This window comes from Ochotona princeps, chromosome 10, assembly GCF_030435755.1.
Source record: "Ochotona princeps isolate mOchPri1 chromosome 10, mOchPri1.hap1, whole genome shotgun sequence".
Taxonomy (NCBI): domain Eukaryota; kingdom Metazoa; phylum Chordata; class Mammalia; order Lagomorpha; family Ochotonidae; genus Ochotona; species Ochotona princeps.
Window position 1 is genome coordinate 54,475,922 of NC_080841.1, and position 114,836 is coordinate 54,590,757.

The 114,836-nt window shown below is 42.0% G+C and overlaps 2 protein-coding genes and 1 long non-coding RNA gene across 3 annotated transcripts; all 3 read right to left on the reverse strand.

The window, feature by feature from the left end:
* Window positions 1-2,378: 2,378 nt before the first annotated feature.
* Window positions 2,379-29,303, reverse strand: MCM10 (minichromosome maintenance 10 replication initiation factor). The gene is made up of 18 exons (XM_058669468.1): window positions 29,044-29,303; window positions 26,788-26,892; window positions 26,509-26,640; window positions 24,081-24,261; window positions 22,328-22,493; window positions 20,303-20,470; window positions 19,136-19,252; window positions 17,438-17,637; window positions 15,250-15,350; window positions 14,239-14,349; window positions 14,045-14,162; window positions 11,205-11,433; window positions 8,967-9,111; window positions 8,035-8,153; window positions 7,072-7,185; window positions 5,718-5,863; window positions 2,640-2,682; window positions 2,379-2,548 (listed from the first exon to the last, which is right to left on the reverse strand). Exons 1-18 carry the CDS (start codon window positions 29,165-29,167, stop codon window positions 2,465-2,467), a joined length of 2,403 nt encoding a protein of 800 aa, XP_058525451.1. The 5' UTR covers window positions 29,168-29,303; the 3' UTR covers window positions 2,379-2,464.
* On the reverse strand, window positions 29,304-34,941 carry LOC131481272 (uncharacterized). The gene is made up of 3 exons (XR_009246204.1): window positions 34,864-34,941; window positions 33,266-33,347; window positions 29,304-29,346 (listed from the first exon to the last, which is right to left on the reverse strand). It is a non-coding gene; the product is annotated as an uncharacterized LOC131481272 (long non-coding RNA).
* Window positions 34,942-47,139: 12,198 nt separating this feature from the next.
* Window positions 47,140-86,032, reverse strand: OPTN (optineurin). Its single transcript, XM_036495228.2, is given in 16 exon segments — window positions 47,140-47,640; window positions 50,891-50,973; window positions 51,970-52,100; window positions 55,104-55,262; window positions 56,485-56,578; window positions 57,190-57,339; window positions 59,014-59,129; window positions 60,984-61,086; window positions 64,298-64,330; window positions 64,332-64,429; window positions 66,215-66,224; window positions 66,796-66,869; window positions 68,962-69,135; window positions 75,481-75,683; window positions 79,618-79,794; window positions 85,840-86,032. Coding segments are annotated over 15 exon segments (1,722 nt in total). The 5' UTR covers window positions 79,784-79,794; window positions 85,840-86,032; the 3' UTR covers window positions 47,140-47,512.
* Window positions 86,033-114,836: the final 28,804 nt, after the last annotated feature.

Consider the following 114,836-nt stretch of genomic DNA (forward strand, 5'->3'; position numbering starts at 1 on the left):
CTACTCAATGGAATATTATTCAGCTGTCAAGAAGAACGATATTATTCTATTTAAAACCAGGTGGTCCCAACTAGAAACCATTATGCTCAGCGAAATGAGTCAATCACAAAAGAATAAATACCATATATTCTCTCTCATATAAGGAAGCCAACATGGAAAGGGTAACTCCAATAGTCCAATCTATACTGTTTTTTTGAGCGTCTGTTGGCTGTTTTGGCTGTCTCAGATGTTTTGATGTTTTTATGTTGGTTTGTTGGCTTCCAAATAATTTCTTTTCTCTAGTGGAGTTCATCAAGTGCCCATGGAGTATGCAATGGCAACATAGTTCCTAAGAGACTTCTGTGTTTCCTTTTAGTTAAGCATGTGCTGCCTACTCAGTGGCACATTACTTAATCAAGGTGCTACAATTTGTTGTTGATGTTGTTGCTGTTTTTATTCATGCTGTGATTGATGTGGCTGTTATGAAATGATGTCAATCTGAAAAATAGTTTAAAAAAAATGTTCTACATATGAGGAAAAAAAATGTCTTTGGTATTTCGAGATTGCAATAAGCTTGTAAATTGCTTTAAGTACGATGGGTATTTTGATGATATTAATACTTTCAATATATAGGAATTTGATTTTAACAGATAATTTTGTACTATGAATGTATACTGTTAGTACCAGGTGTGAAATAAGGCTTTTTGTTATTGTTATACTTTTGTTTTCAAAAGATTAATTTTTCTGGCCGAAAGTCTTAATTATTTTAGAGGTAATCTGTGACTACTTTGCCATGTGTGTGTTTTTCCTTTCATCCTGCGTGTTCCATGAGGAAGATATTCTGACTTTGTAGATGAAACATGTTTATGCTTTATTGTACAAGAAGTCTTATGTTTTTAAAGCAAATAAAGGTGTTAAAAAAAAAAACAAAAGTTCTCTAACCCCAACCTACTTACCTTTTTGGTCTTGATATCTCAAATAGCCCTCTAAGACTTAGTACAACTAAGAAATGACTCAATTATATTTAATATTTAGGACTTTCACAATCATGATTTAAAAGGGCATCCAGATTCAATTCACCACCAATCTTTACAAATATATCACACAATTTTATTATACACTATTCACCAACGCCCTCCACTTAAGGAACATATTTTCACATAGAAGGGGACTAACCAACAGAGGGCTATCTGCCAGTTTAAGTTCTATGTAACATATTTTATATACATTGCTCTGTTTTAAGTTTATGGGACTAACACATCTACTCTAAATGAGCCATTACAACATGAGTTTTAAGTACCTTTTGGGTCTTAATAATAAACACTTTTTTCTTTGTTAGGAAAACTTCTTTAAAAAGCAAGAACCTTCTGGAGAGTTCTCTTTAAAGTTTAATTAGTACAGAACCTCACAGTAAGCACAGGAGTCAGACACAGAACCACTGACCTGTGCAGCGTGGAGTTGCAGGAGAGAAGGAATGGACACTTTACTTTTGGCTGTTGAAAACCCAAGTCAGTCATCTCGCACAACTACTTCCCTTACTACTTTACCAAATTGGGGGAAACCAAATTTCAGAACACAAATCCTCTGCCTTTGCCCAACATTTGGGTGCTGCCAGCATTCACCCGAGTCTGTTTGTAGTCAGGTTGGCAGAGGATTCACTGCTGGTCATTTACATAGGACTTGGTCTTTAATGTATGATGAGTTAATAAAGTGCACACTCAAACCATGGGATTGTGTCTTTGCCTACAGAGCATTTCTGCTTCTCAGCCATGCGTCACAGCACTTTAGATTTTGTATCTGCTTCATTTAGAAGTACAGTAGCTCCTTTAGATAAACCACTTAAATGATGAGATTTTCAGTATTTCCATGGCAACCCTTCAAATATTGTAAGAATAGAGAACTGTCTCACCCTTTATAAACATAAATAAATGGAAGTGCAAAGTGGTTCAGTATTCATACACCAGAAAGGAAAAGGAAACCTGGCTTTTAATTGCAGTTCATCAAGACCATGTGCAGGGCAGCGATCGTAATTATCTAGGTGGGAAACCACTATACTGTTTGTAGACCCTGAGTGTTGAAAGATACACTCCAAAATCACTTGGACCTCATTTCACAGATAAGGATACTGAAGTTCAAAAGCAACAACTTAATTCTTTTGCTTTTGGGTGTCGATATAAACACTAGCTCTTTATTGTGATAATGGAGTGTATGCTTTAAAACCAAGAGATCCGGAGGCCCAGCTCTCAGCTCATCTTCCAGTATTTGGAGAAAAAAAATCTGTGTGAATGCAGTAATTTCATCATCTCTAATTAAAACAACTCTTAATTCCCCCCCCCTTTAAATGTCAATGTCACATTTTATACCAAGTCAACATAATGGAGGGAAGCAAAGAGGCAAAACCCGAGGGCTCAACTGGATCTCTTCTTCTGAGCAATCCAGAACATAGGAAGCTGGCTGGCTTGTGGGAAAACATCTGAAGTAAGGGTTACTTAAGGCTGTTCAGAAATTTGGCATGCTCTTCTCCTCTGGGTAACAGGGTTTCTCCTCCTATCTTTGGACCAGTCTTTTCCTAGCAGAATGGAAACATAAATGAGAAACAGCTCAATATTATTGGCATGTGTAACTAACATTAATCATAAAGTGGTATGCAAAGGACATACCTTTAGCATTCCATCCCGTTCCCATTTGTAGAGGCCACAGTTACTGAAAAAGAAGAAGAGAGGGCTTTACCCAGTGGGAAAGTGTGAGCCCATGCACAGCGACAATGGTGCTTACTGTGCTTGGGACAGAATCCTCTGGGGTTCACACAGATCCTGACATCATGGGCCAGATAGGAGGTTATGCTCTAACACTTCAGTGACTTGAGACACTACCTTCAAATTCCTAAGGGACCAGAAAGATGGAGTGTCACATGATGGTTCAACAGGGCTGTGAGCACTACAGGTAGATGTTTCCATTAGTGATGCTGAGATGAGACAGACAGAGGGAGCCAGCCTCTGATGCAAGGTGGCTCATGGTTTCGTATTTAGAGCTAAAAGAAAAGTTTCTGGTCTGGAGCTTCCTTCTACCTTTTTCTCCATAACCAGATTTTACTTTTATTATTCAAAGGGCCTAAAGACTCTAGTTTGCATTTTCAACGCAGTGGGCAACTCTGTCCCTGAGAAAGGATGTGGATATTGCCAGGGAAGCTGCCCACCTACAAGGTCTATTCACCCTGAAGGGAAGAAAGGAAGAAGACAACTCAGTATGCCTTTCGGCACCCCTGGGTCTTACAGCGTTTGGGCAGGAGCCAGGGAGAATTCTCCTTTCTGTTTTGCTAGGATGCTGTGTCTGTTCTGAGCATCAGCATCCAGTTACTTTGGCCCTGGTCTTCTCCGTCACCACTTTACCCTGCTGCAGACTGCCTCATAACCTTCCAGGCTTGAGTAGCTCACCTGAAGGTCAATGACAGCATTATTGGGGGTGGGGGTGTAATAGGGAGAAAAGAACCTTCTCTAGTCAGGAGCCAGCCAACTAGGACCCAAATGCAGCCTGCCATATGCTTTTGTAAATAAAGTTTGAAAAATAATTTTATTTACTATTTTCAATTATTTGAAAGGCAGAGAGACTGCGTTTCCAGTTGCTGGTTTACCCCCTGAATGCTTACAGCAGCCAGGACTAAGTCAGGCCAAAGCCAGGAACTCCCGGAGCGGGAGGCAGGGACCAAAATTGTGTGAATCGATCATCTTCTCCTTCCCAGGGTGCACACGAGCAGAAGCTGCAGTCAGAAACCAAATGTGGGCGTCCCAATCAGCATCCTTCCTTCCTTAAGATTTATTTATTTATTTTTCTTGGAAAGTCAGATTTACAGAGAGGAGATAAAAGATCTTCCATCTGCTGATTCACTCCCCATGTAGCTGCAACAGCTGCAGCCAAGTTGATCTGAAGCCAGGTGCCAGGAGCCTTTTCTGTCTCTCCCATGTGCGTGTCAAGTCCCAAGGCTTTTGGGCCATCATCCTCCACTGTTTTCTCAGGCCACAAGTAGGAAACTGGATGGGAAGTGGAACAGCCAGGACACAAACTAGCAACCATATGGGATCCTAGTATACGCAAGGTGAGGATTTAGCCACTAGGCTATCCCGTTGGGCCCCCAGTCAGCATCTTAACTGCCAGGTCAAACACCCAACTACTGCAAATAAGATGGAATTTGAACACAGCCATGCGCATTTGTTTGTGCATTAGCCATGGCTGCTCTGCTACTGTAAGTGGAACTGAGCAGTAGTGACCAATCTCCTGGCCCTCAAAGCCAACTGCCGTTAATATCTGGTCTTCTATAGATTGCCCGAGTCCTTGACACTGAGACCTGGATGAAGCTTCTGGCTTCAGCTTGGCCTGGCCAAAGCCAATGGGCCCACTTGGGTATTTAACCAAAGACGGAAGATATCTGTCTGTAATTCTGCCTTAAGATAAGTAAATCTTAAAACATACACATATACACACTCCAAAACATACAGACACAAAACCCCACAAACCGCCCAAAAATCAAACCAAAAACTGGCCAGGGAAAGTCCCTAGGAGGTGCTGTTACAAAAACAACACTGCCACCTGCTGACTGAAAGGCACCTTGCTTCCTTCTCCATGTGGGTAGGCCTTGAGCCAACCTGGACTACTTTCCTAGGCCATAAACAGGAAGCTGGATCAGAAGTGAAGCAGATAAGACTCCAACCAGCACTCATATGGGATGCCAACACCGTTGGTGGAGGATCAGCAGGCTATGCCACTGTGCTGGTCCTCAGATTTACTAACTTTTAAGAAATAACTGTTGGGTCACTGTAGTGGTGAAGTGTATTAAGTTGCTGCCTGTGATGCTGGCATCTCAAATGGGTGCTGGTTAGTCTCATCTGCTGCACCTCTGGTCCAGCTCCCTGTTAATGCACCTGGGAAAAGCAGAGGAAGATGTCCCTAGTGCCTGGGCTTTGGCATATGAATGGGAAATCAGCATGACAGCCCTGGCTATTGTGAATATTGGGGACTGAAAGAGCAGACAGAGCTCTCTCTCTTTCATATTTCTCTCTGTCACTCTGCATTTCAAATAAATAAATCCTTAAAAAAGTATTTAATATGAATTGTTTCTGGAAGCTGTCCAATTCACTCTATGAGGCTCAAATAAACCTGGTTCTAAAAAACCAGGTGAGGCCAATGCAAGGAAAGAAAATAACAAGTCTAACTCATATGAGAATATACAAGCAAAAACCCTATTTATCTCTCTTTTTAAGATTTACTTATTTGCAAGGCAGAGTTACCTTCCTAGAGAGAGAGATGGGGGTAGAGTGGGAGAGAAGGCCGGGGGGGGAAGAGAGAGAGAGAGCGCTTCCATCAACTGGTTCACTCCTCAAATGGCTCCAGTGACTGAGGCTGAGCCAGACCAAACGCCAGAAGCTTCTTCTGGGTCTCCCGAGTGCGTGCAGGGGCCCAAGGACTTGGGTCATCTTCCACTGTTTTCCTAGGTGCATCAGTGGGCAGCTGGATTAGAAGTGGAATGGCCAGGACCCGAACCAGTACCCACATGGGATGCTGGCATTACCGGCTGTGGTTGTACCACAGTGCTGCTTCCCACTCCCCAACGCATTAATTAAAGGAATTTGTGCATTAAAAGAGGAAATCACCATGGCACAACTGTCCAGTGTTGTGGGGGCACAGCCTTGTACAACAGGCACTTGCAAAAGAGGGGCACGAAGCACCCCAGGTAGCCCTCATACCTGCAGTGCTTCTTGGGGAGTCTGTCGAGGGAGATACTTCTGTTTCCACAGGGACACTTGAAAAACCTCTTCAGACCATCATGCCAGTGGTAGTCGTGCTGCTCGCTGATGCAGGTGTCCAGAGGCTTGAAATGCGTGTAAGAGCACTGCACACACACACATGTGTGAGGAACTTTCCAGAAGCACCATTACCTGGCTCTGCCACAAATCTACTCTGGGACAATCTGTTCCTTTGCTCCTGTCCAGAACCTTGCTGTGGACTTGACCACCTTGTCTTCTAGCTGCAGTGACCTCAGGGCCTTTCTCAACTTTTTCTGATACTGTAACACTTTAGCTCATGTTTATCTCAAATTCAGGCCAGGTCTGGAGACACACAGTAAAGGCAGAGGAATAGAAGTATTAGAAATCTCGAAAAAAGCTGAGGTTGGTCCATTAAGGGCATTCGGTGATTACATAGTAGCTCTTTCTCTCACAAGATCTATGAAAAGGTCATAAACCAAAACAGACATACTCTGTAATTAACTTTTAAAGATAACAGAAAGTGGTGGGGGCAGGCTGTACCAGGTGCCAGGAGACTGCCAAGCGATCTCTGCTAATTATAGTGAGTCTAGGTAAGTTACTACAGATCTTGGTAAACTCAATGACCCAGGAACAGGGAACATATGGCCTGTGGGTGGCACAAAGGTCAGGAAATTATCTTGTCTGGTCCTGCCAAGGCAATTACAGATGGGACTTGCAAGTCCACAGCAAGTTAATTTTTAAATGGATAGTCTTCTATGTCCTGTGAATGATTTCTAAACATCCAAAAGGTCCTTGGCAAAAACAAGGTTCCCATCTTGATAAGGAAGAGGCCAACATTCTGTTTCCCAGAACCTCTGTCTTAACTTTATGTGGCAGAGGGGAAGGAATGTGTGTAGCAGGCAGAATCAAGAATGCTTATCAGTGGAACTTAAGACAGGGGAATTACTCTGAATTCTTTGGGTAGGGGCCCAGTGCAACCCTAAGAGTCCTCTGTGGTGGAAAGAGGACAGGATGGGGTTGGCTGGCAGGGGTTTGATGTGACAGCTCAACCTACTATGGCTGGCTTTGCAGATGGGAGGAGGGTGAGGAGCACAAAGGAAGCTGAGAAAGTGCTACGACCAAGGCGCATTCCGCAGTCAAGGCAGGGAGTTGGGAGTTGTAGCCAAATGAAGGTACTCTCTGCAGCAAACACTTCACCAACAGGACTCAGCAGCCAAGCCAGGCAGGAAGCCAGACGCGGGGCTGTGCCACACTGCCTGGCCTCCAGCCTATCACAAGTCCCAGGGGTCCTGCTGAGTCACTCCAGCGTGAAATGGGCCATGGCCTCACTCACCGTCTTGCATGTCACGACTCGGCACTTCACTTCCCTGATGCTTCTCATCTTTTCTTCCATTTGTTCCTTCTTCACCAGTGGCTCGAAGTAGCGTTCCTGCAGCTCAGCTTCTGCCTGGAATGACAAGGCGTAAAGGGTATCGCATCCTGATCCCGAGGTTTCCTCAGGCCATTCATTAAGGCTAATGTAATATAGTGATAGAAATGATTCAGTAACAACCAAAACCGAACTGAAGAGGCAAGCTAAAAGGTGGAGGATTGCAGAGAGTACCTCAGAGTCACCAAAGATGGTGGATGGTAAGTGTGGGAAAAAAAAAAAGGCCCTGAAAGAAGACACAAAAGCACTGGGTGAACACTACACAGCATTGTTCAGCGTCACGACACCCAGTAAGTACCACAGGTAGTTATTTCTGCTGCTTGAAGTGGATGGACCTTTCATATACATGGAAGGACTGTAAGGCCTTCTGAGCGACAAATGCCCAGTATTTCACTTGTCCTCAGATCATAAATGTGGCAGGAGCATGTCCTGGGCATTTGGAACAACAGAATAAATGTGAAGACAGTCTTTGGGCAGAGCCCAGGTACAGCTAAGTGAGTTAGCACAGCCACACAGGGTCCAGGGCCTTTGGTTACAAGAGGCAAGGAAGAGGCTCACTCCTACTTCCCTTTCAAGTCTGGCGAAAAGATATGATATGCCACCATCATCAGTTATTTGCTAAGTGACAAGAGACGCTTATTGCCCCTACAGAAACAGACTACTACCTGGGCTGCTGGTGGGGACGAGGGATGCTATGGGATCTGCATTTATGGACCAGTCCTGTGGACCTTCAAGGGGGTACTACTTATTCCATGTGACTTCTGGGTGCAACCGCTTGGTTTACGTCAAACAAATGGGTTCTTGGTCCTAATAAAGCACCCTGGGGTTGAGGGTGTCGATACCATCCTATGTGTTCTGGGCTCTTACCTCTTTCAGGATGTCACTGTGCTTCGATTTAGCTTTGAAAATTTGCTGAAATTCCTCAGATTCCAGGTAGGCAAGCTGCTCTCTCCTTTTTTTCATAGCAGGCTCTAGTTCATCCTCTGCTACAACACACAAGAATAATGTTAGCTGATAAGGCACTTTTATTTATTTATTTTTTTAAATAAATTCACTATTTGCAAAGGGTATACATATATATAAGATTTATTTTTATGGGAAAGACAGATTTACAGAGAGAAGAAGAGACAGAGAGAAAGAGTTTCTGTTCACTGATTCACTCCCCAAGTGGCCACGATAGCCACAGCAGAGCTGATCCGAAACCAGGAACCAGGAGCCTCTTCTGGGTTTCCCACGTGGGTGCAGGGTCCCAAGGCTTTGGGCCGTCCTCGACTGCTTTCCCAGGCCACAAGCAGGGAGCTGGATGGCAAGTGGAGCAGCCAGCACATGAATTGGCGCCAATATGGTATCCCGGTGCATGCAAGGTGAGGACTACTGCGCCGGGCCCATAAGGCACTTTTAGAAAGCCAGTCTGTACCGATTCAACCTTTCCCCCTTTCCTTTTCTCTCTCTTCCAGGCCCTTAAAACTTGACTTGGAACCAGCAGGAGAAAGCTTTGAAGCGAACCAGGAAGTAGAGTGTAGAATATGGCGTGATGGGCTCGATCCTTAGCACTGGATTAGCAGCTCTGACATTAAAATATGGAGCAGTTATAGTACTCAGTAATAACAACATAATTCTGATTTTAAAATGACACTGTCAACTTCAGAGACAGTCAGTTCCAGCTGCAGAAATTCTGTTTAGGTGTGCTGAGGAAGAAGGAAGTCAAATAATGACTTGATTCCGGGCCTGACTGTGGTTCAGGACACTTCCCACATCAACAGTCCCTCTTCCCCACGGCTCACTTGGAACGGCAGTACCTTCAGGCGAGAACACGGTGCTCCTTTCCACACGCTCCTTTACCTCCAGGATGTCCTGGCAGTCTTTCTGCTTCCTTTTAATGCTGTTTGGGTCTGTTTTTGTAAGAACCTGGCCTTTTGTCCTCAACTTGGCAATAGCGGCTAACTAGCAAAAAAAAAAAAAGAAAAAAAAAAAAGGAGTTAGAAATACAAAACAAACTGGAAATATAAAAACACAGCTGATACCTTTCTTTAACCCTATACCTCATTCTATTTATGAACAAGAGAACACTGGCTGTTCTTGAAAAGAAACAGGCAGAACACGTCTTCATTCTGGGATGGTTGTTGTTAAAGTTCCACCTGGGATGCTCAAATCCCACACTGGGGTGCCAAGTTCAAGTCCTGATTACTCAGTACTTCTGATCTAGCTTGCTGCCAAGGTACCCTGGGTCCCAGCATGTGACAGTCCAAGTACTTGAATTCTTGCCATCCATGTTTGAGATCTAGATGGGGGTCCAAGCTGGCCTCACTTGGGTATTACAGGCATATTAGGTAGAAGTGGAAGATATCTCTGTCATTTTGCTTTTAAAATACCCAAATAATTCTTTATATATACGCATAGGTATGTAATAAGCATGCACACACACATTCATTTTATCTAGCATTAAAACAATTATTAATATTTAATAGCATTGGAGATAGGTCAACTCTTATAAATTGATGAATAAAGTCTCAGCTTATTGAAATAGTTTAACAGATGAACTAAGTTCCTAGATCAATAAAGTAACAGTAATAGCATGTGGAAGCTTTAGACAGACTGAATTAGGACAGAACTCTAGCTCTGCTATGACTAGTTTGTGATCTCAGGGAAGCCACTGCACTTCTGAGCCTCAAATGGGATATTTTCAAATGACCTCTCTTCTAAGGTCATGGCTGTGTGGATGAAATGATACAGGGCATGCTAAGCATGTTCCTGTACACAGTAAACAGCTCAGCACGGACAGTAATATTAATCAATATGTGCAATTGTCAGTACTCATAACACTATTATTATTATTGCTATAGTTGGGTTATGCTGCTAGCTGGAGGGTAAGCAAGCCACAAGGCAGGGACCACAGGAAGTGCACAGATGAGGCTGCGTGTCCCCACATTGGCCAGAACTACTTAGCTACCAACTGTCAAAACACTGGAATTCTGTGTAAGATTTGTTTCTCAAATGTTCATTTATTTATCCTCACATACTTGAAAGGCAGAACAAATGAAAAACAGTGAGAGAGAGTTCTTCCACTGAGAGAGAGAGACAGACATATCTTACACCTGCTGGTTTACTTCCCCAAATGCCTGAAATAGCCAAGCTGGATGAGGGCTAAGCCAGGACTCAGGATATCCATGTCTCCTCTGTTGAATGGCAGCAACCTAAGTGATTGAGTCTCCATCAGCTGTCTCCCTGGGCACATCAGCAGCAAGCTGCGTCAGAAGCAAAGCAGCCAGAACTCTAACCAGCACCACAATGTACGATGTGGGCATCACAAATCACAGTTTAGTGTGCTGCACTACCATGCATGGCCCAGGAGACTTCTTTCAAAGACACGCTAAACTTCTACTGTATGGTCTTGCCTCAACAATTCTAAGAACTTATCCCTAATGTCAGGGTTTCCACCCGAAAATCAACATCTTCCCTGAGGATGCATCCTTCAGCCTGGTAGGAAACTGTGGAAAAACGGCACTAACTTTCCCAGATTAGAGTAAAGGTGGTATTTGACACCACTGTCATTATACATTGCTTTGACCGTAATGATCGTGGATTGCTAAATAGTGATTAGGTGACCACCTTTCCCAGCCATAGAACCTTGTGTTTGAAACTCAGGGATGTCTCACAAGATGCAAAGCGTTAAAAAGAGCAGATGCTAGGACCAGCACTGTGGCAGCACGTAGAGCTGGTATCTCTGATAATGGCATCCCATATGGACTCCAGTTTGAATCTCACCTGCTCTTCCAATTCAGCTCCCTGCTAATGGACTGGGAAAAGCAACAGAGGATAGCCTAACTGTCCCCCTGCCTCCCAGATGGGAGACCTAGATGAAGCTCCTGGCTCCTGGTTTGGGCCTGGTCTGGCAGTGGCAGTTGTGGCCATCTGAAGTGAACCAGTGGATGGAGGATCTCTGTCTCTACTGCTCTTTCAGTAACTCTTTCAAAATAAATTAACAGAGCTTAAAAGACACACATATACACAAAACAAAAAGAACATATGCCAGTTACCTTTTTGGCTTCTGCTAAAGCACTTAGTTTTGGTTTTGGAGGTGGTGATTCGTCAAAAAACAGAACATCATCTCCTTCGGAGATGCCCCGTCCAAGTCTTGGCGTCTGTGTGCCTGGGGCTCCTTCCAGCCGTGGGAATTTGGCCTCCACCCGTGGAGACTGAGCAGGCGGCTGTTGGGACGAGGATGGCACAGCTGGGCTCGTGACCTCACTTGAGCTTTGGAGAAAGCTTTACAAAGGAATAGAAAGTGACGAAATATGCAAACAGTATTTCACAAATATGAAAACCACCTCTCCAGAACTCAGATTGAACCGGGAGAATGCAGGCCACATGTTGGTGACCAGTGATAACTAGCTCCTGCTGTTTAGATACAAATTCAAATTAGCACACTATAAGATCAGTAACTCTGGTCATTTAATTTTCCACTGAATAAGCTATAACTGTTCTACCACGTTGGAACTGACTATTGCTTTACCAAGTAATTCTTCAATGGAAGCTGTCTATAGCTCACATGGCAGAAGCTGGGATGTGTAATCAGTGCTAAGACTTCAGGAATTCACTCCATCTCTGCATTTTAATTCATTCTATGCAGAGACCATACATGTGATCCAGTTGGAAGTCCTTAACAGGAAAGCACTGTAACCTGTACCATGATCATTTTTAAATACAGTTTTAAGGGTTACTTAAAAACAAACCTTCAGAAATCCTCTCAGTATAGATGAAAAATTAAGGCCCAAAATTACAATGTTCTTGAGTGACAGACACAGGCCAAGTGTCAGGTGACTCTAGCCAATATTCTTGCGAGCTCTGTTGAGCATGCCAAGTGCCCATCAGCAACAGACAAACCAACGCCCCAAGATCTGTTTTTTTGATCAGGAAAATTATGAGAAATTTCAAACTGTAATTCTTTCTGACAAAGTGCTTTTTCTCACAATACCCACATCCCATATGCATTTTAATGTCCTTATATATATTTATGGCATCTGGAGGCACATGAGATACCCTAGATATCTAGAGTTATCCTATCAGCACTTTCCACTAACTTACTAGACACTCATTCTCTTATTTTCTCCGAGGAGTTCTCTTCGACTTACAGTTGACTTTCCCTTCCCTGGAACCCCCTGCCTCTCAGGAGGTGAGACTTGGGACAGCACGGAGGTTAGACATTGGAGTCAAACTGGAATGAACTTGAACCTAGCTGACACAGTTGTGTTATGAATACATACAGGTAACAAACTCACAAATGTTTTCATAAGGGCCCAAGAGGATGCTGTATTTATGGCACAGTGAGCTTCTGCAAGCAGTTCTTAGCAGTATTTAACTTGAATGCAAGAACCTTTGTCACCTTACACATCCATTTCTACTTGATTCTCCAAGTCTCTAAAGTGACTTTAAATTTTTACCTTATTTTTTCTGTTTTTAAAATATTTATTATTATTATTATTATTTTTTTAAGATTTATTTTATTTTTATTACAAAGTCAGATATACTGAGAGGAGGAGGAAGTGGAGCCGCCGGGATCAGAATCAGCGGCCATATGGGATCAAGGCGAGGGCCTTAGCCACTAGGCCACGCCGCCGAGCCCAATATTTATTATTTTTATTGGAAAATCAGATATACAGAGAGGAGGAGAGACAGAGTAAGATTTTCCATCTGCTAATTCACTCCCCAAGTGGCTGCAATGGCTGGAGTTGAGCCAATCCGAAGCCAGGAGTCAGGAGCCTCTTCCAGGTCTCCCATGCGGATGCAGGGTCCTAAGGCCTTAAGCCGTCCTCGACTGCTTTCTCAGGCTACAAGCAGGGAGCTGGATGGGAAGTGGGACTGCTGGGATTAGAACCGGTGCCCATATAGGATCCCAGTGTGTGTAAGGTGAGGACTTCAGTCACTAGGCTATCGTATCAGGCCCCTACCTATTTTTAAAAAATATTTACCTGAATTGGAAAAATGGACTTAGCAAGAAGTAAGAGACAAAGGTCAATAAATGCTTTCCTCTTTGACAAAAAGCCTCTTCCTATTTCAGTCTTTTCCCTTTCCCATAATGGGGCCAAGTACTCTATCCTGTATCATTTGGTTTCAGCAGTCACTAGCCTAAGTAGAGACCTATAGCTTAAAACAATTATATGGAGAAACAAGAAAGAGACAGAGTTCTCTTCAACTTGCTCATTCCTCAAATTTCTGCAAGATGGGGCAAAGGCAGAGGTTGGGAACTCAGTCCAGGTTTCCTCCCGTGGGTGGCAGGAACTCAATTACCCGAGCATCACTGCTGCCCCCTGGAGTTTGCATTAACAGCAAGTTGGAGTCAGGAGCTTGTGTCAGGCATTGAACCTAGGGACATAATGTGGGAAAAGGGCTTCAAACAGGTGTCTTATCTGCTAGCCCAAAAGCTTGCTCCCATATAGTCTTAAATGCTATTTGGGCTATGAAAGAATTATTTAACAATTATTTAAAATTAAAAAAAAAAAGTAACTACGGAGCTGGGGTTCTAATGCAGTAAGTAAAGCTGCAGCTGATACCTAAAACGGTATTGTTGGTTCAAGTCCTGGCCATCACAGTTCCAACCCAGCTCCCTGCTGATGTCCCTGGGAAAACAACAGAAGATGGCCCATGGGCTTAGACCCCTGTCATTCACACGGAGACTTAAATGGAGTTCTAAGCTCCTGGCTTTAGCCTGGCCCAGCCTTACCTATTGTAGTCGTTTGGGGAGTGAACCAGAGAACTCAATGTCTGTTGGATAAATAAATACATCCTTAAAAAACAAAAGTTTAAAAAACAAAATCCGAAGCAATTATTTTCAAAATCCCCAAAGGTCTTCTGAGAATAATCAATTTATTATTCTTACCGTTTTTGTATTTCCTCTGATTTCCTTTTCCTCATCTCCAACATGTGCTGCTTCTGTTGCTTCAAGAGGGCTGAGGCTGAAATTGACTGGACGGCTGGTTTGGGGCTCCCCATGATCCCTGTAACACAAGCCCGCATCTGCAGGGACCCCCGAGAGGCCAAGGGAAGCCAGGCACCCACACAAGCTGACTATACCTGAAGTCTTGGCTTTTGCAAAATGCTGCTTTAAGTTCCTGGCGCCAAACGTTGGCAGGTCCATCAACTCCTTGAACTCCTCAGAGCAAGACAGGCTCTTCTGGGGTATTCCTGAAATGCATAAACATCAGCTTCAGAGGACTCAACTCAGAGAGCCTGACCTCATAATTTAATCATCTGTGAATGAAAGACATGGAATGTCAAGATACAAAAAAAAAAAAAAAATCACACCAGTAGGATATTAAAGATATAATAAATATGAGGGAGTCTTTTTCATGTGGGTCATTTATTTTCAAGACTTTACTCCCCAAATGACTATAGTAGTCATGGCTGAGCTGCGCTGAAGCCAGAAGCCAGGCATCCCAGTTGGGTCTTCTCCTTGGATAGAAGAAGCCTTAGTACCTGGGTCATCATCTGGTGTTTCCCAGGCACATTAGCAGGAATCACCAGGTGCTCTGATGTGGGAGTTCCAAGTTGCTGCTCAATTCTTTGTGCTATAACGCCCACCAGAGTCACTTCATGCATTCATCTAGAATATGCACTATGGATGAGAGCACATGCTAAGCTCTGACCACAAGTTCACATGGTTGGGGGAGACCTTCTCTTCTTCTAATGTTGGCATTAAGAATCTGACCCAGGAGTATTTAGTGTACCAGTGAGGATGAACCTATCTCACATCAGAATACCTGGGTTTGATCGCCAGCCCCGGTTCCTCACTCCAGTGTCCAGCTAATGTGCATTCTGGGACACAGAGTGATGGTTGATACACTGAATTCTTTTCACTCACATGGGAGACCTGGGTTAAGCTCTTGGCTATCAGCTTTGGACAGTGGCCTCGCCCTCGGTGTTGTGGGCTGCTGCTATGTGAACTGGTGAACGGGAGCTCTTTCTATTTGTATCTCTCAAATAAACCATAAAAAATACTTAACCCAGATACAATAGGAAAATTAAACTTTGGAAATATAAGTTGTTGATATTTTCAGTCCCTTTAGTACGGAGGAACAAAATTACCAAGTTTTTGTTGTGTTTCCTGAATGATCAAGTCTGAGCCCTTCACAACCAGATTAGTCAGCGTGGTCTGAATCTTCTTCTTGGGAGCCACGGCAGCTGCCCTGAAATGACAAAGGTCACCCACTCAGTGTCAGTGCTCTGCAGAGGCAGAGGCCCAAATGCTCAGTAACTGTCAAATACTCAAAAGCCCCAGTGCTGTGGCCCTGTAGCACAACTGCTTTTTGCACTGTGACCCAGAAGAAAAACAAGAGAGCCAACGAATTGATGTGAGGCCATCCCAAAAGGGTAAAAGAATAAAAAAAAAAAAAAAAAAATAATGCTTGATTTAGAAGTCTAGGAATCTCTCTTAAACAATTCTTAAGACCATACAAAAACTTATTAAGCTTAGCGCATAAGTTAGAAACTCCATTCATGTATACCCACAGAGAACTGTTTTAAGTCATGACAAGGAATGCTACGAGGTCCCGTCTTATAGGTGACACTGTTGCCTATGATGCCAGTATACTGTTCTATTTTCTTTCCAGCTCCCTGCTAATGTGGCTGGGAAAATAGGAGGACAGCTTAAGTATTTGGGCCCCTGCTTCCCACATGAGAGTCCTGGAAGGAGCTCTGTGTTTCTGGTTTTGGTCTGACCCTGCCTTGAACACTGAGGTCATTTGGGGAACCGTCATCCATCTCCTTCCCTGTCTTTCTGCCTTCAAAAATAAGTACATCTTTAAAAAGAAACATTATGGGTGCCAGCTTGTGTCCCGGTGGCCCTGCTTCCCATCCAGCTTCCTGCTTGTGATTTGGGAAAGCAGTAGAGGATGGCCCAAAGCCTTGGGACCCTGCACTCAACTGGGAGACCCAGAAGAAGCTCCTGGCTCCTGGCTTTGGATCGGCTTAGCTCTGACTGTTGCTGCTACTTGGGGAGTTAATCAGCGGATGAAACATCTTCCTCTCTGTATATCTGACTTTCCAATAAAAATAAATCTTTAAAAACTATTACGTAGCCACTAAAAATAATGTAAGTGAATATTTTACAAAAAACATTTTTTTTTTTTTTTAATTGGAAAGTCAGATATACAGAGAGGAGGAGAGACAGAGAGAAAGATCTTTTGTCCACTGATTCATTCCTCAAGTGGCTGCAATGGCCAGAACTGAGCTGATCTGAACTCAGGGCCTTCTCTGAGACTCCCATGTGAGTGCAGGGGCCCAAGGCTTTGGGCTGTCCTCAATGGCTTTCCAAGGCCACAAGCAGGGAGCTGGATGGGAAGGGGGCTGCTGGGACATGAACCGGCACCCATATGGGATCCCGGTGCACACAAGGCAAGCATTTCAGCCCCTAGGTTACTGCCCTGGGCCCTACAAAATACATTTTATATGAATAAAAACCCAAAGTTATAAAAAACAAAATAAAACAAAATGACTCCTCCCCCCAAAAAAACCCATAAAAATACTCAAGGTTATAAAATATCGGCACATTGTGCTCGCTTCATAGCACCAAAAACGTAAAAAACAAAAGCAACAGAAACAACCCAAACAACTGGAAGCATGTATTACAAGGAACTAACAGTTTTCTAACTGGAAGAATTATATAACTGGTTTTAACTTTCTCTTTTTGATTCGACTGTATCTTCTTTTCATCTATTTCTCCAAGAATTATTTTATTTGAAAGACAGTTACAGAGAAACAGAGACTCTATCTTCCATCCATTGAATCACTCCCCAAATGGCCACAATGGTTGGGGCTAGCCCTGGCTAGGAGCCTTCTCTGGGTCTCACATATGGGTGCAGAGCCCCAGGTATATTGTGCTATGTTCTGCCGCTATGTTCCTGGTACATTAGCAGGAAGTTGCACTGGAAGAGGAACAGCCAGGACACAAACTTGTACCCACATGGGATGTCTGCATTGCAATTGGTGGCTTAACCTCTTATGCCACAATGCTGGTTCCTATAGCCTTTTTTCTTCAAAGATTTATTTTACTTTTATTTGAATGGTAGGGTACAGAAAGAAAGAGAGAGAGAGAATGAATCTTCCCATAACGATGTGACTTCCTTCATTTCTCTGCTATTTATCCTCTCTGCCTGGGAATCAAAGAGGTCTTCATCTACCCTGTTATAGGCAGTAGGATGGCATCCAATGATACTTAAAGGAAATCACAACCAAACAAGGCCCTGCTCCCTAAGAAGCACCAAGAATAGCTTACATCGAGGCTGCATACGATGCAGAGGAAACTCCTCCATAGTAAAAGCCGTCTTGACACAGCCGTTCTTTCAGGCTGGAGCCTTTGCGGGTGAACTTCTTTGGAATCCGCCCTCCGGAGAAAGTAGACTGCAAATCGGCTCGCTTTGCACTGAGCTTCTTGTACTGCGCCTGGACATGATACTGGCAGTACTCGCACTCGTTCTGTCAAAGGAAGAGCGGCTGCACTGGAACAGAGGCACTGGACCACAGACAATGGTGCAGATGCCTTTCCTGGCCGCCATCCTCACAGCGCACTCTTCTGCACCCACCTCCAAGACCAGCCCCAAGTGGAAAGGCTGTGCAGTACTGAGCGGCAGAACTTCTTCCTGCCATTTCCTCCTACAGTACTGGTCTGATAAAAGAACATCCCCTTTGCCTCTTTCGACAATGCAAATAAAACTAGCTTCTACACGAATGGTGCGACCTTGTTAAAGAAGCAGAGGCAGAACCATGCACTGCATGATTCCTTTTGTGTGATATCCACAGCAGGAAAAAGCACTGAGTGAAGCAGGTAAGAGGGGCACCGGGCAAAGGGCAAGGCGCTGACGGCCTAATGAGTGCAGGGTATTTAATGAGATGATGGAAAGTTCTGAAACTGAGTGAACTGGTGGTTGAACACCTGAAATGCTGAATGGCACACATTACACACTGGGAACAGGTGTTTGGTGCAGTAGATAGGACACCCACCCACATTCCATCTGTTTCCCACCCCTTTTCTATTTCCTGTTTACTGGTGTATCCATTGGGAAGGAATGAGAGAAATCCAAACAATGAAACTAAAAGCTGCCCTTTCATCCTCTGGGGAAAAAAAAAACTTTCAAAAACAGGTGAAGAGGAGCTATGACCAAAAAAATATGACAGTAACAAGTGTTAACAACAATGTGGAGAAACGGGAACCCTGACACAGTGGGGGTGAGAACTTAAAATGGTGCAGCATTTTGGAAACCAGTTGGGAGCAAGTCCAAAGTCTAAACCTCGAGTTACCACATGACCCAACAACTTTACTTTCAGGTACCCGCTCAAGGGAATTGAGAACATATATTTATACAAAAACTTGTGTGTGAATGCTTTTAGCAGCATTATTTCTAACAGGCAAATATCCTAATGTCTGTCAACCAATGAATGGATAAAGAAAACATAGCATATAAATGCAATGGGAAATTAGCCATTGGAACGACTCAAGTACTTGATAAATGCAATCTAAACGATGAACCTTGAAAATATTATGCTAAGTAGAACTTAATCACAAAATGTCCCATACTGTGAATCCAATATATGAAACATTCAGGAAAGGCTAGCCAACAGACACACCAAGCAGGGGGAGGGCAGGGAGAGAAGAGGCTGGGGGATGACTGTTACTGGGTATGGATTTCTTGAGGGTAGTGAAATATTCTGAGATCATGTATAGTGATGATTGTTGTGCAACTTTGAATCTGCTAAAAATTACTAGATTGAATATGTCCCAGTCAGTGAGCAACAAAAGATCAACTTCCTGAGAGCTCAAGTTCCCCCTGCCTATCCCCTGCCTCAGATTTTTAAACTGGTAGTTATTAACCACACTTTGAATAGCTCCAAATCAGTCATGATAGCTGAAGTACCACCAGTCTGTCTATGCCTGGTAGTTTTCTTCTATAATAATCCTAACAAGATTGAAACCAACCAAATTCACAGTCTGGGTGCATGGTTCCCCATTCTTCTTCTTTGCTTTACAGGTTCCCAGATCAAGAGCTTCACCCATAATTAGGACCTTCTGGGGATGATCAATAGATAAGCACACCTGTAATGAAAAAAACAAAATGAAATAAAAAAAAGGAGGGTGTGAGTTAGGGGCAGAAAAAATTGTGGCCACGTATAAAAGAATAGTGGGTGGTCACCTAAGAAGGTTACTGTCTAACTTAATTTGAAGCCAGTGCTCTATGGTTTCAGAAATGGGAGTCCAGAAGGGTCGGTGTGATGGCTCATTGGCTAAATTCTTGCCTTATACATGCTAGGATCCCATATGGATGCTGGGTCATGTCCCGGCCACTTTACTTCCCTTCCAGCTCCCAGCTTCTGACCTAGCAAGGCAGTGAGGGATGACCCAAAGCCTTGAGACCCTCCCTGTACCTGCACGCAAGACCTGGAGGAGGCCCCTTCCACCTGGCTTCAGATTGACCCAGCTAAGGCTCAGACTGGCTCAGCTAAGGCCGTTGCGGCCCTTTGGGGAGTGAACCAGTGGATGGAAGATCTCTCTCTCTCTTCTCTCTGTAAATCTGCCTTACGAATAAAAATAAATAAACTTAATAATTTAAAAAAAGAGCAAAAGTTCCTCAGCTATTAGTTGCCCTGGAACTAATTTGAAAAGATACAATGAAAGCTCATCACAGGACAGGTCCCTACATCCCCTATCAGACTGTCTGGATTTGAGCCGGGGCACCTGCTAACATGCACCCTGAGAGGTAGCAGATGATGGCCCAGGCACTTGGGTTGCCTGCTACCCATATGGGATATTCATATTGAGTTTCAGGCTCATGGCTTTGCCAGCTGACAGGCATCTAGAGTAAACTGAAAGGTAAGAAATCTTTCTCAGTGCCTTTAAAAATATTATGATTAGAAAAAAAGAGAGAGATTAAATAAAGTAGTTTATACAAAACCATTTTATAGTAGGTAAAAATTCAAAGTGTGTGTGATGACTGAATGAGCAAACAAATGAAAGGCAGAATACTACAAACATAAAAATATAAAAATAGCATAACTAATTTTCCAGAGGCAGACTAATAGAAATGCTTTTTAAAAACTTAGCTAATTAGTAAAGACACTCAATGAAATCCCAGAAGTTGCTTCTTACCTCCTCTGAGCCATCTCTGGACTTCATGGGGTTAGCATTGAGCAGCCCCACGACGGTGCCTTGCTCCGTTTTCCAGAGTTGTTTGTGAACTTCTCCAAACAAGAACAATGACACACAATGCGTCAGGTCACGAAGATCATTCAGGCGCCAGATGCTAAATGTTTTCCCCTGGAACAAATATTTACTCTTATTATTGATTGTTTTTGAACTATGGCTTACACTACCTCCCTTTAAAGTGCAAGGGTTTTAGTATGAAAAAATATATACAAATTAATTCTTCCTCTGGGCCCCCCATTTTGAGAGGAAAGAGAGGCAAGCCTCTAGCCAACCAAAGGGAGAGGGTGATCTCCTAACAATAACTGTGATAACTGTCAGTGGAATAGCACTGCCCTTCTGCTTCGAAGACAACAAGCATCATGTAATGAAAACTATTTGACTGTAATAAGTCAGAGAGGTACTACTAAATATCTGAAGAAATACAACTCAAAACAAAAATCATGCACAACTTCTTTTGCAGCGGTTGAAAAATAAACAAAAACAAAACGACCTGAACAAAAGACAAGGTGAGCAATATTGAATCAAGCTATTTCAGAAGGGCATCCCAAGATGGCATGGCTATAGGTTCTGATGAACTACTGCCTGGACTTTAAGTATTATAATTATTCTCCCATAAATTTGTAGTTGTTTTTCTTGGTTAAAATTTCATATCTATTATCTCAATGTTATTATAATTTCTTGTGATACAACCATTTACTTCCACAGTAACATAGAGTTAGAGTAGATCCTAGTAATCTAAAACCGACTTCCTGGCAATGGGCATTTGTTCTAGGGTCGGGATGCCACCAACCCACACTGGAGGGCCTGATTTGATAACCTGACTCCAACTGACTGCTAATGTGGATGCTGGAAGACAGCAGGCTGGCTCAATCACTTGGCGTCCTGTCAGACACATGGGAAACCAGGATTAAGTTTCTGGCTCCTAGAGTTAGCTCAGTCCCAGGCCAATGCGGCAATTTGGAAATGAACAAGCAAAGGGAGTTCTTTGTCTCTGAAATTTGATGATGATGATGATGATAATCATAATAAACTCTCTCAACTCATGAAGAAGATAAGATTAGCTGAGATCTAAATTTGAGCATAAAACCAGTACTGATCATAATTAATAATAGTATTTAGGAGATGGGAGACATTTCCAATATAATGAAAATCAGCTCCTTCTTATTACAGATTAGGAAATTAGCCCTGCAAAGGGTCAATTTAAGATCATATACTGTTTCAAGTGGGCAATAATGCTTCAAATCCAGGTTCTCTGACTTGTCAGGCAAGTAAACGTTCCCAGTATGCCTCAGTCAACTGTGCTTGTGAAACTTACTAGATCCTTTTCAACAGTCACTGAACATACTCCATTGGCACAGGCCAGCATTTTTAGCATTAGCGTTTTACATCAGTGGGAATCTCCAGAGGCTCTATGAGCTCGGCCTGTCTGAACACCGGCTCCTTTCCTGTGCAATGGGGACTATTATGTTTCTATAATAACCATGTGTCACCAGAGACAATGACAAATGGAACGTGCTCGGAGTGATTTAGACAACAAAAAGCCCCTACAGGACAACTAGATGTTCTCTAAATAGCACATTCTTTACACAAATCCCTCTGGATACCAACCCTATGCAGCAATTTTATAGCATAAGAGAAATACTTGTGACTAGCATTGTGGCACATCAGCTTAAGTTGTTGCCAGGCAATGCCAGTATCCCATATGAGCACCAGTTCCAGTCAGTCCCAGGTGCTCTACTTCCAATCTAGATCCCTGCAGATGTGCATGGGAAAGTGGTTGGTCTTGGTTTCTCGCACTCATGTGGAGACCCAGCCCCAGCTCTTGCAGATGGAAGAACTTTCTCTTTTTTTAAAATGAGAAAGGAAAAAAGAAAAGAAATACTGATAGGTCATGGGTAACAAATTAAAGAAAGAGTTCCTACTGTTGGACTGCCACGAAACAGCTAAGAAATGAACAAAACGGCTTACACTGTTAGCACTTTGTGGGGTGACTTTCTTCAATATCACCCCAAATGTAACCCAGTCTATTTCTTCCAGCTTCTCACTTGTCATCTTTTCCTTGATCTGGGACAATCTGATCAGTTTTCGGCCAGTCATCTTCTTGGTCATTTCTGTGGAGGATACTCGAGGTTTCCTGGGTTAAGACACCAGCAATTAGTAGATTATTTTTCCAGTTGAGATTATATGGCACTTTACCAGGTAGTAAGGAGCAGTACTATGGCAGAAACCTCTAACGAAGTTTAGGGAACTTAGTTATAGAGTACAGACAGGCAGATTTTTACAGCAGATAAACAGAAAGTTTATTTCGAGAAACTGAGAGACAGAATTCCTAACTACTAGTCTGCTCCACAAGTATCTGCAGCAGCCAGCAGGCAGGATCTGGGAACCCAGCCTAGCTCTCTCACCAGGGTAACGGCTTGAGCCATCATCACTGCTGCATAGTAGGAAGATGCAAACGCAGGTACTCCAATGCTGGACGCAAGCATCCTAATCAGTATCTTAATTGTCCCTAATACAATCATTTTTAAAGCTAGATTTACTTTGCCTTGAATGTAGATATACAGTTTACACAGTAAATAAGAAAGATTGCACAAGTTCTTTAAGGTCTTAGAAATTACACAATATAGAATATCTTCAAAATAATCTCTTTGCTTTCATTACAAAATCATGAATTCACCCATAAAAAAGATGCTTAAATTTCATCTGCACTGCAGACATTTCATAGTTCCTGCTATTTCTAATTGGATGTTATTAGCCAATATTTTAATCTGACAATAGGGGTATTTTGGAGCTAGTCATCAATTAGTACATTCCTATTTGTAATGACTGGCCAAAACCTGGTGAATTTTCTTTTGCTTTTCTCTGCACCACCTTTGAAAATTTTACATAGTCAGAGAGAAGCCTGAGTAAACCATGCTTCTTCACTATCTCAAACATCTTCTGAAGAGCAAGGCCACCACCGAGTTGGAAGAACACAGGATCTTCAAAGGTGAGTGTTGACCTGGATGCAGAAATTCTGACTTCTAGCAGTTAACAGTCACTTTTTGCATTTTTTCTCCTTCCTTCTTTTTAAAGATTTATTTACTTACTGAAAAGTCAGATTTACAGAGAGAAGGAGAGACAGAGAGGAAGCTCTTCTGTCCACTGTTTCACTCCCCAGTGGCCGCAATGGCCGGAGGTCGGCTGATCCAGAGCCTGGAGCCAGAAGCCTCTTTCAAGTCTCCCACAGAAGCGCAGGGTCCCAAGGCTTTGGTTTGCCTTCGACTGCTTTCCCAAGCCACAAGCAGGCAGTTGGATGGGATGCGGAACAGCCAGAATATGAACTGGCACCCATATGGGATCCTGTCATGTGTAAGGCAAGGATTTAGCCACTAGGCTATCAAGCCAGGCCCTGCATCAGTCAATTTTTGATATATTATTAGTTGCCTTTTTCCTTTCAACAGAAGCACAATGTTTAGTCATTACATAAACAAGGAAAAGCCCTCCTTAAATATTTTATGTGCAATTATACTGAGCCAAATTTAATATATAAGCAATATGCAATAGCCTACCTGAATGCTAAGTTCAGTTTAGTAATGTTAGTTCTCAAAGGCTGCTAGTACTGTGCATAACTGTTTACAAACTCAGCATTTCTGAAAGAGTTGATCTTCAGAGAGGAGATGATCTTCAGGTGCACCTGGAGGTGCACCTCAGTGGAGTGAGAGGGTGGTAAGCTGCTGACCTGAGCCGCAAGCCTGAGAAGGCTTCTGTGGAGACAGGGATCTGTGGAGTTGCCTCCTGAGGACGTCTTGGAGCCTCTGTTCTCTGATCTCTTGTCATCCCATTAGGCTTATTCCCAGGAATAGCTTGGAGTGGTTGGGAGGGAGCACTGGGCATCCTAGAAGTTGGTAAGGTTTTGGGCTCTAGAAAATTAACATTAGAAAAAAAAAAGCATAAGAATTAAATAAATAGAAAAATCATACATGGAAAACAGCATCTGTTTTCATGGAATTTTTTTTCAGTCAACATTAGTGATGATTAAATCTGGAGCGAATGAAGGAATTCCACAAACATCTCTGTCCTATACTCAAGATTTTTTGCAGTGTGATGTACTAGAAATTTCTGTGAAAACAGAAATGTTTTACAATAGTGCTATCCAACATGGCAATAGCTGCCAATCACATATGGCCACTGGTCACCTAAAATTAACTAGCATTCCTAATGAAATATATTTCTGATATACATAATCACATGTGGCTAAAGACTACTGTATTAGTACAGTTAAAACAGCTACTCTATGCAATGGATAGAACAAACAGTTTGGACAGAATCCCTTACATATAAAGCAAATCTTACATTCAGCAAATTCAAAGCCGGCTCCTCTTTCTTTTCTTTTTCATTTTATTTTGTTATACTGTATCTCTGGGGTAGGGGCACCAGTGTATTCTACCAACTATTGCTAGCACTAACTATCCTTGAGGGAGTAATTTTTTGAATTTTAGTAGTGTTTAGGGGCCAACGTATTGGTGTAACAAGCTAAGCCTCCACCTGCAATACCAGTATCCCATATGCTGGCTGGCTTGAATCCTGGCTCCTTCAGTTCTGATATAGCTCCCTGGGAAATCAGTGGAGGATGGCCCAAGTCCTTGGGCTCCTGCACCCATGTGTGAGATACAGAGAAGGCTCCTGGCTTCAGATCAACCCAGCTCTCTCCGGTCACTGAGGCCATCTGAGGAGTGAACCAACAGATGGAAGCTCTTTCTCTTTACTTTTCAAATAAAAAATATATAAATCTTCAAAAAAAAAAAAAGTGCTTCAAAATGCTCCTAAGGTCAGAATGTCTTGGGCATCCTTCTTAATGAAATTGCTTTCTTGGGCCCGGTGTGGTGGCCTAGTGGTTTAAGTCTTTGTCTTGAACATGCTGGGATCCCATATGGGCGCTGGTTCTAATCTTGGCAGCCCCACTTCTCATCCAGCTCCCTGCTTGTGGCCTGGCAAAAGCAGTCAAGCACAGCCCAATGCCTTGGGACCCTGCACCTCGTGGGAGACCTGGAGGAGGTTCCTGGCTCCTGGCTTTGGATCAGCGCAGCACCGGCTCTTGCGCTCACTTGGGGAGTGAATCAGCAGACGGAAGATTTTCCTCTCTGTCTCTCCTTCTCTCTGTATATCTGACTTTGCAATAAAAATAAATAATTCTTCAAAAAAAATTAAAAAAAGAAATTGCCTTCTTACATAAAGTCTGTATTGTTTACCCTTTAAAGATGAAGGATAAACAGCTTTAGACCACTGCTTCCCAACCAGGGGCTGGGACAACCCTTGAACTGTGGAACCTGTAAAGCATACCTGTGCTCTACTCACTCCAGCAAACTTTGGACATTGTATAATAAGAACTTTGAAGAACTGACAAAGGTCCCAAGGGAGGGACACAATTCCTAAACGGTTACATTGAATATAGCTTCTTGTCAAATTAATATCAACATCCCAAGGCTTCAGCTGTTTCCCCAACTTTGTATCATAGGCCAAGGCTATCCATGTGGTCCACCAAGCACTGCTTCCTTCAGGCTATGTTATCTCTAGATCATTTTGTCTTTAGGTCTTGTAGGAATAATCACACTGGACAAACTGAGGCAACACAACAAAACCAATTCCAAAGACTTCTTTCTTCCTCATTGTTGTTTTAAGTAAGTTTTTGCTGAAACAGGATTTCAATCTTTACTTTTGGTAAAGAAGTTTCTTCTACAGGATGGACTCTGGTTTAATGCAACCTGGCTTCAGGCACTTTGTAAGGTGACCCTTTGTAAAGTGGATATACCTGCCTTAATCTCACAAGTCCAAAGTTTAAATCTCCACATTTATAGAACAAGAATCCAATCCACTGGTTACACTTACTATAGTTCAAGTAAAACTGTTAAGACTATACAGATAAAAATTTCAACCAGCTAAGTAGTAAATATCTACCATGTACCTAAACATTTCTCTGTACTTTGAATTAGAGAAATATGACAAAATAGATAATATGGATCTCCTTTCCTTGAAACACACTTTTCTCAATGTAAACACCAGACAGAGCTAATGCAAGAAAGCTAATGCACACCCCCCACATACCCATGCACAACAGTACTAAAAAGTATCTTAAACGGAACAGGAGTGGGAAGGCCTTGAAACCACACCTGTCGGAGCCTTTGGGGTCCGAGCCACCCGCTGGGTTCTTGGAAGAGCAGGGACATCCAATTCTGCAGAAAAGCACGTCGACTCTTGAATCCTCCGAATTTTCTTCTCAAGAGGGGGGCATGGAGACTTACCTACTTGATTTAAAGGAAAAGAGATTAGGGAAAGCCCATTGAGGAAGGGGATCAAAGGCTATTTTGTAAGGAGCTGGGTGTAGAAGCAATGTTACAATTCCGTAGTGACAAGAATGTATACTTTTACCAGAATCAAAGTCTTATTACCAGTGGATTTATGCAGAAGGACTGGACTTGAAGGTTGTTTAATTGTCGCTACTTTGAGCTGCTCTTGTAAAGATTTCATTTGTTCTTGCAACTTCCTTAGTTCATCTAGGAAAGCAAAATGCACTTGCTGTAATAATTAGGCCAGGACAACAACATGCGAGAAAATATTTGCACATTATACAACAGATTCAGCACTAATATCCAGGATTCATAAGGAACTGCAAAAAGTCAATAATGGCAAAACAAACAATCCAGTTAAGAAATGGGAAAGGGACTGTCATAGTGGCTCAACAAGTTGATTCTGCACCTGCATTACAAATGGGTGCCAATTCTAGTCCCAGCTGCTTTATTTCCCATCCAGCCCCCTGCTTGTGGCCTGGGAAAGCAAAGGAGGATGGATCAAGTCCTTTGGCCCCTGCACCCATGTGGAAGACCCAGAGGAAGCTCCTGGCTCCAGGCTTCAATTCAGCTCATTTTTGGCCATTGCAGCCATTTGGGGAGTGAACCAGTGGATGGAAGAACTTTTTGTCCCTTCTCTCTGTAAATGCCGATGAGGCTGTGGGGAAAAATAGTATGCTAATCTACCTACCATTGGTGGGAATGTAAGCTGGTTCAACCATTATGTAAGACAGTATGGAAATTTCTCAGCTCTCTGAAAACAGACCTACCATATGACCCAGCCACCCCACTCCTGGGAATATTTCCAAACAAAATGCAATTTGCATATTAGACAGCTATTTGTAGCTCCATGTTTACAGCAGCTCAATTCACAACATCTAAGATATGGAACCAACCCAGATGCCCATCAGCTGATGACTGGATGAAGAAATTGTGGTACATACATACTATAGAATACTCAGCCACAAAAAAAGAATGAAATCTTACCTTTTGCAACAAAATGGATCCAGCTGGAAACAACTATGTTTAGTGAAATAATTCAGTGCCAAAAGATAAATATCATGTGCCAATTCATGACAACGAATACACAGAGTAAAAAAAATAATCTCTTTTAAGTGAGATTAGCACACTTGTAATTAAATGCCATCCCAGCTGTGTCTATACTCCTGAACAGTAGAACTTCCACTTACTTCTTTTTGTTCTACCTGCCACGTCATGACATCTTTATGTATTGGAATGCTAAGCTTATTATTTCAAAATGAAGGAATATGCCTGTACCAACTTGGGGTAAAAAAATAAGGTAGGGGAGACAGAGGAGTAAGAAGGAGCCCCTGTGCTTCTAAATGTGTATCATGTAAAACATGAAATTTATTCATTTTATATAAATTATAAAAAAAGAATTTATCCAGGGAAAATGTTTCACATGACAAAAATGCTAGCAATATTTTTGTTGTATACCCTCTGCCCTCAAATTTTGATAGTGACAATATAATGATATACCTGCTTTATTATTACCCAAGCTAGCTAAAAATCTGTGCTATTGGCAGATTATAAACATTACATGTTCAGCCCATCTTTAGGAATCAAATAATGGTGTTTATTTCATAAATTGAGATAAGATAGGGGTTTTAAAAAAATTAATGAAAAATGTGCACTGTCTTTTACCTTCATTATTCACAAACTTTTTTAAGTATCCTCATGTATAAAAGCTGGTTCTTGAATTAGAAGAAACAGCTAACCAGTGAGTGTAATAACTTAAAAGTTAAGGATTTGACCTGGCAATTAAGGTGATCCTTGAGATGCCCATGACACAGTGCCTGGCTCTGCCACTTATTCCAGCAGGTGATGGTTCCAACAGTTGGTTCCTTGCCACCTATCTGGGAGACCCAGAATGAGTTCCTAGCTTCTGGTTTTGACGTGACTCAGTGCCACTTGATGAGTGAAGCAGCAGATGGAATTTTCTATCCCCCTCTACCTGACTCTCAACAAAGAAAAAAACAAAAACAAAAAACAAGGGTGAAATCAATGGATAGAAGAGTCCTGCATCTCTCTTTCCTTGTTTTTGTCAATTTTTTCCTGGTTTTGCAGGCATATAAATCCTAAAACAGTAGGATGAAAAGTGTTAGGGCCATTCTGTGGAGAATCGCTTATAGACGGTGGCACTGATATGAGGGTGCCCATGTACACTGGAATGCTGGCATTACATACTTCACCTGTCAAGTCATACACTTCCTATGTTTTTACAAAGTCATTTATCTCTACCTTGAGCCAGTAGCTATTCTGATGAAAACTCAAGACTGGTGGTCTCCATCCAGGTTATCAGAAACTTGAAAGGACAGATTAAGTAATTAAGAATACCTTGTAATTCTTGGTTAGTTTTCTCTTGACTGGGTGCAGGAGCTGGGAGGACTTTATTTTCAGTTGATTGTGGTGTAGAAATTTCTTCTTCATCCGTTAAGTCCCCTACATCTCCAAACAGCATGGTCACATTGTCTTTTTGGTCCTCTGTCCTTTCCACTTCCCCATCATCAGCTTCCTCTGTGTAAGACTCCCCATCGCCATCAGCATCAAAAAGCTCATCGAATGTATCGGGTCTACCCTCCTCTTGGGGTCGTGAGTTCTCCTCCAGCAGCGCGGTCAGCACTGACAGATCATCTTCTCCTGGGGGTGGAGAGGGGAAGACACGACAGAAATTAAACCTAAACCAAGAAAAACTGCTAATGACAAGCACAGTTAACTCAAATATTGGCAGGGCAGTTAAAATGACTGCAGAGTACAGATTCACTACTTTGCCTGATCTCTCTCTTCCCTCGCCTCCCTCTCCCAGGTGCTTCTTTTTTTTTTTTTTTAAAGATTTATTTTTATTACAAAGTCTGATATACAGAGAGGAAGAGAGACAGAGAGGAAGATCTTCCGTGAGCCGCAACGGGCCGGTGCGCGCCGATCCGATGCTGGGAACCTGGAACCTCTTTTAGGTCTCCCGCACGGGTGCAGGGTCCCAATGCATTGGGCCGTCCTCGACTGCTTTCCCAGGCCACAGGCAAGGAGCTGGATGGGAAGTGGAGCTGCCGGGATTAGAACCGGCGCCCATATGGGATCCTGGGGCTTTCAAGGCGAGGACTTTAGCCGCTAGGCCACGCTGCAGGGCCGTCCCAGATGCTTCTTAAAAGGCTCTTTTTACCTGGACTATAACTAGGTGAGACAACTTCCATAAAAATTTAACTAACAAAGGCAAGGGAATACTTGAAAAAACACATTAGACATAGATTCAGGCCTTAGATGTATGTATTCCCTCACTTTTTAATTGCCCATTTTTTTTTTAATATAGAGACAAGCATATAAAATGGGACTACATCATTAGCCATCACCAACATTTTATCACACCTACTTCTTGCCTTTAATGTTGTTCAATTTACCGATATACTCAATCATGCCACATTTCACCCCAGTTCCTTATTATTGCTTCTGTTGTCCTCTGTCATCACTTTCAAATCTTAAGGTACCTGGTTCATTTTTCATGCTTTCACATATATAGACTGCCATAATCAGTACAGAATACTAGATTGTTCTAAAAATACTTACATATGCATTCCATACTGTATGTATTACTCTGTGTAATGTGATCATTTAACATTGCCTTTAAGATTCACCGAAACTGAGAGCCTGTACTGTACCAGAGGATTGAACTGTCACTTAGGACATCAACCTCCCCTATCAGAGCGCTGGTTTCAGCCTTGGCAACTCTGCTTCTGACTTAGCTTCTGTTAACATGTCTGGGAGGACAGCAGAAGATGGTCTGAGAACTTCGACCCCTATTACATATGTGGGAGACCAAAATAGAGTTCCTGGCTCCTGGCTTCAGCTTGACCCAGATTCACTTGTTGTGTCTGTTTAGGGAGTGAATCAGCAGGTGGAAGATATTTCTCCCTCTCCACCACTCTGTCTTTCATATAAGTAAGTGCAAACATGTATCTTTCATTTTTCTTTTGTATTGCTGTACTGTACTGCACAGTCTCTATCAACAGGCAAGCACTGAGGCCTGTGGGTTTAGCTGTGATATTTGCATTACACAAGAGAACCTGGTTTGAGTCTGGGTACCTCATGTTAATGTTTCCTGCTAATGTGTTTTGTTTTGCTTTAAAGATTTTATTTTTTTATTGGAAAGGCAGACTTACAAAGACAAGCAGACACAGAGAAAGATCTTTAGTCTGCCGATTCACTCCCCAAGTGGCCACAATGGCCAGAGCTGGGACAATCTGAAGCCAGGAGCCAGGAGTTTCTTCTAAGTCACCCAAGCAGGTGCAAGGTCCCAAGGCTTTGGGCCATCCTCTACTGCTTTCTGAGGCCATAAGCATGGAGCTGGGTGGGAGTGGAGCAGCTGGAATCTGATGCAAGCAAGGCGAGAATTTAGCCACCAGGCCATTGCCCCAGGCCCCTTGCTAACATGCTTAGGAAGCAGTACAAGATGGCTCAAGTGCTTGGCTTCCTGCCGTCCACGTGGGAGAACTGTATGGAGTTCCTGGCCCTTAGTTTTGATTTGGCCTATTCCAGTTTGTTATGGATAGTTGGAGAGTGAACCAGAGAACAGAAAAGCATTTTTATTTCTCTTACAAAGAAATTCTGGGGAAAAGACTACATTGTATTAATCCACTTTCCAATAAAGGACACATGGATTATTTCCAATTTTTCCACTAATTATGCTGAAATCATATCTGTTCTTGCACATATATGCTTCTTGAATGGAACTGCTGGGTTATGGCATACATATTTTCCAACTTTTACTAGATGTCAAATTGTTGCAATATATATAGGTATCACTTTTCCCTACTACCTTCTCAGTATCTGATGTCACTTAGAACACGCTGACCGTCTGATAGGATGCTTTAAACAGGTTTCTCACTGCTTGGACCTGCATTTCCTGGACTATTAGTAAAGTTAAGAACTATTTATTCGGGCCTGGCGTGGAGGTAGCAGCTAAAGTCCTTGCCTTGAAAGTGCCAGGATCCCATATGGGCACCAGTTCTAATCTTGGCAGCCCCACTTCCCATCCAGTTCCCTGCTTGTGGCCTGGGAAAGCAGTCGAGGATGGCCCAATGCCTTGGGACCCTGCACCTGCGTGGGAGACCTGGAGGAGGTTCCTGGCTCCTGGCTTTGGATCAACCCAGCACCAGCCATTGTGGTCACTTGGGGAGTTAATCAGCAGACGGAAGATCTTCCTCACTGTCTCTCCTCCTCTCTGTATATCTGACTTTCAATTAAGAAAAAAAAAAAAAAAAGAACTATTTATTGGCTGGGTCCAGCACTGTAGTGCTCAGCACTGCTGGAGCCCTGGCTGCTCCACTTCCACTCTGGCTCCCTGCTGATGTGCCTGGGAAAGCAGTGGAAGATGGCCGAAGTGCTTGGGCCCCTGCCTTCTACAGGGGAGACCTGGCTTCTGGCTTTGGTCTGGCCCATCCCTGGGTGTTGCAATAATTTGTGAATTAAATCACCAAATGGAAGATCTAAGTATGTTTTTCAAATAAACAACAACAGCAAAATTTTTGTCATTGTTCATCGGCTCATCTGATTTCTTCTTTTTTGTTTTTTTAAATATTTATTTATTTTTATTGCAAAGCCAGATACAGAGAGGAGAGACAGAGAGGAAGATCTTCCGTCCAATGATTCACTTCCCAAGTGACCGCAACAGCCGGTGCTGTGCTGATTCAAAGCCAGGAGCCAGGAACCTCCTCCAGGTCTCCCACACAGGTGCAGGGTCCCAAAGCATTGGGCTGTGCTTGACTGCTTTTGCCAGGCCACAAGCAGGGAGCTGGATGGAAAGTGGAGCTGCCGGGATTAGAACCGGCACCCATAAGGGATCCCGGGGCGTTCAAGGCGAGGACTTAAACCGCTAGGCCATCACATTGAGCCCGGTCTGATTTCTTAACTTACGTTGTAAAATTTAAATTTTCGATACAATTTGCCATGAAAGTGAATCTGAAACACATCCAGTTTCAGACAATGAACTCAATTATGCAACCAGAAAGAATACACATTGGATTTGTCAGAGTCTCTTCATGGCCAGTGCAGTCACTTGTGCTGCTTCAGGCTAAGCTTGGTAATTCTCCTCAATAGGCGAACATTTTACACGTACCTCTGCAAAATGAAGAAAATGAACAAGGTAGGACTATTTAAGCTAAAGCTACTTCAAAGGACTCTAATATTACATGTGATTCCTGAAGTAAGACTGCTTGGTTCAAACACCGGCCCTGATAGGTGGACTTGACCATCATTGTTTTCCTGTCTCTAAGCTGTTTTTGAGGTTTCAATCCATTAACACACGTAAGGACCCTGGAGCAGTAATCGGGTCACTGTAAGTACATACTAATGAGTATCATTATGAGATGGAAAGCTCTGTTGCTGGAAGGAGAAGCCTAAATAAATTCAGTTATTTAAGCCTAAATAACATTCAGCGACTGGGGTGGATTTCTCATGAACCACCCAGACAATATCGGACGGTAGAGGAGCAATCTGTGAGAACAGAAAAGTCCATGGTTAGTTTTCCATAAAGTAGAGAGAACTTGAGAAAAGAACCAGGCCTTACCATCCATGTGGTCAAGCGAAGGATGCATAGGGAACTTCCAAGGGAGACTGGGTTCCAGGAGATGAGTAATGTAGGATCCAGGCTGCGGGGAATCACCATTGCAAAGGTTACCCTCGACGCACAGCACATATGTAACACATCCAGCATCTCACAAGTATTCCACACGCCAACCACAGCATTCACAGACTCTGATAATTCCTCACCTTCTAATACGTAAGCAGTCCTCTTTGACCTGTCTTTAAACTAGGGTCATGGAACTCACCAGAGGCACAGAGTAGTTCGTGCTATACTAGATGACACCAATGAGATGAACAAAAGTCACTGAGGTGGGCCTGGCACAATGGCTCAGTAGGCTATTCCTCTCCTTGCAAGTACTGGCATCCCATGTGAGCAGCAGTTCATGTTCAGGCTGCTCCACTTCCCATCCAGCTCCCTGCTTGTGGCCTGGGAAAGCAGTTGAGAACGGCCCAAAGCCTTGGGACCCTGCACCTGTGTGGGAGACCTGGAAGAAATTCCTGGCTTCAGATAGGCTCAGCTCTGGCCACTGACACCATTCAGGGAGTGAGTCAGTGGATGGAAAAAATTTTTTTCTCCTTTTCTCTGTAAATCTGTCCTACCAATTTAAAATTAAAAAACAAACTGAGGCTGGTCTGAAATGAGGATAGTATCCTTTATCAACTGTAACACACTAATGTCTATTTTTTCACACCAGTGTAGCATCTGATCTTACTCAGCTCTTGCCTTTGTTAAGATTTAATTGAACACCAGCTGGCAAAGCAGAGTAGTAGTCTGTAAAGCTAATTAAAATAGCTATGGGGGACTCTGGGAACTGCCCCGTTTTCACACATAAGAAGTCGATTTCTGAGACTGCATTTGACCTAGTAGTCCAAAGTTCTCACCCCCCACCAGAGCACCTGGGCTTGATTCCCAGCTCTGGCTCCCAATTGCAACTTCCTGCAAATGTCTGCCTTGGGAGGCAGCAGATGATCCTTCCGAGTAGTTGGATCCAGGGGTCCTTGGCTTCTGGCTCCAGTGTCAGCCCAGCTCCAACTGAGGGAGCCTCTCTGAAACACAGGAAATCTGTAGGCTTACAAGCACTCTTGAAAATACGTGACCTTGACAAGCCCAAGGCTTTCCTTTTATTTCCATGGATCCCATCATGCGTTGCATGCTGTGTTATCTACTAGACAATCGGATGGACTGGATGCTCTTGAGATGTCTTGCTCCTGTCCATAAGCATCTCCCCCGCCCCATGCAGCCCGCTTGCCCTCACACCCAGGGCTAGCCAACAAAGTTCACAGGTTCTATCTCTGAAACATCCTCACTCTTTCCACTCCCTGTCCGAATTCACCGCCCAGTGTGTAGAGTAAGTCAGCACTAATCTTATGCCTGAAGTTCCTTAATGATCCTCCCCAGGTTTCAGAACGAAACACCTAAAGCCTACGGAACAAAGTGGATGGTTGCCCTCTGCGGCCTACTGCAACTTCCGTCTGTCACATCCACCTTTCAAATGGCGCTGCGGCCAAGCGGGTCTGCTCTCCATTTCCAGAACACGTCCATGCCTCCCTAGCCCGGGAGGTTACTGCCGACCCTCTCACTTGACTTCCCCTTAAGCAGAAGGCTCCGCCATTTCCCAGCCGCCGGCTGCTTTCAGATCTCGCCCACCCCGACCTCTCTAGCTCAGCCTCCCCAAGCCCGGCTCACGGACGCGCGAGGCGACCCCTTTCCCCGCCGCGCGCGCGTCACTGCACACCCCGAGCGCCCCGTGCTCACCTACTCCGGGCGCCGGCGGCTCTTTCTGAGCTACAGGCGAACCCGCCAAAATTCCAACTGAACTCCGCCCCCACCGCTGTCGTCAGACGCACACGACAGGTAGGCCATCCTGATTGGCTACGTCACAGCGACGCCCATCACGAAGCAATCTGATTGGATTACGTTACCGAACGCCCTCTTTGTTGAGGGCAAGAGAAATTCCGGTTGGTCAAGGTGTCTTTTGGGAAAAAAAGAAAGGCGTCTGGCGCCTTCTAGCGCCGGGAAAGTTAAGTAGGTACTTTTCCTCTGGGACCCTCAGCTCTCTGAGGTGAAGGGGTAGTGACTGAGGCGGAGGAGCCGCGACCTTTGCGCCTCACCCGCGGGGCACTGTCCACTCGGTACCGCTGCCCTCACAGGCGTGCTGAGGCGGGAGCCGTGGAGGAGGCTGCGCTCAGCTGTGGCAGCTTGGTGTGCAATGAAGATGTTTCCACTCAGGAACAAACAGAACAACATTGTTTTTCTCTGTGGAAATTCCGTGCGTGTGGGTGCCTGCTTCACCTCTGTACAATGACACGAAACGACTGTTGTAGAATAAATCGTGGTCCTTCGATTTTGTTCATCGTAACTGGCTTTGGCGCTGAGATAGATTTATTTATTTATTTATTTATTTATTTATTTATTTATTTTTTTTTTTTTTCAAAATATTTTTTCCTAATACTAAAGCATGTGGTTTCAGAATTCAGGGTTATATTTAGTTCCTACATGATTTCTTTTTTATTTTTTATTGGAAAGGCAGATATACAGAAAGGAGGAGAAACAGGAAGATTCTCCGGTGGCTCACTCCTTAAGCAACCGAAACGGCTGGAGCTGAGCTGATTCAAAGCCAGGAGCCCAGAGCTTCTTCTGGGTCTCCCACGCTGGTGCAGGGTCCTAACGCCTTGGGCCATCCTCGGCTGCTTTCCCAGGCCACAGGGAGCTAGATGGGAAGCGGGGCCACCGACATTAGATTCGGTGCCAATACGGGATCCCCGCATGTGCAAGGTGAGGACTTTAGCTACTAGGCTACCGCGCCAGCGCCGGACTTTGCGCATGGTTTCAAAGAACCAAAGTAGAAGAGTCATGGTATGACTTTATGGCCATTTAAAGGTTTTTTTTTCCCCTGAGGCATTATTTAGGAACTGTTTTGTCTCACAAACACTTGCATGTTGTATAAGGCTAATCCACTGCATGTATTTACATGTTCAGAATTAAAAGCAACTTTAGAATGACTAGAAAGTATACAATCTTAGTAACATATACACTGATTGTTTTTCCTGAGTGGAACATGAATGCTCCATTTAAGAGCACAAGCCCTACTAATTGGGTCTGCTAAATTGACCCAGCAAGACAAACTTTTGAGAACTGCTAGGGTTGTAAGATTCATGGTATCCAAGGAAGGACAGCAATGGCACTGAAGAAAGGAGCCTGAAATGTATCACAACATTTGCTTATGAAAGTTCATCAGAGGAGGGAGCCATTCAGGGAAAATACCTTGACCAGTTCTGACTGATCTTCTGAAATCATTTCCCCCTGCCTGTTGATTTTCTAGGTCATCTGCATCTAATGCCATGCAAGGAGCAGGAAGCAGTGCCAATTTAAACCTCACATTGTTTTACTGAAATTTGTGTCAAGGCAATTTTAAGAAAGTGGGGGCTTTGAGAACCAATGTGGAGAGTAGGGTCAGGAGCTATCGAGGGGGTGCTGGATATTAGGAAGAGAGAAAGTGGATATGGGAGACAGTGGTTTTAGCATAAATTTTTCCCCCTCATTTTAGCATCTGGGTTTTAATTTAATTTAATTTTGTTTTATTTTGTTTTTGCAGTGCATTTAAGCAGAGAACAAAGAACAGAGTGGATCTAAGAAAAAGAGAAATTTAGCTTTCCATTTCAGAATGAAAAGTATGAAAGAAACTAATTGAGAAAGGTTTGGAAGCCAACTTGATCTCCAATCTGGGGTTCTAAGATGTCTAGATTTTCCTTAAAATACAAGTAGAGGCCCAACAAGAGTTCATCAACAAGTACTTAAAATGAAATCTATGTCAGATGGCTCTTATTACATTGGTTCTTATCCATTTGGGGAAGGCAGAGAGAAGGGTTATGATCAAAGATCCTTCCAGGCGATAATGAAATTGATGACTTTTTTTTCTCCTCTCAAAATATATACATTCTCAGATTGTGTGTGCCCTCCCTGGAGCTCACAGATATTCCTGAAGCCAGTCATGAACCTCTATCTAGAACAGAAGGCCAAAATCCTGGGAGGTCCCAGGGAATATGTGGGAACCCAACAGCTGAGGTGGAGAAGACCAGCTAAAGGTAAGGAACTGAACAGGAAGAGCCAAGAGTGGGTGAGAAAAGCAGAACTGCTCTTCAGCTGAAGCAAAAAGTCCTCCTAGGCCTGGGCCTACCATTGGCATGGCTCTGCTCTTATCCTCTTCCATCTATACCATATGCCTTGGATGGAGAGTCTCAGGGCCAAGAGGATGGACCCACCAGATCCTGTGCAATCCGTTGTAGCTAAAGTGCTCGTCCTGGGACCCCAGGTATTTTTGTTTGTTTGCTTTTTTTTTTTTTTAATCCAAATGGTCCCAAGCTGGCTAATACCTTGGTGGTGGAGGGGTAGTTGTTTCGGGGTTGGGGTCAAGGGAGCTTGGATAGTGGGCTGTGGTGTTCCCATGCTTGGGAGAGAGGCCATCCAGTGCAGCCTAGCAGAGAAGAACAGCAGAGTTGTCAGGGCTGGAGCCCATTTACCATGCTGCCATGATTTAGTGTGGTGCTCCAAGGAGATGGTTTGTTGTATCCATGAACTTTACATTGTACACAAAGACTTGTGGCTCTCAGTATGTATTTCTGCCCCAGATTTTCCCAGTGTAAGGGGTGGGCCTGCAGGAAAATGTTGGTCCAGGAAGCCAAGGAAGGAGAGTTTTAGGAGGAAGTGGCAGGTGTCTGTGTTACAGTGTAGTACTTCTCTAAGTCTGGTACTGGACCAAGTAGCATTTGCATCACATGGATACTTAACAGGAAACATGTGCCTATGTCTCATGCCAGGCCTGCTCAATCAGAAACATAGGAGGGACTCAGCCTTTTCATTCAGCCCAAGGGAGGTTATCATGGATAGGAAAAGAAGAAGATGGTGGCCAGGTTGGTAATACTGCTAGAACAGCTGAACCACAGAAATAAATTATTCAGTCTGAGGCAATAGAAGATTTGTTAGGTTCCTTAGATTTGTGACCGAAGCTCAGGGAGATATATCGGGGCCTCAGCTGCAGGTTCGGAGCACTGGTTAGAGAATGTTAGCTGAGTTCTCTAAGCAGAGACTTAGAAGCAATTGCCTTATATTGCCTGGTGTATGCGCCCAATGATTTAACCAATTCTTCCATCCTCAGGCCCAGCAAGAATCACTGCTAATCAGACATATTGGTAGTAAAAGCCTGATTTCCACAAACCACCCTATTACCACCATCCCCTGTAGACATCTGCTTACAACTGCTTTTTCATCTACTTTTCTTTCTTGCTCTATGATGTAAAACTTTTTAGTCCTATTTTAATCTTGAATTTGTCAAAATGATGGGACAAAGGTCCTGCACTGAGGAAAATGTTATCCTTGTGTGGACATCTGAGAAAGCTCAATCTCCTTGAAATTTCAAAACACAGTATTTTTTTTCGTTGACTAAATATGAGTCTATTGCTCTTCAGCCTAACCCAGAGATACCGTTAAACAACAGGGCAGAACTGCATCTAGTTACCTCAACTGGTGTTTTGCAAAGGGCAGCTGATAGAAACAAATTAGCATTTGTTGCTTTAATCAATTCATGAGAATATTCAACATACCTCTTCCTTTGTTTCACTGGGTTAATATAAATTACATATATAAATATATGTACACATATATGTTAAATATATATTTTAAATAACAAATCCTAAATAATGAAATAACAATTTAATTCAAATATCCTTTTAATAATAAATAATATATAATAAAATATAATTTAAATAATAGATACATTTTAAATAATAAAATTTTTTTAAAGATTTATTTTTATTGGAAAGGCAGGTTTATAGAGAAGAGAGACAGGGAAAAAGATCCTCCATCTGTTGGTTTCCTCTCCAGTTGGCCAGAGCTGAGCCAATCCAAAGCCAGGAGCCAGGAGCTTCTTCCAGGGTTTGGGCCTGCCTTTGGGCCATCCTCAGCTGCTTTCCCAGGCCACAAGCAAGGAGCTGGGTGGGAAGTGGGACTACCAGACTGGGCCAGGGCTTATCTGTTTTACTGATCTTTCCAATGCATCTGCCTTTTTCTGATTTTTTTTCTGGCTTCAATTTCATTGATTTCTGGTATAATTGTTTTTCTTCTTTTCATCTCCCTATGTTGCATTTTGCTTGCTATTGTTTTCCAGTGTTTAAGTGTCAGCTTATATTACTGATTTTTTACTATGTTTTCATTTAGTTGAAAATATTTACAAATTTCTCCTCAGATTTATTCTTTAATCTATGTATTAATGATTTAATCTCTATTAATGATTTCCCATACTTTCATATGATTTCAAATTTGTTAAGCTGTGTTTTGTGGCTAAGAGAGTGACCAGTGCTGATGAATATTTGGGATGAGCTTGAAAAGAAAAGTGTGTTCTGCTCTTTGTAGAGTATGAAGTTCTCTGTGGATGTCAGTTAGATCTAGTTGACTAATATGTTTGGTTCAGCTATGTCCTTGTAGGCTTTCTGCCTACAGGATTTGTAAATTACTCATGGGGAATTCTGAAGTTCTTAATTATCAGTCTGCTTTGGAGGGCATAAAAAATAACCATAGACAGCGTGTCTGAACCAACAGGAATTTATTTCTCAGAGTTTAGGAGACTAGGCGTTGAAGATCAGAGTGCTGGCAGGTCACTGCCGGGTGAGGATTCTCTCCTTGGACTGCAGATTGGCATCTCCTTTGTGTACACACGTGGAGGCAGCACGACACACATGGAGAAGGTAATGAGAGGCAGAGGGGGGAGAAGCAAATTATCTGGTGAAGCTTTTTATAAAAGAAATTAGTCCCACCCCAACATTCACAACAATCAACTACTTCCTCCAGACCCCATCTCCAAATACCATCAGATTAGGGACTGGGGTATCAGTATATGGAATTTGGGGCAGAGCACAAGTCAGCTGTTAGCATCAATAATACTAGTGGGTTCTTCGATTTCCCTTGGTTTTCTTAGCCTATGCCTCATGGGATTTGACACTCAGTAGTTAGGTGCATCAACATTAAGGCCTACTATGTCTTCATGGAGTGCTGATATATTATTGTGTACTTCCTCTCTTTATCCTTGGTAATTTTCTTTGCTATGAGGGTTTCTTTCTCTGAAATTAATATATCTACCCAAGCTTTATTTTGCTTAATGTTAGCATGATATATTTCTGTCTTCTTACTTTTAAGTCTTTATACTTATTTTTAAATAAATGAGTGAATTTTGCAATATCTGATTTAAAAAAAAAACTGTTTATATTTTCCTCTACTTCAAAGGGAGGAAGTGAGGGAGAAAAGAGAGAGTAGAGATATTTTCCATCTGCTGCTTCACTCCCCAAAAGCCTACACCAGCCAGGGCTGGGCTAGGCTGAAGCCAGGAACGTAGAACTCCTCTGGGTTACAGGAGCCAAAGCCCTTGAGACATCATCTGCTGCTCCCAAGGATTCATTAGCAAGAGGCTGGACAGGAAGAACAAGTAGGACTCAAACTGGCAGCCCAGCAAGGGATGTAGATGTCCCAGAAGGTGGCTTAGCTGTTGGCACCACAATGTTCACCACCTCTGTACTTATACTTAGAGTGAATTTCTTATAGACCATGTGGAGTTTTTTTTTTTTTATCAACTCTGACAGTTTTTTTTTCTTTTAAACCTCTGATAGTATCATTAAACTACTAATTGTTTTTAAAAAAGATTTATTTGTATTTGAAAGGCAGAATTACAGAAAGAAGGATACACAGATAAAGATCTTCCATGCATTGGCTTATTCCCCAAATGGCTGAACCAGTCAGAAGCTAGGAGCGTCTTCTGGGTCTTCCAAATGGGTGCAAAGGCTCAAGGACTTGAGCCATTCTGCACCTTTCAAGCCAAAAGTAGGGAGCCGGATTGGAAGCAAAGCAGCTGGGACATGAATTGGCACCCATATGGAATGCAGATATCACAGGCAGAAATTTAGCCTACCATGCCACGGTGTCAGCCCCCTGAACACGGAGTTTTAGAAAGATCTATTTATTTATTTGAAAGTCAGTGTTACGCAGAGAATGAAAAGACAGGGAGAAAACTTCCATCTGCTAGTTCACTTCCCAGATGGCTACCACGGCTGGGGTGGGCCCCCACCAGAGCCATCAGTCAGGAGTTTCATCCTGGTCTCTGATATAGGTGGCTGGGGCCCAAGGACTTGTGCCACCTCCTGTTGCTTTCCCTAGGCCATCAGCAGACAGACAGATCAGAAGTAGAGCATCTGGGACTCAAACAGGTGCCTAAATGGGATGTTTGCATCACAGGTGGTGACTTCTATCTGTTTTTTTTTTTTTTTTTTTTAAAGATTTATTCATTTTATTACAGCCAGATATACAGAGAGGAGGAGAGACAGAGAGGAAGATCTTCCATCCGATGTTTCACTCCCCAAGTGAGCCGCAACGGGCCGATGCGCGCCGATCCGATGCCGGGAACCTGGAACCTCTTCCGGGTCTCCCACGCGGGTGCAGGGTCCCAATGCATTGGGCCGTCCTCAACTGCTTTCCCAGGCCACAAGCAGGGAGCTGGATGGGAAGTGGAGCTGCCGGGATTAGAACCGGCGCCCATATGGGATCCCGGGGCTTTCAAGGCGAGGACTTTAGCCGCTAGGCCACGCCGCCGGGCCCGACTTCTATCTGTTGTACTATGACTCTGGCCTCTAGATTTCTGATGTTTAAGGTGACTGTATATAATTGGATACCTATCTTCGGTATTTTCTATTTCTGATCTTGATCAGTTTTCTTTTATTGCTTACCACTGTAGTTTGCCCTTCCTTACTTTAATTGGCTATTTTATATGATTCACTTTTCTCTTCTCTTAGCATATAATTTACATTGTTACATAAAGTTTATATCATCTCTTGCAAGGCAGGTCTATTGGTAAGAATTTCCTCAATTCTTGTTCAAAAAAGTGCAGAAAAAGTATTTGAATAATTTATTACCCTTTCATGATTAAAAACTTAGCAAACTATGAAGGCCATATATGAATAGCCCAAGTAACATCTAAGTCCTAGCTAGAGCAATTGGGCAACAGCAAAAAGAAAGGAAAGAAGGAAGGAAGCAAGGAAGGGAGGAAGAGAAGAAAGAAGCCAAGTAAGCTATCCAAAAATGAAGAAAAAAATGATCTCTTCATGGATGTGTTGATGGGTGAGAAGACTCAGTATTATTAAAATGTCTATGCTATCCAAAGTGATTTATAGATCCAGTGCAATCCCTAACAAAATCCCAACAGCATTTGTTTAGAAATATTTTTAGAAAAAATACAGCCTTGAGAATAAATAAAGCCGGAGTTCTTCAAAACAAATTATAAAGCTATGATAAACTGAGACTGGCATAAAAAAAGCAATAGCACAAAATAGAGATCCAAAAATAAACTCATGCATATATGGTAAAAATGATCTTTAACAAAGGTGCATGGCTACACAATGGGCAAAGGATAGTCTCTTCATGAAAGGATGTTGGTGCAGTAGGTTATAAGTTGCTGCTGGTGACCCTGGCATCCCATATTGGAGTGCTGGTTCGAGTCCTGGCTGCTAGGCTTCCCATCAGGTGGCCTACTGAAAAAGCAGTAAATGACGATCCAGATACTTGACCCCTACTAACCATGTGGGAGACCTTGATGGAGTTTTGGGCTCCTCACTTCAGCCTGGCCCAGTCCTAGCCACTGTAGCTATTTAAGGAGTGAACCCATGGATGAAAAAATCCCTTCCTGTCATTCTGCCTTTCAAACACATCAATGAATAAATCAGTCAATTAATCAGTCTAAAATTCATATGCAAAAGAAATTGGACCCTTATTTTACAGTGTCCACCTAGCAACTAAAATGGATTAAAGAATCAAACATAAGACCTGAGACTGGGCCCGGCGGCGTGGCCTAGCGGTTTAAGTCCTCACCTTGAAAGCCCCAGGATCCCATATGGACACCAGTTCTAATCCCGGCAGCTCCACTTCCCATCCAGCTCCCTGCTTGTGGCCCGGGCAAGCAGTCGAGGATGGCCCAAAGCTTTGGGACCCTGCACCCGCGTGGGAGACCCGGAAGAGGTTCCTGGTCCCGGCATCGGATTGGCGTGTACTGGCCCGTTGCGGCTCACTTGGGGAGTGAAACATCGGATGGAAGATCTTCCTCTCTGTCTCTCCTCCTCTCTGTATATCCGGCTTTCCAATAATAATAATAATAAAAAAAGACCTGAGACTATAAAACTCCTAAAAGAAAACATAAAAGAAAGCACTCATGGCATGAGTGATAGCATTAATTTTTTAACACCAAAAATACAGGCAACAAAAGCAAAACTAGACAAGGGAACAGACAAGTGGAAAACTAAAAACTTTCTTCCCGGAGAAAAAGAATCAACAAAGTTGAAAGGTCAACCTGCAGAACGGGAAAAAATATTTGTGTACCATATATTTGATAAGGAACTCTAACTCAATTATCAAAAACCTAAATGACCTGACTAAAATGTAGTTGCGGGGCACTTGGTACAGTTGGTTAAATCATCATTTGAGATATTCGATCCCATATTGGAGTGCTAGTTCAAGCTACTTTGCTTCTGATTCAGCCTCCTGCTAATGTGTAGCCTTGGAGGCAACAGGTGGTTGCTCAAGTGCTTGAATCTGCCACCATGTGTGATTCCCAAATGGAGTTTTCTAGGCTGCTAGATTCTGGATGGCTCAGTCCTGGCTGTTGTGATATTTGGGGGAGTGACTCAGAAGATAGATGCTTTCTCCCTGCCTTTAAAATATAATGGAAAGAAATAAAAATTTTAGAAGTTAAAAAGATAGGCAAGGGAACTGTGTATATATTTCTTTAAAGAAGATGTACAACAGATATGTGAAAAGATGTTCAACATGATTGATCACCAGGAAAGTGTAATCAAAACTCACAATGGGATTTCACCTTACCTGATGGGTTGGCATTATTAGAAAAACAAAACAAACAACAGAATGCAATAAATGTTCAGCATGTGAAAGAACTAGAATCTTTGCCCCTGAAGTTGACAATGTAAAATGATATAGCCATGGGGAAAGCTTTACAATGTTTCCTTGAAACATTAAAAATAGCATTATCGTATGACTTAGCAATTCCATTTTTTGGTAAATATCATAAAGAAGGCAGAGTCTCAAAAGAGGTATTTTTTTTTTAATGGATAGAGCCTCCATTTCTTTATTTGTGAAATGAGGCATTAAACTTAATCACTGGTTTTCAGTTATATCAGATAAAAGAGGTATTTGTAAACCCAAGTTCATACATCATTCTTCACAAGAGCCAAAAGGTAGAAGAAGCAACCCAAAGAGGCCATTGATGGATAAATGGGATAAAAAAACAATGGTCTATACAGACAATGGAATATCATTCATCCTGAAAAAAGAAATGTTGGCATAGGTGATGGCATGATGAACCTTGAAGATATTATGCAAAGTGAAGTTAGATACTCTAGGACAAATATTGTATTGTTATGTGATATTATCTAAACTAGTTAAAAATCATAGACTCAGAGTAGAATGGGTATTGACAGAGTATTGATTATAGAGTTTAACTCATGCAAGGTGAGGAAGTTCTTGAGATTTGCTGAAAACAATGCGCATGCAGTTAACAAACTAAACTGCACAAATATAAGTTTGAGAGAGTATATCCATGTTATGCATTTTTATCACACACACACACACACACACACACACATTCATGAATAATTCCTCTGAGTTGTTGTTAAGTGACAGTGTGGAACAGGACCCTTCAGGACATTTAACACCAAATAAATTAGATAAAATACACAAAGATTTTGCAAGTTGTGAAGTGTGGAACCAAGCTTGCTGATTCCCCTAAAACAGTAACTTTAAGTTTTCTTGAAATATGTAATTCATTGTTTATTGTAGTCAATACTCTGTACAACAGATTACTGAAGCTTAGTCTTCCTCTTTAACTGACAAGTTTGTATTCTTAGATCACTATCTTCCTTTCTCCCATTTACCTGTTCTCCCAGACTTGGAATTCAACTTTTTAAGATTCCATATGTGAGATAAGGTAATATTTGTTTGTCTGTGCCTAGCTTATTTTAAGTAGCAAAATGACCTCCTGGCTCATCTGTGTTGTAAATGGCAGACTTCCCCACCCCCATCCCGTGAGGATGAATGGTATTCCTTATCTACTTATCTGAAGACTGACACCTAGGTTACTTCCTTGTTTTGGATATTGTGAACAATGCTGCAGTGAACATAGGAATGCAGGTATCTCTTTAACAGCTTTAATTTGAATCAACCAAATGAACTTGTCTTTATAGGTAATGCTTCAAAGTATCAAGCAAATGAGTTGGTCACAGGTTTAACAAACCCATTCATGATATTACAAAAAGCTGATGTGCTGAATATTTTTACTTGTACAAAGTAAAAGGGTACCTCCAGCAATTTAATTATGAAACTATTTGGTTGTCTTTTCTATTTGGGATGCAACTGAAATCTGCTGTTTGGTTTGAAATAACAAGGAGGGACAGCCACTGTGGTACATCAGGTTAAGCTGCTGCTTGGTACTCCTTAATCCCGCATCAGGTACTTGGGTTTGAATCTTGGCTGCAGTTTCCTGATAATGTACACTATAGAAGGCAGGAGATGATGGCTTAAGCGTGTGGCTTCCTGCTATCCATGTGGGAAAACCTGACGGAGTTCTGGCCTCCTGGCTTCAGCCTGGCCTAATAATGAAAAATAAAAAAAATTCATACCAGAAACTATAAATAAGAAATTAAAGGGAAAAAGTATTTTTGTTTTCCCACCCATATGGGTGACCCAAATGGAGTTCCATACTCCCACCTTCTGTAGAGACTAGGCTATTTAGCAAGTAAGTCAGCAGATGGAAAATCTCCATCTTCTACTTTGTCACACTACCTTTCAAATAAATAAAATAAATTTCTTTTTAAAAAATAAATTGAAGGAAAAAATTTTCAGTTATTTTAGAAATGTCTTCAATATTTTGACTAGGATGGCACAGAATGGGGAAATCTTCATCTATATTACTATTGCATTTTTACATTCTGTTTTCTTGGCATGAAGACATGTGTATATAATCAAGTCTGTCTAGAAGATATCTGAAAACAGAAGAGATCTCTTTTCAATATTTTGGGACTTACATACATAAAAACTGCTTTACTTCTATGGCTCTTCTAGTTTTAGTTATATGAACTGTAGATTTATAAAATATGGCAAATCCCTGTCTTTTTTACTACCTTGGCAAAGGGCAATTTCTATTTCAAGTATGTAGTAATTTCCACTAGATGGATTTGCCCATATTCACAGAAACAATGAAACAAAGTATTAAGTTTTGAGCTCTTAAGCTGAATAAACTTAATGCAGAAAATGCACAATATGAAGTTAATTATATATGAACAATGTAAAAGATGTGTAAGTAAAATTTTATTTTGCAATAATCACTTTTTGTGATTATGAAGATATGATCTGATCCAGGAAGAAAATCTATAGACAGGAATTCTTTTTAGAAATTAACATACTATCTACTACACAAGCCCATATACCTGGAGCACAATGAAAGAACACAAATTACTTATTCATACTGTGATTATAAGGAATCCAATGTTATCTATTTTACAAATGTCATTATTTTTTCACTTGTTCTAGTACTGACTAAAAGGTCACAGTGCTCAGATGTAAACAGCCATATCATAACTTTGATACAGTTACTAAGGCTGCAGTAAAGTAACAATATACAAACACATAATCCTAAATGGACTCATTTTAAGTAGACAAAAAATGACAATATAATTTAAAAAATACTTAAAAGTCATTCTTCTTGATTGAGTCTCTGAGCACTTCCTTTTTCTTGCCTCTTTAAAAGTTTTTAGAAAAAATGTATCAGTGAAGTTTATACACTTGATCTTAGCCAAAAGGCAGAGAAGCAATCATCAATGAAGTTTCTTTCACCTAACTGCACAGACTCTATCACATGATGTCACATTCCGATTAACTGCATGAGCAGAACTCCTCACAGAAACTGAAAATTAAAAATACTGAATTTATTCTCAGAAGAGTGGTAGTTTATCTTTCTGGTTTATGAAAATCTACAAAAAGTCTTCTGTTTAAACAGATACATTTTCTTTCTCCTAGAGCAAGCATTATGAAGCAAAACATTTGCTTTATAAACAAATAACACAAAAGCACAACTCTTGAGGAAAAAGATCTGACATTTACCAACAGTTTTGGGAGGTGAAACATCAACACTTAGATGATACAATCCATTACATGAATCTGTAATGTGTCTATGTCAGGCAGGACTTGTCCGCATCTGGGGCAAGAATGAATTGGAATGTTCCACTGCTGCTGCTGCTGCCAGTTTCCATCCTCAGCTCCTAGGAATATATGGAAAAGAAATGTCACTTTACTAATTTTTTTAAAAGATTTATTAATTTTATTACAGAGTCAGATATACAGAGAGGAGGAGAGACAGAGAGGAAGATCCTCCATCCGATGTTTCACTCCCCAAGTGACCGCAACAGCCGGTGCATGCCGATCCGAAGCCGGGAACCTGGAACCTCTTCCGGGTCTCCCACGCGGGTGCAGGGTCCCAATGCATTGGGCCGTCCTCGACTGCTTGTCCAGGCCACAAGCAGGGAGCTGGATGGGAAGTGGAGCTGCCGGGATTAGAACCAGCACCCATATGGGATCCCGGGGCTTTCAAGGCGAGGACTTTAGCCACTAGGCCACGCCACCGGGCCCCACTTTACTAATTTAATTCCACAAGCACTTGTGTGTGTTTGTGTGTGTGGACTAGCATGTAAGCCACTGCACTGGCTCCCTTAGTTTTTCATTGTAATTATATTCCCTTACTCCCTCCCTTCTTTCCTCTCTCTTCCTTTCCTTTCCTCACTCCACCTGTTTTTGTTTGATATTGTATGCCTGTTGAGTTTTAAACTCTAATCCATTAAACTCTATTTCACATATGTGAAAATATGTGGTTTCAGTTCTGTATACATTCAATACATATCAGTAAAAGCTAGGATATTTGAGAGAAGAAAAGCAATGAATGAGGATGGAAACAAAAGAGGAAGAGTGTGAAGAGAAACTGATTGAGGAACTTTATTTGCACACTAGTCCTCCACCTGCAGCACCAACATCCCCTATGGGCACCACACCAATTCAACTCCTCTTCTGATCCAGCTCCTTGCTTTTGGCCTAGGAGGGCAGTGGAGGCTAGCTCAAGCCCTGTATCATGTGGGAGATCAGGCATATGATCTCTCAAAGCAGAGGTGGAGTGAGAGAGTGTGTGAGACAGTGAGTGAGGCCATGTGAGAGAAGCAGCAGCAATCGTGTGGTGAGGGTCCTGACTAAACCTGAGTGCGGCAGGGGCTCCTGAGTGGGGCCAAGTACACTGAGAGGAGCCTTGAGAAGAAACTGGATTCACCCAAGAGGGGGGATGAAATTAAAGAGTGACGCCTGTCATTTCCCCCAGTTTTGAAGTTGCGCTGAAGTCCATATACATATGAACTACATATATGTAGTTCAGCCCCTAAACTGTTGTTGGGAGTTCACAGAGGAGATGACATTTCACTTCTAAGTAAATTATTTGTACTTAATAAGATATACATCTATTAGAGATAGTTTGTGTTCTGCAAACTTAAGTGTCTGAATAGTTAATGTGGGTCAATAGCAAGACTTTGGAAATTGGCATCTTTGTATTCTCATTGCTTGAGAATACAATCAGAGGTTATAAACTTCTCTGAGAAAGATCTAGAGAGGAAATCATGCAGACCTCACAGGTCATACAATTTCTATCACAACTACTGAATTCTGCAACTGTGGCATGAGAGCAACCACAGGCAAAGCATAAATGAAAGGTACTGACTATTTCCCAGGATTTGGTGGGCTGTAGTTTGCCAAATCTTGCTCTACACAAACTTATCAAGAACTGTTGGTTCTTCATTTGAAACTTTACTGCCTCAGCCTGCACCTTTCTCTTTGTCCTGGATTAGGTCTCAAGACCTATACTTTGGCTGTTGTGCCATACTGCTCGCGGATTCCTGTGCCTCCTGGCCTTCAGTCTAAATAAGCTTAGCTGTCTTTCAGTATCAACGCATCATTTGTTGATGCACTGCCCACCCCCTGCATGCCCTGTACCTTTTTATTTTGAGTCATAGCCATTCTAAATCCTAATTTCAAAGTCAAGCTTAAAGTGACATCTTTGAAACGCCTTTCTCAGTTCCTCTGTTCCCAGTGATGACCTTTCCTCTTTAGCACTATTCTATTACTTAGATGCTATTTTCCATTGTGAATTTATCTTTCTATGTGCTCAGCCTGTCCCTCTACCCAGACCAAAACCCTTGAGGGTCTGATCATGCCTACTGCTCCCAATCCATTTTGAAAATTACACAGAGTTGGGGAAGAGAGAGATCTTCTGTCCACTAGTTCACTCCCCAGGCTTAAGATGGAACCTGGGGACTCAACCTAGTTCTCCCACACAGGAGGCAGGGACCTGAGTACTTCCACCATTACCTGCTACCTCCCAGGGTGAACCAATTCACAAGAAGCTGGAATTGGAACTGGAGCTTAGGCTGGTGCTGTGGTTTCACAGGTAAAGCCGCTGCCTGTGGCACATACACCCCATATGGACACTGGTTTGTGTCTCAGTTGCTTTGCATCCAATCCAGCTCCCTGCTAAACAGCTTGGGCTGCCACACCCGAGTGGGAGATCTGGAGGAAGTTCCAGACTCCCAGCTTCAACCTGGCCCAACCCTGATAATTGCAGCCATGTGGGAAGTTAACCAGTAGATCGAAGACCTCTCTCTTTCTCTCTCTCTCTCACTCTTTCAAATACATAAATAAATAAAAACCAAACCAAACCAAAACAAAAACAGCTGACCCATGAGCCCAGGCCCTCTGATATGGATATAGATGTCCCATTTAGCGCCTCAGGTCCGCCTTGCCTCATGCCCTACACCTGAGTGCTCTGGAACAGTGCCCTTACAGGGCTACTGCTGACAGGGATGAGACAGACCGAGAAAACCACTGTTAATAGTTGTTTTGAAAAGGTAAAAAAATCTTAACACAGTGTTCTCTTTGGAATACATGTGCGGGTAATCTGGAATCATAATTTCCATTATGCTGGAAATCTGGAAGAGGCTCCTAACTTCAAACTGGCTCAGATCTGGCCATTGCAGCCATTTGGGAGTGAGCAAGTGGATGGAAGATCTTTCTGTATCTCCTTCTCTCTGTAGATCTGCCTTTCTAATAAAAATAAATAATTATTTTAAGAAAGAGAAACTGTAGGAAGACCAGAATATGTGTAAGGGATGGGCTTCTACATGAAGGACGCTATTTAAACAGACACATCCAAGTATAAGCTTAGGACGAACTGAAGAGGATGGCTCAGTTTGACTGCTACCTACAGAATTGAATGAGATTAGGTTAAGTCTGGCTACACTGGGCCTTATCAGGAAGAGTTGGCTATAGATTCACTGGGCAATGAATGGAGATGAGGGTACGAGGTGTAACAGGACTTATGGGTGCTATTTTTTTAGCTTGTTTAATAATTAATTGTACTGAATTGGTGGAATCTTCCTTCAAGTGCCTTCATCTGGAAGCCTGGAATCATAGATGACTCACCACTTTGAACCAGGTAATCCTGCTGCTCAGGATCATTCGTTCTCGCCCCATGGCGACTCTGCATTTCCATTAAGGACTGCCTACTGGGATTAAAAGCAACACTGTATGTGATACCCTATAATGCTGAAACACGACAATATCAAGCAGTGAGCAGAAGGATTAATAAAAGAGTTGAATTACAATATCAAGGTTCATAAAAATGAGAACTTAGGGTACTTTGAGTTTTATATACTACTGGCATTAAGATACTTTGTAGTAACAGTAAATAACTAAGTTTTAAAAATCAGGAAATAAAATCATTAGTCGGTAAGTGAATTGATTTTAAAACATATATTTCTAAATTAAGATCTTATCTAGCAATTAAGCAGAATAAATTAAATTTACATACATCAACATGAAGTTCAAGATCATGAAGTGTTATCAAGCAAGTTGCAGAATACCTAGAGTGATCATTTTGTAACTTAAACCCAAATAATATTATCTTGCTTTATGATATTATATGTGGATTGTGTACATATACTCACACATGCACACACACGAGTACAAATATAGAAGTCCAAACCAGATGGGAAGGCTACCCATCAAATTATTGGCAGGGCCATGTTAAGGAAAGGGAGAATATGATGAAAATAAAGTGAAGTATGGAGCACAAAGAAAATCACCAACTAACTCCTTTTTTCCCCCTTAAAATTAAAACAATACTTGAAGCAAATGAAAGAAATGTTAGCAATGACCATTCAGGACAGGGTACATAATGATGTGTCTGTTATTTTATCCTCTATATGTTTCCTATATTGTAAAGCTTCCTCCAAATTAAATTTTTAGAAGTCAGAGTAATTTTTATCAGTATATTCTCTTAAGGTTTATTTTATGAATATTCATTTTTGACAATGGCAAGATGAGAAACCGATACACAAATTTTTGAAACATAACATGTGCTTTTCACAAGTCTCAGTCAAGCTTCACTGTAAACCCACAGGAACCCCATCAGGTCAAAGTGTGCACAGAGCAGTTACTACAGCTCCAATAAGGAAGCAACTCAGCCTCAATGTGTGCTGCAGGTCTTCTCTTTCCCTTACCTGCCTTCATCTTCAAAAGCATTGTTGTCTTTCAGCAAAATTGCCAGCTGCAATGCCAGTTGCTCCTTTTCTTCATGAATCTTCTCTCTTGCTGCCCTTTCAGCATGAAAATCAGAACAGTAAACCTCCATCTGTTAGAAGAAAGATACAGAAGTTATTAACTAGCTTACTTGTTTATGAGATGAAGAGATTGTGCTCATCCTTTGATAGGCCCTATATATGACAGATTCATATTCCTGCTAGAAGCCAATGGGAATGATCAACCACATTTAAACAGGAAATAGAAGTTGTCAGTGCACATATGTGTGATTTGAAGGATCGGAGCCCTGCAACTATATGGAGACAGGTATTTTAAATACTTTTTGTACCAGAGGCAGGGGTTTTGGGCTCCTGACTGCGAAGTTTGTGTCTCACATCAGGGTGCGTGGATTTGATTCATGGCTCCAGTTTTTAGCAACTCCAGCTTCCTTTTAATGTGCCTCTGGGAAGCAGTGGATGATACCAGGGACACCTGGATTGTGTTCCCAGTTCCAGGCTTTGGCCTGGTCTAGTCCTGGCTGATGTGCCAGTGAATCAATGCTCTATCTCTCAGCCTCTTAGATAAATAAAGCACTAAATAGTTAAGAAGAAAACCATTCTATATATCATTAATTTAATAAAAAATCTCATCTATCTTTTAAAAAAGATTTATTTATTTTTATTACAAAGTCAGATATACAGAGAGGAGGAGAGATAGAGAGGAAGATCCTCCATCCGATGATTCACTTCCCAAGTGACCGCAACAGCCGGTGCTGCGTCAATCCACAGCCGGGAACCAGGAACCTCTTCTGGGTCTCCCATGCGGGTGCAGGGTCCCAAAGCTTTGGGCCATCCTCGACTGCCTTCCCAGGCCACAAGCAGGGAGCTGGATGGGAAGTGGAGCTGCTGGGATTAGAACCGGCGCCCATATGGGATCCCGGTGCTTTCAAGGCGAGGACTTTAGCTGCTAGGCCACGCCACCAGGCCCTATCTCATCTATTTTTAGATAAATTAATAATCAAGTTTAACTCAGTGCAATAAATAATGTAGCCATTCTGTCAGACATATTTATGAAGGCTGGTCTGAAGCTAAATTTAAAATTATAAAGCATCAGTGCAACTTCTTTCATAAGTCCTATATTGGGTGCTTCACATTGGTACTCTTATTTTACCTTATCAAAAGTTCTGGAAATTGGTATCCTCATTTTACAAACAAGCCTGATAACCCTTAACCTTAAGGAAATGTGTTAAGTGGACAAATCAGCATCTTGAACTTAGAATGAAGTCTTCCTTGCACGTGTCGGGATCCCATATGGGCACTGGTTCTAATCCTGATGGTCCTGCTCCCCATCTAGTTTCCTGCTTGTGGCCTGGGAAAGCAGTTGGGGACAGCCCAAAGTGTTGGGACCCTGCACCTGCGTGGGAGACCTGGAAGAAGCTCCTGGCTCCTGGCTTTGGATTGGTGCAGCTCCAACCATAGCATCCGCTTGGGGAGTGAATCGGCGGACAGAAGATCTTCCTCTCTGTCTTTCCTCCTCTCTGTGTGTCTGACTTTCTAATAAAAATAAAATAAATCTTTAAAAAAATACCAACTATTTAGATGCTAGCATAGGTGAGTACCTTCATAGCTTTGTGGAAGTTAGAGGTTTTTATACAAAAAAATACTACTCAGAAATACTCAGAAGACACAGAAAATACTACTCATAAATGAAAAGACTGATAACAGGACTACCTTCAGGCTAGGAACTTTAGTTCATCAAAAGACTTTTATGAGACTCAAAAAGCAAAGTAATTGACAAGGACTTATATTTGGATTATATATCCAGAATTCATGAAAATCAAGAAAAAGTTAAGCAAACCTAAAGAAGAGTGGACACAGCTAATCAGGCATTTCAGAAAAGAGGGTACTTAGAATGTCAAACACTTGAAAATGTATTCACCTCCCTCAGTCATCACATAAATAGAAACTAAAGGCCATATCACTATTAACTAGTAGTCAGAATTAACTATTCGCTATTATCTACTTTGGTTAATAGTAAAATGGCTGATAATACAATTGCTTGTATAATGTAGAGTAATATAGTGAAAATTGATACAGCTTGTTTGGAAAACTGTTCGGTTTTAGGTATTGCTGAACAACAGGCAGAGCCTGGGTGTGTGCCCAAAGGAAACGAGTGCACGGGAATGTCCCAACAACAGGAACGTAATGCTGTATGTTCTCCATCTTACGTGGAAGCCAGATGTAGAAGAGAGGTCACTAGTGGCCAGGAAAGAGGGAGGTGGGAGGACAACGAGAAGTGAGACTAATGTTAGAGAAGGGAAGCTGGTTACAGTGTTACACAGGGAAATACGGTAACTGCAGCCTCCAGCAATTAATGATGCATCTCATCATAACGAGAGAAGAATTTGAATTTTCCCAACATATGAACGTAACAGTACAGATGGAAATGCTAATTACCCTGCTTTGACCTTTATGTACTATATACTATACTTAGTTATTTTTTTTTAGTGATTTTTAAAAAATTTTATTTTTGGTGGTTTTTTTTTTTATTCATTAATTACATTGTATTATGTGACACAGTTTCATAGGTACTGGGATTCTCCCCACCCCTCCTCACACCCTCCCCCCATGGCGGATTCCTCCACCTTGTTGCATAACCACCATTCAAGTTCAGTTGAGATTCCCTCTTTGCAAGCATATACTAAACATAGAGTCCAGCATCTTATAGTCCAGTCAAGTTCCTCGGCTTCTTAGGGAGACCCTGTCTGGTCTGAGGGCAGAACCAGCAGAGTATCATCCCGATCAATTAAAAGCTCCAACATACCATCAGCAACAATTAACTTCGTTATACTGAACTCCATAAATAAAATCGTATGTCAGTTAAGGAAATGAAAAAAGTCATAATGCCACAAACTGCTTATCAACTGTAAAACAGATAAATTAAGCTATGCACTTAAAAGTTTGGTGCATTTTCCACATTTCAATTTAAAAGTTGCCTAAAAGTCATTGGGAGGAAAAGTATAAAATAAAAAAAATAATCTAAGCACCATCACTTTCCCATTTGAGGGTTAGTCAGGGATGGCCCCATTCAGCTCAGGTTTCAGAACACAGCTGACCTGAGCCCTGAGGACGGCCATGGTTTCCAGTTCCTCCTCTTGCTTAGCAATAGTCTGCTTCATCTCGTCCATTTGAAGCTGCTTCGAAGCCAGTGCCTTCTCTGCCAGTTCCAGTTTCTCATTTAGTTGCTGTAGCAATGCCTTTTCCACTTTTTCTGACTGAAAAAGACAATTTTAGTCTAGGCATGGTTTTGAAATAAGTCAGCTTAATAGCAAAATACTAGGTGAAGGCTTATTTTTCTTAAATAACTGGCTCTAAATTAGACTGTTAATTAACAATTCTAACTTCAAAAGTTGTACTCATTTAACTATGGTTTGCAAATAATAATTTCCTAATTTAAAATAACAATTTTTAAAAAATACTAAAATAAAGGAAATGATAAACTCTCATTCGTGATAAGATTGTGATTCATCAATACTGTTATTTTCCACACCTGTTATTCTTATTTTATGAAGTCAGTGTAAAAGAAGAAAGATGTTTACATTTAATTTTAAGTAGGTACTAACAGAGGAAAAATATCCTCATGGAAAATATAATGAAAAACAGAAATAATTAGGATATTAATTCAAAGACCGTTTCTAATCCAAAACTTATATGGTTTGATAAGTTATCAAATCTGGCTGGGAAATACTACTAATTTGCATTGCACAGTGGCAAGGCTAAAATCTTAAGTATACTGAGAGAGGCCAGCTGCACTTGCACAGTTCCACACAAATGGCCCACCTGCCTTACCCAGTTGTCCTCATATGACAGCATGAGCACTACTCATACAGGAAATCTGTGCTCTGAGTGCTACCAAGTTTCTCTTAGGAATAATGAATGGTTTACCTCGATCTGTAGGGTATCAGCACTGTCTTTGTATACAAAGCACAGTATACAAGGGCATTTACATAATTTTGTGGGAAAAGGCAATTAAAAGGGAACTTTAGGGGTGAATTTTTGGCATGGTGTTTAAGATGCTGTTGAAGACACCTGCCCCCCTTATTGCAGGGCTTGATTCTCAGCTCCTCTGCTTCTGGTAAGAGGAGCTCCATGTAAATGCATACCCTGGGAGTAGGTGACTGCCCATGTTCTTCAGTTCCTGCTACTTGCAGAAGAGACCTAGATGGGGTTCCAGGTTCCTGGCTTTGCATAGCCCAGTCCTGACTGTTGCAGGCTTTTGGTAAACAGGCCAGTGGATAAATGGATATCTCTGTCACTCAATTAAAGGGAAAATATAAGGGAGAAAGATTTATGTTGGTGCAATTTTTTTTGAAATTCATGTATATGAATACAAAAGTCTGCAGAAATTATAAACAGGTACAAGAAATCAATAGCAAACTGGAAAAGCAGACTTAAAAACATTCAAGAGTTTCTATTCACTACCAAACTAAGGAATACCTCTTTCCTTGTTAGTTCTTCAATTGTTCTCAAAGCATTATTATATTCTTGGAGAAGCTTGTTATGTGTTGACTGTAGAATGGTTAATTTGGATCTATTTAAAAGACACCAAAATATTATGATTAGTGGTGAATTAAGCCTGTGACTAGAGGGTGTATTAAAATTACTGATGAGGAGATGGAATGGAGAGAGAGAGAGGAAAAGTTGGGGTGGGGTGAAGTGAGGGAAATGTGGTTGTTTTATTGGAACATAACCTATGCAACACATGAAATCTGTTCTCTTTGTATTAATAAAAATTTTAAAAATAAATTAATTAAAAAATAGGTTAGAAAAATATAGAAAATAGTAGTCCTAATTTACAAATAGGTTAGGAAAAATAGGTTAGAAAATAGTAGTTCTGTCTTCTATTTATATTCTGAACACCCAAGTAGTAAAATCTCTCCTTCCTTCATCATCCCACTACCTGCTATCAATTCTATACTCATACATAAAAAACATCATCTCCAAAATCAAAACAGATTTTCATAATTTTGTTTGTTATGGGAAAACTTAAAAAAAATTTTGCACCCTCTGAAGAGTCGCCTAGCACTTCTTCAAATAATAAAATAAATATTATTAATTTATTCTCAAATCCTAATTCCAATCCATATAAAAAGGTTCCATCTTCTCTTTTGGCAGGTTGTCCTCCCACCATGGCACACTCACTTTTCATTTTCTGTTTTAGCTTGTTCCATCTTGATTTCTGATCGCATGCTTTCCACCTGCAGTTCTAACTTTTTGTTGTTATAAATAAGCTCTTGCTTTTCACTCAGCTCCGATGGTGTTGCAGAATTTTTTCTATCCAGGGCCTGACATCTAAGAAAGAACAAGATCTCATGAGGATAAACAATGCCCCTTCAGTTTTCAGTGACTTTTAAACATATTCCATGATTATAAGTAGAATTTGAGGAATTTTAGGGGAGTAGGATTTATGAGTGCAAAACAGAATATTTTATCCTTCTTGCTTCTTTAATAAACATGGCTGTATTTCTGAATCTTGATGACTAACCATATAAGTACATCTCTAAGATGACAATAGGTATTATCCTCTTTGAATAATTGGTTTAAATAATCACACAAATTCACAGATCAAAGTAGTAATTGGCCACTGGTGCTTCTTATGTTAGCACAGTCACATTCTGTATTTTAAAAAGTTACAGGTTATGTTAAGCACAAACATACTTTTCACAAAGATTTAATATGGAAAAAAGGAAGTCTCCCAAGTCCTCTCAAAGATTAGAAAAAGCATTTCAATGTATTTATAGCAAAATATACATAACCACAACTACGTGTAAAGCATTGATACTAAGTGCATTATTTTATTTAATCTAAAAAACAGAAATTATAATACAGGGTTTATAAAAGACAAAACTGAAACTTGGAGTGGTTAGACAATACTTCAAATAAGGTAATACTTCAAATAAGTTGTATATTCTTATTTTTACTATTTATTTATTTTTACAGATAATTTATTTTACTTGAAAGGGTTGTAGAGAAATGGAGAGAGACACACACATGAAGAGAGAGACAAAGACGGATCTAGAGAGACACAGAGAGATCTTTTATCTACTGTGTTACTCCCTAAATGGCTGCAATGATCAGGGTTGGGCCAAGCCTAAGCTAGGAGCTTGGGATTCCATCTGGGCCTTCTACATAGGTGGCAGGAGCACAGGCACGTGGGTGATTCTCTGCTGCCTTCCCAAGCTGCACTGGCAGAGAACTGGATCAGAAGTGAGCAGCTGGGAATCAAACTGATACTCATGTGGGACACTGATATTGCAGGTGGTGGCTTAACCCACCATGCCACAATGCTGGCCCCAAACACTGGTATTTAAAATCTAGTTCTGTTGGTCCCAAGTCCTTAGCTTTAGTTACTGTGCTGGACCAGACTAATATTGTGGAGTGCTGGTCAACAGATCCCTAGGAAAACATGCCATGTATATGTGGTATTGGAAACATATCTCCTGATTCATCCAATAGAACAATATCAACTTATCTTTGCTAAGTTTTGGGTAAATTTGTATATCAAGAGAAACAAGCAAAACATAAAATTCTCAGTTTATATGTTAGTCTCAGTAACTGATTGAAAATAACTGAAATAATTGATTGGAATGAATTTTGTTTGCTAAACGAACCTGACTCAAGTTCTTTTTACTATTTTCAACTTTCAGTTTATTTGTTTTGTTCATATCAGTGCAACCAGCTTGTCACAGGAAATCTGGCTTGCACCTTTATATAGGTCTGACATAGGCCAGTACCCTTAGCAGACAGCAGAATTAAAGCCCCCTGATTGCCATTTCCCACATAATAATGACTTCATGCTTATATATTAACCCGCACATTAGTATTTTCTTAATTCATATTTTAATATTTTAATTCTCTAGTTTTCTTATAGCCAGTAACACAGAAAAACCCTATGACCTTATTTAGTAATATACTTTGTAATGTGCACTTTTTCAAAGGAGGACAAAATGAATTTCTTATTCTTACTTTTCTTGAAGTCTCTTCTTCATCAGCTCAGCTTCACTGAGTTTTGTGTGAGCCTCTTGAAGCTCCTTAAACAGGGATGTCACCTGAAGGTTTAACATTTCCACTTCATTTCCAACCTGTCATACAGGAAATTCCAAATGCAATTATCATAATGATAAATTAACACCTTTGTGAGACATAACTAGAATCCAATTAAAACTGGTTCAGTGTTGACAAATATTCCAACTATCCTATTTGAAAATAAATGTATTACACACAATTTTGCTCCCCCAAAACATATTAACTAATCAATTTGCATATACTGTGGTAATGATTTTATCACTATGTAAATCAACCCTTTTTTGTGGTTCGGGAGGTCACAGATCACAGCTGACAACTTATCCCACATTTTCTTGCTAACCAATGTTTCTTGTTTACTCGACTATTTTTGTTGTATGTATAACATTTCTTTTGGCAGCTCTGTAATTCTGTCCAATGAGTTTTATGATGTTTGGAAGTCTCCCTAATTCTTATTTTAAGTTAAAAATTTTATACATTTTTTTACTGGAAAGGCAGATTTGCAGAGAGAAGGAGAGAGAGAGAGACAAAGATCTTCCTTCCATCTGCTGGTTCATTTCCCCAGTGGCTGCGATGTCCAGAGCTAAGCCAATCAGAAGCCAGGAACTAGGAGATTCTTCTGGTTCTCCTATGTGGATGCAGTGTCCCAAGGCTTTGGGCCATCCTCCACTGCTTTCCCAGTCCGCAAGAAGCCAGATGGGAAGTTGAGCAACGGGGACATAAAGCGGCATCCATATGGGATGCTGGCATGTGGAGGTGGAGGATTAGCCAGTTGAGCTATTGCATTGGCACCTCAGTAATTCTTTAATATTGGCTAAGTTCATTTTAGGGAACAGGGCTTAAAAGTAACTATTACTTGCTGGTGGTCTCTTCATCTCAGTTTTCTAAATGTTTGTCATTCTTTGAAAGGAGGGGATGTTTGTAGAGCATATAGTAAGTATTCCCATATATACTTGCTGAGTAAATTAATTAGTTAAAAGAAGTATTTTATGTAAATCTTTTTCGCATGGGTTATGGTGGCTCTCATTCCTTCATGGCCTCATTAATTTTTCCCTCTGCTTATGACTCTGTGACCTTGAGAGGCATGCTTCTAAATTACCATTCAATTCTGAATATGCTTTTTTCTATCAACTGTTTTATTTAAACAATAAGATGGAATAACAATCTTTCACTTCTGCCTGATGTTTCTGAGTCATCTCCTTAAATGATCTCGCTATGAAGCGGAAAAAAATGACTTTTTCATGTAGTAGGTTTATTCAAGAAGTTAGAAGAGGAAACTGGCCAAAAGATAGGAGGGATTTTACAGAATGCTGGCAGGAATATGACTCCATCTCACCGCAACTGACACTAAATGGAATTGAAGCCAGGACACAGAAACGGGAAAAACAGTCAACACTAGATGATTACCATAATTTAAATAAACAACAAGGGCAAGTGTTTGCTGCAGTAATTAGCATACTGCTTTGGACGCCCACATCTCATACTGGAGTCTTGGGTTCAAACCTGGCTCAGTTTTTGATCCAGCTTCCTGCTAATGCACACCTACTGGGTGGCAGTAGGTGATGGTTTAAGTGCTTGAGTCCCTGCAACTCAAGTGGCAGGTATGGATTGAATTGTAGACTCTTGGCTTCAGCCTGACTCAGCCCCAGCTGTTGCAGGCGTTTAGGGAGTGAACGAACAGATGGGAAGGGCATCTCTCTCTGTCTCTCTTTCTTTCCCTCTTCCTCCCTCCCTCTCTCTCTCTCTCTCTCTCTCTCTCTCACACACACACACACACACACACACACACGTTTCCCCTCTCCCTTACAGTCTCTCAAATAAACAAATAACACATGATAAGATATAACCTAGCTGAAATTCTATTCTTCATGTCCATTAGAGGCAGGACAAGAGCTGTGCATCTGAGTACCCACACTCTCCGTGCCTTTTTCCTCTTCATTCTCCTTTCCTGTGCACCCCTCTGTCTGGGTTTCAGACTCAGAACGGCCATTAGCTCTCCTTTCAAAACTGGAAACTCTGAAAAGTCAGAATGTAGAAAAGTTACTTTTTCTTTGGCTTCAGAAGAAAAGCAGCACTGGAAATAATATTGTTCAAACTCTGGACCAAGGATTCACTGTATAGCATTTGGTCTTGCTTTTCTTAAAATGGGCAAGGATTTACTGAAAAGGTGAATACACATACACAAAAGAAATTTATCTTGAATACTGTCTTCATATATCCAGATACATAAAATTTATCTTGAATACTGTCTTCATATATCCAGATACATAAAATTCGTGTGTATACACACATATGGATGCATGTGTCCCGTTGATAAAATTCAGGGGCTGTTGTCATGGTACATGTGGTGAAGCTGCCACCTGTGATGATGGCATCCCATATGGGCATCAGTTCAAGTACTGGCTGCTCCACTTTCGATCCAGAGCCCCGGTAAAGCACCTTGGAAGGCAGCGGAAGATAACCCGAATGTTTGGGGTGCTGCACACATGTGGAAAACTTTGATGAAATTCCAAGAACCTGGCTTTAGCCTGGCCCAGCCCAGGCTGCTGTGGCTGTTTGGGAAGCCAATCAAGATTGTCTCTGACTCTGTAACTCGGCCTGTCATATCAATCAATAAATCTTTCTTAAAAAAAAAAAAATCAGAACAGAAGGAAAGACTTATAGGATTCGCCAAAGTTTGCAAGCGCTTGTGTAAACAAAACAAAGAAATGAGACATTCTTATACCAAATCATTTGTAGTGGGATGACTTGCCTGTGACTGTTTAATCTATATGACAGGCAGCATTAGAGTGAGAGACATGTGAGGTCTTGCAATTTTTTTCTTGCTTTGCTTTTAACTATTTTTAAATGAAAAATACCTGTATATATTTATGTGCTACAGCATGATACTTCAGTACGTGTGTGTGTAATGATCAAAACAGGGTAATTGACATTTTCTCTCCTTTGATATTACTTTACAATTAGAGGCTTAGAGTTTCTTTCTTGTATTTGTCTATATACTATTGCAAACCACAGTCTCTCCACTGGAAATGTGTAACACTTAGAACTCACTTCTTTCATCTAATATGGATTTGATCTGACCTCTATTACCTAAGCACCCTGTTTACCTGTCCCCCTCCGAATTTCTAGCAATCACCAATCTGTGCTCAAGTTGAGTTTTTATTAGCTTCCATATATAAGGGAAAACATGTAGTATTTGTCTTTCTGTGTCTGCCTTATTTTATTTAACATGCTTTACTTCAGTAAATGTCTTGAAAATGACAGGACTTCTAAGACTAATATTCCACATACACACATATATATTTTCTTTATCCATTCACCTACGGATAGATACTATGCTTGATTCCATATCTTGGGTATTGCGGATAGTGCTGCAATAAATATTGAAACAATGGTTTTATTTCTCTTGGGTGCATACTCATAGTGGGATTACTGGATCATATGATAGTCCCTTTTCTAGTTTTAAAAGAAATCTCCATCCTGTTTTTCATAGTGGTTGTACTAATTTACATTGCCACCAACACTGTGTAAAGTTCTCCTTTTTTTATATCCCTGCCAGCGTTTGCTACTCTTTTTGGTGTTAGCTATTTTAACAGTGGTGAAGTGATATCCCATTGTTTCTTTATTTGCATTTCCCTGGCAACTAGTGATGTTCAGAATTTTTTCTTGCATTTACTGGCCAATTGTATTTATTTTTTTAAAAAATAAATATTTAGGGCCCGGCGGCGTGGCCTAGCGGCTAAAGTCCTCGCCTTGAAAGCCCCAGGATCCCATATGGGCGCCGGTTCTAATCCCGGCAGCTCCACTTCCCATCCAGCTCCCTGCTTGTGGCCTGGGAAAGCAGTCGAGGACGGCCCAATGCATTGGGACCCTGCACCCGCGTGGGAGACCTGGAAGAGGTTCCTGGTTCCCGACTTCGGATCGGCGCACACCGGCCCGTTGCAGCTCACTTGGGGAGTGAATCATCGGACGGAAGATCTTCCTCTCTGTCTCTCCTCCTCTCTGTATATCTGGCTGTAATAAAAATGAATAAATCTTTAAAAAAAATAAATAAATATTTATTGGTTTTTATTGGAAAGGCAGATTTATGGAAAGAAGGAGAGAAAGATCTTGCATCTGCTGATTCACTCCCCAAGTGGTTGTCTACAGCTGGAGCTGAACTTACCAGAAGGCAGAAGCCAGAAGCTTCTGGGTTTCCTACACAGGTGCAGGGACCCCAGGAATTGACCTATCCTCTGCTGCTTTCCTGGGCTACAATCAGGGACCTGATGGGAAATGGAGCATCAGGACATGAACTAACTGGTGGCCAACTGGGATGCTGGCACTTAAAGGGTGGGGATTAGCCAACTGAACCATCATGTGGCCACTATTTGTATTTCTTTTGAGAATTGTCCAAATCAGATCCTTTGCTTACTTCTTAATTGGATTGGTTGTTTTTTAAAAACCATTTTTTGAATTCTTGATATATTATGAATACTAATCCTTTGTCAGAAAAGTACCTTTCCCAATTCTGTCAGGTGTCTCTGTACTCTGCCATTTGTTGTGGAGAAGCATCCAAGTTTGATATAATCCTGTCTGTCTAGGTTTGCTTTGTTGTCTGTGTTTTTTGGGTTCTTATCCAAAAAGTCATCACTTGCACAAGTGTTTTGAAACATTTCCCTTGTTTTCTTTTAGAAATGTCATTTGTTTCAGGTCTTGTATTTAGATCCTTGATCTATCCTGAGTTTATTTTTTACATATGATGAGAGACAGAGATCTAATTCCATTTTCTACTTATGTATATCCAGTTGATCCATAATCATTGATCAAAAAGATGATCACTGTATGCTCTTGGCACCCTTGTAAAAAATAAGTTGGCCATATGTATATACACTTCTGGGTTCTCTGTTCTGTCACATTGATCTGTGTGTTGGTTTTTATTTCAATACTGTAATGTCTTACTTACTAAAGCTTTGTAATCAGGGATTAAGATGCCTCTTGCATTTCGGCAGTAAACCAGCAGATAGAAGACCCTCTCTGTCCCTTTCTCTCTCTAATTTAGACTTTCAAATAAATAAATATTTTTAAAAAATAAAATTATATTTTGGTAAAGATTACACAACCCTGTGAATATTCTAAGACCATTAGAATGTGTAGTTTAAATGGGTGAGTTCTATGAGATTTTAACTATGCTTTAATAAAGCTATAACTACAATGTATGTATATTTCAAGTTAAGCGATTTCATACCTTTCTTTGGCTTTCTTGAATGAAATTTCAAGTGTCTACCTTCTGGTTTCCTTCCCTTAGGCAAAGTAGCAACTGGCTGATAGTTAATTCCTCAAGTTTCAATAATTCCTGGCAACTTCTGTATATTTGTTCCTACATTAAAACAACACCACCACATCCAATACAAAGGCTAAAAGGCTTTCAGGAGAAAATGGAAATTTCAGAGACAGCGTAAGAATAGAGTTGCCTAATATAAATGGAACCAATATAAAGAACTGACTTCCAGAACATTCTCCAATCAACTCCTATCTAATTACCAAGACAGCTCCTGCATGCTGCTAGGCAAAGTGTGTATACTACTAGTGAGGCTCCAAAAAGGCTGACCTTACACCACTTCCTTCACTATCGTAAGTGGCCATTGTATACACAACACCGTAGCACAAAGCCCATGGAGACAGTTCAGCAAGGATGCCAGGCTTTCCAGAGATCTGGTTTCCAGGAGGACTGCAGTCAGATAAGGCCTACAGGCCATGCACCCAGATCACTGTCGTTTCTTCAAGAGGACAGAAAGCCTTTACAATTTCTGATTTCAAATAATTAAAGCAAAGAAATGTAGGCACTGTTACACATAAACACTTTTCCCTCCATTTCAAAATCTGCTCAAGAGACATTTCAATGACAAGCAAGCAAAACCAGGACTATCACTACAATAACAAATTCAGAATGCATCAACAATGCAAAGAACAGCTAGTGTTTCAGTAGCTTACTCAAGTTCACATATCTCACAAACAGCCAGGAGTAAATCTCAGTTGCCAGGGCTCAAAGCTTAAACTCAGAAACCTAGAAATCAGCCTCAGATTCCACAGAGTACTCATGTGCAGCATACAGAGCTACTATTACTCAAAATATCAAAGTGTGGCTTACGAGTGGAAGTGGTCATTGTATTTGGATATACATGAGAAAGAAGTTGCTTGAAAATTTCAAACAAGACTTTATTTCTTTCTTGTACTTTCAGGAAAGTCTTTCCATATTTAAAAAAAAAATAGTTTGGGGGGGAAACAGAATAATTTTTAATTTAAAAGGGAACAGTTTTACATCAACTCCTTTGATGAAAGAATATTATTTTTATTGTTTAATTTTAGAGGGGCTTAGAAACATCGCAGAGGATTTTTTTTCATGTTAAGTTTTTTTTGGATATACTCATTAAGCTATAGAAAAAGTTGTCAAGAGTCTATGAAGGAAGACAGATTTTCAGACAACAGCTTCTTTATTTCTATTTTAAAGAATATTTATTTTCACTTATTTGAAAGGCAGAGTTACAGAGAGAGAGTCTTCCATCTGTTGGTTCACTTCTCCAGTGGCTGCAATGGGTCAGGGCTGGCCTGGGTAGAGCAGGAGCAAAGAACTTTATTTGGGCTTCCCACATGGGTGGCAGGGGCAAGCACTTGGACCATCCTCTGCTGCTCTTCCTAGGTGCATCAGCAGGCAGCTGCACCAGAAGGGGGGCAGCCAGGACTCAAACCAGTATCCACATGGGATGCTGGTGTTATAGAAATAGTTGGTCTTGGTTTCTACTCCACAACACTGGCCCTGACAATGGTATCTTGCAAAAGCAACATGTTTACAGAAGATAAACTGATAGCATATTCAGTGGAACAGGTAGGACTGGAACTGATAGCCATATGGAATACTAGAATCACACGTGCAGTTTTACCTGCTATGCCACAGCTTCAGCCATGGATCAAGAAGTTTATGGGCCCAGTTCTTTTAACACGCACAGTGACTGAGTTGGCTAACAGTCATTATTATAGATGATCATTAAACTTTGGTCACCATGGTCTGCAATTAGGAGTGAACAGAGAAGGGAAAATGGAAATATCTTACTTATGGAAGCTGGGAAGTTTAGTCCAGGTTAAGCAGCTCTAATAAATAATTAGCACACAGGGATCTTTCCATTAGGAACAGGTATGTTCTTATGACTGAATATGATGGAGATGAAATACTAGTGGTCAGTATTAACCTAAAGAGGCACCAAAACTTGTGTTTAATATTGCTGTCTTTTCAAGAAGATTTATTTTCATTTACTTGAAAGGCATAGTGGCAGAAAGTATTGCTGGCACACTCCTGAAATCCCACCCACATCCAACAGCCAGAGCTGGGCCAGGGTGAAGCCAAGCACTTGGAATGCCATCTGCCACTCTCAGGATGCTAATGGAGGAAGCTGAACTGGAAATAGAGACATCAGGACGCAAATCAGAACTCTGATATGGAATGTGGGCATCCAATTGAAGACTTACTATGTTATGTAACAAAGAATACCACTCTGCTAGTTTTGGCTGCAACCTTAAATCACATTCAAACTGAATATTCTTTAAAGGTCATGATATAAATTAGGAAGAAGTTACTCTTTCAGCCTGTTAGGATGGACCCCTTTTTCTGCACACCCCTTCCTCCCAAGATAAGCTCAGAGTGACAAGACTGCCCAGTTGGTCTGAGAGCCCTTGGCTTTATTCACATACGTGCTAACTGAGTCCATTCTCGTGGGTCTGGGACTATTCTTGATTTGTTTTACGGTCCCATTTGCTTCTGTCTCCTATAAGAACAGAGATGAAAGGGTTTTATTTAAATGCAATATGTGTGCAAGACAAATTCTTTGTCAAAAGCAAATGAAAGATTAAGGACTTTGATGGTTCACAAGTCAACATTTAAATATTAAATGTTTGAGTCATTCAAATGAAGTGAAAATGTACTCCTTGCAGCCCTGCTCCTCCCCATCCCCCATTCTCAGGATTATAAATAACTGGGCTAAGTAAGGTATGAAGGTCAGTCTTCTCTCACTGAACACACTCCACAGAACTCAGTCGACATGAAAGCCTCTCTTCCCCTCTCTCTTCTCTCTCCTCTTTCCCTAGACTAAGGTCACATAGCAAAGCTGAAAATGGGCAGTTTTCTCTGAATGAGGCCTGTAAAGCACTGTCTTTGCCAGCTGACTTCCACTGGAAATCTGCATATGCCATTGGCCACTGGAGTGACATGCAGACTAAGACTTAGTTTGTACTGTATTAAATAACAGGGAAAATAAAAACTGCATAAGATAGGTAGGATGGGTTCTAAGTACTTTGGATATATTCTTCCTAAATTTGGGGCAATATTTTTCAGTTCACAGAAGAAGCAAAGCAAGCAAAATGCATTTACACTAACAAACTGTCACTCATCTGTGCCTGAAAGCACACCCTGAAAGCAGCTGTTTCATCTGGAAACTTCTGACACGTTTGTTTCTGCTTCCTGAACTTTATCAGTTATTTGCAACAGATTAAAAACTCAGATCAAACTTCTGTTTTAATAATCTGGTAACTTACAGAAAGGGAACTCTGGCAAAGTATGCTTTTCAATTAGTGTTTTAATTGATTTGATTTCTCTTTTGATTTGGGCCCCTATTAATGCATCAAAAATGTGGATGGAAAAGTTATTAAGAACTATTTTTCAATTCCATGAAATTTAATGCAGCAAATGAATCAGAAAGAAAGTCACACACTAAATGTTCCAGATAAATCCAACAATTTAGCTACTTACCAACTTGTTCTCCACTTGCCCCAACTTATCTACAAAGTTCTTTCTTTCAGGAGAAAAAGTTTATCTCTCTTCCAATGTCAGATGTGTACTGTGACAAAGCTAAAATGACAAAGGATTTTATCCTTGTGTGTTTTTCTTCCTCATAACCTAATCATTTTTATGGTCCAAAGGAGAGGCCCTCACCTGTTTTGCTCTTCTTGTTTTTTAAATTAACTTCATTTTATTTGAGAAGTAGAATGACAGGGAAAGGCAGAGAGCTCTCACCCACTGGTTCACTTCCTAAATGCCTGCAACAGCTGTGTCTAGCAAGGTCGAAGCCAGGAGGCTGGAACCCTAGCCATGGCAGCTAGGGACTCAGTTACTTGAACATTACCTGCTGTCTGCAAAAGGGTGTACATGTGCAAGAAGCTAGAATGGGGAGTGGAGCCAGGATTTCAAACTAGGTACTTGACCTAGGATGTGGGGTTCCCAAGGGCCTCATAACTGCTGTGCCAAATGCCACTGCTGCTTTGCTCTTTATTAGGACTGCTGTACAGCAGCTACAGCTATGGCAGATGCTTCCCAAGAACTCAGTAATCGCTCAGCACATGTACACCTCCTCATTTGCTGGTTTCATTCTGCACTGCAAAGCAACTAGAATCTGAGCTCTGGCTTCCAATCAGCTCTCAGATGTCTCTGAGCAGCTGCTGTTGAAGGGAAAGGTCAGGTTGCCCCCTCAGTCTACAGTGACAGCACTCTCCCTTTTTTCTCCCTCATTGTTATGAATCTTTGTTTGAAAAAGTGCTTAAAAGTCATTCATTTACTGCATTTGATTATAATGCTGGCCAGCTTAAAAGTATTGCTGAACACAGTTTTGAGAATTGATTTTTTCAAAATCTATTGGAGGAAAAAAAAACCGTGCTTTTATCAAAAAGGTAATTTAATTTCAGCTATGACAAGCCCTACAAGCATTGTTACACTTAAAAAAATTAAAGACAGCTCATCTTTACTACACTCATTTTTCCCTTGTTATTTAGCTTTCCTGTGATGACCAGAAACAGTGGTTTTGGTGTCATCTGTCTTGCTGAGGCTTTGTAGTTTGCTTAAAATAAAACCAAAAGCGAGAAACTCACATCCATCCTAAGTTCAACAAAGGAGCGGTCTGAGTTGCCACTGGAGTTCAGTTTGAGCTGTAGCTCAGATACAATACTCTGAAGGTCTGCCTGCAGGCGTGCCACCTGCATCTTTAGCTGGTCCATTTCCTGCTCTGCTCCCCCCTTGGGAAGCCTACAGTCACCAGTAGGGCACTGGAAGTAACAGGGGGAAAAAAAGACAAAAGCAGATTCAATCAGATAAGGGACTTGGCCATCAAACTGGATTGCTTCCTCATCACTGACAGGTCAGTTTCTCTATGTCTTTGTCCTCTGTGCTTTGAAGTGGAAAATTATAGCACCAACTTGGAAGTTTATTTTGACATAAAAATTACAATAGAAAGTTTTTACATTATTTTACTGTATCTAAATAATAGAAATTAGAAATAACTTCATGATACAAGTCTTCAACAAACTGGAATATTTTTACTATTAAGCATAACAATACATGTTATTAGATACTTTACTACTTCATTATTACAGTAAACTATATTATTTACATTTTAAGAAATTTACATTATATATGAGTATATGATATATAAGTTATAACTATGCTATATAGTATATAATACTTATAACAAATATATGAAATGTAATTTTATATAGCTGCATTATTATTTTATTAGTAATTATTATACAGTATATTATGAAATAACTAACCAAACTTTGGCACTGGTAGACTCATAAACTATAATAACCAGAAAATAAAGACAAAATATGTTGCCATAATCAACTCCTCCCCACAAATGCATATTCTTACTCTGCACACACTTGTTCTTTCTAGTTAGAAGACAAAGCATGGTACAGTAACAGCCAAACACAATGAAAGGAACAAAACTCAGTGTGCAGGCTGAAAAGTACGATATTCTGTGTTGGTGCTTTAAGGCTGCTAAAAATCAGCTGAGAAACAAGAAAAGTTAAAATTTATAGGCTTGTATACACATTAGCTTTTATAAACATTAATACCAAGTACTAATATTTCATTAATGTCAAGAACATGTTATGCTCACCCTATTGCAATGTCTACATATAACTAGATATGACTAAATCCTAAATGAAGGCCCTTGCTTAGAAGTGGTGTTTTCACAAGGGAGTAAGGAAGACCGATCCAGTCCACCCTCTGCTATCACTGGGTATATACTGTCTTGAGCAGATGTGCTTCAGTTCCTGACACGATTTCATGGGTTAGAAGGAGAGGTGGCACTACATGGTTTCCCCACTTCATCTCTCCCAATTATAACCTTCTGGGTCTCTCTGGTTCCCTCCTGAGAACTGTATGACTCTTGAGTTCCCATTCCAAAATCACAAGTACATATGAGTGATATTAAACACACACACACACACTCACACCCCTTAACAGCATTGTATAAAACACCAAATACCTTACGATTAGATTTTAAAGAAAAATCATGACTCTTCTTGGGAATTTACAGCATGATCAAATACCCACACAAGAAATTTAAGTAGGTCATCTCAAACTGACGGACAACACTGAGTTGTGCTTTATCTTTTCCCTTCCCTGCTCTGAGACTTGCTAAATAAATCCAGAGACCTGTAGCAGAACCAAAACAGTATCAGAAAGAGCATAAACCAGGAGCCACAAAATAGAGGGACTGGTGTTAACTGGAAACACAACTGCCTCTGGACAGTGCCCCTCCTCCACAGAGAGCAGGCCCAGGCTGAGGTACAACCTCTGGCCACAGAAAAGCAACTCATTGTGAAACAGTTACCTCTGCATTTGCAAGGAGGGTTAGAAGTCTACTCTCTTTCAGTAATGACTCATGCCAAATCAACACACATTTAAAGAACAAAAACAAGACAAGGATACTGCGGAGCCTAGAGCCAGGAAGCCAGTAGGCTAAGGCAAGACTAGAGCTTTATCAGCCATCTTCACCTTACCCTCTAGGACTACTCAAAGGACAGTTTACAGAATGAGCTTTTGATAGCCATTTATCATAAGGGTAGCAAATAGTCACATTTTATTTACTCATTTTAAAAACTTCTAATTGCTAATTTTCATTGTGTTTGAGGGCAAGTGATAAAATGATTTTCTACCACTAGTTTGTTTCCCAAATGCCTGCAAAGGCCAGGGCTGGGCCTGGTCAAAACCAAGGAGTCCAAAATCCAATCCAGGTCTCATACGTGGGTAGCAGGTGTCCAAGTATTTCAGCCATAACCTGCTATCCCTTGGAGTGTGCATTAACAGGAAGCTGGAATTGGAAGCAGAGCCAGCACTCAAATCGAGGCATGCAACAGGGGTATAAGTATACACAATTAAGATATGTGTCTTTTTTTTTTTTTTTTAAAGATTTATTTTATTTTTATTACAAAGTCAGATATACTGAGAGGAGGAGAGATAGAGAGGAAGTGGAGCTGCCGGGATTAGAACCAGCAGCGATATGGGATCAAGGCGAGGACCTTAGCCACTAGGCCACGCTGCCGAGCCCAAGATATGTGTCTTAACTGCTACATCAAATGCCAAACTCAGGAAAGAGAGATTACATAGGTGTGTGAGATGTATGGATTATTAGTCTCAGAACGTAACAGAATCTCAGATTATTATATTTTCTTGCAGTTACGGGGATCTCTAATTATCCTTAGGGAATCACGAATCCACTTATTTGTCCATAACACCTTGTTAACTAATACTTAAATTTCCTTTTATTTTACTACTTAGATACTTGCCTTTCCTGGACTATTCTTGTGGTTTATCGCCTTACCTCTCCTCCAAACTCTATTATTTGTTATTTCATCACTTCTGCTTGTTTATCATTGACCTTCATGAATCTAACTTGTCTTTTCATGTATGTGTAGAGCCTGTCTATCTCCCTTCTTGGAAATGTGCCCAAATGAATATGTCATCTTGGAATTCTAGAGGAATGACTACCTAGTGATTTTTGCTTAACCATGTGTAGAGATAATCACAATGCATTATGGAACCAATTATGCCTCAGGATCAAAGGGCAGAGCTCCCATGGAAATCCCTGTCCTTTGGATGAGCGTAAAGGTTTTATGGGATTCGGCATGACACAGCTGTAGAGAACAGCAGCAAGTATGGGCTAGTCTGAACAAGAAAAGACAGAGAAGGCCGAGGAGCTCCACAAAGTTAGGAAGAGGAGGATCCAAACAAAACTCTCTCAAATGGTCCATGAAACAGACTAAAGTAGAGGGAGCATGGCAATGGCAAGAGCTTGGGAAGCACAATTTTGGTGGATGAAAGCTGATGACTAAGGGCTTTAAAGGGCCACCACTGTCCTTGCCAAGCACCCTGCTACATGGCTGAATCCTGCTTGGGAGTTGAGCCACTCATCATCTGCCTTGAAAGCAGCTGTCCAGTGCAGTAGTTTCTAATGTTGTTACAGGGTGCGAGCGAGATCACACCAGACATGTCTAAGGTTTATTAAGGAGTCTTTATTAATCAAGCTTGAAGACAACAGAGCACAATAGCAAATTACAAGTCCATACAGCAATCCACCTAATCATAATCCCAAAAGAAACAAATGGTCATCATCCTTAAGTCCATCCATTAAGCTAAAGACCTATGTCCCAGCTTCCCCAACAATATATGTTATCCTAAGAGACATGCAACAAATAACCTGGACACACTCACAAAGAACCAAGACACAGTTACAAAGCTGCAGACATTCACCTTTCCCTGGCTTCTCTGCCCACATTCTACTACTGCTAGGCCTCACCCCTCCTGGAACTCCAGATAGTACACAGACCAGAAACAACATCATTATGACCATTGTCCCATCTAAGTAGCACACAGGGACCATGCTCAGGGGATTACCTGTCCTGGGTCAGCCAAGAGTCGAGGTGCCAAAGCAACGGAAGCACCTGGCCAGAAAGAGAGCGAGAGCCCCTGCTTCACGGGCCTTTTAAAGGGGCTTGTGAGGGGAGTGGTTACACACAACACAATACCGTCCCCTCTCAGTTGATAGGTGAGTCACAGGTGGGCAGGAGCGAATACCTAAGTGTTGTGGGCTAAAGAGTTGATTAGTGCTCGTTAGGATGGACAGGAACAGGAACTGGGCTTGTACTAAAAATGCCTAGACTAATTGGACTTGCAATATCCTGGCTCATTTAGGATGTGGGGGAAGTGGTTGAGGATGCAATTACTATTCCATTGCTGTAGGACCCACCTTCAGGACAGAGGTTGGGGGACACAGCCAAATTTCATTTGCCCACTGTCAATGGGTGCTGGCTATTACTGGCTGCACCCCATAACAATGTCAAGTTATTCCAATTCTGGGACCTTGCAAGAAAACCTGAAGGCAGACTTTCTCAGACGGAAAGAATGCTTCTGGAAACTTTCTCCTTGGCTTGCATGTTACAGATCCCAGCAGGCTGAAGGCAATGGTCACCTCACACCCCCAAAAACCAAGGAAGAAAAACAGCTTATAAGGTCTGTATTTACAGAGAATAGAAGAATATTCATTGATTTAAGGGTATCAATTTTTTCCTTTTCTTTTTTTCTAAATATTCATCTTATTTTTATTGGAAAGGCAAATTTAGAGAGGAGAGACAAAAAAAGATCTTGCATCCACTGGTTCATTCCCCAAGTGGCCACAACAGCTGGAGCTCAACCAATCCAAAGCCAGGAGCCAGGAGCTCCTTCCAGGTTTCCCATGTATGTGCTGGGTCCCAAGGCTTTGGGTCATCTTCTATTGCTTTCCAAGGCCACAAGCAGGTGGAAGGGTATTGGAGCAGCTGGGACATGAACCAGCGCCTATAATGAGATCCTGGCACACGCAAGGTGAGGATTTAGCTACTGAGCCATCATGACGGGCCCCAGGATATCAGTTCTTACGAAGTTTACCTCTGGGGACAGGCATGATAGCTCAATTGGCTAATCCTCTGACTGTAAGCACTGGCATCCCATATGGTGGTGTCCTGGCTGTTGATGTCCTGGCTATTCTACTTCCCATCCAGCTCCCGATTAGTGGTCTGGGAAAGCAGTTGGAGGATGGCCAAAAGCCTTGGGACCCAGCACGCATGTGGGAGACCCAGAAGAAGTTCTGGCTCCTGGCTTCAGATTGGCTCAGCTCTAACTGTTGAGGCCACTTGGGGAGTGAATTAGCAGATGAAAGATCTTTTCTCTGTAAATCTGCCTTTCCAATAAAAATAATAAATCTTTAAAAAAGAACTGTATAAAAATGTTTAGATAATGAAACATTTTCCTCAAAGAGGCAACTGAATACTTTTTGAACTGAAAAACAATCAAATGTGATAAATCTTACTGACAATCAGACACTCTGATACAAATATAAACTTATTCAAGCAAAAAGTTTTTATCATTCCATGACCAGGAGTTGATGAGTAATTTCACTGATAAGATGTATATATTTATAAGTAACTTTCCATGCTGTAAGTCACACTATATCATCTCTCCCTATTCTTTGTTCTTTCATTCCTTGTTCATCCAACAAATTTTTTAAAATTAAGAAGTTCAAGGTAGTCTCAGGAAAACTCAATGATACTCCAAGTAAGTTCTCCCTGAAGCAACCCAGTGCTTTATCCAAAAAAGGGTAAATGCCAGGTTTGAAAGAAAAAGAAGAGTATAGGTCAACCTACAATACCCAGTGAGCTATGGAATACTGGCAGGGATTTCAAATGAATCTGTTGTTTCTTCACCATGATCTCTGACATCAATTTTAAGGCATACGCACATTTCCTGGGTTATTTGGGTCAGCAAAAAATGTATCTATTGGGGCTGGTGCTGTGACACAGTGAGTAAAGATGCTGGCATCCCATACTGGCACTGGTTCAAGTCCTGGCTCCTCTACTTCCAATCAGACTGCCTGCTAATATGCCTGGGAAAACAGTGGAGGATGGCCTAAAATAGGCCTCTGCACTCATGTGCGAGATTAGAAAAAGCTCTTGGTTCCTTGTTTTGAACCAGTCCAATTCTGGCTACTGTGGCAATTTGGGGAGTGAACTGGCAGATGGAAGACCTCTCCCTCTCTATGCAGACTCCGCCTTCCATATAAATAAGTAAATCTTTAAAAAATGTATCTATCTCCCTCTTCAATTATAGCTTCTCATCACATGGTATTTGCCAAATATTTTTTAAAATGAAAATGGAAAGTAAGAAAATGTTCATTTTGTTGCCCTGAGAGAAAGGACAAGTCAAGAAGTGAAAATTATCAATAACAGACTTTCAAAATGAAATTTTATATCAAAGACATAAATTAAACATTGAATAGTTCTAATCAGAGGTCCCACCTACACCATCTATAATCAACTGAAACATTGATCTACAACCTCAATACTCTTGACTAAAATCACTACAATTAATGCTTTACAAAAAAATTCCCCTTATAAAAATAATAGGTTTTTCTCAAAACTGCAACTAATCTTTTGAGCCAAAACACTTCTTCCACAACCATGCAAAACACCAGTCTAGTGTGAATTATGAAAGATTTTTAAATGGGAGTCTGGTTGAGATTTTATTGCAAATATTCAGAAAATATAATCACAAGTGATAAGTCTGCTCACCTCAAATGACTTTTCTGACTTCCCTTTTAGTTTTCCAAGCTCTTCTTTCAACTTCTCATTTTCAAGACTCAAGGCCATTATGCGCTCTTTGGATTCTTTGCTCTGTAACTCAAACAACTGGCGTTCTTCCTTCTGTTTCTCTGTCCATGCTGAAAGCTCCTCAAATCGTCCTTTCATAGTTTGGTTATTTAGTTTCATGGCTTCTGTGTGAGAGAGTCACAAAAACTAAGAGAGTGGACATACTTTGATGAGCTAATCTCCAGAGCCCACTTCCCCACATGGCCCTGAATCTAAAGATGCCAGACTTAGCCAGGGTGCAAGGGCCAACATGACAAAGACCTTAGTAGCGTGAGTAGGGTTTTTTTCCTTTAATTTATTTATATAGAGGGAACAAATTTCACATATTTCATGATACAGATTCAGCAGCACAGCAGTATTTCCCACTATACTCTTCCTCCTGCCACATTATCTACCCACCCTCCTCTTTCCTTCCCTCTTGCCTTCTCCTCTCTCCTTTCTCCCTCTCTCCCTCCCTCCTTCTCGCTCTTCCTTCCTTCCTTACCTGCCTCTTTTCCTCCCTGCCTCCCTTTCTTTTCACAATGGTATTGTTTCACTTCACTTTGTTTTTTTGTTTTTCTTTTTTTATTTTTTTAATAAAGCAAACATTTATTAAATTGTGATAAAAACATTCCATCAAATTACAAAACCTGAGTAAGAAAAACAAATGGCACATGCTTAACTGTAGTTGACATTCAAATAAAATTTGCATTCCCAAAATATTATACAGTAATTAGAAAATACCAGCCAAAGTAATATTAGGATACTTTTACGTGCGGTCTCAACAAATCTGAACAGAAGTAAATTTTAACAAAGGTAAATTTTACAGTGAAACATAGCAGTAGATTAAGGATCTTAACATGTTTATTTTACTGCTATTTGACACTATGATACAAAAATAAGAGGATTTACTTGACATTTTTAATAAATATCTCATGGGCTGTTGAGTGCCTTACTGGTGAAAAGATTTAACTGGCTAATCTCATCAATCCATTTTGTACATTTAGTAAGCATCAACTCTGCCCTACATAACTCTTAATGCAATTCACAGCACACAAATGGTTATCATATTAAATACATAATCAACTCGGACTTCTCAACAACGAGGAAATTAGTAAACCATCAAATGGACTGCTTACCATACACTTTCCTCATAACTAAATAACACAAAAAAAAATCAAAATAATATTTGTCATCACTCTAAACTATTTGTCGTTGACGTTGTTGCTGATGTTATTCATGCTGTGATTAATGTGTTAAATTTGCATTAGTCAGTCATTTTCCTTGTAAAATGCTATGATTTATAGTTAGCTGAAAGAGCTGTGCATTTAGTTTAATCAGTATGTGTAAAAGTGCATATGCAGTGTTAGAGATTGGAATTATTGAAAAGATGGTTGATGTTACTGTTAAAATTATTGTACCTCTTTATAATTAGTTCTGATCTAAATATAGATTGCTGCAAGTCAGGTCCCACGGCAAAAGATGGTGAAAATTCTCTGTTCTAGGCATGTAGGCATTCCATGGATGAAGTAACAGCAGAGTATATTTAGCATGTTGTGAACATGAATATGGCAAATTGGCAGTTTCCATCAGTTGCTGGCAATAGTTTAGAGTGATCACTTCACTTTGTAATCACAGACTTTGTACTCCATCAGGGAAAGATGTCAGTGATAGCAAATAGAAAAAGAACAAACAAAACCCCTAGGTGGTGATGGGCCAAGCCAGGCTGGACTATGGAATGCACCAACACTTGCAGTAGCCAGGGTTGGGAGGAGGCCAGGCTGGGCCAGGCTACAGCACCCACTGGCACTTGCAAAGACCAGGACTGAGGGCAGACCATGCTAAACATGGCTGTAGAACCACTGACATGAGTGAGATCCAGGGTAGGAGTAGGCCTGGTGGGGAACTTGGGTAACTCCCCTGCCAACCGGCAGCTTCTGCTGGGGAGCATGAGAGCAAAGGTTGGGGGGTGGGCCAGGCCAGGCCAGGCTGCAACACTTGTCAGCATATGTGTGGGTATGACCTGGGGGAAGGCCAGGCTGGGCCAGCTACAGCATCTGCAGGTATACATGAGAGTCACAACAGGGTATGAGCTGCACTGGGATAGGCTAGTCTGAAATATCTGCCAGCTAGAGCTGAGACTAGGGGCAGGCCATACTAGGCTGGGTTGAAACACCCATTGGCGTATGTGAGATCCAGGATTGGGAATGGGCCTGGCAGGGAAATTTTGGGCACTCCCCTGCCAGGCCGCAGTTCCCACTGGTGAGCATGAGCGCTTGGGCTGTGGTGGACAACATCAGTTTGTGTGAGTGATGGGGTTGGGGGCAGAACTGATAAGGAAGCTGCATGCACTAGCATGTGCATTGGCTGGTAGAGGTGATGGACCAAGCCTGACCCTGCACTAGTTGGCACATTCAAGAATCCAAGTCTGAGGTCCCTCCAGGTGATAGTTCTTACAGGACTCCTCAACTGGATAATTGGATTCAAATTCCAGCATTCACAAAGTATGTGGTTTGACATTGGAGTGCATGTTTAGGGATTGCTGATGCCTGTGTAGTGGACAGCATAGCCACAAGCACATGGGGAACGTGACAGCCAGCTCATCTAGGCCAGCAGATAATGTCAAGTGCCTCATCAGAGGATGGAAAGCAGAACAGGTTGGACAACTCTTCTGGCCAAACTTTGCAGCATGTTCCTGGGCCTGTGAATACACTTAAGTGGACTTGGTCAGCCAACAGACTTTGGAAAGATTTTCTCAACCTTGGTGTAACAAAGCCAACAATGTCTCAGAGCTATAAAGTTAACACCCTTGGAATATTATTCTCCACAATGGAGTCTAAGGTGTCATCAAATGACTGTACCCCCATTCCCAGGTACTACTCTAGTTTGACAGTTCCCTTCTCTTTCCCCTCAATGAACAGAGAAGAGAGAGAAAAAAATAACTGAAATATTTGTCCCATCCACCTTCCCGGATATTTTGAACCTCCTCACCCTAAATGGAGGCTCACATGGGTGTGTATCCCTCTCAACTTGGTAAACAATATTAAAAATAAAATAAAAACTAAAAATAAAACCCTTCTATTTAGGAATAGAGACAAAGGCTATACATAAAAATTGAGTCACAGAATGTCAATCTCACTAATATAGACTACATTTTTGTATTTTGTGTTTTAGTTGTCACAGATCAGAGAAAACATGATATTTGCCTTTTTGGGACAGGCTTATTTCACTAAGCATAATGGTTCCCAGTTGGATCCATTTAGTTGTAAAAAAACAAGATTTCATTATTTTTTTCTTATGGCTGAGGAGTATTTCATAGTTTTTATACCACATTTTCCTTATCCAGTCATCCATTGATGGGCATCTTGGTTGATTCCATAACTTAGGTCTGTGAATTGGGCTGCCATAAACATGAGAGTATAGATAACTCATAGGCTGATTTGATTTTGTTTGGAAAAATTTCCAGGAATGAAATGGCTGGGCCATATGTTAGATCAATTTTCATGTATCTGAGTAATCTCCACACTGTCTCCCATAATGATTGTACTAGTTTACATTTTCACATCTTCACCTTACTGCTTTCTGATTGGTTGAGTGGTTTTGATTTCTACACAGAACTAGTGTGCCCAATGTCATTTCTAGTTCTTAAAAAGTTTCAAGAAAACTGATTTTGATTACTTGTACTCTAACACAGCTATTTATTGATAACCAGAGACTGAGGAAGGTCTTATTACTCTTAGATTTCAACACTAGCCATGTCAAAAATTCAAAGCTTGAGTTATCAGAACTTTCTCTTAAGGAGGTGTTATTTAGAACTAAGTCTGTTATCATGGCAGCCTTTCTTTTTTCTTTTACATAAGTTAACTTTCATTATGCTATTTCTCTGTGATACACAGAATACTTTTTATTCTTACCCGATTTCAGCAAAAATCAGCAGAAAGTCATTTTAGCCTTACTAGAAGCTAAATGCTTTGTCCTTTCTCCAGCCAAGAGAAGCAGCAGAGAGAGGGAGCTCATCTGCAAGCCGGTACAAAGAGACTGAATGCCTTGAAGGTCCGTGAATGCAGAAAACCTGCTTACCTTTCAGCTGATGGTTCTCAACGAGGAGCTCTTTCATCTGCTGCAGCAGCTCCTCTGGGGTGAAGGCATCCAGATTTGGGTGAGTCAGACTGGGGGGTCCATTTCCTGTGGTTTCATTGGGGCTTTCTCCCTTCTTAGTCAGGGAGCTGAGAGGTTGGTGAGACATGGCAGCAGCTCCTATGGAAAAGTTACAAACTGAAAATATAGCTGTTCCTTTCTGCCAGCCAGGAGTCTCCAGAAGGTCCACAAATTCACTTGCAAGTACTAATGTTCATTTCTAAAGTTGTCTACTTGTTCTCCAACTACACTTTGAACATTTACAATTCTTTTTTTTAAGTAAAAAAAAAGGAATAAAAATTATGTTCTAGTTTCAAGGATATACGTATATGGATGCTGTATAAGTTTAGGGTGATATATAAGGGGGTAAATTATATATAGTGAGAAATTGAGAAATGAAGAAGGAAAGGTATATCATGATGTTCATAGGATTTATAGAGTTGGGCAAAATATCAGATCCCATGAAAATTACTGTTAAAATTTTACTTTTAAGTGTTGGGGGGGGGGAGAGAGAGAAAGAGAAAGAGAAAGAGAAAGAGAAAGAGAAAGAGAGGGAATCCTCCATACACTGGGTTACTCCCCAAATGGCTGCAACAGCCAGATCTGGGAAAGGGAGGGAGGGAGGGAGAGAAAGAGAGAGAGAGAGAGAGAATCCTCCATACACTGGGTTACTCCCCAGATGGCTGCAACAGCCAGAGCTGGGGCTGGTAGCAAGCTAGCAGCCAGGAACTTTCTTCAGGTCTCCAACATGGCTTCAGAAGCCAAAGATCTTGGGCCGTCCTCCACTGTTTGGCAGGGAGCTGGATCAGAAGTAGAGCAGCCAGAACTCAACCAGTGCCCATATGGGATACTGGTGCCACAGGTGGAGAATTAGCTTGGTATGCTACCATGCTGGCCCCTAAAAATCTTTTTGAGTGAACTATATGGTGCGTTAAGTTTCTCTCAATGAAATAGTTTAACATCTCCCTACTTCTTATATATTTAGTAACAGAAAAGGGAGAATGAATATTTTTTAATGTTTATTCTGTGTTGAATAACTACACCTGACATATCATTTAAGTATTTTATGGCCAAGGACACTGAGTACATGGAGGTGTATAGCTCATCCAAGGTCAGTGAGTGGTACAGCCAGAGGTCAAGGATGATTTGTAATTCAACAAAGGTACAGTTGGATACTTAGACTTCAACATCACACTTTCAAAACACACTAAAATGATGAAGACATGTTATTGCATATTCTGGTAACTTTTTGTATCTATCATCTTATTTTGAAGGGAAATCATTATGTACATGTAAGATAGATGAGAGAATCTCAACTCTATATCAGGATTATCTACCACTTGGGCAAACTCAGACATCTTTACCATGCCTGGCTACATACTATAAGCAAATTCTCTTTCTCACATTTCATGAAAATGATGTCGCTTTATCAGGAGCAGATATACACAGATGTTAATACAATACTAAGCAAAGGAAACTTCTCCCCAGACCCTGTGTACACATACATCTCCACTCTACAATAGTGAAAATGTATGTAGCTAAGGTTCACAAAAATGCCTGCAAAAACATGACATTGCTATTTCAATATTTAGGTTTCCAAGATCATTTTTCTAACAAGTGAGTAATGATGGAGGCTACACAACAATGTAGAAGGCTGCTGACACCACTGAAGACCCTGGGATGAGAAAGGAACCTGGACATGAGCCCCTGTTTTAGTGGAGCAAGGGCACTGACCTCAGAGCCATTGGCTCTCACGATTATGGGACCATTGTGACCTATTCTAGTTGCAGAGGTCACTGTGTATTAAATCAGTCATTGCAAGAGAGAGACAGGAGAATCACCCACTCTGCTAATAGCCCCGTGTGTGCTTGGTATCCATACATCGAAAGGATACCAAAGATGTGCAATGCAGTATTGCTTCCCTACACCAACAGGAAGCAGTACTGTGGGCTCTCCTGGTGCTCTGCTTCTGGCCAGGGTACCTGGCAGGTAATCAGAGACAGTCTCACCACTGACAGGGACAGTAAGTGGCTGCCTGCCTGGCTCCCAACTAAAGCAGTCAGCACAAAGTGTAGTTCCATGAAGTTAGGTAATGAGGATGGCAACTTTAGAAAGTAAAAGGCACTGATAAAGTTTTGAACTTCTTTCATGTTTTACATATCTGAACTGATTTAGAAAGAATGTATAATACACGGGCTCGGCAGCGTGGCCTAGTGGCTTAAGGTCCTCGCCTTGATCCCATATGGCTGCTGGTTCTAATCCCGGCAGCTCCACTTCCTCTCTGTCTCTCCTCCTCTCAGTATATCTGACTTTGTAATAAAAATAAATCTTTAAAAAAAAAGATTATAAAAAAAAGAATGTATAATACTGAAGTGTACAAGTGCTTAGCATTAAATGACTCAAATGTACTGTTATTTTTTTAAATCCCTTATCCCCCAACTCCCAATTTGGATGAATGCCATTTCTGACTTTACAAAAAGTCATTCCTGCATGGAATGATCTTGGTGCTAATGATTACCAAATCATGGTGTTTCTACCTCTTTTGCAGAGGAATATTAAAATACTGTTAGTGGACCTAAGGATACAATCTTAGTATCTATCATCTACTCATCAACATTAAAGTTCCTCAGGTATTCAGTTCTTATAGTATGCATGGCATAGGCATCCAATAGATATCTGACCAGGTATCTGAGATGTGTCTGGCTTCATTTTACTGTAGACCTGTTTACCCTTAATGGCTTTCCCAGAAGTAGAGGGAAAGAGGGAAAGGGAAGAGAAAAGCAAATAAAAAAGAGGGGAAGAAAGGGCAGAGGAAGAAAAGGAAAAGAAGAAAAGATGATGCCTTGAAAGTTGTTCAGAAGTATTTCTGATTTTCCTTTATTTCCTTATAAGTCCACAGGTACAACCATAATGCCATTAAAAATGATTCTAGTTGCTGCAACAACACATCTCCTCTTCCCAGTTTACCAACATTTTATAAGGAAGTAAAAGAAACCCTGTGTTTCAGGGTTTGGGTTCATAAAGGGACTAAGATTCCAAGATCACATCACCTAAACCCCTGGGCAAAGGACTTATAGAATACACATCCTACAAATGGGGTAAAAGAAACCAGACTAGGGCTTGTGCTGTGGCAGAGTGGGTAAAAGCTATTTGCAGCCCCAGCTTCCCATATCAGAGTGCTGGTTCAATTTCTGGCTGCTCAGCTTCCGAATCAGCTCCCTGCCAACGCACCTGCCACATATGTAGGAGGCTTGCATGGAATCCTGGACTCCTGGCTTTGACCTGGTGCGGAACTAGCTGTTGAAAATACTTAGAGAGTAAATGAGAAAATGGAAGATCTTTCTCTCTGTCATCCTGCTTTTCAATTTTTTTTTTTAAAAAGCACCCTCATTTATATATATTAAATATATGTTAAATATATTTAAATATATATTATATTTAATTTTATATTTTATAGTATACAGAAAATGAGAATAGATTTAAATTATTTACCAGGCAGGAGTCTAGGAGTTATTCTTGATTATTCCCATTCCCAAATGCTATCACTTCCATCCCTTAAATGTTTCTAAAATGTGCCACCTCCTTCCACCCTCTCCCCACAGGCTTGGCCCAGGTCTTCCTGTTGTTTGGACTACAGGAATGTTGACCTCCATGGAAGACAGGGTTTTTACCTATTTTGTCCACTACTGTATCTTCAACAGTGAAAACATTACTTGACACATATAAAGAAGGATTCAGTAAGAATCTGTTGGGTGAATCTGCTTAACCTGACATGGTTTGCCTTCTACCTTTTCCACATCAGCCATACTACCTTGATGGTTTTTTGTAACATGAAGTCATTGCCCTGAGTACCATCCTCCCGTACAAGACAGTCTCAGCTTCCTATCAACATGGCCTCCAGAGTCTGCATCAGCCTTTCCCCCATGACTTCTGGCCTCCCGCCTCGCCTCCGTCCTCTGCTTGCAAAGAAGGCTCCCCTTTTGCCTGGGATGAGTCAGTGTTGATTCGAACATGACAAGCTGTGTAAATATAAACACCCTCCTCTGAGTGCAGAGGAGCACTTTGCACTTTAACCTCCTCATCTTTCCCATACTTCCTGCCATCAATATCAATCTACATTATCAGCATCGTAGTCACACTACACACTGGCTCACAGCAGGCCCTCAGTGTTTGTTGAAAATGAAAGGAAAGTATAATGAGGTATTTTTAAGTTAAAATTCTTTAAAATAGCTTCACTTTGTTAGGTGACAAACCCAGCATGCTAGTATTGGTGAAATTTTCTGCAGTTTTATGGCATTCATTTCCAGATTCTTGAAATCAGCTGTTAAGATTTTTTTTTCAGATTAGAACTGCTTTTTAATGTTACTACAAAGGCATCTGGATGTTACTTTGTAACATTCTCTTATTCAATCCTCACACACATGTCATAGGGGGAAAAAAAAAAGAAAACTTTAGAATAGTTTTTCTTTCCAAATGAAACATTTTATTTTTTTAAAAGTAAGTTTAGGAGCAGGCACTTGGCTGGTTAAGTCACTGACTGGGATGTCAGCTGCCAGTGTCTGAGTCCCAGTGCTTCTCTTTCTGATCCAGCTTGCTACTAACGTGTATATAGGGAGGCAGCAGGTGATGGCTCAAGTCCTTTGGTTCTCGAACTCACGTGGGAGACCTGGATGAAACTCTAGGCTCTTGGCTTTCACCTGACCCAGCCCTAGCTGTTGCAGGTATTTGCGGGGGGGTGAACCAGCAAAAAAACCCAGGCAGGTGCCTGGGTTTGAGTCTCAGCTTCACTCCTGATCTTAGCTTCCTGCTAATGTGCACACTAGAAGGCAGAATGTGATGGTCCAAGAACTTGGGTCCCTGCCACTCAAGTGGGAGACCTGGATTCAGATTCAGTTCTGGGTCCTGGTTTCAGCCTAGCTTATCACCAGGTGTTGTAGGCATTTAGATAGTGAACCAGTTAAAAAAAAAAAAAAAGCTTTCACTCTCTGCATTTCCACAAAAGTAAATAAAAAGTTTAATTTTGGCCCTTTTGATTTTTGATTTTGATTTTTACTATTCCATAAAATACTAAAGAAATTACAAGGTATGTCAAGTGTATTAGGTTTAGGAAAGCAGGGACTGGGAAGAAGGTATATTTTATAGAGACAATATCTATGTGTTAATACTTAAAGGAGGGGTTCAGTGGGAAGGTAATACACTGACCAGTTCCTTTCCAAGAACAACATCTTGATTTTGAGAGGCCAGGGTCAGGGCAGCGATTAAATATATTCCATGGACTAACATGCAAACTGAAGAGTTGTTACTTTTGTAATGTTGCATACAATACTAAAATTGGCCCAGTAGAAAACCAGATTTAAAAAAAAAAAAAAACACCCTGCAGACCTAAATCAATCATTGTCATCTCCTTACAGGCCACTTTAGGTAGTCCCTGGCCTTGGCCCCTGCTCTGGAACCTCTGGTGCCCTACGTAGTTAAGACTTGGGCTCCCCATCCATCGTCTAACACTTCCAGGGCACACACTTCCACCCATTTCTTCTGCCGGAGGTGGAGGCCAGGCCACAACCCAGGTTTCACTTTCCTCGGGCGGTGCTGATTGCCTCCAGTTTACACATTCCAGATGGAAGGTAGAAGCCACATTCACCTTCAAGTCCCTCTCGCACACAGCCCACTTCTCCTAGCCACTTCGGACTTGCCGGTTCCCTGCAAGCTGCAGTCAGCCCAGCCAGTTAGACAAGAGCGGAACCACTGCTCTCCGCTGTCCCCGCGGGCACCTCGTTAACGCCAGGTGGGCCTTCACCCACTTCCTCCTGATAAGACAGAACTGGCTGCACAGTCATTCCCAACCTGCGGGAGGACGTGGCCCTCGAACCAGGAGAACTCGCTCGAGGCCAGTCGGGTCGGAGGGGTGCGTTGGGGGCAGGAGGACGATACCAGGGCCCCTGGGGCTGTCCCTGACAGCAGGTCAGGCTGAGCCAAGGGCCTGGAAAACCTCCCAAGAGCAGCCATCCCGCCGGAGGAGGAACACCGCACTCCTGGCCACCCCGACCCTGACAGGCTCCGGGTCGCAGAGGAGGGACGGTGGGAACCGCCTCCAGGACGGACAGACCCCTCGCCAGACCAGGAGCCACCTCTGTCCAGTCCCTGCCACCCCCGGCCCCGGCTCACCCGCCGCCAGCGCTCGGCCTCCCTCGGGGTCACTGCTTCCTCGGCATCGTGCCGCAGGGGGCAGGGCCCCGGACCCGGATGCGGACGCCGCCCCGGGGTGACGGCAGGGGCAGCGGGGGCTCCGGGAGCCTAGGTGGGGCGGACGCCGAGCCTCGCCTCCGGCCCCGCGCGCTCAGCTGACCGCAGCACCGGCCGCCGGCCGCCGCCGGGATCGCCCCGGCCACGCCCCGGCCACGCCCACAAGGCCGCGCCTCCGGCTCCTGCGTGCCTCCCCGCGCCGCTTCCCCGCGCAGCGCGCAGGGCCGGCTGTGCGCACCAGTGAGTTGGGGACAACCGGAGGCGCCCAGGGGCCGCGTTTGTTAAAATGGACTTATAATTAAACGAAGAGGCGGAGTCGGCCCTCCCCGCACCTTGCCTGCGGAAGTATGCAAGGCCGGAGCCACAGGGGGTCGTTGTAGCCTTCAGGAAAAGAAGAAAGTGGAGGCATACATCTTTTTTTTGTTTGTTTTAAAGCTTTTACATCCTAGTACGGTCGAGCATACTTTTCCAATCGATTTTGCTCTTAAAAAATAGGCCTTTCTTTCTAAACAGACCGGCAGATGCTCCTTAGGTGGTCGTTCTCCACGTGTCTAAACACCTGGATGGCTTGCTGATGCTGCAGGCCAGCAAGGTTGACCTCAGTTATCTCTGGGAGCCATTTTAGCTGCTGTGTGTGTACTTGTAATGATATCCTGGAGGAGGGGACGGTCATGCTGCCTGATTCGGCAGCCGGGTTGAAACGTAGAGCCCAAGACGAGGGAGAATGGCTGTGGTTTGTGCTCCAGGCACCGTGAGACGTACTAGGAAACAGCATGGGATTCGGAGGACGGGGTCTGGGTGGAGGAGACAGACGCTCCCATGTGCCTAAGTTTGGCGGCATCCCTGGCGGAGTGGGAGATTGTGGGAGAAGGTTTGTGCCCAAGGCTAGGAAGGCTATCATCTTGGGCAAACAAAGACCGGAGTTGCCCATGAGAAGGGGCTGAAATCAGCAGGAGTAAGCCCTAAGTGGTTGTCAAATCCGACACACCCTTCGATGGCATGCCCGGAGGATGCAAATTTGCTGGCTTCCAACACTACCCTTTTAACCCCCAAAGCAGTGCAGAAAGAGTCTAGAAATGGGTAGTGGGAACAAAACAGATTTTTCCTGTACTCTCACCCAACATTCCACACAGAAAAGTTCCCCAATCCGTGGGTGCTGCAGCAGACAGCAGCTGAATGTCACCTAACTCAACTCACTTCTGCTGCTGTGGGCCTGGAGACAGGTCAGATCCCACAGGTGAAGGCCTCAGCCACCTGCCTGACCCCACCCTCAGACTCAAGCAAATGGGTTGTTTTAACTGTGTTTGTCACTACCTGTAAAGCCAGGTCTGCTAGAACAGCTCACAGAATTCAGAGAAACCCTTAGAGATACCAGTTTATTACAAAGGGTATCTGATCTTTTTATTATTTTAATTGTATGCATTATGGGATATGGCATGAGGGTTATGTACATATATGCAATGGATAATGATCAACTGTGATTACTTAGCATTTTTCATGTCCTTAAACTTTTTTTTAGACATCTTGATTGAAACATTATATAATTGCTTGTATGTATGGGACACAGTGTGATATTTCAGTAAGTATACATCATGCTTATGGGTCAAATCAGGGTAATGAACATTTCCAGCTTGTATCATGTTTAGAGCCTTTGATCCCTTGTCTTTTATTTGTTCATACAACATATGTGAAGTTGTTATTGACTATAGTCACACCACTGTACTATGTAGAACATCAGAACTTGTTTCTTCAATCCAATTGTGCTTTAGTACCTGTATTCCAGCTGCCCTCCCGCTTTCCCTACCTCTGCTAATCAAAAACAGTATTCAGAGAACATGTGGCATTCATTTTTTCTTTATCTGATTTGTTTCACTATACTTGCTCTCCTCCAGTTACGTCCATTTTGCCACAAATAATATCATTTTTAGCTAACATTATTTATTACAAACACATACACGTGCACACAAATGAGCTCCTGCTTGCCATCTCACTCCCAAATGCTCCCAATACCAAGGCTGGGCTAGGACTGAAGTCAGGGCATGGGAACTCTTTCTGAGTCTGCCCTGTGGATGGTGGGAATGCAAGGACTCGAACCACCGCTGTTGCCTCCGGGGTCTCTTTTAATAGGAAGATGAACTCAGGAGCTGGAGCTGGGAATCAAACCCAGATACTTGGATATGACCTGTGGGTCTCTTAAATGCTGGTTGTTTTTTGTTTTGTTTTGTTTTGTTTTGTTTTGGTGGCTGAATATTACTCATTGTGTGTATTTATCACAGTATTGATCTCTTCATCTGTTGTGAGGCAGGTAGACTCCCTGTCTCAATTGTGAATAATGCAACAGTTTAGGAGTGAGACAGGTGCATGGCATGCTGCTTTTGTTTCCTTTGAATATGTATTCAGAAGTAGGATCGATGGCTACATGGTATGTCTACTTCTGTTTTTCTGAAAAACCTCCACACCGCTCTCCATTATGGCTGTACTAATTTACATTCCCACCAACAGTGCATTTGAGTTCCTGTTTCTTCACATCTTTGACAGCATTTGTTGTTTTTAAAGGATTTACTTATTTGAGAGGGAGGGGTGGGGAAAGAGAGATCTCTCTTATTTGCTGGTCCACTCCCCAAATAACCACAACAGCTGAGGCCGGTGTGAAGACAGAAGCCAGAAATTGCCTCTTGGTCTCCCATGTGGGTGTGGGAACCCATGCACTTAAGGGCTGTTCTCTGCTGCTTTCCCAGATCATAAGCAGGGAGCTGAGTTAGAAGGACAGCAGGCTGGAGACAAACTGGCACCGTATGGGATGTTGGTGCCACATGGATGCTGGCACTGCAGGCAGCAGCTTTACTAGCTACCCCACAGTGCCAAACCCTATTTAGGGTTTCTGAGTTCCTTATATGAATATATTCTGGATGCTAAAGCTTTTGTCCAATTAATAGTTTGTCAGGTTTTTTTCCCCACCGGTTAGAGTTCTCTATGTTGTTGATTGTTTCTTTTGCTGTGCTGGAGTTTCTTGGTCTGATACAATCCCATTTATCTATTTTTACTGTTGTTGCTTGCACTTTTGGGGTTGTGTCCAAAAACATGGCACACAGTAATGTCTGTGTTTCTCCTGTTTTCTTCCAGAAGTTTTGTAGTTCCAGGTCCGAGATTTAAGTATTTGATCATTCTGAATTGATTTTTGTGTATTATAAAAGTGCATGTAAAATTTCAGACTTCTTTCTATGGATATCCAGTTTGTCTGGCACCTTTGTTGAAGAGGCGGTTATGTTTCCCAGAGTATATTTTTGGCATTTTCATTGAGAATCAGAGGTTATAAATGTGTGGATTTAATTCTGTGATATCTAAATAGCTGTTTGTGTTTCACTACCATACTGGTTTAGGTTACAATAGCCCTATGGTATGTCTTTAAATCAGGTATTGTAGGGACATGGCAAGATAACGCACAATTAATGATGCCCAACATCCCGTATGAGAAAGTCAGCCCAAGTCTTGGTTATTCCACTTTGGATCCATCTTGCTGGCTAAGAAGGCAGCAGAAAATGGCCCAATTATATGGGCCCCTGCTGCCCATGTAGGAGAACAGGACAGAGTTCCTGGTAGGGACCTGTTGTAACTATTAGTGTGAACCAGGAACATATCTCTTGCTTTCAAATGAATTAATTTAAAAAAAATTGGGTAGAATGATGCCTTCAACTTAGTTGTTTTTATTCCAAATTGTTTACACATGAATTTTAGTATTGTTTTACCTAGTCCTGTAAAGCATGTCATTGGTACTTTGATGGAGATTTCCTTGAATCTGTAAATCACTTCATGTAGGATGAACTTGTTATTTGTTTATTTATTTTTTTTATTACAAAGTCAGACATACAGAGAGGAGAGACAGAGGGGACGATCTTCTGTCCGATGATTCACTCCCCAAGTGAGCCGCAACGGCCGGTGCACCAATCCGAAGCCGGGAACCAGGAACCTCTTCCGGGTCTGTCACGCGGATGCAGGGTCCCAAGGCTTTGGGCCATCCTCAACTGCTTTCCCAGGCCACAAGCAGGGAGCTGGATGGGAAGTGGAGCTGCCAGGATTAGAACCGGTGCCCATATGGGATCCCGGGGCGTTCAAGGCGAGGACTTTAGCCGCTAGGCCACGTCGCTGGGCCCAGGATGAACTTTTTAATGATATTAATTCTGCCAATGCATGGACATGGGAAATCCCTCCATTTTTTCGATGTGTGTATTCTGCAATTTTTTTCAATGTTTTGTGGTTTTTCATCATAGATTTTTTTAAAGATTTATTTTATTTGAAAGACAAAGTTATAGAGAGAACAAAAGGTCTTCCATCCCCTGGTTCACTCCCCAAATGGCTACAACAGGGTTGGGCCTGGCCAAAGTCAGGAGCTTTATTTGGTTTCCCACATGTCTGAAGTAGCCCAAGTACTTTGGCCATATTCCACTGCTTTCGCAGCTGAATTAACAAGGAACTGGATTGGAAGTGGTATAACTGGGATTTGAACCCCTGCCCATCTGGATGCTGGCATCACAGCCTGTATCACAATACTGGCCCCAGTTATAGGATCTCTTACTTCCTTGGTTAAATTTATTCCTGGATTTTTTTTTTTTTTTGTAGCTATCATGAATGGAATTACTTTTGTTATTTGTTTTCCCAGAAAATGTGTTACTGTTTTATAAAACTGTCCACAGCAAATGTTTGATAGCAGCTAATGCCACCTGGGAAGCCCACATCTCATTGCAGAGCACTTTCATTCCAGTCCTGGCTCTGCTTCTGATTCCAGCTTCCTGCTAATGTGTACCTGGGAGGCAGCAGGTGATGGTTCAAGTACTTGGGTCCTTGCTGCCCACAAGATTGAGTTCTGGACTCCTGGCTTCAGTCTGGCCCACAACTAGCTTTGCTGGAATTTGGGGAATAAATCAGTAAATGGAAAATTTTTGTTTCTCTCTGTCTCTCTTGCTATCTCTATGTTTTATTTTTCATCTAATTTTTAAATGCAATGGATTTTTAAAAAAAGATTTATTTGATTTTTTATTGGAAAGGCAGATATATAGAGAGAAGGAGATACAGAAAGATCTCCTGTCCACTGATTCATTCCCCAGTGGCCACAATGGCTGGAACTGAGCTGATCCAAAGCGAGGAGCTTCCTCCAGGTCTTCCACATGGTTGCAGGGTCCCAAGGTTTTAATCCATCCTCCACTGCTTTCTGAGGCCTTAAGCAGGGATCTGGATAGGAAGTGCAGCGGCCAGGATATAAACCCTTGCCCATAGGGGATTTCAGTATATGCAAGGTGAGGATTTAGCCACCAGGCTACCGTACCAGGTCCAGATCAATTGATTTTTATGTGTTGGCTTTGTATCCTGAATCTTTACTGAATTTTTTTATTAGTTCTAATAGCCTTTTGATGCAGTCTAGGCTTTTCTATATCCAGAATCATACATCCATAAACAGGGATTTTTTGACTTCCTCCTTTCCTATTTGTTTCTTGTTGTTTTCCTGTGCCCATGTGGGAGACCTGGAGGAAGTTTCTGGCTTTGGATAGGCTTAGTTCCAGCCATTTGTTGCTATGGTTAAGACGTCTAGTACTGTATTGAATAGGAGAGTTGAGAGTGGCCATCCTTGTCCCTTAGATGTGCCATTGTGCTTTTTTTTTTTTTTTTTTTTTTTGCAAATTTTAGAATTATTTCTTTATGTTGTATTTTTCACAAGTTTATTTCTTTAATTGAAAGCTAGATATAAAGAGAAATATGGGGGAGAGACAGAAAGAGATCTTCCATTACTGGTTCTTTTCCCAAATGGCTATGATGATCAGGGGTGGGCTAAGTCAAAACCTGCAACCAAGAAGTCTGTCTGATTCAAGCACTTGGGCTGTATTCCACTGTTTTCCCAGGCATAGTATCAGGGAACTGAATTGGAAGTGGAGCATCTGGGATTTGAACTAGTATAATATGTCTCACTGAAGGTTTTTTTAAATAGTCAAGTCTACTTTGAGTCCTATGGGTCTCCTATATCTAGATGTTCATACCTTTCCTAAGATTGGGGACTTTTTGTTTGTTTGTTTGTTTGTTTGTTTGTGTTTTTTTTTTGGTGGAAAGGCGAGGAGGAAGGGGAGAAAGTGGAGGGGGGATAGGCCAGAAAGGGGGGGGGGGTTAGCTATAATTTTATTGAATAGGGTTTCTGTGCCTCTCCTCTGAGATCTCTTTTGTTGCTGAGGGTTTCAACTATATTTTTAATTTGATTTATTGAGTTCATTTTCAAGATTTCTATTGAGTTGTTTTTGAAATTTTCTGTTTCTTGGCTGAATTTCTTGTTGATATTGTTCAATATTTCCCTGATTTCATTAAACTCTTGTATCCCATTTAGTTTCTTTAAAATTATTTAGATTTTTTAAAATGGCTTATTTATTTTGAAAGTTATATTTGCAGAGAGAGGGTTGGGAGGAGAGAAAGAGGGAGAAAGAGAGAAAGAAAGAGGGTGCGAGATTTACCATAAGTTGGTTCAGCCAGCGCTGGGCAATGCCGAAGCTAGGAGCCAGGAGCTTCTTCCAATTCTCCCAAGTGGGTAACAGGAACTCAAGCACTTGGTCCATGTTCTGCTGATTTTCCCAGGCCATTAGCAGAAATCTGGATCAAAAGTACAGTAATGGATTGAGAATTTTTAAAAATGGCAGATTTACTTATTATGCCATAATGTCAGCCCCACTTTTTGAATTATTTATCAGATAGTTCATTGGTGTCCTTTTCTTTGGAATCTATTGCTAAAGACTTGCTGTGTTTTTTTGGGAGCTATGTTGTAACCTTGCTTTGTCGTAATGCTTGAGTCTGGATATGCATGAATCATGTGGAGCAGCTGTCTTTATGGTCTTTCAAGAATAACTGGAGGCCCAGTGGGGACTTAGGTTCCCAGCAGTGGCCCACAGCTTTGAGGGTGGAGCCAGGGTCATGGAAGCACTGAGCTGCAGTCCTGGTGGGCAGATGTGGGTCACAGTGGTAGGGAGAAGTGAGAGAGGTGGTTGAGCCTCATGTCTGTGGGTCAAGTGCTCTGGGGACAGATCCTTCTGCTTTGCTAAACCAGCTGCTTGTTGTGGAGCAGAGCACTGCCTCTGTCTGGGAGTTAGGGTCTCAGCTGCACTGCAGTACCTAGATGGGCTTGTGAGGCTGCAGTCTTTTTTGCCAGTACGGAGGAACAGAATGAATTCTGAACTGACTTCCTTCTCAGGATGGTGGTTGGGAGGAAGACAGTGTACATTTCTTTTCTGAAGCAAAACTGCCCTGTGCTTTGCATGTAGATCCTTTTCCTGAGTTCCAAGACTGTGTCCAGGATTGCCAGTGTCTAGTGCCTGTGGAGATGAGGCCTGTAGTGCGCTCCTGTTTACTCTTTCCTTTGCAGTGAGGACTGCCTTACCCATGGGGCTGGGCCATGGTGGCTGGTTCGCTTCATTCCCCAGTCTCCGCTGCTGTCTCAGATCTCTTTGTTCCTATAAGGTTCCTGTATCCCCCAGGCTGAGTTCTAGTGTTCTCTCCCTCAGACATTCACTTTAATGCAGCTACTTATTTGTTGTTTCGATTTTTTTCCTGAAGGAGGAGCCAAATGCTGGACTGTTTTGGAGTCTCTCACAAAGTGTATTTTTAAGGGTACAAATAGGGCCTGGTGCCGTGGCATAGCAGTCTGGGCCTCTGCCTTTGGTGCAGACGTTTCGTGTGGGTGCCAGTTCGTGTCCTAGCTGTTTCACTTGCATCCAGCTCCCTACTTGTGGCCTGGGAAGACAGTGGAGGATAGCTCAGGTCCTTGGGCCCCTGCACCTACATAGGAGACCTGGAAGAGGCTCCTGGGTTTTAGCTTTGGATCAGCTTAGTTCTGGCCATTGTAACCATTTGAGGATTGAATCAGCAGATGAAAATGGCTCGCTTACTCTCTGCTGTCCTTCTCTCTGTAACAATGTTTTTCAAGTAAAAATAAAATAGATCTTTTAAAAAATAAATAAAGTGTACAGATAGATAACAAGGGTTGGGAAATATATAGGGAAAAATCTTGAAAGGTCGGGTGTGCAGAAGCTTCCCTTCCCATGGAGTTGGTGTGTATCAGCCTCATGGTGGGTGTTTTATTCACCTTCCTAAGGTACCATATGCCCAGCTAGTGACATTCTTTCCAAACCCTTTCCCCTTTGGGTTTCCTTGCAGGCAGGCTTCATTCTATAGGTTAAATCATCAGTTGTTGGTGATCAGTTTAACCTTGATCTTTTTATTTTTTCTTCCACAGAAGTTGGTTTTCCTAGTGTCAGCACCCATATACCCGTTAGTGTAAGAAAGAGCCCAAGGATTGTACTTGTTTGTCAGGGAATAGGGACATAGAACAAATATTTTACAATATTTAAAAAGAGATGGCAAAGCAGTAAGTTCCAATCCCAAAGTTGGTATGGTGTAGGAGCGTGAGATAAGGTAAGAGAGCTAGTTTATTTGGAGTCAACCTGGAGTGCGGGTGGAGGAGAGGCTGAGAGGGGACAGCTAAATAAGGACTTCAAAAAAACCAAGACGTGCAAGACCGGTATCATTCATGAAGAAAGCTGAAAAGAGTAGGAGGGAAGGAGGAGTAGGAAGAAAGAAATGAAGTAAAGTTCCAGAGCTGTTGTGCAATTCCTGGGATAATTTGACAGAAGAGTCTTTGTCAGATCTGTCCCCTGGGGACTGCAGAGCAGGGGTGTCTCCTGTGTTAAAGATGCCTGGGGTTGTCACAGGAATAAGTACCCCAGAATTTTACTCCAAGTTTTTGCCTCTGCATTAGATGACAATTCAAAATAGAGGCATAACTACGGTGCCCAGATGAGACCAGGATTTATTTCAATGAAGGAATGGGCCTACAGAGTGGTAACGCACTTAGCACAGGCCTGGCACATAGTGTTAGCTGTGCAGGATTCTAAGCAAGAACTTTCAGAACAACAACCTTTTCTTTCTCTCTTTTTTCTTTTGTCTTTGAAGGAAGCCTCATCTTATCATTGTTTATACCAGTTATCCAGCAGTGGGAAGGGAGCTGATGTGGGGAAGGGTTTTACTCCCCTTCCCCCACAGCTGGAGGTGGTGTGTCTCTCTTAGGTGGGGAGAGGGGACAGGGCTTGTGGTCTCATGAGCTTCATGAACTCAAGCTACTGTCCCTGTGGCCCAGGGCAGTTGGTCAGCTCTTGGAGTGACACAGCCATCTGATACATCTCTTGGACTTCAAGAACCTTCCACAGATGCTGGTGCCCAGGTTTGGCATTGGAATAGAGAACAACCTGCCCTATGTTTAGAAGAAGACCTTTGTTGGATTAACAAGGACACCAGCTGCCAGGATCCCTGACTGAAGCCTAAATGACTGTTACTCCAACAAAAAAAAGTGACATGCCTTGCACAATAGCTCAGTGGCTAAATCCTCCCCTTGCACACACTGGGAACCCATATGAGTGCTGATTCATGTCCTGGCTGCTGTAATTCCCATCCAGCTCCCTGCTTGTGGTCTGGGAATACAGTAGAGGATGGGCCAAAGCCTTGGGAATCCTACATCCATGTGGGAGATCTGGAGGAAGAAGCTCCAGGCTGCTGGCATTGGATCGGCTCCAGCCGTTGCAGCCCCTTGGGGAGTAAACCAATGGTTTACTCTCTCTGTTTCTCTCCTTCTCTCTCTAGAAAATCTACCTTTCCAATAATAATAAATAAATATTTCTTTTTTTTAAGAAAGTCCTGAATTTTCACATGAACAAAGGGAAAGAGACTCTGGAAACCCTTGTGTTGGCTATATAACATTTTATGCACATTTAGCTAACAGACTAATATTAATAATGTGAGACAACAGATGCAAAATACTATATTCATACTATTATTAAATTTATATTGAATGTCCAGAAAAGGGAAATAGAGACAGAAAGCAGACTGATGGTTGCCTGGGGTGGGGATGGTTTTGACTGCAAATAGAGCTCAAAGGAAATGTGGATTGTGATGGAGGAATATTCTAAAAACCAGATGGTAATGATGGTTGCACACCTCTGTAGATAGATCTAAAAAAGCACTGGAATGCACATTTTGAATGGGGTAAATTTAATAGCATGTTGGTTATATCTGAATACAGTTGCACAAACACTACCACAAAGCACACTAGAGACTGAAGTCAGTGATAACAGGGGGTGGGCATCTGTGTTCATGAGTAAGACAAATCTTGGGATGCCCACATTCCTCACTGGAGAACCTGAGTTCAATAACCAGCTCGGACTCCTCATTCCAGCTTCCCGCTAGCACACACCCTGGGAGGCAGCATGTGATGGACCAAGTACTTATGTCCCTGCCTGTTGAGTTTAGTTAAAGTTCTTAAATTTCTTGCAACAAATTCCTGCAGCCAAGTCCTGTTTTCATGGTAAGTTTACCACAAGCCAAAATCCCAGATGCATTGAGATATTAGGAGACCCTATATTTCAACAGGGTAGGAACAGGAGGGGGGGGTGGGAGGGGACAGGAAGGGAAACATCTGCTGCCATGCTGGCAGGATGAGGGCTGCCAGGGCAGTGGAAGGGGACAAGATAGAGGACACAGGGGAGAGCCAGGTAAAAAGGGAAGGGGAAAGAGGGAGAAGAAGGGAAGGGCTGTGGGCGGGACCCAGGGGCTGACTGAGATTATCTGAGCTGCAGGTAGGTGGATGGGGACTAGGGAGAGGGGCCTCAAAGATTGGGGGGGGTGGGATCCTCAAGTAAGACTCCATGAGATTACATTTCATTTGTGGGTATCCAAAACTGTGTGAATTTCACAAGCTGTGGGAAGGGGAAGCAGGAAGTGGTGCAGAATCTAAGATGTGATGTTGGAATCACTTTTCACCCTGCCACCCATGTGCAAGACCTGGTTGTAGCTCTGGGCGCCTGGCTTCAGCCTGACCCTGCCCACCTTGGGTATTTTAGCCAGTTGGTTGATGGGAAATCTGTCTCTGTTTTTTTCAAATAAATTAGATAAAAATGAAAAGAAATACTACCTACATCCAATGAAGAACTTGCCTCTTCTTCTGCAAGGCCCCTAGAAAGTGACTGCCACCACCCCCACCTCTGTAGTTGAGTTGGGTCAGGGCTTTGTCTCTGCTTTACTAGCTCCAAATACGCTGAGAACAGTTTCCTCAGAGAATTCAACAGAATTACCACACGACCCAGCAATTTTATTCCTAGATACACAGCATAAAGACCTGAAACTGGGACTCAAACAAAATGCCTCTAGCCAATTGTAATCCCACATGTGGGAAGGCGTGCAATTGCTTCTTTCATTAACACGTGGTTCCTGGATTAGTGTCCAAACCAGCTCCAGCCAAGTTTCCAGAGTCCCAGGATGAGGATTTGGCTTGGATCTCAGTGGTGTGTGGTGAGATCTGCTCCTTCTCCTTCTCCTTTGCCCGACAGTTCTTCATCCTGAAACAGTCAGCTTCCTGGGGAAGGGCTGGGGGAATGTATTTCCAAGTAATCTGGTGGCTCTCGGTGGATGGTAGTCCTGCCCACGAGTAACTCCTTCCTCCTCTTCCACCATGTACAGACAGAAGTCGTCTATGCCCTGCCACCTCTTCTATCAAGTCCAAGTAGAACACAGGCAAATGCTAAATCCTTGCTGCCTTCTTCTTTTTTTTTTTTTTTTTTCCAAAATTGTTACTAGTTGCTGGGGCTACATTTTCTGACAAAGCATTAATTTGCCAGAGCCAGTGATTTGGGGAAATAATCACTGTAAAACACCATAATTCTTTGTCACATTCTGAAAAACATTACAATATCTTCATTGCTTGCTTGAGGAGTGAGAAATAGCTGGGATGTCTAATTTTATTCATAGTTTAGCTTCTTGCTTCAGATTAAGTCACTGATGTGCAGCATGGAAGGAAGGCCTTGGGATGTTTTTCTTTCCCAGTTATTTCATTTTTACCCCCAAAATGAGGTGGCTCATGTCTTAAAAGAAATCCATGGTGGAATGAATGGTACAAAGACCAGGGTCAGGTTACCTGGGCTTGGTTTGAGAATTCACAAAGGGACTCAGTGAAGTGTATATAAAGTTTTCAGCTGTATCCCCAGGGGCTGGGACAGGTGGTGTTTTTCAGCTTTCCTCAAATAAAAAAAAAAAAAAGGGAATTCCTTGAGGTATATTGCATTTAATATCCCATTTTAGTAGACAACAGATTCACTTAATCTCAGCTTAGCTTTCCTCCTTCTATAGAGGTTACTTAAGACTTGATTAGTTAAATTGTTATAAATGATTTTTTTCTGCTTGAAAAATCACTAAGTACCCTTAGTTTTGTCAAGAAAATGGGATTATATGTGGCTTTCAAGAAGACTGTAATAAACCTGCCATAGCTGGATTGCCCATGTGTCTTGCACTTGTAAAACTTCCATGTTCCTCTCACCAGGTTTTAAGCTCTTGTCTGCTTTTTGGCAGAGTTCCCTGACCTCTGTCATAGGCAGTAAATAGTTAATAAGTCATGAGCAGTGATATGGCTTTTAAGTGGCTAATGTCTTGAGATTGTTACAGCAGGATGCCAGAAACTCAGGTTTTCTTTTAAATGTCCCCAAATCCTGGGGTTCAATTCTTCAGCTGCCATATCCTTAAATTTTTCAGGCAATGACCTCATTATTATTCCTGGAATCATCCATCCTGTCCTTTGGATCTGCCAGAAACTAAGGGGGAAAAATGACAAGAGAATACACAGAAATTATTCCAACATGAGTCATCCTCATATAAAATGGTTTTCATCATGTTAATTGATCCAACTCCAGGAAGGTTCCAGCAATAGCATGCTCCAATGGGACCTTCATGGACTGTTTTGGCAATGACAGCCAACTTTTGAGAAGCTGGATGTGAAAACTCCAAGAGGAAGATCTATTTGTGAATTTGGAAGCTCAGAGCCAGTATTTTCCCTGACAACAACTTCAGAGACATCAAAAGCTGTTCTCATATAAATGTAGAACTTTCCCATTCACTGTGTCTTTTTCTAAATTCTGGGAAGCAGCTCCATTCTATTTGTTATAGAAACAAGAAACAAGGGAAGAGTCTCTGAATCTTTTGTAAAACTATTTCCTACCTACCTTGGCTCCCATCCTTGTAAGTTTTTTCTTTTTAATTTAAAGTTTATGTTTGGAACAGAAGAATGTTTTATCTGATTTGTTGTTGGGTAGCCCTAGTGTACTTTCTTGGCATGTTTGTGAAGTGTCTTACCAGCCACTGCTACCTACACCCTACCCTCTTTCTAACCCCCCAGTTTTTCATGCTCTGCTCCCTCATCACTGTCCTCCCAGGAAGGCTGAGTGACAAAGTATTAGCATCTTGATGAGCTCTCACTCCAGGATGTTACCTGTCCAGAATTTGTGACATTTAGAGTTTTCTAACTCTAGTAAAAATTTCATCTGTAAAGGAAATCTCAGGCATCTGCCTCCTTAGGGAAGAATTGTTGTCAAGTGTTGGGCCTTTCCCGGTGGGTTTCCAATCAGGCAAATAGGGTCTTCTATCTCAGTACATTAAGACAAGAAACACAGTTGAACGCTTTTTTGTACATGTAGTAGCAGAACTTTAAGATGAGTTGATGTAGCTGGGGATGGAGAGAATTATCAAAGAAGGCAACTTCTGCCTCAGGTGACTGTGTTAACCCATTTGGGCTTCCTGTAAGAAAAGACCATGAACTGGGTGTCTTACAAACAACCAAGAACCAGGGCTGAGCCAGGCTGAAACTAGGATCATGGAAGTCAACCCAGCTCTCCCATGTGGGAGACCATCTTCCCTTGCTTTCTCAGGTGCATTAGTGGGGAGCTGGATTGGAAGCAGAGCATCCAGAAATCAAACTGGAACTCTGATATGGGGTGCTGGTGTTGCTGGTGGCAGCTTAACTTGCATCAAAATGCCAGGCCAAAAACCTGGAAATTTTTAAGGGGAAAATTTAATCTAAACCTAAGCTGCATATGTTTTCATATTTGGTTAATGAAGAAGTTCTCTCTTCTTTCGCATCTTGTATTCTTAATGCCATTTTGACTGATTTTGCCTATTTTTGGGGATGGGAGCAGGTGAGATAGAACTAGTTTTATGCACACTCAATAACGTTGACTTTTTGCAACAAGAGGGGACTTGAAAAAGTTCGTGGAGAATGCAGTTAAAGATACGTTCATTTTGATGCCAAAAAAAAAAAAAAAAAAAAAGAAAAAAGAAAAGTTGAAACCAGTGCAGGTTTTTCACGTTTTGCATTTCCAAGATTTTGAGGATACCCCATGTGTATCATCTCTTAGAGATATGAAGCTTTCTTTTAAAGATTTATGCATATGAAAGGTAGAGACAGACAGACAGACAGACAGAAGGAAGAATAGGAGGAGAAAGAGAAGAGAGATTCTCTATCCACTGACTCACTCTCCAGATGGGTGCAAAGGCCAGACCTGGCCAGGACAATGCAAGGAACCAGGAACTCCATCCAGGTTTTCCTCTTGAGTGGCAGACTACACATAAAAATGGGGAGACTTCCCATGTCCATGCATTAGCAGAATTAGTAGTATCATTGAAATGTCCATCCTATACAAAGTAATTTATGGATTCAAGGAAATTTCCATTGAACTAAAAATGACATGTTTTATAGAACTAGGTAAAGCAATACCTAGTGTTGCAATTTGTAACTAAAACAACTAAGTTGAAGGAATCACACTACCAAATTGTAAAATTAATTAATTTGAAAAAAGTCAGAGACATCCACTGATTCACTGCAGTACTGGTTACAACAGGTCTTTGCCAGGAACCCCATCCTGGTCTCCCACATAGGTGGCAGGGGCCCACATAGTTGTGCCATCTTCTGCTGCTTTCTCAGTTGCATTAGCAGGGAGATGGATCAGAAGCAGAGCAGCCAAAGCTCGGCCCACACTCTAATATGGGATGTCCTTATTGCAAGTGGGAATCTATGCAGCTGCACCTCAATACCAGCCTCTGAAACTTAGTATTCATCCCTGATTCTCACATAACCTTTCAAGGTAAAACAAACAAACAAACAAACAAAAAAAAACGCTTCTTTGTCAATGATTCATTTTACCTGGAGGCATGCGTTCATTATAGCCAATAGCAGTTGCTGTATTTTAGGGCTCTCCTGCATTAATAAACAGTAGTTTGCTCAATGCATATTTCCTTTTCATTTGTGTTAAGATTTACATAACTCCCATGCAACTGAAATTTTCTTATTTTTGAAACAGCATGTAAATCCTTTCTTTCTCAACACTTTTTCTGAATTACCAAGTCCTCTTAATGATGACTAGAAACCGGGCCCGGCGGCGTGGCCTAGCGGCTTAAGTCCTCGCCTTGAACGCCCCGGGATCCCATATGGGCGCCGGTTCTAATCCCAGCAGCTCCACTTCCCATCCAGCTCCCTGCTTGTGGCCTGGGAAAGCAGTTGAGGACGGCCCAAGGCTTTGGGACACTGCACCCGCGTGGGAGACCCGGAAGAGTTTCCAGGTTCCAGGCTTCGGATCGGCGCGCACCGGCCCGTTGCGGCTCACTTGGGGAGTGAATCATCGGACAGAAGATCTTCCTCTCTGTCTCTCCTCCTCTCTGTATATCTGGCTGTAATAAAATGAATAAATCTTAAAAAAAAAAATGATGACTAGAAACCCATGCAATTTTAAACATACCTGGTGAATAAGACCGTCTAAACATCCTGCCTATAAACTAACTAACGTGAATTTTTTTGTGAATTGGGCTTCTGCTAGAGTTGATTGTGGCTGCCAATTGTAGTTACATAGGTATTCACTGCACAAGGGTACATATATTATCCGAGCAGAATTCAGAACTGCGACTGGTATTGCCCTTGCCAGCCCATGAACTTCGATAAAGACCTATGGGTAGCAACTCCTTTTTCTAATACATACAGAGGCCTTCTATCTTCTAGCTGAGTCCTAAGTTTGATTATTTTAAGCAGATCTTCTACAATGATACCCTAAAAGGCAGGGGTAGGACAGTCCTTCCTGAAGTGTCCAAATGTGAGCATAAGGTCTGGGAGAGCATCTAACTCATACCTTGAGGTTGCAGCTGTTCATTCAAGCCCATTATAGAATTTGTGAGCTGTGGCTCATCTCCTCTGCATGCCTAGTTACCCCCTCTACCTTCTCCACTGGCCACAGAGCATACTTCTTGTTCTGAATCACATGATTGTCCCCTTGTGGTTGGGAGGAAAACCTCTTCCCTTCTGGATCACCTGCTTTTCCCCTTCTCATTTCCACTTTGTCATGGCCATTGTGTACTTTGATCTCACCTTGCTTCCAGGGTGCTGTGCTGACATGTGGCCTTTTCATCAGCCCTTCCATTGCAAAGGTGCCTGGTGGTTGATTTTTTAAAAAGATTTATTTATTGGAAAGACAGAGTTAGAGAGAGACCTCACTGTTCTATGTGATGGTTCATTCTGTCAATGGCCACAATTGCTGAAACTGGGCCAGCCCGAAACCAGGAGCTAGATTCAGGGGCCCAAAGAGGCAGACTTTCCCAGGCACATTAGCAAAGAGCTGAATCTGAAGTATTTGAATCAGTGCCCATATGGGGTGCCAGAATTACAAGGGGCAGCTTAACCTGTTAAGCCATAATGCCAGCCCCCTGGGTTATTGATTTTTGATGAGAAGAGGAGCCAGGGTGAGCATGGGGAAGGGAGAGGGGCCAAGAGGTTGTTACAGATGCTGTCAGCCCATTCTTGCTTTCTTTCACGCTCCCCTGTAATTCAAAGATTACAAACCTGGGAAGCATTTAAAAAATATTTATTTTTATTAGAAAGATTTACAGAGAGAAGGAGAGACATAAAGAAAGATCTTTCATCCACTGTTTCAATCCCCAAGCCGCAATGGCTGGAGCTAAGCTGATCTTAAGCCAGGAGCCAGGAGCTTCTTTAAGATGTGCCATATGGTTGCAGAATCCCAAGGCTTTGGGCTGTTCTATACTGTTTTCCCAGGCCACAGGCAAGAAGCTGGAAGGGAAGTGGAACAGCCAGAATACGAACCAGTGCCCAGATAGGATCCTGGCGCATGCAAGGTGGACTTCAGCCACTCCATTAGCCCTCTGCAGCAGGCCCTGGAAAGCATTTTTTAAAATTTAATTTGAAAATCACACACACACACACACACACACACACACACACAGACACTTCTTCCACTCACTGATTCAACTACCCAAATAGATACAGTGTGCTTAACCTCAGTGAAAGCTAGGATCCCAGAACTCCATTTGTATTTCCCACACGGGTAGTTCGTTTTTTGGGTCTTGGCCAAGCCAAAGCCAGGAGCTTAGAGCTTTCTACAGGTCATCTATATGTGTGCAAGCAATTGGGCTATGCTCAGCTGCTTTCTCAGGCACATTAGCAGAGAGCTAAACAGGAAGTGGAACAGCTGCAACTTGCACCAGAGCCCACATGGGCACACCGCTGGCCCCCAGACTTCTTCTTTTTATATATATATGTTTTTTATTAATTACATTGCATTATGTGACACAGTCCCATATGCACTGGGATTCCCCCCACCCCTCCCCAAGCCCTCCCCCTCCCCCCAGACTTCTTAAATAAATCTTTAGCTTCCCGATATACCTAATGTTCTATGTGGTGTTTATAGATTTTCTGCCTCCAAGATCAAACTGGTTTTGTTAAACAACATTGAGTAGGTTTCTTTTACAAGATCTTTAACCTGCATTACAAAGCTCTGAAAATTGAATGTGATATTTAGTGTTTCTGAATACTTTGTTTACTTTGTCCAAGATGGCCAAGGGCCTCTGATGTGGTCACACAACATGGTGTAGAATTGCTTTAAGGACAAGAAAGTAACAGAAGTGGCAGGCTATTTGAATTTCTGGCATGTATACAGTTATCTTAAGACAGACTTTTGGAAAGAGCAACTGAAGTGGCCCCTTTCAGTTTCAGAGATAACCTTGTTGGAATGCAAGCACAGAAATGTATTTATGTACTCATTTTCCACTGGGCTTGGCTTAAGAGGCAGATCTCACACCTGGGACCATATCCCAAGGTTGCTGGAATGTTTGTGGCTTTTTGCCTGGAAAATACCTTTCCAATGCGTTATTTTGTCAGGATTTTAGAAGTGCTCAGGAAACATTTCTTTCCTGCCTTGGTTCTGAACAAGCAACAACCAAAAGAAAAGGCAGAACTAAGAGAAGGGTAGACGGAAGATTAGACATTTTCTTTATGGTTGGACGAGGCTCTGTTAGTGGGAGGGTGTGGATTATTCCTTGCAGAACTCACCTGCTAATGGCCAGCCCCAGAACTTCTGTACTTATCTACCCAGGTGCATTGGACTCCAAATGCTGTGCTTATAAGTAAATACAGTTGAGCTTAGGTTCTTTGGGTGGCTCACACCCAGATGAAAAAAGAGGAGACATAGGTATGTTTGGTTGATTTTTCTCAAATTTTCCTATCAGGTCAACCTCCCAATCTTCCCTAGGGTGAAGTAAACACATAGGCAGACGGAGGTGGCATCAGAAGTACTCCCAACTGCTCCAGAGGAGATGCTGGAATTGGGGGCAACGCAGGTCCCTTAAATTGGACACACACACACACACACACACACACACACACACATATTTATCTAGAGGATCTGTATAATGTAGGCAAGTATACCATGAAGTGGAGATACACTGCAGTATACATCTCTGCTTCTGAATAAAAGATGGACTCCCAGTGAATGCTGGACTTTATGCCATTCTTTCTACCTACTATATCAGGACACACTTAAATAGCAGAGTGATGGACCTGTGACTTTTGTTGAAGGACTCAACTATTGTTAAAATATAGGGAAAAGTAGTGTGGGGAGGTGGGTGGGGGAAGGTGGAAAGGGAAATTCCTTAGCCTAAGGGAACTATATCATGCAAAAAAAGTGGATTAGCATAACTAATGAAATGAGAAGACCTCCCTGTGATCAGCTGGGGATCCTTTAGGGTGAGACTTTCATGCACAGAAAGTAGCTAATGCAGTGGATTCTCTTGTTCCAAGCACACCTCAGAATATTGGGTTCCCTGAGAGAACTGTCTGTATACATACATACATACATACATACACTTATGTTTGTATGTGTGTGTTTGAGAGAGAGTTTGTGAATTGTGCACACTGAAAGACATTGTAACACCAAGGATTGGTAGCTTGAGGTCCTGGCCTCCTTGATGGCTCATGGCAGTACTAAGTGGAAAGGCAGCCTTATGCCGCCCTGCACCATGTATCTCTCTGCTTCCATTCAAAGTTTGCTAGCAAGTGCTTAACAGTCAGTTCCAGGGGATGGCCCTGATTTGCAGCATTCGCCAGTTTTCCTGGTATCACCACTCTCTGTGGCTAACTTCAAACTACTAAAAAGTGAGAAACTTCTCCTCAGCATTCCTAAAGACTAACAGTTGGCTTTTTATGAGATGGTGCAGGCTTTTGACATCCAACCTTTTTTTCTCTACCTTTTCTTGGTTCATGGCCTTTCTCTAGCTGATTGTTGTTTGTGCAAGCCTCTCTGCCCAAACTCAAATTTGACCCTGCATTTCCTGGGTGATTCATTCCACCTCTCTTACTGACTGGGACGAAGCACCCTCTACCTCTTCAGTGCCATTTCCAGTCCTTGAGGGATTGACTCTGTCCACTGGCATTTATATTGGTGTGACTCTTCCCCAATACCTTTCTTATGCTGTGTGCCCCCTTTTTCTTCTTTTTTTCGTTTGATCTCTGTATTTTGCTTCTTTGAGACTCAGCTTGTCTGCAAATACCTCCAACCATTCTTCAGAATGGGTTAGGGCCTGTGTCTGTGTCCAAAGTATCTTTAGTATGCTTTCACCCCTGCACTAGGACCTTACTTGTATGGGTGTCGCTGTCCCGCAGCGATGGACTTGGTGCACGGAGCCGATAATAACACACGTGGACCCTGACTGATGGTCAAAAGCCGTAGTTTATTAGTAGCATCAGACTTTATACACTGAGGTTCATACAGGATTAGGGTAGAGATACTTAGTTCATCAACAAAACCATCAACTGTTTCTATGCCTTTGTTTGGAAGTCCTTTTCTCTTGTATATTACTTTCCACTCAACTGTTCTTATACAAATGATATCTCATCAGGTATACAAAAGGTAGCCATTTGGTTATTCTCCTCCAAATATTATCCAAGCAACTGTAATCCTGTGCTCACTGACCTTCTACGGTCACAATGTCCTCCTACATATGGGGACCTATTTATTTGTTTTGTCTGTTCTTATTAGTCTGTAAGGTTCTTGTGTGGAGATGGGGAACGTGGTTGCTATTACCCTTTTACATAGTCTGTTTGCTGATAACAGGGCTTCTGTCTCCAGCTCCCACCCCTTCTTTTGATATCACCTTCTGTCTACCTGCCTCCTGGAGGTATCAACCAGTACAACTCATAGGCAGCTCCAATGTAACTGGACAAAAGCAGGCTGTGTCCAGCAAGGCCTGGAATGGTTCCCTCAGTACCCCCTGTATTCACTTCCCTCAAGTTTCAGGGAGCTTGCATTTTGCCTTCTCTGGGTAACCCAACAGGTGGATGCATTGCACAGTTGTCCTTCATAGCCATATCTAGCCCCCATTCCTACTTGTTTACTATGTGCGCTTCCCTCCTATCATCAGGTGGTATCTGTTTATCATTTGCTTGATTATTATGGTTCACTGATCATTGATGAGCAGATGTATGGTTGTTTTGAGCAAGTTACCTAAGCTTGTGAGGCAATTAGGCTTATTCTGTAACCTTTAGAGGACTGGATAACAAATGAGACAATGCCTATGGAAGAGCCTGGTTCACAACCTGGCATACTTCAGATGCTTAATTAATGTTGCTGTCCTTTGTCCTTTGGGGCCGTACATAGTAAGCACATAATGAACATCAAACAGTGCTTAAGCAAATCTGGTGTAAACTACATCAAGTAGTTCCTAACATAGCATATCAGCTCTAAGACTTAATACAAATAAAGATGCCCTAGAGACAAGGATTCAAAGAATTGCGTCCTGAAGCAAGCTGAAGAGTGAGAACCAGTGATACAAAATGCATATTAAAGTGTGGTATTGGGTTTATTACTTCGAAGTCTCCAGGGACTAGAGCTACTAGCAGAAGGAAGTAGAGAGGTGGATAAATTTGTAGGGTAGAAGGCTAGAATCTCAGGCAAAGTTCCTATGATACCGTCTTAATATTCTTGCACTGGGAAAACTGTCTATGCTGACTATTAAGGGTGATCTGTGTGCCTCCAAGTCAATTGACTGTGTCAACAATATGTCTTCACAGCAATATCTCAACTGACATTTGACCAATTACTGGGAACCACAGTTCAGGCAAGTTGACACATACAATTGACCATCACATTGTACAATTCACTATTGATTTTTAATAGTATATTGAATATCTGATGCTTCTCTAATTCTAGGCAGGGTTGCATACACAATCTATCATGCAAAACCCTCATTTCTTCCACAAGAATTTGTTACTGACTTACTGTTTAGTACTTCTTATTCTTAAAAAAATGGTTTATTTATTTGAAAGACAGAATAACAGAGAGGAGAAACAGGGAAAGAGAGATCTATTTTCTGGTTTACTCCCCAAAAACTTGCAACAGCTTGGACTAAGCCACGTGCAGACCAGGAGCCAGGAACTCCATCCAGGTTTCCTCTGTTTGTGTCAGAGCCCCAACTACTTGAGCCCATCTTTTGTTGCTTTCCCAGGAACACTGATGGAAGGAAGGCAGATGTGGAATTCAATCCAAGACTCTGATACAGGATGCTGGCTACCCAGGTGGCATCGTAACCTGTTGGAACCTGCCCCACCTCTCTCATTCTTCACAGATTCATTCTAGAGATGGGGAGAACTTCATAGTCTTCATAGGAGCTTTTCAATCATTACCCACCCTTCCAGGCTGGGAAGTCTAGCGGAGAAAACCTCTCTTATTGAAATAAGGATATCTGTGAGCCCGGTGCAATGGCTCAATGGCTAAATCCTCACTCTGCAAGTGCTGGGATCCCAAATATGCAGAGGTTTGTGTCCTGGCTGCTCCACTTTCTATCCAGCTCCCTGCTTGGGGCCTGGGAGGGCAGTGGAGGATGGCCCAAAGCCTTGAGACCCTGCACTTGAATAGGAAAACCAAAAGAAGCTCCTGGCTTCGGATCAGCTCAGCTTCAGCCGTTGTGGCCATTTGGGTAGTGAACCAGCAGATGGAAGATTTGTCTCTGTCTCTTTTTCTCTCTGTAAATCTGGTCTTCCTTTCCAACAAAAATAAGTAAATCTTTAAGAAAAAAAAAAGGATATTTGCATGAAATCTTTCTTTGTCTCAGACATTTATCAAATAGTTCTCATTTGAAAGTCATAAAAACAAACTCATCTTAGACTTTGCAAGATGTGTCAGTTGCTATGCTGGTTTCTAGGGATATAAGGATAAGCAGGAGTCAGCTTTTCTCCTCTGAATGTTGCCCAGTTCTCACAGTACCTGTTAACCCTTCTGTTTTGCCTAGATAAAAGAAGCAAAGGTGTTTTATGAAATTGCAGAGGAAAAAGTAGCAGGAAAGACTTCATCGCTTCTTAGGTGTATATAAGAAGTTGGACAGATTGTTGTAAAGAGATGGAAAATATTGTTTCAGCAGGCAACAATTTGTTCATAATGGTTCCAGGTATGCAGTGGTCACCTAAGGCTTAGCATCAGATTTAATCTTTCTAGTTTGCATCAAGTGCTTATCAATGTTGATTTGCATCCTGTAGATGATGCTAGGTGACTGGTCAGGACTGAATTACATGACCTCTGGATAATATGACTTATTTTTGAGTGTGAAGTTCAGCAACTTTTTAAACATTTCTATTTATTTATTTATTTAAGGCAGATGCGCGCGCACACACACACACACACACACACACACACACGAGAATGAGAGAGTTCCTCCCTGCTGGTTCATTCCCCCCAAAGTACCTGTAACAATCAAGTTAGTGTAATGTTATTTTTCTTCATGTCCACTTGTCTTCAATATGAAGATGTCTCACTCTCAATTGATATATTCTGTGACTCTCAGTAATTCTTTAATGACGACTCTTTTTCATAAAATTAAAGTTGTGAAAAATTGGTAGAATTTCAGCAGAGTTTTGTTTTAAGTTTTTGATTTATGAATTTTGCTACCGTTTTTACAATCTACTCGCTTATCATCTTTATTTCCTGGCATAATTTCCAATCATCTGAATATAGTTTATCCTGTTCAGAGGGTTTTTTTTTTGGTATTTGTCTGTGTCTTGTTAACTTGTCATTGCATCCTCATTTGAGAAGTCAGGAGACCTTGCAGGACTCATGAATCCAAAACAGGGTGTGAGTTGGGGAAGCAGTTAAGATAAAAAAGAATTTAGGGGTCAAGTTTCTCCAGTGTCTTGACAGTCACTGTAATTTTACTCTTGTTCTTAAATAGAAATCTTAAATAGATTCTATTTAAATAATTAATAAAAAATAATAATCTTAAATTTTAATATAAGTAAAAATTTAAGCAAAGGATTGAGAATGTTTGAGGACTCTGAAGTTACCTGAGAGAGGAAAGAAGTGCAGCTCTATAGAGTTATACCAGCTCTAGTTTCACCCAAATACTCATTGCTCTGTGATCCTTGGTTAGGTTAGATGTTGCAAATTCATCAGGGGAGAAATAATAAACTGAATCTGTTGGTTAAATAATACCATACTGCTTGGGCATCTCCTGGAGATCTCACAGGCACATTAGCAGGGAACTGTATTTGAAGTGTAGCAAGAGGGATTTGAACTTGGTGCTCCTAAATAATGCCAGCTTCAGGCATTTTTTTAACCCACATATGACAATTCCAGCCCCTAAATGCATTTTTGATTTGTTATGTCTATTTACCAATGATTTTATCAGTGCATAAACCCATAAATGCTAAGGAGCCTATGTACTTGAATACTATATTACTTCAATTCATATACATTCCATTATGGACACAGATTTTTAATTCCTAAACTCACCTAACACTGAAGGAGCCGTCTTACGGCACAAGCATCCATTTCCTTTTAAATTCTGGCTCCTCCTTTGGTAGTTGTGTATGTGTGAGGTAGGGCAGAGGAGGGAGGTTTGCTCTCACTCTTCTCCCACATGGCTTAACTCACTCAAATTCTTCAGGGTACTCTGTGCAAACATCCCCCGGGGAAGAAAGGTTTTGCTGGTGACCTGCTCCAGAAAGCAAACCCCACTTGACCCTCCCTGCCCTCCTCCCTTTACCTCAGGACACAAGGGAGTGTCCTGTGTGAAAATGTCACATGCTCTTTGTTGTCATTCCTGTTCTTAAACTATGTCACTCTGCTGGACTTTCCCCTCTACGACAACAGGGTCTTAGCTCTATGCTTGCCAAGTAGCAGGCAGTAAATAAAGATATGGTGCTGGAGACCAAGGGCAGAGTGACAGCTAAACTTCAGTACCAGTGGACATAGCCTGCAGAGACCTTGAAGGCAGACACTTGCTGGAACCCCAGAGTTGAAAAGAAGCAACTCTCCATGAAGATCATGGCTCAACATCATTTATTTCTCGGTAGAACTCCAAAAACCTGGTACATGCTTTTCTTGAGGAACAATACGAATTTGTTTCTTTTTCCTAAATACCTTTAGGCTATCTTTCATTTTGTTTCAAGCTAAAGTCTCACATTTCCTCTTCTTTTTTTAATAAAAGCCCCATAGTAATCCAGTTTTACACTCAGATTAGTGAGAAATCTTGAATGTTCCTGCCCATCAAGAGCACACAGCACAGCTTTAGAATGAAAGAATGAAACTATCAGGCCCAGTGCAATGGCTCAATTGGTTAATCCTCCCCTTGCAAGCACCAGTATCTTATATGAGTGTTGGTTAGTGTCCCAGCTGCTCCACTTTCTATTCAGCTCTGTGTTAATGGCCTAGGAAAGCAATGGTGGATGGCCAAAAGCCTTGGGATCCTGCACTTGCATGGGAGATCTGAAAGAGGCTCTAGGCTCCTGGCTTTGGAATGGCTCAGCTCAAGCCAGACATTACAGCCATTTAGGGAGTGACACGGTGAGTAGAAGATCTTTCAGTCTGCATCTGCTTCTCTGTATAAATCTGCCTTTCAATAAAAATAGTAAATCTTTTTTTTTTTTAAAGAGTGAAGCTCTCTATTGATGGTTTTAGGTAGCCCATAATGGATATTATCTAGAAGCTTCACTCTTCAAAGATCTGAGATTCCATTCCAAAAGTAAAATTAACTCAGCTAGGTTCACAGAGTTCAGAGAAAATCTAAAATTCAGTATCTGAAGAATAATCGTGGTATTGGTAGATACTATCAATTTTAAATGTTTTGCTTTCTCAGATTGAATTGAAATTATTTTTAGAATCAAAGCAGACATTGTCCATCTTGCTTAAACTACTTCATTGTTTTGCTCAGGGACTTTTTTATGACTTTTTCCATTTGGTGACTGTAAAATTCACTGTCTGGACAAACAACGTGGTAGACTCTAAGCCAAAGCCTGCACCTGCAGTGCACACAAAACTTCTACATGTCCAAAGCAACTAACTCTGAAACCCTTGAAATACTTCTGAGATTTGTCAGCATGCCAGAGTTTGAGATAAAAATGAAAGATGCCCTAACACCTTCCTCCAGCACTAAGTTGGCTAAATGCCTGATGATTAACACAACCCATCCATGAATGCCTTCAGAAATTCATGAAAACATCTGCTCTAGATTTTCCCTTTTTTTAAAAGATTTATTATTTTTACTAGAAAGTCAGATATACAGACAGGAGGAGAGACAGAGAGGAAGATCTTCCGTCCGATGATTCACTCCCCAAGTGACCGCAACAGCTGGTACTGCGCTGATCCGAAGCCAGGAGCCAGGAGCTCTTCCGGGTCTCCCACGTGGGTGCAGGGTCCCAATGCTTTGGGCTATCCTCGACTGCTTTCCCAGGCCACAGGCAGGGAACTGGATGGGAAGTGGAGCTGCTGGGATTAGAACTGGTGTCCATATGGGATCTCGGGGCGTTCCAGGTGAGGACTTTAGCCGCTAGGCCATCACGCCGGGCCCTGCTCTAGATTTCTAATTTACACACTTTTACGAACGAATTCATTCTTCCAGTGTCTAGTAGGCCCCCAAGTTAGGACTTAGAGCATACATGTGTGATCCCTGCCATTACAGCCATTTACTACTACTAGAAACACAAGCATGTATTACAGATTCACAAAGAAGAGTGATTCATTCCTGACAAACAGCCTGAGAAAGAAAAGGTCAAGTTGTGGGGTATGTGTGGGCATGTTGGGGGCCCAAGGTGTCAGGAACAGCATCCACAGCTCAGGTTATAAAGTGTCAAGGCAAAGTCACTGATTTTTCTCCAACTCCAAGTACTGTCTTTGGATCGATATCACCTCTACCAATCCATGATTTATGGATGTAAGCAAACCTGCTTGAATTGCAAAAGCTTGGAACCTGTGCAACTTTATACTCATGAGTTATTCCCACTTTAGACCTACTTCCAACAGAGGAGGGCTGAAAGGAAGGATGTGAGCATAGACAAAAGGACAGGGAAGGTGGTATCAGGTTCTTCTGCACGTAGGAGGCCCTTAGTCCAACAACAATTAGTCTACTCCATGGCAACCCTGAAAATAACATGGGACTGCTGCTTAGAGAAGGCTTGCCCCTGGCTGGCTGGAACCTGCATTTCTCAAGAGAAGGTGAGTTTGACTGTCACACTGCATGGGATGTGGGACAAAGGAAACCAGTGTTAGAGAGAGGGGACAAAGATGCCAATATGGGTTTGTCCCAGAATGACCTCATTCTGGGAGCCCCATAGCTTTGAGTTGCTGAAGTCCATGACCCAAACTTAAAACCCTCTTTGATAATAAATGCACCTTACTTTCTGGACTCATTCAACTAACCCATTATTAATAAATGACTTGCCACATAGTGGCACTCATATGAGAATGAATAGCATATAAGCAGGTGTTTCCAACTCTACACAAAGACTAGTTCATGCATTATAATTAAAATCAATAGGGAGCAGGTTGGCTTAATGATATTGAAATTTTACCTGATTTAAATGGTCATGTTTTGGCTAATGTCCAACAAAGCAAATAAAGAAAAAGCAGGTCAAGCAAGATCGTTACACAGTTCATAGACCTTGGCTTCAGTGTGGCTCTTTTCCCAGTGGTTGTTTCCTAGAAAGAAAATTAGTCTGTGCTCAAACACCCTTGTTAGAGGAAGGAGACACTGATGCACATAATGGAACACAATGTTTTACATTTGGTTTCCTGTTTATACTATATTTAATTTTGAAGATTGATGTTCATAATTATGTTTTGTTCAGGCTAATGTTAACATTAAATGCATCCCTGGGTTATACAGAGAATGAAAAGTGGAGAAGAGGTAGAAGCATATTAGTAATCCTTGTATCCATGCATTCATATATTGTGACTGCATCCTTCTTGTGGCTAATAGTTTATGTTGTAACCCTGGAAGGCAATTTAGTGATGCAGAGTACTTGGCCTTTGACAATCCATCACATTAGGGGTATGGCATCTACAGGAGACAACAGAAGCAGAGAACAAGCCAAGGAAAAGAAACAGATGACAAGGTGGTCTGCAAAAGCACTTCACACGTATCTTCTGAGTAACTTCATTTCCAGTTCTGCTCAGTAAGTGGGATGAAAGAGTGGTTTACAACAATCATCAATGCTGCTTACTTAAGTGGGAGAGAGATGTAAAAACAAACACCAATTCCTCCAATTTCTCCAAAAGTAGCTATTATCTAATGGTTTTGACAGCTGAAGAATGACTAGTACCAGAGGCTGAAGGTTAAACAGGAAATGCAAGTGGGAGTGCCCTCCCCTTCTCACTCCCACCTAGTCCAGAGCTTCTCTCCTTCAATGATGAGAGGTCACCCACCCTTTGGGGAGGTCTTGGCTTCAGCACCCACAGGTGGGCCTTCTCTCCTTTGCAAATCTGTAGGACCACCTGGTTTAGACCTACTTCTCCCTGGCCATTAGCTCCCATTTGACTGGCTTCATAGGCACCTGGCCTGTTTTCCATTTCCTGGTTCCTTGTGGCACACTTGCAGGCAACCTGCCCCACCCAGGGTTCTGAGACTCCTTGACACCCCTTCTCCGCTTAACCCATTCCTGAAAACCCAGGCTTAAGATGAAAGCGTCGGCCAAAGATCCGAGGAGCACGCCTGACCCTGTAGGAGCGCAGGGCCGAGGGGTGCACCTTCATAATCTGGGCCGCTGCAGCCAGGAGGGTGCGACAGGCAGGGGAGCTGAACCAACTGTCCCTCAGCTGCCCAGTACGAGGACATCCTCAGGGCGGGCAGGGAGAGGTGGAAGATGTGAGGGAGCAGAACGCCAAAGGACTCAGTGCCACACACTAAGTGGACCAGGAGGAACACAGCCATTCTCAGGATGAGGGAAAACGAAGGCAGGAAGAGAGCAAAACTGCAGCTCACAAACAGGCAAGCCTGGCAGCCACCTCAAACCGGAAGACAGAGCAGGCGGGGGGGCAGAGGAGGAGGGGAGGGACCGAGCAGTGGAGACGTACATACAGAACTCTGCGAGGACCGCCAATCACGTGCTCCCTGCCTTCTCATTGGCTGCATTCCATCTGTTGGCTCAGCTTCGCCTTTTCCCTCTCGTGAGAGGAGTCGCCATCTTGGGTTTCCGTTGGCTGCCGTTTTTCCACCGCGGTGTTTGGAGTGAGGCCGGGGACCAGGCGTGCAGTTGACAGAGAAGCTGTAGCACAGCCTCCATGGTCACGACTGCCCCGCTCGTGTAGGAGCTTGCCTTGTCCACGGCCACGGACCTTGAAGGAGGGCGTTGGACATTGTGTGTGGGGCCTGCTGGCTGCGGTGACTTCGTGGGTGAGTGATAGGCACAGAGCGGGCTTTTGGTGGCTGGCGGCCTGAGTGCCCCCTCTTCGGACCCTGACAGGGACTGGGACAGAAACAGGGCC

Bases quoted from the DNA above. Each gene is read 5' to 3' on its own strand.
- MCM10 (XM_058669468.1), bottom strand. From the start codon at position 29,167: ATGCTGTTTGGAGATGTAGGGGACTTAACGGATGAAGAAGAAATTTCT. The intron at 11,434-14,044 runs GTAAGAATAATA...TCCTTTGTAAAG, and splicing joins TCAGAGGAAATACAAAAACG to CTTTCTCCAAAGCTCAAGTG. The intron at 2,683-5,717 runs GTATGAGGGCTA...CTTCTTTTTCAG, and splicing joins CTCCCCAAGAAGCACTGCAG to TAACTGTGGCCTCTACAAAT.